Here is a 121,896-nt window from a genome sequence, read left to right on the forward strand (position 1 = left end):
CAGAATGCGTGAATATTACATGGACTAATGACTAAATATTATCATGGTACATTACGAGTTCGTAAATTTGAGTCTAAAAGTGGAAACATCGCTGTGGCGATTATCTATTTGCTCCGTGGAACGATCTCGCAACTAAAGTATTAGCGAATATTCGTGAATAATAAAGACAGTCGGATGAGATGAGAAAACTCCGTGCCCAAGTCGATGCGTCCATGAATGTAAACAAACCTGCGCAAAACAGGCGATAATAACTCTGTTAATGGAAATAAAGTTACACAGCATGACAACAGCAGTGTAGATGAGGATAAATTCCCTTTGTTAGCAAATCAAATTTCTTTTGTTTGGTAAAGCAACAAAAGATAAACTTAAAATGGATTAACATCTTCCAAATTTTATGCTGGTTCTCAAATAAGGGTAAACATTGAATACTACAGTGTAAGTTAATGTGTTTGCATATGAGAAGTGAATTTTGGGTTTACATGATTGATATGACAAGAGCAAAGGTTCATATTAGTCCTTTTTGAATCAGTAAATGCTGCAAACATCAGTGTGTTAACTATACCTGATGAGTTAAGGAGATGCGTGTTATTATGGGAAGATAGAAAGATAGATGGAAGTTTATAAATGATTGAAGGCAGCATTGTTGATGTTAGAGGTTCAGTGCATGCAGAGTGGAGCTAAATGTTGGATATTAAGCAAGTAAGGATTTAATAATGATTGTGAGTGAATCTCCTAAAGAACACTCAGGATTGGATAAGTGTAGAATGGGAAAAGTAAATCTTAAAACTCTAATTATTGCAGGATTCCATAATGTTGATATGAGGCAAATTGAGCTAAAGCTTTAACTGGTGCACAGAAAGATAATGATGAAACTGTTCTTACAATTGTCAATAAAACACATGTGATCTTATCTCACAGAGAAAGATTCATCACGGAGATCAAAGGGCTTAACCCCCTCTCAGAAAAGATCTGCTGTTTCTCCTTGTTTCAAGGGAAATATTTTAGCTTGGTTGTAACAAATAAAATACATCATTATTTTCTGTGAATCAATCAAAGTGATTTAAGGCTATGATTAACATCATGATATACAGTACAGTGTAGTCAGCACTGTTTAAAGTTCTAGGCTTAGTCCTTCTTTATGAGATTATGAGAATTGTCAAATAAACAATTTAGTCCAGTTGTCTAGAGATTGTTGAAGCTGAGTCTTTGTTTCTCTATGAGATTGTGGAAATTGTTAAAGAGCAATTTGTTGTCTAATTGTCTAAAGATTGTGAAAGTCATAAAAATAGAGCTTATAACTGAGTCCTGAAATCACTGCAGAAATACAGAATTCCTGTTTAAATTGAATCAGTCAGAGCTAAAAGTCTTTTTACACTTCTGTATGTATTCAGGGTGAAAGTTAGGACTTTAAAATTTAAAGCAAAAGTTTGTGTTTTATCCTATTCATTGATAACTTTTAATATTCACAACAGGTAGCTGTTGTTGTTAGTGGAAATGTTAATGCACAGGAACATGTTCTCAATTTTGCAAATTTACTATCATTCTTGAAGCCCTTGAGACCAGTAATAAAATTATTTTAATGAATATTATTTTTAATTTAATGTAATTTATATTATAATCATATTATAATATACATTATATTATAATGGCCAGACAGGCCTAATATGGTGAAAATTATGCATTAGATGCATTTCAAACTTACACGATTAAGACTCAGCAAAAGGCCTGGGGAATATTTAAATTCAGATTTATTTGGTCCACTATCTCGTGCCAAAACGGGGGTATGTGTATGCTTTTGCTTGTTTGTTGTTTGTTGCTTGTTTTTTTTGTTTTTGGTTTTTTTTTGTTTTTGTTTTTGTTTTGCAGGAACACAGAGAATACTATGGCACAAGATAGCAAACCAAACAACTCTTTTATAAGTTTAAAACATCAACTTAAACTGAATCTGATTAGTCAATTTACTTTTATAGTTGGTTAAAACTGTGGGAAATGTTAAATCATCAGAAATTACAGTCCTACAGGTCACAGAGATGTGAAAAGTTTAAAAGTATGTACCTTAAACAGACATCACAGCAGTTAAACATGTGAGCTGACGCAACTGAGAACAACTCAGAGTAAAGTCATTTAAGTTTAAAGTTAATCCAGAAATTTCCATAGCAAAAATGGGATTTTTTATGCTCACAGTTTAAATGCAAGTGCAGTTATGGTGCTATACACTCAGACTATACTGAAACAACATAGTCAAATATAACAGAAAATACCCAATTTAATCTGGCCTCTGAAATTAATTTGCAGAAAGTAATGATAAAAATCTTCTTAACAGGAAGAATTAACAACATGCTGTCATTGACAGCTGTGTGGTAGTGATACAGTAGAAACTAAAGATAATGTGATGTCTTAATGCAAATTGACCACAGTTTAGAAATGCATGTTTCTTTGTCTGTTATCTTAACATCTTCCTTTTCAGGTGGATCTCTATGACTCCTTAAGAGTCCAGATACTAGAGATGTATCTGAGCCTAAATACAGGCATAAACCTGAAATGCAGGAGGTGGGTGTGATGATACTTTAAGGGGTCATACACATCTCACAGTAATAAACTACTATATTCATTAAATGACCTCCCGATGTAGCATCGGAACTAAAATTGTGCAACACAGATTACTTTAAGTTAGAATCCACCCACTCTCAGGCATGAACTTATAATGCACATATTTTCACCATTGAAACAACATAACACTGTTACCTGGTATAAGTTTTAAAACTATCCAGGCTTAAAACATCACACATACTGTATGATTAATGACTAAAGAATCCAAACTCTAGAGTTTGTCATACATGCAAAACCAATTAGCATCTCACACATAGGAAATCAAAGAACTACTAATGATGCTAATTTTATTTTTAATATAAAAACTATGTTTGCATTTTTCTTTTGAACTACGTGAAATGTTACAGTGTACGTAGGACATATGCATGGTTATAGTCACAAATTAAGGTTTTTGTCTCTGATTGTATAAATAAAAGGTAGAAACTCTACCTGAAAACTCTAAATAAGACCTATTTGAGAATAAGATAAGTGAAGAATTAAGCCATTTGATGTGGTTGCAAACATGTCTAATGACATTCCAAACTTTAGAAAATGGTTAGATCTGAAGTGCTGGCATTTCTATTGATCAACCAACTGATTCTCAATCAGACTTCTAACCATTGAATGTGACTTTGCCAACGTATATGTATAGAATTTGTAAACAATGGTTAAATAAGAAATTCAGAATCTGTTTGTGTAAGTTTTTCTAGGTGTGTTTTAATTTGCTTTACTGAAGTTTTAGATCTACATGGTTAACTTGCATTTCAGTGTTCTGAACTAATAATATGGTTATTAAAATATAATCATATATCATATAGATATATCATATTATATATACCTTAGTATAAATATCTGTATTTTATATACATATAATTACATGTATTTGTATTATATTTGAATAGTATTGTTATTATATGCTTTAATGATGTATACCACTGGTAAATATGTCAGTTAAAAACTTTTGCCACTCTTCCTTTAAAATATACAGATTATATCAAAATTCCACTCTATACAAAAGATGCATAATAGAGAAGAAATTGGTATTTAAATGGGATCATCTTATGGGAAATTACTTTGAAAAGAGAAATAAGACCTTTTACCATTCGCACCTACTATTATGAAACCTCTAATAATGTCATTTGTTTTTGTAATTTTTCACAACCATTTTCGTCCAATGAAAGTCAAGTTCTTCAGTGTTCAGCCATTGCATGATCGTGTGTATGATGTTCTTCAGATGTCCCACATACAGTGGTGCATTGTCAGTGTGAGGAATTCCTTCACCTATGGAGGTCTGACTATTCTACAAAAAAAAAAAAAATAACCTTCTGCCAATAGGTAACAGAGGACTTTTCGAAATGTCAGATAAATATCCTGGGGAGGATCCCGCTAGACACACGTCTCTCCATGGTGGGGAGACACTTTCAACGAACACAGCACACAGTCATTGACTGACACCATGGATTTGGTGCAATAGACGATTCTACAGACTGAGTATCATCTCAGCCAGGCTCAGGTAGAAACAAACCTGGCCAAAGGAACAGCACAGATTTTGTCAAGTTCATCTATTCGCTTTGCACAGTATGTATACACTTGGTGGGACTGGATGTTTCGTGGGTGTGTGATTGGCAGTGGACTTGTGTTTGCTGGTATTTCAGCTCCACAATTCGCTTACGGACATTTGCCAATGCTGCTATCACCCTAAGTCCCCTACAAGTGCCCGCCATACAGAGACTGTTGCAATAACAAAAAACACACAAGGATTTGAATATGACCAGTAATGGCCCTTATGGACTATTTTTCAATTGCCCCAAAAGGGCCAGGGGAGGAATTGTAGTACGGCTGGTAAATAATCAACTTTAAGTTTATTTATGAAGAGACACTATAAAACAATTAAACCTCAGGTGGTGTTGCTAACCCAAATTTGACTCTTAGGTGAAACTGTTTACAGACATGCAACTCTCTGTTCTCCTAATCTCTTCATCACAAAGGCTTTGGCACTGTTAGCCTTAAGGCTCACATCACTGAGTATCTGCTGAAATATATGATGTAATGTATACATATTATGTGGTTCTAAGTTGGTATTTAATATTAATGTTTAGTATTATCTTAAAGGTCATGGTGCGATGAGTAAAAAGGTCTCATTTCTATAAATCTAAGATATGATGGATTAAGGTTTAAGAACTTTGGATAGAAGATGCATTTCTTGTAGAGGTGGGGTTTTGCCTTGATATTTCTGGCTAGTTTGACCAGTTGCCAAGATACTCCTGCTAGTTTGACCAGGTGCTCTTTAGTATCACTTGGCACAGGTCAAACTGGATTTTGACCAGGTGTTCTTTAGTATCACTTGGTACAGGTCAAACCAGATTTTGGTAGTTTTCTCAAGCTGTGTATAAAAGGTGGCCTGGCAAAACATTCGGGGAGGCATCCTGTAATCAGGAGCTCCCACACTTTGTGTGTATTCAAACCTTATGGAGCCATTCTGTACCCAGAAGCTCCCACACTTTGTGTGTGTACTAAAACATCATGGAAGAAATCTTTAACAAGAATCTTCTTACACCATTTTAGGTGTATTATATTCATGATAGAAGTACTCTGTAGCCAGAGTGTCTATTACCAGGTATGACTTTGTAACTTTTGCAACTGTTGATCATTTTAATTGAAATTGAATCATATTCTGTATTATGTGATATTCTTTAAGCTGGAACCTGCCTGGTATAATAAATTGTTATTCATTTTAATTCTTCATAAATTGTATTGATTTATTTTAATTCTTTCAGAAATTATTATGACTAGTAGATTAGAAGGAGTCTGGTATTACCGCAAGATTATTCTGTCAGGATATGATCACACTGGTGTTTTGATGTTCGAATGGAGCATGGGGCACATTCATTAAAACTCTAAGATTTATGTCTATCACCTGCCTTAGCAAGTTGCATGAGCGCTAAACTAAATTAATTATTTTTATGATCGGAGCAAGCATGGAGCGGCCCGACATAAAAATATTAGTTTTCCCGGCAACCTCTGACTAAGATCAGACTGACAATCTTGTGTCCGTGAGATATACACAACGGCCGGCGTATACTCTGTGCGATACCGGGTCCCTAATGAACGAATAACTAAGACTATGGGAATTTATAAATAATCAAACATATAAATTATGATCAACAGATAATTGGAATAATACACTAAATTCTTACTATATTAAATTGGAGTCAGATTATAATTTAACCACAGAGGTCAAAGAAACAAATTAAATAAATGGAATTATTCTTCTAGAAGCGCTAAAGGAAAACGAGAACACGAGACCCCTTCTCCCCACGCCATTGGACTCCGTCGTTGGACCAGTGGGTGGCGTCTTACAGTAGTGAAAGTTGCTACGATTGTTTGCGTGTGAACTATTATAAACATACGGCCCTTCTCTGTCACAATGGTCAGATTCTTTTTTTGCACACCATGACACCTCTGTTACTTTTTTGATGTGGTTTGTTTGTGTTGTTGTTGGATATGTAAAATTACAGGGAATAGTGACATTGGATCCTCGCACCCCACAGGTCGATGAACGGAGTGTCACATTCCAAACTTCAGTACAGAGAACACCTGCAGATCAAGGTATGATCTGTTTTACTGTACTATTGTAACAGATTTACACAACATAAAGCAGATACAGTACATCTAAGAATCATGCAAATATGTGATGCTGTATCTCAAAAATCATTCAGTATTCACATAGTATTTTCTTAGGACCACGTTGTCACGATTTTGAACAACATACACTTACAGTGGTAAAGCAAATAAGCAGATATTGATGTTTTTCATAATATTCAGCATATTTACATTCAGCTTAATTACATTCTATTTAATGAGAACATAAGTTAAATTGATGAAAATATTAATAGCTTTAAAAAATCACTTCTTACCAGGCAGGAGAAGCAGAATAAATTGTAGCATTTTAATTCAAGCTCTCAGTTATTTACAGGAGTTTAGATATTAATGTGACTGTGTCAGCAGCTCATGTTCATCAGTGTGAGAAATCTAAAAGAAGCTCTTCTATAAAACATGAAAAAAGAAGAACTCTCTGTGAAGTAACTTCCTTTTTAATGACATCAATATAGAAATGCATCTTTTTTAATCTTTGGGCCTTAAAAAGCCAATACCAAACCAAAGGAGGTTAGTAGCCTGCATATTTTTTCCATTTCTTTTGTTATCTGTCAACTAAACACTTTGTGTTAAATCTTATTTTAAAATATTGTTCTTTCTTTATTAGTAACCACTAAACATTTCTTGCTCTCTCTGTATTATAAAAAAGCTTAATGCTGGGAAAACTGTAGATGAACAATGTACATGTTTTTAATGACCCCCTTGTGTTTTAAATGGTTTTATATGTAGGCCTACTGTAAATTTGTATTGTATGTTGTGTCTGTTTCTGTGATTCTGTGTAATTTGTGTAATTGTTGCTCCAGGGCTCCCTTGCAAAAGAGATTTGAATATCTCAATGGGACATCACCTGATAAAATAAAGGGTAAATAAAAAAAATTGAAATCCTGCTGATTGGCCCCAAATCGTTGAGATCGCCTGGACATGACATTTTTATTTATATAGATGGTGTTCAAATTAGGCCTTCAAAAACTGTTCATAATCTGGGAGTCTTGTTTGACCCCACGCTATGCTTCAATTCCCACATTAGCCAGATCGTTAAATCATGTTTCTTTCACCTGCGGAATATTGTTCGTGTACGCCCCTCTCTTACCTTTCTAGATGCGAAAACTGTCATTCACGCTTTCATCACTTTAAGATTGGATTTCTGTAACTCGTTATATATTGGCCTACCCACCAAAGAAATCCATCGACTTTAAATGGTACAAAACTCTGCTGCACGAGCCCTCACATATAATAAAAAATCTGCCCACATCACTCCGATCCTTCACCAACTTTACTGGCTTCCTTTCATAAATCGCATCCAGTTTAAAGCACTAGTCCTGGTATATAAAGCCTGTCATGGCCCGGCACCCAAATACCTTGTTGAATTACAACAATACGTTCTGACTAGGGCTCTTAGATCTAGCACTGACAATCTGCTCATCGTACCCAGGTTCAAACTCTCGACTCTGATGGTAGCTTTTAGTGTTGTAGGCCCTACGGCATGGAATAAGCTGCCATCTCTTCGTGCTTCCGACAACCTCCAGACCTTTAAAAAACTACTTAAAACTCATCTTTTCACAATGCTCAATAAATAGCTCTGTTTTCTCTGTTCACCACTTTTTCATCTTTACTTTATTTCTATACTTCATCAAAATGTATGTTTTGACAAATAAGTTATTTGTTTTCTTTGATTTATGTTGATCAGTGTTTGCCTGTCTCCATCTGCCTGCTGCTTGTTTGTCTGTCATAATAAGCAGTTGGCCTGTGTATTTGTCTTATTATTTGTATTAGGCCCACACTGTGAAGCGACCTGGGTTCTTGAAAGGCGTTATAAAAAATAAACATATTATTATTATTATTATTATTTAAAAAAGTGTCAATAAATAAATTTAATGAAAAGACTATTCTCTTCTTCTCAGGCCTTTAAACTTTAAAGCTCAGATAGTTGACCACTACACTACTACTGCTGGTGGTTATGTCCTTATTTCTCATTGCAGTAGTGAAGAATTTTAAGTATAATTTGCCTCACAGGGGTGAAATATAGTGCTTGTTTAAGTATTACACATAAAAAGTTATGGTGGCACGTGGTGTCTATCTACCTAGTACAGTTAAAATATCCGGTTACACTTTATTTTGATAGTCCACTTTAGACATTCTACTAACTATAAATAACTGTGCAACAACATGTCAACTAACTTTCAATAATTTGCAACTATATGTCAACTAACTGTCATTAGTGTATTAGTAGACTGTAAGGGTTGGGGTTAGGGAAGAGGTTTGGGTTAGTGGAATAAGTTGACATGCACCTGCAAAGACACTAATAGACAGTTGAATGTCTGTTGAGATATCATCACAATAAAGTGTTAGTAGATATTAAGCAGACAGTCTACTAATTCACTAAAGATTGGTAGTTGATATGTAGTTGCAAAGTTACTTATAATTAGTAAAATGTCTAAAGTGGACTATCGAAATAAAGTGTTACCTAATATCCTACTTAAAAAAATATAAATTATAAAATATTTGCATGTGAAGTATAGCACGTTTGCCAATTTGTTATTGTTTGTGGTGTTAGAGTCTGCAGTGTTGTGACAGACCGTAACACCAGAACAGTTGTGTCATCAGTATGTGGAAACTAACATTTTTTTTTAAATGTAACCTTAACTTTAAATTTAATAATAACAAATTCTGAACACATTAAATAATAACAATTTATTATTTAAAAAAGTATTTTAGCAAATTATCTTTTTGCCACTCCAGTTAAAATTTCTGCCTATATTTTATTGATACAACACTACATCACACTCTTACATCTTGTTATAAAAATATAAAATGAACTACAATGAAACACTACATTCATTTCTAAATGTGGTTAATGTGTTGTATATATACTGTATATATATGCCATTATACGTACACAAACTTACTATCAACTATCAGATAGTGTACAAGTACTGCATGTCTGCTGGTACTCATAAACACCAGCAGCGTACAATTAACACTGGTGATTTTGCTGTGTGTAATTAATTTATTTATTACACCATGTGTATTGCCATTAGGGTTGCAAAATTCCAGTAATTTTTAAGGCTGGAAACTTTCAATGGGAATTAATGGGAATATATGGAAATTAACAGGAATGTATGGGAATTAACATGAATTTACTCTTAAAATTAATGTGTTAAAAACAACACATAAGTGTTGATTCTGGGACAACACACTAAATGCGTTATCCCAGAATCCACCCATCTATGTGTTATTATTAAAACAACACATTTTGTGTTACTTTTAACACAACTTGTGTATAATTTTAACCCAAAAACAACACAAATTGACACATAGTGTGTTCAAATTACACATATTGTGTTAAAATCTTAACACAAAAAGATGTGTAAAAAGTTAACACATCCTTTCTAAGAGTGTAATGGGAATGGCAATTTGAAAAAAAAGTGCACAGTTGCCTTTAACATGGAACTTAAATTTAGTAAAAAAAATCTGCATAGTTTAAAACAACAAGATTTAATGCAATTTCAGTTTAATTTCTACCATGAACATTTCTCAATCACATGCACACAGCACACTGCTTAATGAAGGGCCATTGAGGCAACACTTGCATGTACTTGCATTCTTCCATTGCAGGGCTGGACTAGTAATCTGGCATACCGGGCAAATGCCCGGTGGGCCGACGCACTTGGGGGCCGGTGGATATATGATTTTTTTTACTGCCCAACGACCGGTCCATAAAGCAGTGACAGCGGCCCATTGGTTATTTTTCCATACTGACACTGGGCTGGCCCAATCATCTCTTAACAGGCTCCAACCCTCCCCCTCTGTGTCAGATACAGTCAGTGGATGTATCATACATCTCACACTATTTTTGTCTGACCAGCCCATAACACTCGTACATCGCGCAATGCTTTCTTTCTTTGTTTCTGTTTGTACGTAATTTAATGGCGCTAAAAGGCGCGGTGGCAATGTACTGCGTTTCCAAAAAAGTTAGCGTAATGTTGTTTTTCGGACATACCGGCCCATGAAACACCTATCAGCTGCCCATTGGTTCTTTTTTTATTTGACATTTTGCTAGCCCAATCACAACATTTCATTTTTTTTATGAAGCATACAGCGTCAGTGTGCGTCTGTCAAAATAAGAGCGAGAACCGAGTGGACGTGTGGTAAGTAGAACTTGTTTTAAAACACTGTCGTTAGATATCCTCTTGATAAAACGCAGTCAAAAACACAAGTGATAGACCAATGGCTGTTTGCAAAATGACAGTGATTACACTACAATAAAATACAGTGTGGGCAGAATTATTAGGTAGCAACATCAAACTTTTGATCACAGTTTTATCAAACATATTTTACTAATTCCAAATCAAATTAATCTTAATAACTACCATGAATTTTGTAAATAAAGCATTTATAAGTAATAGATTGTTGTTAACTCTTTCGCCGCCATTGACGAGATATCTCGAGATATCTCGTCAATCAAGAGAAAACGCTTCCATGCCAATGACGGGATTTTCCGTCTTTCCGCAATACCGCTATTATCCACCCTTCCGCAACTTTTTAAACCCGGAAGTATTGCCCTATGGCAAGCGGATGCATGTCCGTGTATGTTTTAAAGATCGCTCTGAATGGGATCTCTATGAAAAGTCCTTCACAAAAATTGAATTATCTCTGCTTTTTGCTCAAAATGTGGTGTTTTTGCAGAAACCTACCCATATTCAAAAACTGATTACAAAAGAATCACTGAAGGTAGGATGAAACGTTTTTTTTTTTGTTTGAAAGCAGAGGGTCTGTTTTTGGTATATTGTATGTTTATATATTTAAAGAAGAACATTTTCTGGAAGGCATTAAACTTTGGTGAAAATCATGAAAAACGCTGGCGCTGGCTGGCAACTTTATTTTAAAACGCTGGCGGTGAAAGAGTTAATGATGGTTGGCTAGAGAAAAAAGCACCTTATATTCAGGTGTGCCGAATTATTAGGCACATTTTCTTTTACATTTAAAATGGGCTAAAAAGTTTAAAACACACACTGGAAATTCATTATTTAATGTCCATAAGAAAGAGGCATGGAAATTGCAAAACTGAGGTGTGACCATTAGCACTCACTGGCTAATACTATTCTTTTAAAACCTGCAAAGCCTTTGACAGCGCTTACATTTTTATAATGTCACATGTCAGCTCTTATACTTTCTACTTAAAGGGGCAATAAGTAGGATTTTAAGTGTTTTATTAATCAAAATCAATGTCTTTATTCATAAATATGTCCTCGTTGGTGTCAAATGACCTCTGCCAGTGATCTGACTTTTGTTTGTAAGCTTAGAATTTCTTCTCTTCACTTACATTGAACGGGTAAGTCCAAGGAGGCATCCATATCGTTCCGCCCAGAGTCGTATAAAGAGAGAGTAACGGCACGCTTTGATCTTGACGCCGCGCTGTCACGTGATTCATGTAACATTCTACAATTCAAAACCAAGTCGGGCTGTCAATCTGTTTGCATAGGTTTACTAGGGAGTGATGGAAATACAGTAAATCAGTTAATAAAGATAAACAGTTAATTGTGACCCAAAGATAACTCTGGTTATCTATAGCAACTACAGCAACACAGTTTATCTGTTATTTTTGTAGCAAAAATATGGCTATATAAATGGTTACCAATCTGCTAAAAACATAATTCCTACACTTTTACTATATTAAAATCACAAAAAAGATTGCCAACGCGGTCATTTGTAACAGTGAAACATAACAGAAACACATTACATTCATATTTTATCATGTTTATTATAGTACACATTAATTATCTTGACTACCAACTTCATATAATGATTAAAGGGGCAATCAGTAGGATCTACCCCCATCTAGTGCTGGAATTGTATTTTGCATTCAAACGAACAGTGCTTACTAGCTCCTCCCCTTTCCAAATGTGTGTTTCAACTACGGTAGCCGTTATGTAATCGCTGAATAATTATACGTTTTTTTCGAGGATACATCACTCGTATTACCTACCAAACACAATGAAACACATAGCAGCATTGTGAAGCAGTGTGACTTTCTTATGAGGCATTTAGCTTCTCGCTGTTGCCCCCTAGTGTTACTCGTAATAGATAAAAAAGATATGAAAAGTATATATTAAAGTAGATGGCCACCAGTAATAAATTATTAAACCATTAAATCTATATTATTCATACATTATACACAACTCATTAAAATATAAAACATTTACTAGTTATTATTAACGATAATCATTACCTACAGCAGAGTTCATAAAATATCACTGAGTACGTTTACATGCACAGAATAAGCAGATAACTACCAAAAATCTGCTTATTACAGAAAACTGTTTTCATGCATTTACATGCAAATCAATAAGCCGGCTATGCAGACAAATGCGTTTACATGGGACTTGAAGACTTATCAGTTTTCTCACAGGCAGTGACGTCCCCACCTATAGTACACAATAGTCATTCAAAAAGTCAACGGCATATCTGACTTAAGCTGTACTGTTGTATCTCTTCTTGTGTCTGCAGAACCTGTAAATGTAACATGAGCTTCTATTTTAATAGTTTCTCTGCCAACTGCTTTTGTCGAGCGGAGACTTTTATGCGTTACTTTGCGCTCACTTCCGCGTGTGACGTTTATCTTTCATACTCTGAGACATGCGCACATGGACAAAACCGTGAGAAAGCCGGTTAAGGTGTTTACATGCCACGCGAAATCGGCGTAATGAGCAAAAAACTTGCTTACGCCGTTTATGAGCTTTCCCCGATTAAAGAAAACAGTTTTACGCGTTTACATGACCCCACGTGTTATCAGTTTATTAAGCATAATCGGCGTAAGACTGTGCATGTAAACGCACTCATTGTTGACTATATTCATGAAATGTCCGAAAATGTAAAGAGAAACTGTAATTTCATCGATTTACCAGCGGGTGTCATTGAAATGAATGGGCTTCAGTGCTGCGTTTGGAACTAAGCGTCACTTCATGAAATTAAAACAATCATCCATATATTGCTCTCCATTTTCCAAGATAAAAAACTTTGATAAATATATTTGATCTATACAGTAGCAGTGGTATACTCAATTACAGTCCCCCCCCAGAACATTTCAGGCTATTTTTATTCAAAAATAATATCCTGCACACATGTCGGTTTTCAGAAAAGTGTTCATTTACACGTACCCGTGCATATATGCCGTCAAGAGAAGCTCAAGCCCACGTAAGCCAATCACCAGCAACGCTGGTGGTGACGCGGACTGGTTCTTCATGTTGGAGGGAGGAGTTGTTGCAGTAGGTGTTCGATGACGTCAAAGTACCGCAAGAGCGATTCAAAATTAGACCTCTATGTGGGATTTCTCAACTCGCTCTCGCAGTATGTTGACATCATCCGCCTATCGGTTCTTGCAGCGTCGCATGAAGTCCAACACGCGTAAAATTGCTGACCTCCGAGCACTCGTCTCTGCTCCTCGACATAATGGAGCAGCTGTATTTCCAAATACAAACACATGAAACGAGTTTGCACGAACATAAATGTGATCATGGAAGCGTTCAGAGTAGCAGTCACATGTAAACATAGGTTGCACTTTTGACAAAAGTGCGAGCTCTGGCTCCTAGCCTTCTGTGGCGTTATCCGCCTAAACATCCGTTGTCTCAGTTTACATGCAAGCGTGCAAACGAAGGTTTTCAAAATATCCATAACGAGGGGCGCAAATGAAGGTAAATGTCTCCATTTTTCAAAAAAAAAAAAAAAACATGTATGTGTAAATGTAGTCTTGGATGTCTCCATATATAAAAACACCTTATTCAGTTCATCAGCTTGTTAGTGTTAATTAAGTGACGTGGATTTTTCAGATGGAATAATGGATGCAGTAGAGAGATGTGTAAAATAATTTGATTTATTAAAGAATTGTATCTAGACTCCTATTCTTAGTTTCATTGCAAGCTTGCAACGCACAAATTTCCTGTTTTTAACACCTTTTAAAACTCAGACTCTGTGTTTCCCATAGCATCAGCTACTAATTCTGTGTCTGTCACTTTTGCTAATTTGAGTTGACCAATTGTCTGATTTTTAGTTTTCAATCTCTTAGTTTCCACCAATCAGTAATAAGGTTTGCTTCGTTGCTACAGAGCAAGTTGTTTTTGTTTTTCCTGGAAACTTAACAATGCACTTGCAATGAACTTAGTTCAAAAGGGCAATGCACTCAGTGTCCTTTTGATAAACCAAAACTTAACAGCAAAACACTTCTATTCAGGTGACAGAAGAAGACACATTAATATTCAACTTTAAGATATGAAAACACTCAGTATATAAAACCATATTATAATAAAACAAATAAAGAATATAAATGTAATATGAATCTCCCAAATTCTCTCACATAAGGAGCCTGATGAGTGAAATCAGGTGTTTCATATAAGGAGAAATGTAAAACATTCTGGGAGGTGGGGCGAGGACTGGAATTGGGAACCACTGATCTATGGTATTATACTAGCAAATACCAAAATGTGTTAATACAGTAGCTTGCTAGCCAGTAGATCAGATATCTAAATGTAAGATAGCATTATTTCATTGAAGATTTATAAGGCTAGCTATCATGTAGCTAGCTCAGGCTGTGATGCTCTTTTCTTCTACAATATGCTAGCAGTTTTCTGTTATCATACAGAATTACTGTACCACCCAAAAGTTTGGACACATTACTATTTTTAATGTTTTTGAAAGAAGTATCTTATACTCATCAAGCTTGCATTTATTTGATCAAAAATCCTTCAAAAATCATTAATATTAGAATTATTTCACAAGGATTTTTGATCAAATAAATTCATGCCTTGATAAGCTTACGGATCAGGATTCTTTAAAAAGTTGTATTACCTTGCATGCATGTCTGCTTATGACCAAACAAAATGTTTATTTATGTTTATTATGATTATTAAATTCAAATACATTTCCAAAAATATTCAAACATTAACAATTCCTGTTAAGTTTCCAATTTGGAATATTTGTAAAATTCCCCAGATTAAGTTCCCATGGAAAGTTTCTGGAAATTAACAGGAAACATTCCGCCCCTTTGCGACCATAACTGCCCTAGTTCAATTTTGTTGATTATTTACACTTGCACTTTCTTTGTGCAATGTTTGTTGAAATATTAACATTTCGCTCTTACAATGTTCAACCGCAATTGTTTCTAAAATAAAATACTGTATGAGATTTCAATTTAAAGGAAAAATACTGGATATAAGATGTGCTGTCAGGACTCTGCCTTGAAGTCTTGTTAAATTTGTATTTTGTCATGGTGGCAGAGTTCTGGCAGTCCCTGGCCTTGTGTGGAGGTTCATGCCTAGTTTTTGTGTTTGGCATGTCCCTCCGGTGTCTTGTCTTTTGTCCCTGCCCCCTCGTTCTCCTGCTTATTGGTAATCATTAGTTTATTCCCATCACCTGTTCCCGCTCGTTATCTTGTTTGGTTTTCTTATTTAATGTCAGTGTATCTTTAGTTCTGTGCAGGATCATTGTGTTGTGTGCTCGTGTTTCGTGTGCATTCTAGTCAAGCTATCTAGTCATAGTCATAGTCATAGTCATAGTCATAGTCATAGTCATAGTCATAGTCATAGTCATAGTCATAGTCATAGTCATAGTCATAGTCATAGTCATAGTCATAGTCATAGTCATAGTCATAGTCATAGTCATAGTCTCAGTCTCAGTGTTATCTGTCAGTTTTATGTTTCATGTTGTGCACCCCCTCGTGGGTCTTTGTTTTGTTAAGTGTAAAAATAAAAGTGTTTTCTGTTTTCCCCGACATAGTCTGCATTTGGGTTCATCGGTTCTGCTAATCCTCACATGTGCATCTTTTTTGGTTTTTAAGGTTTTTTATATATATGTATATCACAACAAAAACGACAGATATTAACCTCTAACATAAAATATAATAGGTAAAAAAGTAAAAAATATTTTTTAGGGGTTAAAGTTTGGTCAGCATCATACACTTTTAAAATCTGGCCCTCAAAGGAGAGTATAAGACCTCTGCTCTAAGCATTCATTTACGAGTTAATAACTCTATGGTGTGAACAGTTACAACAAAGCTCTAAAGAAGAATGCTCCCTAAACAATTATTGAGTAAATATGATAACTTTATGTTTATAATTTTAAGTTTAAAAGAATAAAGAGGCGTGTCCTTTGTTTTAGCCAATACTGCTGCATGGTCATTCGATGGAATGCAGTGTCCTAAAATACTTTTATATCCTAAGGAATTAATGGCCATCCCAGCCTACACCTTAGGATTAGAGAAAAGGGGTTTTGGTGATAAGGAGAAATGCTGTGGACCAATGGAAATATCCTATTCTTCCCAGTTTGGTCCTTCCCAGGTCATCCTTCCTGTTGTTTAAGACAGTGTTTCCCAATCCTGGTCCTCAAGGCCTCACTCCCAGAAAGTTTTAGATGTCTCCTTATTTAACACACCTGATTAAACTCATCAGCTTGTTAGGGAGACATGTTTACCATTTTGGAAGGAGGCCGATAAGTTGAATCAGGTGTTTTAAATAAGGAGACATCTAAAACTTTCTGGGAGGGGGGCCTCGAGGACCAGGATTGGGAAGCCATGCTTTATTAAGAGGTGTCTGGCAGTTACCCTAGAAGCCTTAACTCAGGGATGGGCAACTTCGGTCCTGGAGGGCCGGTGTCCTGCAGAGTTTAGCTCCAACTTGCCTCAGCACACCTGCCTAAAAGTTTTAGTATGCCTAGTTAGACCTTAATTGGCTGCTTCAGGTGTGTTTAATTATGGTTGGAGCTAAACTCTGCAGGACACCGGCCCTCCAGGACCGAAGTTGCCCATCCCTGCCTTAACTGATGGAATTGGGCAGTTTATGATAGCCCACCAAAATCAACTCCAGTGTAGCAAACCTTTCTTCACCATGGTTGTTGGGGAGGTGCCCCAACTTGGGAAATAAAGCATAGGGCCCTAAAATGTCTTTGTCTTCTGTTCTGTAAAAAATTGCTGTAAAAAAACAGGGAATTTTGGACAGTAATTTACCGTTTTTCATAAATACAGTTGAATACTGTAAATAAACATTAATTTGACAAGCAAACTATTAACAGCAAGCTACTGTTCAGTCTTACGGGATAATACAGTATTTTTTTGGTCTGGTCAGGCATGTCAGACATGTGATGAACTCATCTGCAACCAAGAGTCAAACTGATTTAACTACAATGTTTTTTGCCATTTTATTATACGAGAAGGAAGCAGTCTTAAAGACTTTCTATCCATTTTCACTCCGATTGTGACCCTAGCACTGAGACGGACGATGAATTCACATGTTTTTTACTCCTCGCCTGTATATCAAGGTAAGCACAAACTGAACAGAGTCTGTGTTTCTATGTGAAATAATTGACAAAATGTTAAATATATTTGCTTATTTTTGAAATATTTCTAAAAACGATTTATTTGGTTTTTACATATTTAGGGCTGATTGTTAAACGAATTAGCAACTAGCTATATAAGTTAAATACAAATAAAGATGCTAATGTTAATTTGCAATCTAATCAAATGTCTGACTGATGTGTGATTATCTATTGATATTTTTTTTTAATCTACATGAGGGATTGGGCTCTGTTTCACAATTTGTTTGTATCTTTTTTTCAATGTGTGCACTTTTAATCTTTGTACAGTGCCTCGTGAATGTGTTAGCATTTAGCCTAGCCCCATTCATTCTTACGGCTCCAAACAGGGATGAATTTAGAAGCCACCAAACACTTGCATGTTTTCCCTATTTAAAGACTGTTACATGAGTAGTTAAAAGAGTTAGTATGGTGGCACAAAATAAAACTTTTGTTTTGAGCCATTGGAATGATTGGGGCTAGGCTAAATGCTACATTCACGAGGCACTGTACAAAGATAAAGTGCACGCATTGGAAAAAGATACGGCTGTATTAATTCATCTAAGTTGAGGTAAGAACATAGTAAAACATTGAAAACGTCTAGTCCAAGGTTGATACTGCTGGGTAAGTGTAACAGTATGGAGTATAGAACAATAAAACAGTAGGCCTATAGAAAAGTCTGTCATTCTGTCTAAAAAATCTCTTTCTGAAATTAATATCATTAGCTTTTCTAAGTAATGGATTTGCAGCAGTATAATATCTGATTGTTTTTTGTTAATATTTTTTGGGACATTAACTAATATTGTTGTCTACATCAGTTGCTGGTGATGAAGTCACATTTGGAGGTTGGATGATCAGCAATGAAAACAACATCATCTGTGAAGGCATCCAGCAAAGCTTCATCAGAGGGCTGGCTGCAGTTTTCGCCACCTGTGTGTTCAACTTGCAATACGAAGATTAAGCTGTGAGGACACTGGAGTTTGTTCAAAGGTAAATCCTCTACTAGCTGTTAAAGAATGTCACATTGCCTTAAATTAGTGTCTCTTTCTTGTTTGTAAATTGACTTTGATTGCATTAGGTCTTTTAAATAGTGAGTCGAAGTTTAAGCTAGCATGTGCATAGACATAACACTGGGTTTAGGCCACATTTGTTATCATGCTACATGTTTTTGAATAAAGTATTTCTCTCTCATTACTGCCAGAATGGCAACAACCTAGAATATTTATACTGTGAATGCAGTTGGTTTAATCTGTCTTCATTGCAATTAATCTTTACTTATCTCATCGTACTTTGTAGATGCTTAATTGGTGTGAACCCTAAGACGGGAACAAAAGCCAGGCAGGTGAAGGTGTCCAAGAAGACAGGAAAGCTTGTCCAGAAAAACGCAGCAACTGTGAATCCCCATGTGGCCACCCTCATCAAAAACTTCATGGACTTTGAGTGGGGCTTTCACATTGTATTGAGCAATGTTGTGATATTTATGTGACATCACAGCATTATGTTTTATTCAGCCCAGTCTCATTTCATTGGTGAGGCAGAAATAGACATTTAAGAAAGCACTGAATTTTATTATATTTAATAAAAACAGTGTTTTATCATCATCCTTTGTTTGAGAATTTTTTTGCAAGCAATTTTAAGTGTTTCTTTTAAAATTACATTTTAACGATGCTAGAAAAATCACATTCTACAGTATAAATTACAGCAGGACCCTAAAATAACAGTATAATGCATCCAAACATCTGACAGTATTATACTGTGCAGCTCCGTTTTTTTTTACAGTACTGTCCCGTAATATTTGTACAGTAAAAAACTGTTGTTGTAAATTACAGTAGGTAATCTGTAAAATTACAACTTTATGCTGGCAAATCTAGCTGCCAGTATATTACTGTAATTTAACAGTGAAATTTTTTAAAGATGTCTTGCACTTATTCAATCTACTTTATTAAATGTGTTAAATAAATTGTAAAGATATTCATGATTGTATCTGAATGGTATCTGTAACAAGAGAGACAGTAGAGTGGATTCCAAAAGCAAAAGTTTATTTAAAACAACAAGGGCAGACCAACCAAAAACAGTAGGCAGGGAGTTGTCAATAAAACCAGGCCGTAACCAAACAAGCAAAAGGGTAATCCAGTAATCAGTCATGGAACAATGGCTAATATGGCTATGAATGCTCTATACGCAGATAGAACTGAAAATACTTCACAATGAGAACAAAAATGACATGGCTTACAGTAAATATATAAGAAGAGGAAGTAACTGTAAAAGAAGAGTGTGTATCCATATTCTAGTTTGGGAGAGGGTGCCACCTGGTAGTGGGATAAATGGGTTCACTCGCATTAATTATGGTATATGTGGTCTGTTAACATTTCTCCTTTAACTTCATAAAATTTCACTGTAGTATATATGGATGAATCTTTCATTTGTTGCTCAGTGTTGGCTGGCCTGAAAGTAATGCATTACAGTGAGACACTCAATGAAAATCACAATACGATTACTATAATTATTTCACAAACAGTCAATGATGAAAAATATTTCAATGTTCATAACTACTTGTCAGATTAGAAATTATATTTAAAGAAATATATGTCTGTGGTGTTGGATGCATTGAAAGCTCACAAAAATCTGACAGATGTTTTAACATTTTTATAAATGTTAATCAAATTGTAGCATCACAATTTTTTTATGACTAAGAAAAATGTCTGATTCAGCGAGACTTATTTCTTGTGCAGTCAAACTGCTTGTCACAAGCTAACGCTTCTAACACATTAACCATTGTCCTCTCACATCCAGTTACCAGAGCTCCTATGTGCTTATGACCTTTTTAGAGATTTATAACACATTTGAGTGTGCAATTACAAATAAAACTATAAGAACTTACCTTGTTAGAAGTATCACAGCTGCAACAATGAAAATAATCAAGAAACACGCTTCAATAATCACAACCCCAAAATATGTTGTAGGCCCAGAAGTGTCTGGGAAGACAGAACCGGTAGACAAAAACAGCATTTACACTAAAGTATAAGACATTTAATTCAGACAAAGATTTATTTATTTAGTTGATGTAAAGTGTTTATAAAATGTTTACCAGTTCAGCCTACCTTTAACATACAGTCTGATTTGTTCTGATTCGCTTGATTTAAAGTTTTTTAAAGAACAAGAGTAATTCCCAGAGTCTTCAGGAGTCACACTTCTGAAGGTGAGGATGGGGCCTGAACGTGGTATTGTCTGATGACCCTTAAACCATTGAAGCTCTGCTAAATGACCAGGGCAGGACACAGTGCATGTCAAATTCAAAGAGTCTCCAACTGTTATGTTTTCATTGTCTCCGAACTTCATCATGGACACTTTTAAATCTACCAGAAAACAATATAATACATTAGGAAAAACATTCATTTGTCGTATTTTTTAAAAGTTCAATTACCTAAAAAAAATTATTTTATTACCTGTGACTATAACAGTTGCTCCTGGATAAGATACCCAACGCCCACCTGTCAAACTGGTTATAAATCTGAATAAATACACTCCAGAACTTGTTGAATTGATATTACTGATCAACAAAGAACAATTTGAAGTTTTATCACCAGTGTAGTAAAAGTTGCTACGATTGTTTGTGTGTGAACTATTATAAACATACGGCCCTTCTGTGTCACAATTTTCAGAATCTTTTTTTGCACACCATGACACCTGTGTTACTTTTATGATGTGGTTTGTTTGTGTTGTTGTTGGATATGTAAATTTACAGGGAATAGTGACATTGGATCCTCGCACCCCACAGGTCGATGAACGGAGTGTCACATTCCAATCAGTACAGAGAACACCTGTAGATAAAGGTATGATCAGTTTTACTGTACTATTGTAACAGATTTACACAACATAAAGCAGATACAGTACATCTAAGAATCATACAAATATGTGATATACTGTATCTCAAAAATCATTCAGTATGGAATTTTCTTAGGACCACGTTGTCACGATTTTGAACAACATACACTTACAGTGGTAAAGCAAATAAGCAGATATTGATGTATTTCATAATATTCAGCGTAATTACATTTGATTTAAAAAGAACATAAATGAAAGTGATGAAAAGATTAATAGCTTTAAAAAAATTACTTCTTACCCGGCAGGAGAAGTACATATAGAATAATTTGTAGCATTTTAATTCAAGCTCTTAGTTATTTACAGGAGTTTAGATATTAATGTGACTGTGTCAGCAGCTCAAGTTCATCATTGTGAGAAATCTAAAAGAAGCTCTTCTATAACACATGAAAAGAAGAACTCTCTGTGAAGTAACTTCCTTTTTAATGACATCAATATAGAAATGCATCTTTTTTTAATCTTTGGGTCTTAATAAGCCATTACCAAACCAAAGGGGGCTAGGAATAGCCTGCATATTTTTTTTTCCATTTCTTTTGTTATTACCTGTCAACTAAACATTTTGTGTTAAATCTTATTTTAAAATATTGTTCTTTCTTTATTAGTAACCACTAAACATTTCTTGCTCTCTCTGTATTATAAAAACAGCTTAATGCTGGGAAAAGTGTCCATGAACAATGAACAATGTACATGTTTTTAATGACCCCCTTGTGTTTTAAATGGTTTTATATGTAGGCCTACTGTACATTTGTATTGTTTGTTGTGTCTGTTTCTGTGATTCTGTGTAATTTGTGTAATTGTTGCTCCATGTAACGACTCGTAAGAGAGGAGGAAGCAAGTGCAGGCAATCAGAAATGGTTTATTAAAGATGATGGTAAATACAATGAAACACTGAAATGATAACTGAGTCCAGGATGTTGGCAATGGTGATCGATGGTCTACGGTGGTGTGAGAAGTGTAGGATGATGAAGTCGGTGGTGAATGTGATGAAGGTCAATGGATGAAACCAGGAACAGACCGGAACATTCACACGGAGACGACAACACGAAACACTGATCCAAAACACGAACACGGGAGACAATAATCCAAACGAGTGACTGCAGCAACATGTGATGAGGATCTGACAACAGGGAGAGAGACGGGTGAGTATTTGTAGCTGAGTGATGATGAGGATCAACTGGAGCGAGACAATCAACACACAGGTGACAACAATCAACTAAACGAGCACATGGAGACTACGTGAGTACAAACACAAACACAAAACATGACACGGAGGAAACAGTGGATTTCCTACCGTGACACTCCAGGGCTCCCTTGCAAAAGAGATTTGAATATCTCAATGGGACATCACCTGATAAAGGGTAAATAAAAAAATTGAAATCCTGCTGATTGGCCCCAAATCGTTGAGATCGCCTGGACATGACATTTTTATTTATATAGATGGTGTTCAAATTAGGCCTTCAAAAACTGTGCATAATCTTGGAGTCTTGTTTGACCCCACGCTATGCTTTAATTCCCACATTAGCCAGATCGTTAAATCATGTTTCTTTCACCTGCGGAATATTGTTCGTGAACGCCCCTCTCTTATCTTTCTCGATGCGGTCACTCACGCTTTCATCACTTTAATCGGCTGTCCACACGGAGACGCGAATCACTGTATACGCATAAATTTGTTATCGTATTGGCGTTTCATCCACACGGATCCGGCGATTTCAGAGAGTGAAACCGCTATTTTTTGAAACCTGGTCCTAAAGTGGATAAATCTGAAACCGACACCCTTGCGGTTTCGTCTGTACAGCCAATCCGTATATTTTGTGAAGCGAAAACGTCATCACATCACGTGTCGGAAGCGTCACACGTAACAGCAACAACAATAACGGCGGATTACGTGATTGTGTTCGTGCTACAGAAGCTACTAAAGCCTACTAGCTTTATTACAGCAAAATCTATTGCGTCTATGCAATTGTGGTGACCAACAAGCGATAATGGACAACACCATACGTTGGCTATGCGCATGCTCAAAGTCTTCTTCTCCGTGTATAGTGTGTATCTGTGGCAGAATTACAGCGCCCCATACTGGTCCGGCATATATACTACACCGCTTTCAGTCGGTTTCAGTGGTTTCGTGTTTACGGATTATTTTTTTAGAGCAAGGAAAAAAAATGATCGGATAGGGAATGCACCGGCTTCGTGTGGATATAGATTGGATTTCTGTAACTCGTTATACTTTGGCCTACCCACCAAAGAAATCCATCAACTTCAATTGGTACAAAAGTCTGCTGCACGAGCCCTTACATCAAAAATCTGCCCACATCACTCCGATCCTTCACCAACTTTACTGGCTTCCTTTTCATAAATCGCATCCAGTTCAAAGCACTAGTCCTGGTATATAAAGCCTGTCATGGCCCGGCACCCAAATACCTCGTTGAATTAGTACAACAATACGTTCTGACTAGGGCTCTTAGATCTAGCACTGACAATCTGCTCATCGTACCCAGGTTCAAACTCTCGACTCTGATGGTAGCTTTTATGTTGTAGGCCCTACGGCATGGAATAAGCTGCCATCTAGTCTTCGTGCTTCTGACAACCTCCAGACCTTTAAAAAACTACTTAAAACTCATCTTTTCACAATGCTCAATAAATAGCTCTGTTTTCTCTGTTCACCACTTTTTCATCTTTACTTTATTTCTATACTTCATCAAAATGTATGTTTTGACAAATAAGTTATTTGTTTTCTTTGATTTATGTTGATCAGTGTTTGCCTGTCTCCATCTGCCTGCTGCTTGTTTGTCTGTCATAATAAGCAGTTGGCCTGTGTATTTGTCTTATTATTTGTATTAGGCCCACACTGTGAAGCAACCTTGGGTTCTTGAAAGGCGTTATAAAAAATAAACATTTTATTATTATTATTATTATTATTATTAAAAAAGTGTCAATAAATAAATTTAATGAAAAGACTATTCTCTTCTTCTCAGGCCTTTAAACTTTAAAGCTCAGATAGTTGACCACTACACTACTACTGCTGGTGGTTATGTCCTTATTTCTCATTGCAGTAGTGATGGAAATGCAATGCAGTAAACATAGATTTACTTTATGAGGAACTTGATGATAAAAAATATGTCTTAAGAAACAATTATCAGAAAGAATTTTAAGCATAATTTGCCTCACAGGGGTGAAATATAGTGCTTGTTTAAGTATTACACATAAAAGTTATGGTGGCACGTGGCGTCTATCTACCTAGTACAGTTAAAATATCCTACTTAAAAAAATATAAATTATAAAATATTTGCATGTGAAGTATAGCACGTTTTGCCACTTTCTTATTGTTTGTGGTGTTAGAGTCTGCAGTGTTGTGACAGACTGTAACGCCAGAGCAGTTGTGTCATCAGTATGTGGAAACTAACATTTTTTTTTTAATGTAACCTTAACTTTAAATTTCCATTTTACTAGATATAGCATAATAACAAATTCTAAATACATATAGAAATACATTTTATTATTTAAAAAATTATTTTAGCAAATTCACTCCAGTTAAAAAATTCTGCATATATTTTATTGATACAACACTACATCACACTCTTACATCTTGTTATGAAAATAACTACTAAATGTGGTGAATGTGTCGTACCTCTCAGATAGGTCATTTCGGGTATCCTGGAGAGGTGACGTCTCCGAACCCCAACGTCTAGATACCGGGGTCCCTCAAGGCTCTGTGCTTGGACCGCTGCTCTTTTCGATATACATGACATCCCTGGGCTCTGTCATTCGGAAACATGGCTTTTCCTACCACTGCTATGCAGACGACACTCAACTCCACTTGTCGTTCCACCCTGATGATCCTACGGTTTCTGCCCGCATCTCGGCATGCCTGAGGGACATCTCACTCTGGATGAAGGATCACCATCTCCAGCTTAACCTTGCGAAGACAGAACTGCTTGTCATATCATCCGAACCAAAGATTCAGCACAACTTTTCCATTCAGCTAGGTTCCTCGACCATCACGCCTTCCAAGACGGCCAAAAACCTGGGAGTGGTCATTGATGATCGGCTTAGCTTCACGGAGCATGTTGCCAGCACCGCTCGCTCTTGTAGATTCATCCTCTACAATATTAGGAAAATTAGACCTTTCCTAGATGAGCATGCTACGCAGGTCCTGGTCCAAGCTCTTGTCCTGTCCAGGCTGGACTACTGCAATGCGCTACTGGCAGGACTTCCAGCCTGCACGACCAAACCCTTACAGATGATTCAGAACGCAGCGGCAAGAGTGGTCTTCAATGAGCCAAAGAGGGCGCACGTCACTCCTCTCTTTGTCAAGTTACACTGGCTTCCTATAGCAGCCCGCATCAAATTTAAGGCTCTGCTCCTGGCCTTTAAAACCACCACTGGGTCAGCACCCCCTTACCTTCGCTTGCTTATAGAGCCTTATGTACCCTCTCGATCACTGCGCTCTGCCACCGAGCGACGACTTGTGGTACCATCTCAAAAAGGGAAGAAAACACTAACGCGTACCTTCTCAGGAACTGTCCCACAACTGTGGAATGATCTGCCGGTCGTGACACGATCAGCTGACACTGTAGCTGTCTTTAAGACTCGGCTAAAAACCCATCTCTTCCACCATTACCTAACTTCCTAATTACAGATTTACTATCTTTATTTAGTTACCCTTCTCTTTATCTCTTTCTCTATCTACCTTCCTCTTTATCTAAAAAAAAAAAAAAAAAAAAAAACTACTAACATACCCTTGGCTATGTATATTGTGTTGGACTTGATGAGACTATTTCCAGTGCACTTATGTATGGCTGTCTTATGTTGCCATAATTGCTTCTATTGTTTACCTCACTTGTAAGTCGCTTTGGACAAAAGCGTCTGCTAAATGACTAAATGTAAATGTAAATGAATGTGTTGTATATATACTGTATATATATGCCATTATACGTACACAAACTTACTATCAACTATCAGATAGTGTACAAGTACTGCATGTCTGCTGGTACTCATAAAGACCAGCAGTACACAATTAACACTGGTGATTTTGCTGTGTGTAATGAATTTATTTATTACACCGTGTGTATTGCCATAAGGGTTGCAAAATTCTAGTAATTTTCAAGGCTGGAAACTTTCAATGGGAATATACAGGAATATATGTGAATTATCAGTAATTAATGGATATGGGAATTTGAAAAAAATGCAGAGTTCAGCATAGTTTTGTTTAAAACAACAAGATTTAATGCCATTTCAGTTGAATTTCTACCATGCACATTTCTCAGTCACATGCACACACACAGCACACTACTTAATGAAGGGCCATTAAGGCAACACTTGCATGTACTTGCATTCTTCCATAACATGCACAGATAATTTCTTAAATCCTGCACACAAAATAATGTCAAAATGTCCTTGTATTCATGTAAATTACATACATTTGTTTTACTTCCTTGTGCTGTGTGTAAGCTAGTGTGCAAATACACTGACCGAGAAAACATTTAGATAAAATAATTTTAAAAAGTATTGTCTAAAAATGACACACCATTGACACCAAATGACACACCAACATGCTTGGAAAATGCAACTAATGTAACTAAGTATTGTCCACCTCTGCTGGATTTTATTTATTGTGGTAGCTTTATTGTGACTTATCTGTGTAAGAAGAAGTAATATTGCCATGATCTCCAAAGCACCTGACTGACAATTGTCTTTTTCAGTTACACTTTACAATACGGTTGTGTTAGACGCCACCCATTTGGCCCAACGAAGGTATCCAATGCGTGGTGAAGGGACCACGTGTTCTTGCCATCCGTAGCGCTTCTAGAAGAATAATTCCATTTATTTAATTTATTTCTCTGATCTCTGTGGTTAAATTATAATCTGACTCCAATTTAATATAGTAAGAATTAAGTGTATTATTATTATCTGTTGATCATAATTTATATGTTTGATTATTTATAAATTCCCATAGTCTAGGGACCCGGTATCGCACAGAGTACACGCCGGCCGTTGCATATATCTCACGGACACAAAATTGTCAGTCTGATCTTAGTCAGAGGTTGCCGGGAAAACTAATATTTTTATGTCTGGCCGCTCCATGCTTGCTCCGATCATAAAAATAGTTACTTTAGTTTAGCGCTCATGCAACTTGCTAAGGCAGGTGATAGACATAAATCTTAGAGTTTTAATGAATGTGCCCCATGCTCCATTCAACCATCAAAACACCAGTGTGATCATATCCTGACAGAATAATCTTGCGGTAATACCAGACTCCTTCTAATCTACTAGTCATAATAATTTCTGAAAGAATTAAAATAAAACAATACAATTTCCGAAGAATTAAAATGAATCAAATGTAACAATTTATTATACCAGGCAGGTTCCAGCTTCAAACATCAATTAAAGAATATCATACAGAATATGATTCAATTTCAATTAATTAAAATGATCAACAGTTGCAAAAGTTACAAAGTCATGCCTGGCAATAGACACTCTGGCTATAGAGTACTTCCATCGTGGATATAATACACCTAAAATGGTGTAGGAAGATTCTTGTTAAAGATTTCTTCCATGATGTTTTAGTACACACACAAAGTGTGGGAGCTCCTGGTTACAGGATGCCTCCATAAGGTTTGTATAGGCTACACACAAAGTGTGGGAGCTCCTGGTTACAGGATGCCTCCCAGAATGTTTTGCCAGGCCACCTTTTATACACAGCTCGAGAAAACTACCAAAATCTGGTTTGACCTGTACCAAGTGATACTAAAGAACACCTGGTCAAAATCCAGTTTGACCTGTGCCAAGTGATACTAAAGAGCACCTGGTCAAACTAGCCAGGAGTATCTTGGCAAAACCCCACCTCTACAAGAAATGCATCTTCTATCCAAAGTTCTAAAACCTTAATCCATCTTATCTTAGATTTATAGAAATGAGACCTTTTTACTCATCGCACCATGACCTTTAAAATAATACTAAACATTAATATAAAATACCATCTTAGAACCACATAATATGTATACATTACATCATATATTTCAGCAGATACTCAGTGATGTGAGCCTTAAGGCTAACAGTGCCAAAGCCTTTGTGATGAAGAGATTAGGAGAACAGAGAGTTGCATGTCTGTAAAGAGTTTCACCTAAGAAATTGTTTTATAGTGTCTCTTCATAAATAAACTTAAAGTTGATTATTTACCAGCTGTACTACAGTTGTATTTGTTAACATTAGTAATTGCATTAGCTAACATGAATTAACAATGAACAACATAGTTTTTTAACATTTGGTAATCTTTGTTAATGTCAATGCAATTGCTCATGTTGGTTTTAATGCATCCAGTTACAACTTTACATTTTTAAAAAATTATTCATAAATGCTGAAATTAACATGAATTAATAAAGATCAATAAATGTTAGTTTATGTTAGTTAAGGTAATAAAGGGGACATATCATGGAAATATGACTTTTTCCATGTTTAAGTGCTATAATTGGTTCCTCAGTACTTCTATTCTATTCTAAGATTAATCCAGTAACTAAGTTTTGGTAAACCATTCTCTGCAAGCATGTGAATAAAATAGGTCATTGAAATTTGGCACCCCCTGTGATATCAGAAGGGGATAATACCGCCCCTTAATCTGCCCTATCCAACCATGACACTGCCATTTAGTGCAGAGATCAACTCATTTGCATTTTAAAGGACACACCCAATAACGGCACATTTTTGCTCAAACCTACAAAGTGGAAATTTTAACATGCTATAATAAATGATCTTTATGGTATTTTGAGCTAAAACTTCACATACGTACTCTGGGGACACCAAAGATTTATTTGACATCTTCAAAAAGTCTTGTGAAATGTCCCCTTTAACTAATGTTAACAAATACAACCCTATTGTAAAGTGTATTATATATATATAATATATAAAATATATTATATATATACACATACATACATACATATACACATACACATATATACGATATTTGAATGCTCAGTAACAAGAATCAATGCTGCTCCCTGGTGGCTTTAAATACATATTCTGAGTGCATGTGTTGATAATATTTTCTAACACACATGATAATAAAACAATTAGTTAGTATTATTAGTATAGTTAGTACATTTACACAAAGACACTGACATCAGCTATTGTATGTACAGTGCATGTGTAGTGTCACTGTCACCTCAGAAGGATTGTGGTAAGGTACAGTACAGTACAGTTTGATAGAAGTTATGATGTTACCCCTGTAGGTAACTTACTAATAATAAGAAATATTACAGGACTCACAGTTTATCTGTTCCTGTTGTCTTTGTGTCTTTAACAAGGTTAACAGTGCCAAAACTTCCCCTGCCAAGTCTTTGCTTGATCTGTTAGCTATTAGACTGCTGACGTCATAAGATACACGACTGGCAAGGTGACAGTGTGCTTGGGCTGGACGCTCACGACATTTGGGCATTTTTCTTTCATGAATCCAGTTAGGCCAACTGCATAAAAGATAACGGTTGTAAGTTAAATTGTAAAATGTTACAATAATTGAAACAGATTGATTGATTGATTGATTGATTTACATTTCTGTATTTTAAGTTCCTGTATGAAACTTTTACCAAAACCAGCAATCATTCGAGTCATAAAAATTAATTTTAGTGAATTTCCCTACTTAATTAATTTCCCCAATCCTTTAACTAAGGACAATGCATATTAATTATTTGGTGTGCATTTACCCCGTGTTACCCTATCTGTGTCAACAAGGGCCCACAATATCAAAACAAACTAAAACCAAACAAAGAAACAAACACCAACGCATTTATTTATGAGAAATTCAGTTCACACAATTACACGAAATACCAAGTAAATAAAAAATCTAGCTATTTTAAATGTAAAAACGATGCTTACATTTGATGTATATTTACCTCACCTGTCCGTCAGAAGTTTGCCTCAACTTCCGTTTGTTCTGCCGTTGTCATAGTAACAGGGTACTGCAATTTTCTCCTTTTGATGATGCTAAAGTGCAGTGATAATACTATATTGCCCTAATTAAATGTTTTTGTGACAGGCAAGTTTTTTTTAATATCAGTAGAGCATTGTAATACATAGGAGCAGGTGAATTATAACAATTAAAACATTAGTCAAATTTTCCCTGCAACATACAGTTGCACATGCATCAAAACCCATATCTATGTAATATTCAAAGTTTCCTTATTTATTTAATGTCCAAACAAATGTTATCTTACATATTCTCTTTAATATGTGTTTTTGTGTGGAAAAGTTTCAGCCCCCATTCATGGAAATAACTGTTTTACAGAAGGTTGTAAAGAAGTTTATTTTAAAAACAAAAACTGACAATAAAACTTCAGTGACACTTTAAAAGCATTTATAATTATTTCACATTGTTTGGTAAAATATATACACTTATATACAACTTTTGCAAATTCCATGAACCCCTAATAATTACAGAATTTTTTTAGATTGTATCTAATTTGTATCTTAAAGCTCCACTGTGTAAGATCTACTCCCATCTAGCTGTGAAATTCTATATTTGTCATATAGAAACTGAATATTACTTTCTAGCCCCCCCATTCGGAACACGTTTAAACTCGTACGGTGGCCGTGTCATGCCAAGGGAACATGGCTTCCAGTAGCTACAAAGCAAAAGCAATGAAAAAAATGAACAATTTGTAATGTCCTTTACCTGTGATCCATCAAAGCACACAGATTTATGTTAAACATGGAAAAAGTCTGATTTTCATGATATGTCCGCTTAAAATCACATACAAAAAGCAACCATAAACGTAGCTTAGACACTCCTTTTTCATCGACGTGAGGAAAAATATCCCAGGGGTTGTTACACTTGGTATTAAGATGTGTCTTCGTCGATCGGATCACAAGTGGACGAGAGAGACACATCACGTTTACACTTGGTGTTTAAATCCTTCTCTTTTTGTCCATTTTCGACCGCTTCTCACCAGATTACTGAGGGGATGGTCTGTGGACGAGTCACTCTCCTGTCATTTAATCATGAGCGGGAGTAATGACGGGTTTAAATGGACGCAAACTAATATTATGTCGGAGTCCAATGCTTATGTTTTAAGTAAACATGTTACATGTCCGTGTATATGTAAGAGCTTTCTCTGATATTGGTGAAATAAGATCGCTCAACTTTCACACGCTAGTAAAATGAAACGAAAGACGCGCAGATCAGTGGCGTTGGTTTTATCATTGAAAAGCTAAAAATAGGGCTGTCACCGTGTGTTTGTGCTAGAGGTCAGAAAAGATGAAAAACATTTATCTCAGTACCTCAGATTACATAAATGGGCAGAGAGACGGCGTCTGGCTGTTTGAACACATTACACCACATGCGTGTTTACACGTTATGCATAACCATGCTATAGTTAGCCAAGGAACTATAAAACTTCAAGTTTACAACATGGACTGTATAGATGTAAACGAATATGCTGAATTACCTGTGGAGAAGATAGAAAGTAGGCAACTTCTGTGTCCCTTGAGCCCCATCTTGGAAAACTAACATTACTCCAATATTGACTTTGGTCTTGTTGTTTTTGCTGTCGTGTTGTCGTTTTAAATCCCCTTTTCGCTTCCTTGGCGACGTGTTTTAATGTCCTCGAAAATAGGTCTTCAACCGGCTTTCAAATCTGTCTCAAATCAAAGCATTAGATTGCGGGATCATCACGGTGTGCAAGCTGTTGTTGAATCCAAAGGATTCAGTCTACACAGGTCGCATATGCGGGCTGCATACGTCATCAAGCCTGGTTTATTTAAATTAACTGAGCATTACATTCGCAATTCATAAGCATATCACATTAATTTACAATTAACTAAGAATAATTGTCAGCTTTATAATTGTTAATATTCTGACTGTCTTGATGACGTATATCGCCTACACATGCAACCTCCGGAGGCTTCAGCTAGCAGCCTATGTGGCCAGCGTGAGTGTAGAGAGAACGCGCGAAAGGCGGAGCTTGAATTTCAGGAATGTCCCTCGTCTGCGAATGTATTTCAAAGATGGAGGCACAACATGGATGCGCCAGTCAAGCAACTTGACCGTATGTATTTTAAATAGCAGATTCTACACTTACGAGAATACTTTGATTAGTGGGTGAAAGTAATTACACATGAATGAGCACATACTTTTGAAAGAAAACATGGGTTTTTGCTAAGAATTAACTAAAAAAAAGTACACAGTGTAGCTTTAAGTCTGTTCACATTTCTCCTTTAACTCCATAAACCCTCACTCCACTATTAGCATTCAATAATCTTTGTTAATGCCAATAAATTGTTTATGTAAGTTCTAATGCAAACAGTTACAACTTTTAGATCTAACAAAAATGTATTATTAAATGCTGAAATTAACATGAACCAAAGTTAATAAATGTTAGTTCATGTTAGCTAATGTATTAACTAATGTTAACAAATACAACCATATTGTAATGTGCTACCATTTATCCTTATCTGCCTTTTTTAATCTACACATACTTGGTGTATACGTACATTTTTTGACTGCTTATAATAACAAGGATCAATGCTGCTCCCTGGTGGCTATAAATACATATATACATGCATATACTATTTTCTAATACACAAGATCATGGGTCACCAAACTAAGGGTCACCCCCCTTTGACCGGCCCCCAGACCCTCTGCCCCCCACTACTTGAACCGGCCCTATGAGGCAATTTTATTTTTTTAATAACATGTTCGCATCTGGTATTTTGTAGATTTTTTTAAGTAAAAAAATGATATTTAGTTATAAAATTAACTATATGCTCGTGATCAAGCGGTGACAGACAACGCACGTGCAGATAACTGTCACAGAACTGGTAGTGTTCAGGACGGCAAAAAAGCTAGCATTAAACGAAAAGTTGATAAGAGAGTTTTCAAAGAACAGTGGACCAACAACAATTTTTTTGTTCAGTGTAAGAACCGTGCAGTTTGTATTATATGTAAAGAAAGTGTGGCCGTGTTCAAAGAATATAATCTGTGTCGTCATCATGAAATCCGCCACAAAGAGTATGCTAGCTAGTGTGGGTAAGCAAGAGAAGACAGGATTCGGAGGATGAAAGGTGTACTGGCCGCACAAAAGAATGTATTCCTTCACCAAACTCAGGTAAACCAGGCTGCTGTCCGAACTAGCTATAAGGTAGCTCACCTACTAGCTACCCATGGAAAGCCATTTACTGATGGGGACTTTGGCTGTGCCAGGCCAGTAGTCTCTACTGCTGGTGGTCATACAATTGGTCTGGGTCATACAATTCTATATAGCTGACCCGGCTCCCCATCACAGTCAGGAACGATAATGTGGCCCCCAGAGAAAAAAGTTTGGTGACCCCTGCACAAGATAATATAAAATAATTACTATAGTTAGTAAATATGCAATATTTTAGATTGTATTTAAGTTGTATCTTATAAGTTTGTTCACATTTCTCCTTTAATTCAATGAACCATCACTCCACTATAGATGGTTGAATCTTCATTTTCTTCATTTTGTTTCTCAGTCTTGGCCGGCCTAAAAGTAATGCATTACAGTGAGACACACATAAATGAAAATCAATATATCAATATATTTTTTCATAAACAGTCAGTGATGAAACATATCATATCATTGTGCATAACCACTTAGATTAAAAATGTACATGACAGATTTGGCTGGGGTGTTATGTGTCTTGAATGCTCACAGTTCTTTGGGTTTGATGCTCACAGATGCATATTGCACTTCTTCCTCTTGCGGTAAATCATCTGATCTCTGTAAAAGTACATTTTAATAGAACTAAATTAACAATTAGACACGTGGTCTCAAGATATCACTATCATAGCTTATTGTTTAGGAAATGTTGACTTTATGGGTAATTATGTACATCATTTAAAAGAAGAATCAAACCTGAGTTTTTTTTCCTCCCTCCTCTGATGTGGTTGTCTCTTGTGTTTTTGCTCTCCTAAGAATAAGAAGCAAGAGTTAAATTTTGTCCATTTTATGAATACCACATTTTTAGGCAATGCATCAAAATAAAAATGTTAAGGAAAATGTCTGATTCTGAATGAGACTGCATACTTATTTGTTCCTTGTTTTGTTTGTTTGTTTTTTAATTTATTGGTCTGTTTATGAGTTTATTGTCATGATTTAGCATAATATTTTACCTACAGTTTTCTCTAAAGTTTTCTTTTCATAATTGGTAATGTGCAGTAAAACTGCTTGTCACAAGCTAACACTTCAAACACAATAACAACTGTCCTCTACCACCAACACATACACATTTCACAACTTATATATTTAGTCATTTTAACTGTCATCAGAGCTCTTGTGTGCTTCCTACTGTCTGAGAGATAACACACTGGAGTGTGCAACTACAAAAAAAACTAGAAAGAACTCACCTTGTTATGAGTATCACAGCCGCAATAATGAAAATAATTGAAAATAAACACGCTCCAATAATCCCAACCCAAAACAATGTTGTATGCCCAGAAGTGTCTTGAAAGATAGACCATGAAAACAAAAATAGCATTTATTCTAAAGGATAAGACATTTAATTCAGACAAAGATTTATTTAATTGTGTTGATATGAACTTGTTTATAACATGTTATCCTACCTTCAACATACAGTCTGATTTGTTCTGATTCACTTGATTTAAAGTTTTTTAAAGAACAAGAGTAATTCCCAGAGTCTTCAGGAGTCACATTAGTGAAGGTGAGGATGGGGCCTGTATCTGGTATTGTCTTATGATCCTTAAACCATTGAAGCTCTGGTACATGACCAGGGCAGGACACATTGCATGTTAAATTCAAAGAGTCTCCAACTGTTATGTTTTCATTGTCTCCTAACTTGATCATGGACACTTTTAAATCTACCAGAAAACAACATAAAATACATTATAGGAAATAAATACTATTAATATACTAAATAAATACTACTAAGCATCTATTTTTGAAAGTGTTTCTTTTTTTGTTTTTTACCTTTGACTGTAACTTCTGCTCCTTGTTTAGATGACCAAAATCCCCCTGGCCAATTGGTTATAAATCTGAATAAATACACTCCAGAACTTGTTAAATGAATATTACTGATCAACAAAGAACAATTTGAAATGTTATTACCAGTGTACTGAAAGTTGTTTTGAATGTTTGTGTGTGAACTATTATAAACATGCGGCCCTTGAGTGTCACAATTTTTGTTTGTCTCATTTCTGTATGAGCACCATAACACCTTGGTAACTTGTAAAGTTTTGTTCGTTGGATATGTAAAGTTACAGGGAATAGTGACATGGGACCCTCGCACTCCACAGATTGATGTAGGGTGATTCACACTCCAATCAGCACTGATAACACCTAGAGATCAAGGTATTCTCTGTTTTACTGTACTATTTTAACAGATTTCAACAACATAAAGCAAATACATCTAAAAATCATGCAAATCTGTATCTCAAAATTCATTCAGTAGAATTCAGTCCATTTTTCTTAAGACTACGTTGTCACCATTCTGAACAACAGTATACACTTAGTAAAGCAAATAAGCAGATATTGATGTATTTCATAATATGTAACACTTTACAATAAGGTTCATTAGTTAACATTAGTTAACTACATTAGTTAACATGAACTAATAATGAATTGCACTTAAACAGCATTTATTAATCTTTGTTAATGTTGATTTCAACAATTACTAATACTTTATTAAAATCTTGTTAACGTTAGTTAATGCACTGTGAACTAACATGAACAAACAATTAAAAGCTTTAATTCTATTAACAACGATTAATAAATACTGTAACAAACGTATTGCTCATGGTTTGTCCATGTTAGGTCATACATTAACTAATGTTAACTAATGAACCTTATTGTAAAGTGTTACCCATAATATCCACATTAAAAGCTTAAATAGCTTTAAAAAAAATCAATTCTTACCAGGCAGGAGAAGCAGAATAATTTGTAACATTTTGATTCTGTTATTTACAGGAGTTTAGATATTAATGTGTCAGAAGCTTAAGTTCATCAGTGTGAGAAATCTAAAAGAAGCTCTTCTATAACACATGAAAAGAAGAACTCTCTGTGAAGTAACTTCCTTTTTTAATGACATCAATATAGACATGCATCTTTTTTTAATCTTTGGGTCTTAATAAGCCATTACTAAACCATAGGGGGCCTGCACATTTTTTTTGTCAATTTCTTTTGTTATTAGCTGACAACTAAACATTATGGGGAGGTTTCCTGGAAAGGGATTAGACTAGTCCTAGATTAAAAATAAATGTAAGAGCTTTCCACACTGAAAACAACTTGCACTGACATATCTTACAAATACATCATTGCCCCTTGTCTTGCCTCAAAATGCACACAAGTAATGTTTTAGTAAGGCATGTTTGTTAAAACTAGTTATATATTTCCTAATTAAAAAAGGCCTAGTACTGACTTAAGCTAATGCCTGTCCAAGAAACCGCCCCCTTGTGTTTGAATCTTATTTTAAAATCCTGTTCTTTCTTTATTAGTAACCAATTTACATTTCTTGCTCTCTCTGTATTATAAAAAAGTGTCAATAAATAAATGAAATGATAAGACTTTTCTCTTCTCAGGCCTTTTAGTTCCCAGCTCAGATAGTTGACCACTACGCTACTGGTTATTATGTTCTTATCTCTCTTTAGAAATGGTGTAAGTGATGGCAATGCAGTAAACATAGATAGACATCATAAAAAAATACTTTATGAGGAAACTTGATGACAAAAATATGTCTAAAAAAAATTAAAAAAAAATTATTAGAAATAATTTTAAGTATAATTTGCCTCACAGCTGCAAGGGTTAAATGTCATAGTGCTATAGTGTAAGTATTACACATACAACGTTATGGTGGCATGTGCTATCTATCTACTGTATCTAGTACAGTTAAAATATACTTAAAAAACAATAAATTATAAAATATTTGTTTGTGCAAGTATAGTACGTTTTGTCAATGTGCCTGTAGTGTTTCTGTCTGCTGTGTTAGTGTCTGCGGTGTTGTGACAGACAGTAAAAACGCAGAGCATATGTGTCTTTATGAAGTTAAATGAACTTAACTTTATATTTCCATTTTACTAGATATAGCATATTAACAAATTGTACATATATATAGGCATACATTTTATTATTTTAAACATTATTTTTGCAAATTCTCTCTCTTTTTGCCACTCCAGTTGAAAGATTATGAATTTATTTTATTGATACTGTACAACACTATATCACACTCTTAAATCTTATGAAAATTAAAAATGATTGTGTCTGTTGATGATGTATCTGTTACACTCTAAAAAAAAAAAGGTGCTATATAGCACCAAAACTGTTGCTTTGGATCGTAACCATAGAAGAACAGTTTTTAGTGCCATATTGCACCGGTGAAGCACCTGTGTAGCACCTGTGTAGAACCATATAGGGGCCATATAGCACCACTATAGCACCACATATGGTTCTACACTGGTGCTTCACCGCCGGTGCTATATGGCACTAAAAACGGTTCTTCTATGGTTACGATCCAAAGCAACGGTTTTGGTGCTATATAGCACCGTTTGTTTTTTAGAGTGTAGGTGTTAGACGGCTGAGGTCAGGAGATGTTTTTTCTCTTTTCAGGTTTTAAACTTACCAGCTTACCCAGCTCAGATAGTTGACCACTACACTACTACTGCTGGTGGTTATGTACTTATTTCTCAATGCAGTAGTGATGGAAATGCATGCAGTAAACATAGATTTACTTTATGAGGAAACTTGATGATAAAAAATATGTCTTAAGAAACAATTATCAGAAAATGTTTTAAATGTAATTTGCCTCACAGTTGGAGGGGTGAAATATAGTGCTTGTTTAAGTATTACACATAAAAATGTATGGTGGCATGTGGTGTCTATCTACCTAGTACACTTAAAATATCCTACTTAAAAAATTATAAATTCTAAAATATTTGCATGTGAAGTATAGCACATTTCGCCAATTTGTTATTGTTTGTGGTGTTAGAGTCTGCAGTGTTGTGACAGACCGTAACACCAGAGCAGTTGTGTCATCAGTATGTGGAAACTAACATTTTTTTTTTTTAAATGTAACCTTAACTTTAAATTTCCATTTTACTAGATATAGCATAATAACAAATTCTAAATACATATAGAAATACATTTTATTACTTAAAAAAATATTTTAGCAAATTCACTCCAGTTGAAAAATTCTGCATATATTTTATTAATACAACACATCATCACACTCTTACATCTTGTTATGAAAATTAAAAATGAACAACAATGAAACACTACATTCTTTTCTAAATGTGGTTAATGTGTTGTATATATACTGTATATATATGCCATTATACGTACACAAACTTACTATCAACTAACAGATAGAGTACAGTTACTACATGTCTGGTTGTACTCATAAACATCAGCAGTGTACAATTAACACTGGTGATTTTGCTGTGTGTAATTAATTTATTTATTACACCATGTGTATTGCCATAAGGGTTGCAAAATTCCAGAAATTTTCAAGGCTGGACTCTTTCAATGGGAATTAACCGGAATATATGGGAATTAACAGGAATTAATGGGAATAAACGTGCAGAGTTGCCTATAACAGGGAGGGAACTTAAGTGTAGTTAAAAAAAAAACTTTTAGCATAATTTTGTTTAAAACAAACAGGATTTAATGCAATTTCAGTTGAATTTCTACCATGCACATTTCTCAGTCATATGCACACAGCACAATGCTTACTGAAGGGCCATTGAGGCAACACTTGCATGTACTTGCATTCTTCCATAACATGCACAGATAATTTCTTGAATCCTGCACACCAAATAATATATAAAAACAGTTCATCAGATTGTTAGTGTGTTAATTAAGTGTCGTGGATTTTCCAGATGGAATAATGGATGCAATAGAGAGATATGTAAAATAATTTGATTTATTAAAGAATTGTATCTAGACAGCATAAACACAATATACTGGCTCAGCCTGATGATCATTAAAGTGATATGACAGCTGAACTGCCTCTCCAAACCCCCAACTCCTATTCCTAAGTTTCTTTGCAAGCTTGCTTCCTGTTTTTTAACACCTTTTAAAACCCAGACTCTGTGTTTTCCATAGCATCAGCTACTAATTCTGTGTCTGTCACTTTTGCTAATTTGAGCTGACCAATTGTCAGATTTTTAGTTTTCAATCTTTTAGTTTCCACCAATCAGTAATTAGGTTTGCTTCGTTGCTACAGAGCAAGTTATTTTTGTTTCAATGCAACTGCACTTTTCTTGGAAACTTAACAATTCACTTGCAATGAACTTAGTTCAAAAGGGCAATGACTCAGTGTCCTTTTGATGAACCAAAACTTAACAGCAAAACACTTCTATTCCTCTATTCAAGTGACAGAAGACACATTAACATTCAACTTTAAGATATGAAAACACTCAGTATATAAAACCATATGATAATAAAATAAATACAGAATATATAAATGCAATATGAATCTCCCAAATTCTCTCACATAAGGAGACATGTAAAACATTCTGGGAGGGGGGGGGCCGAGGACTGGAATTGGGAACCACTGATCTATGGTATTAGCAAATACCAAAATGTGTTAATACAGTAGCTTGCTAGCCAGTAGATCAGATATATAAATGTAAGATAGCATTATTTGATTGAAGATTTATGAGGCTAGCTATCAACTAGCTAGCTCAAGCTGTGATGCTCTTTTCTTCTACATTATACTAGCAGTTTTCTGTTATCATACAGAATTACTGTACTACCCAAAAGTTTGGACACATTACTATTTTTAACATTTTTGAAAGAAGTCTTATACTCATAAAGCTTGCATTTATTTGATCAAATTAATAATATAATTATTTCACAAGGATTTTTTAAACAAATAAATTTACAGCTTAAGTATTTCCCCAGATTAAGTTTTTGAAAATTAACAGGATACGTTCCGCCCCTTTGCGACCGTAATTGCCATATTTTGTTGATTATTTACACTTGCACTTTCTTTGTTCAAGGTTTGTTGAAATATAAACATTTGGCTCTTGCCGCTCTTACAATGTTAAACCGCAATTGTTTCTAAATATTAAAAAAGAAAATATGAGTTTCAATAAAAAGGAAAAATACTGGATATAAGATGTGTGCATCTTTTTTGGTTTTTAATGTTTTTTATATTTTTATATGTTTTCTATATTGTTATATATCATAACAAAAACAACAGAAATTAACCTATAACATAAAATTTATATAATAGGTAAAAGTAAAAAATATTTTATAGAGGTAAAAGTTTGGTCAGCTTTACACACTTTTCAAATCTGGCCCTCAAAGGAGAGTATAAGACCCCTGCTCTACAAGCATTCATTCACAAGTTAATAACTCTGATTGCAACACAGCTCTAAATAAGAATGCTCCCTAAACAATTATTGAGTAAATATGATAATTTTATGTTGATAATTTTAAGTTTAAAAAAATAAAGAGTCGTGTCCTTTGTTTTAGCCAATACTGCTGCATGGTCATTCGATGGAATGCAGTATCCTAAAATATTTTTATATCCTAAGGAATTAATGGCCATCCCAGCCTACGCTTTAGGATTAGAGAAAATGGGTTTTGTTAATAAGGAGAAATGCCGTGGACCAATGGAAAATCCTATTCTTCCCAGTTTGGTCCTTCCCAGGTCATCCTTCCTGTTCTTTAAGAGGTGTCTGGCAGTTACCACTTATCTGATGGAACTGGGCAGTTTTTGATAGCCCACCAAAGTCAACTCCAGTGTACAGAAACCTTTCTTCACCATGGTAGTTGGGTAGGAACCCCAACTTGGGGGTTAAAGCTTGGGCCCCTTATATGTCTTTGTCTGCTGTTCACTACATCATCATTGTAATTTCCATTTATTTAAGATGTCTTGCACTTATTCAATCTACTTTAATGTTTTAAATAAATTGTAAAGATATTCATGATTGTATCTGAATAGTATCTACGAGAGAGACAGTGGAGTGGATTCTAAATGCAGAAGTTTATTTAAAACAACAAGGGCAGACAAACCCAAAACAGTAGGCAGGGAGTTGTCAATAAAAGCAGGCAGTAATCCAAAAAACAGACAGACAGTCTAACCATGCAAACATGCAAAAGGGTAATCCAGTAATCAGTTATCCAGAGAATAGGCACAGTGGTCATGGAACAATGGCTAATATGGCTATGGCTATAAACGCTCTATTCGCAGATAGAACTGACATACTTCACAATGAGAAAATAAAATGGCATGACTTAAATATATAAGAACAGGAAGTAACTGTAAAAGAAGAGTGTGTATCCATATTCTAGTTTGGGAGAGGGTGCCACCTGGTAGTGGGATAAATGGGTACACTCCCATTAATTATGCTATATGTGGTCTGTTAACATTTCTCCTTTAACTTCATAAAATTTCACTGTATATAGATGGTTGATTCTTTCATTCGTTGCTTGGTTTTGGCTGACCTAAAAGTAATGCATTACAGTGAGACACTTAATGAAAATGACAATAGAGATCAATATATTCCCTTACGAAAATTAACCATGATTATATTGTGGTAAAAGCGTAATAACCATGGTTTTTTGGTGTATTGATTACTATCAGCAAAACCATGGTTTTACTACACTAACTATGGATTAACTATGGTTTTTGAAAACCATGATTGTCAAAACCATGGTTATTTTGTAGTTACTATTGTTTTACTACAGTAACCATGGTTTTTTGGTTTTAACTGTAGTAAAACCATGGTTAATTTTCGTAAGGGTTTGTTTCACAAACATTCAATGATGAAAAATATTTGTGTACCGGTACTTGTCAGATTAGAAATTGTACATATGAAGAAATATATGCTGTGGTGTTGCGTTTATTGAAAGCTCATAAAAAGCTGACAGATGTTTTTACATTTTGTAACAAGTAACATAGCATCTAAAGTAATTTATGACTAAGAAAAATGTCTGACTGAGCAAGACTATTTACATATTTGTTGCTAATTTTTTATTGTCTGTTTATGAGTTTATTGTCATGTATTAGCAGAAGTGTTTTTACGTACTGCTTTTCTTTACAGTTTTTCTATTATAGTAATTGCAAAACATCTCTTGTAGTCAAACTGCTTGTCACAAGCTAACACTTGTACCCCAATAGCCACTGTGCTCTATAACACATCCAGCTACACATTTCACAACTCATATAGTAAATGTTTTACCAGAGCAGTTCTTATGACTTTCTGAGATATTGGTAACACAAATAAAACTGAAATTCAAGAAAGAACTCACCTTGTTATGAGTATCACAGCTACAATAATGAAAGTCAAGACTAAACACCCTCCTACATTTCTAACCCAAAAAACTTTTCTGGACCAGGAAGTCTCTGGGAAGAAAGATCAGACTCAGTAAGACATTTAATTCAGACAAAGATTTATTTACTTTTGTGAAACTGTTTATAAAATGGTAACCAGTTCATCCTACCTTCAACATACATTCCGATTTGTTCTGATTCACTTAATTTAAAGTTTTTTAAAGAACAAGAGTAATTCCCAGAGTCTTTAAGAGTCACACTCCTAAAGGTGAGGATGGGGCCTGTATGTGGTATTGTCTTATGATCCTTAAACCATTGAAGCTCTGGGAAATGACCAGGGCAGGACACATTGCATGTCAAATTCAAAGAGTCCCCAACTGCTATGTTTTCATTGTCTCCTAACTTCATCATGGACACTTTTAAATCTACAAGAAAACAACATAAAATACATTAGGAAAAATATTAATTTATTTTATTTTTCAAAAGTGCAATTATGTTAAAAATGTATTTCTTTTATTACCTGTGACTAAAACAGTTGCTCCTGGACCTGTCCAACGTCGAACTGGTTATAAATCTGAATAAATACTCTCCAGAATTTGTTGAATTAATATTACTGATCAACAAAGAACAATTAGAAATTTTATCACCAGTGTACTGAAAGTTGTTTTGAATGTTTATGTTTGAACTATTATAAACATACGGCCCTTCTCTGGCACAATCGCCAGATTCTTTTCTTGAGCACCATGACACCTCTGTTACTTCTAAGGGTGGGTTTGTTGGATATGTAAAATGACAGGGAATAATGACATTGGATCCTCGCACCCCACAGATCGATGAACGAGGTGTCACATTCCAACCTTCAGAACAGAGAACACCTGGAGATCAAAATATGATTTACTATTTATAACAGATTTTCACAAAATAAAGCAGATACAGTACATCTAAGAATCATGCAAATACAGTATGTGATATATCTCAAAATTCATTTAGTATGGACTTTTCTTAGGACTATGTTGTCACCATTTTGAACAACAGTATACACTTAAAATGGTAAAGAAAATAAGCAGATTTTGATGTATTTCATAATATTCAGCATAATTACATTATATTTAATAAGAACATAAAAGTGATGAAAAGATGAATAGCTTTAAAAAAATAACTTCTTACCCGGCAGGAGAAGCAGAATAATTTGTAGCATTTTAATTCAGATATTTACAGGAGTTTAGATATTAATGTGACTGTGTCAGCAGCTCAAGTTCATCAGTGTGAGAAATTTAAAAGAACATTTTCTATAACACATGAAAAGAAGAAGTTTCTGTGAAGTAACTTCCTTTCTTATGGTAGCAATATAGAAATGCAGCTTTTTAATATTTTGGCATTAATAAGCCATTACTAAACCTAAGGGGGTTAGTAATAACCTGCAAATTCCTTTCAAATTCTTTTGTTATCCGCTGACAACTAATCATCTTGTGTTTGAATTTTCATATACTGTAGTGCTCATTTAAAAAAAACTTCAATTGCAGTTCTTCCTTTATTAGCACAAAGTTATTTATATTACGCAAAGTTATGGTGGCACATGGTGTGTATCTACCTAGTATAGTTAAAATATACTTAAAATGACTATAAATTATAAACTATTTGCATGTGCAAATATAGCAAGTTTTGTCAATTTGTTACTGTCTGTAGTATTTCTGTTTTAGGTGTAAGTGTCTGCGGTATTGTGACAGACAGTAACACCACAGAGCAGTTGTGTATTTGAAAATTAAAATTGTTTTTCTAAATCTAAAGTCCTTAAATTTAAAATTTCCATTTTACAATATACATCATTATAACAACTTTTAAATACATTTGACATTAAAGACTTAATATCAACATTCAGCTAATGTGTACAGTTACAGCATTGGGTTGTGCTCCTAAACAGTGTAGTAAGAGATTACAGTAGGATATTTACAGTAGTTTATGCACTTCTCTTTGTGGTGCAGTACAGTACCAAAGCCTTCCCTGTCCTGACAACTCTTTGCTTTTTGATGTATCTTTTAGCTGTTAGACTGCTGCGGTCAGGAGGTGCATGACTTATTGACATGTACTTGGGTTGGATACTCAAAAAATTGGGCATTTTTCTTTCATGATTTCAATGTAACTGCAAAAGTAAATATTTAATATGTTACAAGAAATAAAGCTCATGCACTCTTTTTGCAAAACACTAAACACAGGTAGAAAAGGTTAAACACAACACAGTTATCATTGAGTAAAGACAATAACTAAAAACTGTTCAACTGTATTGATGTTTGACCACAATGGTACACAATGGAAACCAGCTTAAGAGTGTACAGGTGCAGGTGTGTTGATTGTATACAATGAATGCTGCCCCAATCCCACATAAATTAATCTTCATGAAGCTGGGTTTAACCTGACTAAAGTAAGAAAAGGAGGGAGAAACATCACTGGCCACAGAGATATTTTGAATGTCCCGAAGCCATGGAGGCAACATCACATCATGTGCTGCAATTACGTAGAACGGGGACCTCCACCTCCAAGTTAGGTCCTTACAACACAGGCACATTCTCACATTTTATGATCATTCACAATTTTCACTCCAATACCTCCCACCATACTCTCCCTTCCTTAACCCCATTAAAGGGTTTTAGTCGTCATGGTGGTGGAAGGGTTACAATCTCCAGCCTTATGTCAATGTCAGAATACCTCATTCAAGTCCTGTGCCATTAAAAAAGATTCTTCCCTCGCTGTCTTTAAAGAGAGGACATTGCCTGTGATGTAGATGAAGTGCTATGGCCAGATCCATCAAGGCGAAGATATGGGTCTTTTGTCTCCGCAAATGATTTTGTTCATGTATTTAGAATGTTTTGATTTTCAGTCCAAAATGCAACCTTTGAAAATGCATGGATGAATTGAATGCTTTTACAATTTGGAGATAAATAATATTCTAGTTACTATGCAGAACTGTTTACTGTTTGGTCACTATATTCATGTACTTTACTAAACAATATCTCTGAAAAAAAATCACACCCAGATTATATCATTAGAAAACTTGCAAGTGTTTAAGATTGAACACTGCAGTGTGAAAGTGGTTCAAACAGAATCAGATATGAATCAAGTGTGTGGTATTCTGTGGCAAAGTTGGGGTTTGTAAAATTTGTTTTAAATTAAGTGTTTTGATTAACAAAAGATCTGAGGTGTTCTGCTACTTGTAGATGTTTTGCCACTCTTCCAAATGGCTTCATTCAATGTTTTTACATGAACCCCTAAAGAATTAAAGAGAAATGTTCATATTTCTCCTTTAACTTCACGAACCCTTACTCCACTATAGATGGTTGAATCTTCATTCTTTGGCTCGGTGTTCGCCAGCCTAAAAGTAACGCATTACAGTGAGACACTCATATGAAAATCACAATACACAGAGATGAATTAAATTTGATTAAATTAGAAATGTATATGAGGAAATATTTGGCTGTGGTGTTGTGTGTCTTGAATGCTCACATTTCTTTGGTTTTGATGCTGACAGATGCATATTGCACTTCTTCCTCTTGCGGTACATCATCTGATCTCTGAAAAAGTACATTTTAAATAGAACTAAATTTACAATAAGACACGTGGTATCAAGATATCACTATCATAGCTTATTGTTTAGAAAATGTTGACTTTATGGGTAATTATGTACATCATTTAAAAGAAGAATCAAACCTGAGTTGTTTTTCCCTCGTCCTCTGATGTGGTTGTCTCTTGAGTTTTTGCTTTCCTAAGAATAAGAAGTAAGAGCCAGTTATATGAATACCACATTTTTAGGCAAAAGCATCCCAATAAACATTTTAAGAAAAATGTCTGATTCTGAACAAGAACGCATACTTATTGGTTGCTTGTTTTGTTTGTTTGTTTTTTAATTTATTTTTCTGTTTATGAGTTTATTGTTGTTTTAAGCAGAAGTGGGTTTTTCCCTACAGCCTTTCTCTACAGTTTTCTGTTTATAATTGTTAATATCTCAAGTGCAGTTGAATTGCTTGACACAAGCTAACACTTAAAACACAATAACAATTGTCCTCTACCACCAACACATTCAGCTACACGTTTCAACTTACACTATATATTTTAACATTTTACAAATATCAGAGCTCTTATGTGCTTTTGATTTTCTGAGAGAGTACAAAAAACTACAAAAAAACTAAATTTAGCGAAGAACTCACCTTTTTATGAGTATCACAGCTAAAACAATGAAAATAATCAAGACCAAACACGCTCCAGTAATCCCAACCCAAAAATATGTTGTGGACCAGGAAGTCTCTTGGAAGACAGATCCTGAAATAAAGTATAAGACATTTAATGTCTTTAATGTTTAATTTTGAAGTAAACATTTTTATAAAATCTTAACCAGTTCATCCTACCTTCAACATACAGTCCGATTTGTTCTGATTCACTTAATTTAAAGTTTTTCAAAGAACAAGAGTAATTCCCAGAGTCTTTAGGAGTCACACTTTTGAAGGTGAGGATGGGGCCTGTATGTGGTATTGTCTGATGATCCTTCAACCATTGAAGCTCTGGTAAATGACCAGGGCAGGACACAGTGCATGTCAAATTCAAAGAGTCTCCAACTGTTATGTTTTCATTGTCTCCGAACTTCATCATGGACACTTTTAAATCTACCAGAAAACAACATAAAATACATTAGAAAATGCATACATTTATTTTATTTTTCAAAAGTGCATTAATATATTTATTTTATTTACCTGTGACTGTAACATCCGCTCCTTCTTTAGTTGAATAACGTCCATCTGGCAAACTGGTTATAAATCTAAATAAATACACTCCAGAACTCGTTGAATTAATATTACTGATCAACAAAGAACAATCTGAAATGTTATTACCAGTGTACTGAAAGTTGTTTCGATTGTTTGTGTTTGAACTATCATAAACATAAGGCCCTTCTCTGTCACACTTGTCATGGTCTTTTTTAGCGCACCATAACACTTGTGTTACTTGTAAGTGTGGGTTTGTTGGATATGTAAAATTACAAGGAATAGTGACATTGGATCCTCGCACTCCACAGATCGATAAAGAGAGCATCACATTCCAATCAGTACAGAGAACACCTGGAGATCAACGTATGATCAGATTTACTGGACAGATTTTCACAACATAAAGCAAATACAGTTCATCATCAATACGAATCATGCAATCATTTCATGAAAATTCCTTCAGTAAAGACTTTAGTCTAAAGCCTATATTATTGTGACCATTTTGCCCAACAGTAAACACTTAATGAACCAACTGAGAAGATATTGATGTATTTCATATATATGCAGTTTATTCACACTTGGAATTAAATCAGATCCAAAATGACACTTATAACAGACAAAAGATTAACAGCTAAGAAAATCACTTCTTACCAGGGAGGAGAAGCAGAAAAACTTGTAGCATTGTAATTCACGTTCTTAGTTATTAGTACTCAATAATATAAAATAATATATAATTAAATATACTATATGATTATTACATATAAAGTAGCTTAGCGTATGCGATTGTGTCAGCAGCCCTAGTAGGGATATTAAATAGAGAGAACTAGAATCTAGTGTATAAAAGATTAAAAGAAGAAGTCTCTGTGAAGTAACTTCCCTTCTGTAAGAGAAATTTACATAAGTGAAAGTTTTCACACTTTACAGGGTGAAACGCCAGCTTAAAGGGACACTCCACTTTTTTTTTGAAAATATGCTCATTTTCCATTTCCCCTAGGGTTAAACATTTGATTTTTACCGTTTTGGAATCCATTCAGCTGCTCTCTGGTCTGGTGGTATTACTTTTAGCATAGCTTAGCACAATCCATTGAATCTGATTAAGACCATTAGCATCCACTAAAAAAATAACCAAATAGTTTCAATATTTTCCTATTTAAAACTTGACTCTTCTGTAGTTACATCGTGTACTAAGACAGACGGAAAATTAAAAGTTGCGATTTTCTAGGCCGATTTGGCTGGGAACTATACTCTCATTCCGGCGTAATAATCAAGGACTTTGCTGCCGTAACTTGGCTGCAGGAGGTGCAATATTGTACACAGAGCCTGAAAATAGTCCCCTTGGTAACTTTCAATAACTTTCGGGCGCTGCGTATCATTGTGCCTCCTGCAGCCATGTTACGGCAGCAAAGTCCTTGATTATTACACCAGAATGAAAGTATAGTTCCTAGCCATATCTGTCCATAAAATCGCAACTCTTAATTTTTAATCGGTCTTTGTACACGATGTAACTACTGAAGCGTCAAGTTTTAAATAGGAAAAATATAAAAACTCTTTGGTTATTTTTCAAATATTTAAATCTAGCGGAGCTAGAAAAGGACATATGTTTAAAAGAAGTGGAGTATCCCTTTAAAAAATGCCTGCAATTGTAGTGACTCCTTCAATAACACATCATCAACAAAGATGTTACTGATATTACACAAAATTTGATATATTATTAAACTACACTCAGTGAAATAGGCCCACTATTTATTTCTGAATATTGTTAACGTGTGGTATTTTTGGTCAATTTGGTTTTTCCTTTAGTGTGGATAAAACCTGCACGCGTGGTTGACAGTTAGGGAAACATAATACGGGTCAGTACACTTTTTGCAACCAAAGCCAAAGGGAAACTGTAGAACATGTTTTGTTAGATTGACCAGAATATAAAAATGAGAGAACGATCATGCTAAAAAACATTAAACCACTAGGATATACAAGTATCATATTGGAAAGTTTACTTTCTCAACTGTAACACCATCAGCCTGGAAACACCTCATGGATTTCTTAAAATCAACCAGATTATTTGAGAGGATTTAGCGAACAGTGTTTTTGTATTATATAGAGGGTATGCAATGCATTGTCGTCACTTTTCAATGTGGCAAACATTCAACAAAATGGTTGGTTTTCATAGCGGCTGCTGCGAAAATGGCAGTAAAACTGACCATTATACGCTTAAATGAATTTAGTTGGACTTGATAGCAGAAGTGGACAATACTTAGTTACATTAGTTACATAATCCAAGCATCTGTGCTTTATTAGGTTGTTTGTATCGGGAAAATTTTTACTTCACTACATTCTAAAGCATAGAATCATATTGTGTATTCTTTAATATTGCATATTAAAATGTATTTAATACCTAATTACATTAAAATTGTGTACTTTTACTTGAGTAAAAGTATGTTAATGTTTTAAAATATTAAATGTAAAACAAAAACGTGTACTTATGAAATGTAACAGAGTAAAAAATGATGATAATATGCTTTGGAATGCACGTTTTCCAAAGAAAAACACTGATAAAATACAAATACTTGAAAAAATAATTTTAGGAAAGAAAGTAAAACCTCTGCTTTATGTCAGTGGACGTTGGCATGGACGATCCATTTTCTTCTCCTTTTGGTGTTTCTTTGCAGTCTGTAAAACAATATCTCCGAATTCTTGTTAAATGTGTTAGTGTAGCGTTTTCCCCGTGTTTACACAAATCCTGCCGCTCTGTCTTTTGCCACTTAGTGGGCGTATCCGAAGTCATTTACGCCGAAGGTGACGTCACGTGCATACCCTTCCTCTACAGTACAGGACTACATTTCCCAGAGTCCATCACTTCCAAGCAAGCATGACATCACTTCCGGAAATCGCAATCACTTCCTGTATGGGTGTAAATAGGGACATGACACAGTCGTTTAAGTCAGTTAAAATAGAAACATAATACTACATCAGGTATTTTTTCGACTTCGTTAATGATATAATACTGTTTAACTTTAGTCGGATGAGAGAAATCGGCGGCCGGGATGGAGGCCGTGCCGCGAATGCCGATGATTTGGCTGGATCTAAAGGAGGCTGGAGACTTTGAGTTCAGTCCGTCTGTCAAACAGGTGAGTGATCAGAAAGGCCTAAATAAGAGAAATAATGCTGTCATTAAATCGTATACACAACAAACATAAAGAGATTATCATGTTTTATATAGACGATCTACACTAAAATTAGTTTTTCAGCCCTGTAAGCCAAATGTGAGCTCAGTCTTTGGGTGGGTGGTCTTGTAAATGTAAACGTAATATGTGCTAACTTAGTAAGCTCAGCACATTTGACTTATCATAGTCTGTCAATAAAGTAGTAATAATTAGTCATTTGAATAAATAAATAAAAAATTATCTTATTGTTTTATTTATTCTACAACTAAACTAAAAGTAAGCATGCTATACTAAAGTTTACTGGGTTGTTTTCTTTGCTACACTGACTTAAAACTTAAACCCACTTCCTTCAAAGCAGTCAGGAATTTTTAGCCTGCGTCATGTTAGTTGTCAATTCATTACTAACATACTAGGTCAAAGGAAGAATAATAGTAGGTTTGACTTGGAGTTGTTTGTTTGTGTATGATACATATTGACATGAATGTGTCTAAACAATAAAGCCAATATATAATAATATTATAAACGCCATAAAGCTGGATTCATTTTTGCAGCTTCTTTATTCTGAATTGATTTGGCTTGTTTGCTCCTTGACATTGTGACTTGATTTCCCCTTTTCCAGTTCATACTGAAAAACTACGGTGAAGATCCTGACAATTATAATGAGCAGTTAAAGAAACTGGAGCAACTGCGACAGGTGAGTCTTGTGGTTACGTGAGTCAAAGCCCTGACTTCTTCGAGGTAAACATTTATTATTGTGTTTTCTTGGGATCGATCCTATGGCCACGCCCAGATGGATTCAACACTGATTTTTGTGTGTATGGATCATCTTGGAATTCTGATGCTTTCATTTAAAGATTATAAGATTTGTTGGTAGTTAAAAGCATTACTAGATTATACAAAATACATAATACATAATGCATGTATAAAATATATAAAATGTAATGACACAGAAGGTACAGAGGATGTGAAAAGCGTGTGGTCCTGTCTTACTAGAGTGCAGTGAACGTCACACGAGACTTTGAGGGCTGCAGTACATTAAGGAAGTACTTTGGACAGTTGCATTATCTACAAAGTCGTGTGCCTCTAGGATCGGAGCAAGAAGCTGCTGTCCCCATCTCCTGGTGAGAGCGCCAAACCATCCATCACATTACCCTCTGAAACCCTTCTTCATATACATTTGTTTTGTAATGACAACATGCATGACACTTTTTTTTTCTGTTTAATACATAGGACAGAGATATTTTCTGGTAAGACGGTGACCCACGACGACATCTGCTATGAGCAAGCCTGCATCCTTTATAATTTGGGTGAGTTACTACCAGACAGTGATGCTTATTATTCCTCCTCTAAATACGCTGCATTGTGTGACTGAAATACGTCTGTGTTGCTGAGAAAGAGCATTGTTAGGTCAGGCTTGTTTCTTGATTCAAGTCATGTCTCCCATGATATAGGAGCACTCCATTCAATGCTGGGAGCCATGGACAACAGGGTGTCCGAAGAGGTGAGCGAGGCCGACCAGTTAAAAGGGGTGTAAACCTCGAGTGGTGTAATGCCATGTAACATTGGATTGAAACAACCGTAATTCTAAGAGATTTTACTCTTTATGGTCTCAAATCAAGCAATTAAATTTTTCGGTTTTATTTCTTTCTTTTTCACAAAAAAAATAATTATTTTTCTAGGGTGCTAACTCTTACTGTTTTTTTTTCAACGTGTAGGGGATGAAAGTATCTTGCACACATTTCCAGTGTTCAGCTGGAGCTTTCGCCTACCTGAGAGATCACTTTAGCCACAACTTCAGTGTGGACATGAGTCACCAGATCCTTAATCTCAACATCAACCTCATGCTGGTATGATCTCTGATAAGCTTCTCCACCTGCTCTCATCGGGACATTCATATAAACAATTCTTCATTTACATGGATTAAATTTAAAATTACCATTTTAGGGTCAGGCTCAGGAGTGCCTGTTGGAAAAATCCATGTTGGACAACAGGAAGAGCTTCCTTGTTGCTCGGATAAGTGCCCAGGTACGGGACTTTTACTTTTAATGCTGCTTTGCTTGACGGTGTGGTCTCTACATTTCTTTGCTATCTTAGAAATTAAAGGTACAGACCGAAATTACAATTCTGACATTTGTCATCAAAACCTGAAATTGGCCACAATTAAAATTTAAACTTAATTGTGCTGTCAATTATTTTTCTTTCTCTGCACTAAATGTCAGTGCCGTGGTTGGATAGCAGTGTTTCCCATACATAGGCTCTACTTGGGCGCTGCGCCCAGGTAAATTGCGACCCGCCCAAGTAAAAAAAAATCACTTTACGAATTTTCGTATTTCTGAACTCGACTGGATGACCCGTGTTTTGGAGAGAGATAGAGAGAGAGAGCGCGCGAAAGAGAGAGCGCGCGAGAGAGAGAGCGCGAGAGAGAGAGCGCGAGAGAGAGAGCGAGAGAGAGGTGGGGGTCGGGTGACCGTGAAGATGATGCACGCGTCATAAACTCATCATCCAGCGCGGCATACTGGATCAACTGCAGCAGCACATACGGAGCAGCCAGGGAACACACTGCGACCAAAATGGTCGCATATGCTTATGTGCATATGTGTTTATAGCATCTAAGTTGGCTTCATTTTGCGTGCAAGCACGTTGTGTCTCTCCGGTTGAGTGTCCGTTCACGTGCTCTCTGTTTCTCAATGAATTGGGCGCGACGCGAAGCAACCTCAGTGTCACATTGTATCCTTTATGTTTCTGAACTTGAGCAGAGTTTTACCATTAGAGGTCTTTCTTCACTGAGGACGTGGGACCCGTACGGTTCCGGGTTTATATTTTAAATGGTCAGATGGGTCCGGGTCGGTCCTAGTTCATTACTTCGGGTTCCAAGTCTGATTAATATTGTGTGTAAAACCCGAGTCGATCGGAGAACGGCCGTGAGCGCTACCGTGCTAAAGCTCGAGTGCTGTTTTAGCGTGCCTCCGGTTTCTATGGCGATAGCAACTGGCTCTTGTCACGACCAAGCGCCGCTTCATTTTCTTTATCCCATTTTTTAATAGTCTTACTATTAATAGACAATATCTTTACTAAAATCTAAACAGTTTGCACAGAGATTGTAGCAAAAAGCAGTGCTAATACTGAATGAGCAAAGCTCTAGCTGACTCAGGATATAAAAAACGCAAAGCTGTAATGTAAAGTCTGTCATCGGGACAGCAAGTAGACTTTTAAATCTGAAATAATTCGTGGATTAAGCTTTTTTTAATCGGCAAAAGAGAAATAGAAAGCAGAAGCAGTAAAAGTGCCTATATAGAAGTTATTAACATTATAACATCAGTCACATTTATAATCTATAGACCTGCACTGTCTATATAGGCTATAGTATACATAGTATTGTATATAATTGAGTTTGATAAAAGGGGTCATCAAATTGCTTCATATATCAGTGCATAAACATCAAGTTTTTTCGTGGTGCTTTGACAAACAGTGTCAGCTTTGTTTATGGCAAAAAAAGTTTGGGGTGGTTAGATTAATGAACTTTAATGTGAAATTAATATGAATGTTTTATAAATCAAAGTATTGTGTTGTGTCACACATTATTAGTTCTTTGTTACATGTATAGTAGACCATTTTTTGTCGGTGGATAATAATGATTGCCCTTTTCACCAGCTACCACCACAAGTAAATTTCAGATCTGTGGGAAACACTGGATAGTGCAGATTAAGGGGCAGTATTATTATAATAAAATCCCCTTTTGACATCACAAGGGGAGCCAAATTTCAATGACCTATTTTTTCACATGCTTGCTGAGAATGGTTTACCAAAACTAAGTACTGGGTTGTTCTTTTTCACATTTTATAGATTGGTAGAACAGATTTTTATGATATGTCCCATTTAAAATATTAAAGGGGACATTTAACAATATTTTTTTTAAGATAAATAAAATAAAATAAATCTTTGGTGTCCCCAGAGGTGCGTATGTGAAGTTTTAGTTTAAAATACCTTATAGATAATTTATTTTAACATGTTAAAATTTCCACTTTGTAGGTGTAAGCAAAAATGTGCAGTTTTTGGGTGTGTCCTTTTAAATGCAAATTATCTGATCTCTGCACTACATGGCAGTACTGTGGTTGGATAGTGCAGATTAAAGGGCAGTATTATCCCCTTCTGACGTCACAAGGGGAGCCAAATTTCAATTACCTAAATTTTCACATGCTTGCAGAGAATGGTTTACCAAACTAAGTTACTGGGTTGATCTTATTCACATTTTCTAGGTAGACAGAAGCACTGGGGACCCAATTATTGCTCTTAAACGTGGAAAAAGTCAGATTTTCATGATATGTCCCCTTTAAGACATCTAATTCATTTTTCTCATTTTAATTCTCAGGTGGTTGACTACTACAAGGAGGCTTGTAGAGCTCTGGAGAACTCTGAAACAGCCTCAATGTTGGGAAAGATACAGAAAGACTGGAAGAAATTAGTGCAAATGAAAATTTACTACTTTGCTGCAGTTGCACATGTAAGTATATCTGAAGAAAGTATAAACTAGAAAGCTGGTTTGTCCACTGCGCATTTGTCCCCACCAAGACCACACAAAGCTATACTAAATAATCCACTTTATGTCAACAGTTGCACATGGGGAAACAAGCGGAAGAGCAGCAGAAGTATGGAGAGCGGGTAAAATATTTTTATTATTTTAATTAACTTTGTAAATTAATGAATTTATTGAAGATTTGAATTTTCTGTGCGCATTTCCTGCATATTAACTGTGCAAAAATAGGGGATTATTATGATATTTTAATAGATGTGTAGCCCTAATTTTATTAAATTTTTCAACAGGTTGCATACCTTCAGAGCTCAATAGACAAACTGACAGAGGCAATTAAGATGGCTAAGGGTCAGCCAGAGAGTGTCCAAGAAGCCCTTAGATTTACCATGGATGTCATTGGGGGAAAGTAAGCAAAAATATATGAGAGTAATGCTTAACATTTGTCTTACCAAGTCATTATTAATGTTAACATATTTTTCGCTTATCGTAGATTTAACTCTGCCAAGAAAGACAATGACTTCATTTACCATGATGCTGTGCCATCTCTGGAAACGCTGACCTCGGTGAAAGGTATTTTAGCTGTTTATGATGATGACAACATAAATTGTAGTGCCTTGCGGTCCTAATTGAATTAAGACTGTGCCACAGAAAGAGTTTTTCACATTTTAAATTGTTACCAAAGTATTAAACATTTCTGTAGTTAAAAATTTGCTGTATGACACTTATTTGTCTAATACAGGTGCCCCATTGGTCAAAGCCTTGCCTGTGAACCCAACAGACCCCAGTGTCACTGGCCCAGACATTTTTTCAAAGCTGGTGCCTATGGCTGCCCACGAGGCCTCTTCTCTTTACAGGTTTGGATCAAATCTTTTATATCCTTGCACATTTATCGATGTTTTAAAAAAGTTACTGTTTGTGGACGGTTAGTTCCTTTATTTTATATTTTCATTTTAAGGGTAATCAAATATGAGTCTGTGTTTTACAATTACATACTCCTTCCTTTTTCTAATAAAATAACAGTGAGGAAAAGGCAAAGCTGCTACGGGATGTTGTGGCAAAAATAGACAACAAGAATGAGACACTAGAGTAAGTTTAAACGGCTTAAAATAATACATTTGAAAGAACATAGTCTATACCTAAATGTTTCAAACGTTATGTTCCTATAGACAGTTCATGGACTCTCTCAGTCTGGACCTAGAATCGGTAGATAATATGGAGAAGTATAATACCATACCATCAGTGTTGATGGAAAAATGTGCTGCGTTGAGTGTGAGACCAGATACTGTGAAAAACCTTATCCAGTCAATGCAGGGTTAGTGCCATTGCTTTATATTACCAGAATCTTTAAAATATTTTTTTTATGTAATTTTATTTTGTATTAGAGATAAAGGCTAATTACTTAAGCTTAAATTCTCTAATAAAATTGTGCATTTTTATTGTTGACAATTTAGAGAAAATGTGATATTTAGCAACAAAAACTACTAAAAGTCTTAATTCTCACAGTGTGTATCTACCTTAGTCCTTTCAGGTGTGTTCACTGATGTAGAAGCCTCTCTGCGAGAGATTCGGGATGTATTAGATGAGGATGAGGCAGGGGAGCGGGGCCTGGAAGAGGCTGCTGGGAAGCAGGCTTTACCAGAAAGGCCTTCAACCATGGCCGAGCTGAGGAGGGACCTGGAGAAATACTTTGAAGCCCATGAGAAAGCCAGCTTCACTAACACAGAACTTCATCGAGCCATGAATCTCCACATCAGCAATCTGAGACTCCTTGGTGGACCACTTGACACCCTTAGAGAGGCATTACCAAAGCCTCAACTTAGCGAAGGTGCGTGTTTTGTTGTAACATAAGTCATACTAAGGTTTATGTAATGAATATCTAAAAAAAATGTTGTTGTTTTTTTACATTTTTAGATGAGATAGCAGGTCTCCAGAGTATGAAGAGAATTCTTGGTAAAGTGCAAGAGATGCGGGACCAGCGAAACTCCCTGGAGAAACAACTTAGAGACCTTATTCAACAGGATGACATCACTACTGTACTGGTCACAACTGAGCGTGCCGACATGAAGGTATGGGCCCTAAATGACCAGAGCCCCTGTTTTTAAGGGGATTGCATCATTATCCTGTAACTGCATAGTCATTTTTTGTTAATCTCTCACATCTTCATAGAAACTGTTTGAGGAGCAACTTAAGAAGTATGAACAGGTGAAAGTATACATTGACCAGAACTTGGCAGCCCAGGAGAATATACTAAAGGCATTGACAGAAGCTAATGTCCAGTATGCATCTGTGCGCAAAGGCCTGGCAGAAACCGAACATAAGTAAGCCTCGAATTTTTGTGTCATACAAATATGAATACTGAGTTTAATGGGAAATATTTTTTTTCATGGATATATTTGATGTATTCACTTTTTAGATGGAACAGTACTATACAGATGCTTGTGTCCTCCTATGAGGCCTATGAAGACCTAATGAAGAAATCTCAAGAGGGAAAAGAATTTTACGAAGACCTGGAAGCCAAGGCCTCTCGCCTATTGGAGAGAGCCAAGACTATCTCCAAGGCCCAGAAGGAGGAGAGACAAGCCATTTTGGAAAAGTAACTAGGAACTTATTACCTGTTCTTTATTTAGCTGTCTTATTCTTAGTACAAGAATTGCAATGTTTAGTTAAACCTGAAAATGTAGCCTTATTGATTTGCTCAGTTCTTCTAATTTGGTTTCATATCTGACAGAGAGCTTAAAAAGAAGGCTCCTCAAAGACCCACTGCCCCAAAGCCACCTCAAAAGAAAGGCCAGAGTGTGGATCCTGCCATTATAGATGACCCTGAACTTGCTGAGCTAAGTGCTGCTATCCTAGCCCTTGGTGGGGACCTACCAGAAGAACTACGCAGTCTGCCTCCTGAACTTACTATTCCACCTTCTAGTCATCCTAGTACATTTCCTGGGGCAGCTGCTAGCACTATAATGCGATGGCCTGGAGCTGGTTCAGGTTTATTGTATGCACAACCTAGATTTCCTCCAAATTTACCCCCTCCAGAAGTTCTTGCTCAATTATCCCATTTCCCATCATCTTCGCTGTCTCAAACTTTTAGTCATAGTCTTCCACAGCCTTCTCGGTCACAGCAACAGTTCCCACAACATCCCAATCCTCAGGTTATTTCAACACCGCCATCTGTGTCCAGGTACGGCCCTGCATCTTCACAGAGCCAACATGGACCACCAGCTACTCTTGTCCGACCCTCCACCACTACAGTGGATAGTGTACAAACACCTATTCCTAGCTACAGTCCTGCATCTGCTCAGGCAGTTATGCCTGCCCCGCACCAACCCATGCATCCCCCTGCACATCACCAACCCATGCATCCCCCTGCACATCACCAACCCATGCATCCCCCTGCCCCACACCAACCCATGCCTCCCCATGTCCAACATCAACCTATGCCTCCCCCTTCCCAACACCAGCCGGTACCACCTTCTGTCCCATCAGTCTATTCAGCTTCACCTCATATGACACCTCAAGTCCAGTACATGCAACATCCTGGAGTTCCAGCTCCTTCACAGGCAATGCCAGCCGCTCAGCCCCCGGTTCAGCAACTGTTTGCTCAGCAGGGTGGTCAAAGTCAACCTCAGCCATTTTATCCACCGGTACCAGCTCAACAGCAAATGCCCAGACCTTTGACAGGGCCTCAACCTCCACACCATACTCAGCCTCAGTTCCCACAGTACATTGGCTTAACTAGACAACCTGGACCACCAAACATTCAGCAACCACCAATTCCAGGACAGTTTGGATCTAATATTCACTCAGCCTCGGCTTCGCATATGCAGCCCCATCACGGTTATCCCCCTGTCACATTTGTTCCAAATTCCCACCCTTCACAAGTTAACACTGTCACCCAGGGTCAGATGTCCCATCATGGCTTGCCTCCACAGATGCCAATGTCCTCACAGCCCTTGCCCCCTGTGTCAATGGCACACTTAGCACATGTCAATCACCAGATGCCCCCTGTTTCCCAACCTCTTACACCTCCTATCAATCAGCAGTTTCCACCTGCTTCACGTCCACAAATACCTCCATCCTCTCATCATTTAGGCCATGCACCCCTTATGCAAATACCTCCTGGCTCAAATCAGTTGCCTCCTCCCCACCAGACACAGATTTTTCCTCCATCCACTCACATGTCTCCTCCCTCTCACCCACAAATGCCATCAGTCACTCAACCACTATCTTACTCTCCCCAGTCCCAAATAATTCCTGCCCCTCAATCCATCCATCAACCAGCATATTCAGCCGTCCCAATGAGGGCTACTGTTCCAATTCAACCACAGATCCCCCACGTCCCACTTTCATCTCAAAGCCAAATGCACCCAAGCTCTCTTTCTTTACAGCACCAAACCCTTCCCCAGCCCTGTCCTCCATCACTCCCTCACAATATCTTCAACCCTCAGGCAACTGTTCCTCCTAGCTCTGCACCGATGAGCTATCCAGGAAGTGTTGCTATGGTTCCCAGCCAGTCTGTGGCCTCTTCACAACCTCAGTCTCAGCCACCCAATTTACAGCCTTTACCTTCACAACAACTACCCCCAGGAGGCCCAGTTTCTTATGTTGTTTCCCAAGGTGGAAACATTCCTATAGGATCAATGCAGCATCCTGTGATGCCTCCATCCTCAGCAGCACCAGGAGCTCCACAGCCCCGTGTGCTGCCTTCTCCTGCCCCATCACCTTCTCCCTCACCTGGTCCTCCCTCCCTGGGTATTGTCAATCAAAGACCATCTCCTGCTCTTACCCCAGTTGGAGCAGCACTGCCACAATCTTCAGTAACAGCTCCAGCTTCCAGTGGTCCCATGCCTCCATCCGACTCCAGCCTATTTCAGCTGCAGAACTCTAGTACTGATGATTTGCTTTCTTCAAGTCCTGAGAGTCAGCACGGAGGTACTAAGGACACTGCCAATGTCCTGCTACCCACCAAAGCCGATCCCCAGGAAGAACATCACAGAAAGAAGTCAGAAGGTGTGAGACTTATTCAGGGGGACCCTTACCAAGCACCAGAAAGGGTCTCAAAGCTCAGTGCAGAACTAGAAAGGTTTCGATCAACAGTTCAATCCTTTGAGCGTCCGTCAGGTGAGGGAGGACTGTCAGAACTTGATGCTCGATGGAAAGAGCTGCAGGAGCAGCAGGAGAAGGATACTCGGCAACTTTCTATTGCCATTGCTCGCTGCTACACCATGAAGAATCGAAATCAAGATGTGATGCCGTATGACTGCAATCGGGTCATTTTGCAGTCTGGAAAAGATGACTATATCAATGCAAGTTTTATTGAGGACCTGTCTCCATACTGTCCCCGCCTCATTGCAACACAAGCTCCTCTTTCTGGCACTGCAGCCGACTTCTGGCTTATGGTTTATGAGCAGAAGGTTTCTGTAATTGTCATGCTTGTGTCAGAGCAAGAACTGGAGAAGGTAAATATTATACTGTGGCACAATGCAGACTGAAGTTTACTATCTTTTTAAATATTTGGGTATTTATAAAGTGCCTGAAATTGAAGAATCACACAATGATTAGCACTTTAACATTTTATTTCCAGCAAAGGGTGTTACGCTACTTTCCAACAGAGAAGGGGCAACAGCTTGCCCAGGGACCAATCACTCTAACGCTGACCACCCAGAAGAGCACCCCTACCCATATAGAGCGCATGATAGGACTACAGTACCGGGACCAGAGTCTGAGACGCACCATCATACACCTTCAGTTCACTTCATGGCCTGAACTGTATGAAATTATTCTTTATATTCAGACTTAATTTATTAAGGATAGCTTTGTCTTAAAACTAAACTTTCTTTATTTCTAACTCTTTTGAACTTAATTTTCTGAAAAGGGGGCTTCCAGAAAGTAAAAGCAACCTCATCCGTTTCATTCAAGAAGTCCATGGACACTACCTACTTCAGCGCCCTCTACACACTCCAGTCGTAGTGCATTGCAGGTGCCATATTTTTAAAATGAGTAACATTTAGTCAGCATTATTCAAAAACAGTACCAGGATTAAACATACTATTACTAATTTTACTATGACTACTTAGCTCTGGTGTTGGCCGTACTGGTGCCTTCTGCCTGCTTTACGCAGCACTGCAAGAAATTGAAGCGGGCAATGGTATACCTGATCTGATCCAGCTGGTAAGAAAGACGAGACAGCAAAGGAAGAACATGCTGCAAGAAAAGGTAACTACATTTAGCGCAATGAGTGTTGATACTTAGCAAGTATATATTATATATTTATTGTTTGTTTATTTGTATAGCTTCACCTTAAATTCTGCTATGAGGCCGTTTTGAAACATACAGAGCAGGTTCTGCAACGCCACGGCATTATAACCTTGCCTTGCACCAAGACCCTGAACAACATTGCAGTAAAGGTAACCTATTTTTTACACGCTTGTCTCTTAATAAATCAACCCAAGTTATGTTACAAATTTGTTTTGTGTTCCATTCTAGTCATACTCACGACAGGAATCTCAAGACATTGTTCTGGGAGGAGACATGTCTATTAGCTCCATACAGGCCACCGTAGCTAAACTAAGCATTCGCCCACCCAGTCTTGATCACGAACAAGATTCCAACCAAGACCAAATGTCTTCTGCCTCTGAACCGCCAAGTATGGGGGACCAAGAGCCTACAGATGTGTCTCTTCAACCCTCTCAGGATCCTATTTCTTATGAGGTTGTGCCAGATTTCGTCAGTCCCCCCCTCTCTTGCACCTCCTCTCCAGGCAAGACGCAGTCGCCTTCACCTCCCAGCAGTCATGGAAATGGGTTCAATGGGTCCACACCCGCTTCCCCGGTCTCAAATCATCACCCATCCGCCGAAGCAGCCCCTCCTGCTCTCTCTCCACCCACTGCTTCATCTCTGGACCTGCTGGCTTCTTTGACACCCGAAGCATTTACGTTGGACAGCGCCCATCGAGGCAAGCAGCGGATCAGCAAACAAAGCTTTCTTCACCCGCAGGAAGGCAAAGGTCTTCAGGGGCCTCCAGTGGGCGACGATCCGCTCAGTAGTTTGGATCCTCTCTGGACGCTCAACAAAAGCTGAAACAACACAATGGAGGTCTTTGCATCCTCTCCCCCACTGTTATAACTAGTCCATGTTTATCCAAGTTTTTTCAGTTGCACTTTTTCAAGATTAATCCTGCTTGTTCAGGTTACATTCCGTGAATCCAGTCTTGTCTCCCAGCATGCACTTCTGATGCCATGGTGTTTGTGATTGGCTGTAAGGTGCCTCAGTGTTGACTCTGCAGCGAGCATCTGCCTTTTTACAACAAAACATGCAAATTCAGAATGGATGGTGTGTTAGAAACTGACATACAGGCTACCGTTGATCTGATCGTATGAAGTAGACAGAGTTGTTGACTCTTTTTCTTTCCCTTTATCTACATTGCTGCTTGCACTGTGGGTTGTATATTATTAATCACTTGTACCTGTTCTTAGACTACAGTGATCTTGGGAGTTACATAGAAAGATATCGAAGCTGGTTATAAAAATACTACTTGATATGACTTGATGTACTCAATATAACACTTAAATTACTGAAGCTCTTCAGAAATCATAACATTTTTATGAGTTGATTCTAACTTGCCATACTGTAAATAAATCTTAAAAATATCAGTGTTCTGTTTTATTTTACTTTTTTAAATAAGTTTAACCAAAATATGATGAAAAATGAATTGATAAATGTCCTTACAGTGGAAGTTAAAGATCACTTATTGGTTTGTCCTAGCAGCTTCATTTTATGACAAAGTGATTTTGTTTCTCCAACACCGTGTACTCCATTGTGGCAAAAAAAAACAAATTTCTCTGGCCAAAAATATATTTTTAATATATGCTAAATACATTTTGTTGAAAGTGTTAATTAAATATATTTTTGAATTTGAAAATATATTTAGTATTAACCTTAATATATTAACATATAATTCAATATGTATTTGAGGGTCAACAAATACATTTAAAATTTTAAAACCCATAGGGCAAAATTTATTTTTTTCTTGGCCAATAAAATAAGTGTGTTTTTGCATTAAAAAATATTTTTATATTTTAACCTTTTTAAACCTGTTATGGTTATAGGTTTGTAATATACAAAGTTTTTCTTCCAATGCGACGTGAATACAAATGCTTTAAAATATATTTATTTTTAAAATATATTTCAAGATATGACCAAAAATTATATTGGTGAAAAATACATTTTTGTAAATATATTTCAGCAAATATTTTTTGACAATTTTTTTAATATTTTGAAAAACATTTAAAAATAATATATTTGAAAATATGGTAACACTTTACAATAAGGTTCATTAGTTAATTACGTTAGTTAAAATGAACTAATATTGAACTGCACTTATACAGCATTCATGTTAATTTCAACAATTACTAATACTTTATTAAAATCTTATTAACGTTAGTTAATGAACTGTGAACCAATATGAACAAACAACTAAAAGCTTTATTTCTATTAACTAGCATTAACAAATATTAACAAATACTATAACAAATGCTTTTCAACTGCATTAGTGCAGAGGGTGCACAGAGAAAAACTGTTCTGATTGGCTGTGAATGATTGCGTCGCGCCACGCCCCCTTTCCGCGTTCAGTGTGGCAGATAATGCGCTTCACTGGAATCATATCACATCATGTCTGGCTATGACATGGTGTTATAGATAAAAAGTGTTTGCCTTTAAATGTTGCCCAATCTCATCTAAATGTAATCTGTTCAATCGTGTTACATCCTGTGCAAATATTTCTTTTTACACTTAAAATCTGTTCTTCACCTTTTGTGACTTTATCTTTCATCCTTTGATAATCATAAATACTGTAAATACAGCCTAACTTGACTTATTTAACTTCAAATAATGAGAAGTGAAAAAAAGACAAGGTATCAAAGCCTTTTTATTTGCAAATTAGTACAAAGGTTTTCTCCTGTGTTAAAAATAGAACAGAGCATTAGTTACATCCACTGTCTGATAACACCGTGAAGCACTTGGGAAAAAAGGGCAGAGCAAGCCCAAAAAAGTCAAGGGAACAATATTTACACCCAATATCTCTCTGCCCCTCCCTATCTGAATAAACAGTGCAACATTCAGGCATTTCACATCACTCAAAACATCTTTCACCTCACTTCTACATCAGCAGCAGTAATTGTAAGATCCAGCGAGATGAGAGCAGTATTTCACGTCAACACCGCACACATCCATTCAGTGAAACGTGAAGAGCCATACAGCAGTATATTGAACACAATTTATCTTTGTGCCATTTCACTCCTCGCAATATACAAATAACGCCTGCCATTGTTTGTGACAGCAACCCTGCCACAGAGAAATTACACTTTTGAATTCTCCCTGTATTCATGGTTAATCTTATTATCTGATGCCCTGAAGGCAAGAAAAGTTGAATAACTCAAAAATAAATAGTAATTGAATGTTCTTTCATTTATTTTTTATACGACGCTTACTACTAAATTGATAACTGGCTGCACAATCCTTTTGGATATTTCATGTTTTCAATAAGATTTGTACAGCTGTGCTAAGACTGATAAGACCAGCAGGTCTAATGTACACTGTAAAGTTCAACCATGTCAATGCTCTGGTATCACAAATCCATCGGGATAGACAAATTAAAAAAGAGATTTAAACAAAGCAAAAGTAAGTTTCGACCAGAGCTACTACATGGCTTGAAGAATGTAGTTTTAAAAACGAACTATTAAATACCAGTCCTCGCATCAACTAATATTAACATTCATAAAACATGGATATTAAAAGACGTACAACATTTATTATTTATTAGTGTTATGAATAGAAATGTACAATTTCTATTCACTTACAATTGGAAAATTCTGGTTGCCCAAGCTTGGCTCACCATTGCAGTATATATATAATCCTGCAGTACTACTACAGTATATTATCTTATAGACAGGGTAACAAATACAGCCCAATTTTGTAAGATACTAATCCATAATCCTAAAAAAATTTTTAGTTTAAAGCATCATGCTGTAATTCGTTGTCCAAACCACCCAAACACATCTGCACTGAAGGGGACATTTCTGGTATTGTCCACTTTCACAAAACCATAACCAAAATGCTCAAAAATTTCAAAATGGAATGCACGGCATAATCGTTATTGTTATTTCTATTAGTTTAAGTTTTCAGGACAAAAATCTTCATTTGTCTCAAGACTAGCACATCATAAAAATAATAAATAGGGCTACATTATTGGGCTGATAGGGCTATATTATTAAACATGAGCAAATCTGTGTATTTGAATAGGATCTTCAGGGCTGAATTTGAACAACTAACGTTCCATCATCATATGCAAACATACAGTAACTAAAACTCAATACAATCTCAATGAAGCCTGTAAATGGCTCATGGTTCTAAAACAAACAAAAATATGCACATCTATTAAAACACAGCCCTTACCACCATGACCTGCACACGCAGGGGAATCTAACTCCATCAGAAGTTTATGCATCAAGATTACATTTACTTTGGGATATTTGTACTGATGGCTGCATGAAATACTCCGAATACAGATTGAAATCTGCTCTTAACGTTTATTTAGTATTTCAATCCATGCTTTGGCAGGGAAAATGCATCCAAAGTGATTAAAGGAATAGTTACCCAAAAATGAAAATTCTGTCATTCCATCACCCTCATGTCGTTTTAAACCTGTATGAGTTCCCTTCTGTTAAAAAATAAATGACAGATGATGGTAAGCACACAGTTGATGTTAACCATTGACTTCCATAGTGGGAAAAACAAATATTATGGAAGTCTATAGTTACAGTCAACTGTGTGGTAAACATCATTTTATCAGAATATCTTCTTTTGTGTTCAAACGAGGAAAAACTACAGGTTTAAAAAAAACAGGACGGCGAGTAAATTTCATTTTTGGGTGAATTATACCTTTAAAGGGATCATTTACTCACCTTCATGTTGTTACAAGCCTGTATAAATTTCTTTGTTCTGATAAATGTAAGAGAAGATATTTTGAGGAATGTTTGTACCCAAACCGATCATGAGCCCCATTCACTTTCATAGTATTCTTTATTCCTACTATGGAAGTCAATGGGGCTTCATGGTCGGTTTGGGTACAAACATTCCTCAAAATATTTTCTCATATTCATCAAAACTAAAAAAAAATTAAATATAACAATGTGAGGGTGAGTAAATGATGAAAGAATTGCCATTTTTGTGTGTACGATCTCTAAGGGGTTTTTCACATTTCATGTCTAAAACAGCACGGAAAATATGACGCATCGCTTCCCCTCTTGCTTTCCAACGCGCTTTCGATGCAGCATTCTCTATTCGGCTACATTTAAAATAAGTATATGCGTGCGCAAAAGAGGCAAAATGTGAATCGGCCCTAAGGCTGGAATGACAACTTGACCCCCTCCATTTCCCATGTATATATTCCTATAATCATATTATTAAAGGGACACTCCACTTTTTTTGAAAATAGGCTCATTTTCCAGCTCCCCTAGAGTTAAACATTTGATTTTTACCATTTTGGAATCCATTCAGCTGATCTCCGTGTCTGGCTGTACCACTTTTAGCATAGCTTAGCATAATCCATTGAATCTGATTAGACCATTAGCATCGCGCTAAAAATAACCAAGTATAGTGAGAGTATAGTTCCTGGACATATCAGCCTAGAAAATCGCAACACTTCATTTTCTGTCGGTCTTAGTACAGAAAAGTCAAGTTTTAAACAGTAAAAAATATCGAAACTCTTTGGTTATTCTTGAGCGTGATGCTAATGGTCTAATCAGATTCAATGGATTATGCTAAGCTATGCTAAAAGTGGTAGCGCCAGACCCGGCGATCAGCTGAATGGATTATAAAACGGTAAAAATCAAATGTTTAACTCTAGGGGAGCTGGAAAATGAGCATATTTCAAAAAAAGTGGATTGTCCCTTCAAGGTATAAGTTATTCATTTTTACTTTTTAAAAATGTTATTTCTCCATCTTAACTTAACCATCAGCCGAGTTTTATACAAACTGTTAGAAATGTTTTTACTAATAAATAATTGACTTAAACATTAAAACTGACAACCCACCGTCCTCAACCTAAAGATTCAAATGTCTGCTTTTAAACAATACATCTCAAAAACACAAACACTCAAAGAAGCACAAAACTTCTTTGAACAAACACCAAAATGCACTCAATTTCTTTCAGCTGTGTTTACCGGTTAAAATCTAAGCCTTTAGTTCTCTCCGTTCCTTTTCTATTCAGCCTACAAACACTTTATGTGAAGCAATCACACGGTTATGGTGTCAGGCAGCGAAGCATTGCTTGCAACAACTTGCACACAGACATCTTAAGGCAGGTCGAGTGATCCACCTCTCCCGGTCAGTAGCTATGGTGCCACCTTCGTGTGAAAATGAACCGTACAGAACATTCTGTCTGAGCTCCAGAAGAAAAACATCCAGAAGCCGAAGACCTCAGCGGTAACTCCGTCCTCCCTATCTGAAGGCCACTGGGCATTAAAATGCTTACAATGAACCTGCTGTGACGCAGGTTAACGGGTGCATTTCAATCCAACTTCTCCAGAACTGAAGGTACGTAGACCAGGCTGAGCTCGCTACCAAAGTCACAGACTATAGCAGCGTTGTCCAGAACCAGAAGCTGTCTGACGCTCTGCCCCTCACTGCTCTGGCCCAGGTATACGGTCTGCAGAAGGTCCCCGTAGTTCAGGTCCCAGAACGAAACACACCCTTGACCTCCCGTCACTAGCAAACTTTCAGAGATTACCCCCAGACTGGCCCCACATCCCACCTCCTGAGAAATAAACAAGAGAGGTTAGTAGCGAGACCACCTTATGATGAAAAACGACCTCATCTTTATTATCATTTTCATGCACCTGTTGTATGGAGTACAGTTTTATGCTTGTGCTACGGTCCCAAACGCAAATGAGGTCATCCAACCCGCTGCTTATGATACAGGAAGTTGTGCAAACCAGTGAGGTGACATCACCACGGTGACCGTACACGTGGCTCACACGACTCCCTGTTAAGACATCCCACACGCAGATGGCTCCATCTTGGCCCCCGCTGGCAAGAACCATGGTCTAGAAAACAGAAAGAAATACAAAGATTGTAATGCAATGCAAGCAGCGTGAACATGCAAACTCCACACAGAAAGGCCTCCCAACCCAGCCAAGGCTCGAACCGGGGACCTTCCTGCTGTAAGGCAATGGTGCTACCAAATTTTATGTCTGTGTGGTTGCAATGTGATTCTGACCTGGTCTATGTAGATGGCAGTAATGCCACCCGAATGGCCCTGCAGGGTGAAGAGACAGCAAGAGTCCTCTAAACGATACACCTAAAAAGCAAATAGGTGCCATAAGTGTCAAACTAAAGAATAAGATCATTGTAGACTCACAAAATACAGCAGAAAGCTCTGTGGATGTCCACAGAATCTAAAGCACCTTACCCTGACTGTATGGTCCTGGCTGCCGGTTACCACCCTACCAGCAGCAGCTTTAAGCACAGTGATAGGTTTCTGGTGGGCACACTGGACTGAGCGTGTCAGCTGACAGCTGATCACATCTTCACTGCTATAACAGGGTGAGGGGGGCAGACTACCCCGACCTGGGGGTCCTAAAGCAAACAAAATCACAATTACAATGCTTTCTAACTATTCTGGGTTAATGAAGATTGGAGCCAAAATCCTATTCAGTTTCATCATGGGTAATAGGCTTTATGCTCAGCTGCACTACTTCCTGTACTTCAGCCAGCTCCTTGTTTCCTGCCTGCCATTATTGGACAAACTGATTAATCCAGGTGTGTCTGACTATTGTTGTTGTGACTACTGAGGTCAGGCACACCTGGATTAATCAGTTTGTCCAATAATGGCAGACAGGAAACAAGGAGCTGGCTGAAGTTCAGGAAGTAGTGCAGCTGGGCAAAAAGCCTATCATTTTGTAATTTATAGAAACACCTTGAGCTCCAAGGTTGTTAAAACAATGGTATATTTTTCTGTTAAAGCCATTAGTCCATTTGTTTACATGTTTAACGGAAGAAGATGTTACTGGTGTGCATGTTAAGACAAATCAAAACCAGTGCATTTTTTATGTTCATATAATAAATACACAACACATAACAATTATAATAAAATATAATGTTGACTGGCATTATTTGAAAATGACAACCTTGGTGCAATGCAAAGATACTGCCATCAGAGCAGTTAATTTATTTCTAGAAAAATAGGCAGAAGATGATGCATGTGGTAGGGATTTTGTAATGATAGTAAAAGCATAATCCATATTAAGAAGTTAAGACTGCTCCTCTAAACAATTCCCAATCTAGCTTATTCTGTAGGCCTAACTGTTGATTATTAACTGGGTTGATATTAAATCATGAATATGAAAACTGACATGTTTTTATGGTCTTGGTCTCGACTCGGACTTGCTTCCTCAAAGACTCGGTCTTGACTCTGACTCGACTCTATTTGAAAACCAACAGACTCGGTCTCGACCCTTCAAGGACTCGGTCTTGACTCGGACTCGGCATAGGCGGTCTCATCCCCATCACTACTAGGACTAGCTTTAAGCCTCATCTGTGACAAATTCGTCATGGTTTTACCCCTTCTGTTTCAGTGTGAACATCAACCTAAAGGCCGTTTACACGACACCATTTTTAACTAAAAGTCGATTTTTTTCATTTCTGCCTTTTTTACACAACAATGGCATTTTGGGGGACTGAAAATTCATTAAAGTGCATGCTTTTAAAAATCACACCGCTATTGCTCTGTGTAAAATAGAAAACTGCAAATAATGTATTCAGACAGATTTGCGCAAAACTTAGTGTCAAAATGAAATTTAAATGAAAAACTGTAATATTGGGGGGAATATATATATATATTTTTTTACAAATGACATATCTGTGAGCTTCATAAGATTCCCTGGGGTCAATGTGCTAGCATTGAGAGAAACTTGATGCTGTCAGGAGAACAAGCAACCGGCTCCCGAGTGCCTCTCACGTAAATTATTAGATGTTGATGGCTAACGTTTCTTTCCCGTCACAGAAAACCACCACAGGTTTATCAATGCCATTAAAGTATTATTTTGTTTTTTGATCACGAAGTACAAAGTAGATGATGAAAACTAGGATTCTGTGTGTATTCAATGCGCCGCCATTGTTTGTTTACAATGCGTGAAATGGTGCGCTGTAATTTGTGGAGTGGATTTATTGCATTCTGTAGAAAAGGAGGAGTGCCGTTTATTGCCTTTTGGGAAAAAAGGAGAAAAGATGATGAATTACACGGCGGATATTGGATTTTGTGTAAAATTAAGAATTTACTTTTAAATACTGACCTGATACAATACTGATTTTGGCAGTAACAATTTTTTTTAATGCAGTTTATCACGTTTTGGAACTCTTTAAATATACTTTTTATATATATTTATACCACGGGTCTGTTGAATGCTTTATTCTGATTGGCTGAGAAATGTTCCATGGGTGTTGATTATTTTTCTGTAAACTGCACAACTGACTTGTGATATACCATAGTAATGTTTGTGGTAACCGTGGTATAAGCGGAATAATTGACTCCGGTCATTTTAAGAAAACTCTGCTTCGCGTCACACCTTGGGTGTGCATTATTTTCTTATAATTCAACGGCCCGTCGTCAATTATTCCTTACATATATCTTTCCCCGACTCACCACGATACTGCAGCAAGCCAAGGGGCTTATTGATCTCAACAGTGAAGAAGTCTAATGAGCCATCTAAACGCGCTGCCACAATTCTGCAACACAGAATATTACAATTAGCATTACCACATGGATTAAATGGTTAAATGTAAAACTGATGGGCATTGAGGCATATTCAGTTAATGTTGCTGTGAAATGCACCTGTTGTTGTGAAAAGCTAATGCAGTGATACCGGATACACCGTCTTCATTACAGCATTTTAATGATCCCTCTACTGCATCCCACAGCTGATAGAACAGAGGGGGAGAAAGAGAGAGGGCCAGGTTAATGTCATAGATAGCTCAAGATGTTGTTACTTTAAAAGCCCTCATCGTCTCCAGCCTTGCTTTTAACTGGTATTACGATCTGTCAGGCAAGACACATCTCAGTTTACAGTTTCATCTCATGTACCTGGATTTCAGTGTGGGGGGGTCTCTTAATATAATATTACAGTACATATAATACGCAAGTGTGTGTGGTTGTGATAAAAAATTCTCCAAATAAGGCAAAAAAAATTGATAAATCTCTAAACATTTTGAATCACATTTACACAGCTACTCTCCCTCACCTCCAATTTGCCGCTGCTCCGGCCTGTGGCAATGAGGTTTCCCCTCAGCTCCATGGCCCACACAGAGCTGTCCCAGTCCCCACCGCCCTGCAACAAGAGCTCTGGCGGCGGGCCGGGTTGATCTCCGAGGCTACGTCGCCTTTGCTGTGAAGCAGGAGGGGAAGGGGGGAAGACCAGTGGGGGTGAGGTCTCGTGCTCTTCGTAGGCCTTCTCCACCAATCCTCCGAAGTCAAAGCCGGAGCTCCTCGTGGACTGAGATGGGGGCAAGCCTCCAAAATTGGTGTCGATGAGCGGGGTAAGGTCCGGCTGGTCCCCAAACAGGGCAGGACGTGTGGGAGTGGTCCTCCTTCTTATTGGAAAAATATCTACATCTGGCCCCCCCATAGTCCCACACCCTACCTCCCGAAACTCCGCCCCCATGGGGCTGTCTGCCTCACAAGCGCTAATGTGATCCCAGCCATCACGATGCTCCCAGCAACCACTGCTGCTGCTTCTTCGCAGACTAAAAGTAGACACAAAAACAATTTTAGCACAGTGACTATAACTTAACCACCTTATGCACTTAAGCCTTTTCGGACGTAATAGTTCATCATGAGCATGTCTAAAAAAATATAGGAACTATACTCTCATTCCGGCGTAATAATCAAGGACTTTGCTGCCCTACCATGGGCGCAGCAGGCGCAATGATAGCACGCAGCACCCAAAAATTTTCGGTCTGCTTAATACAATTACCCTGCTGCATTGATTGTATGGCAGAAAAGTGAGAGTATGACGTTTATCATTTCTTACCCCTTATTAGGGATGACAGTAAGACAATCCCCCGTCTGCGCATCCCAAACACGGATCTGTCCTGCGAGACAACAGCTGGCCAGCAGCATGCCATCACTGGCCAGACACTCAATGTCCTGTGGAGACATTTCAAAGTTATCTGACATACATCAGAATGCATTTATCTTACCAGGAATAATGGAAAATTTCAGCTCGGCTCTCACCATGCTGTGACCTCTCAGCAGCAGAGGAGAGATTTCGCTGATCGGCGGCGAGTAGCCGTACTCGTCGCAGGGAAGTTCTCCGCGGCGACGCCTACCGTGGGATACACCGTTCTGTCCGTAGTTTCGAGGACAGAGCACTCGGTACAGACAGAAAAGCAGAAGCACCAATACAACACCAGCGAAAAGTCCAAGAGCTGCCACCCTGCATACACAACAACATAATGTTCATCAGCCTACACACAGATACAAAACTAAAGCACTTAAATTTGAAAATTAGGTGCAAGAATAACACAATGCATCTCTGATGAATGGGAAACTTGAAATAAAAATTGGCACGTGAGCATGTAACTTCAGACAAGTCTTTCCTGAAATTCCAGTCCATTCGCGTAGACAAACTTTAAGGTCAGCATTATGTCTGAATACGTGCACATTGTAGTTTAGTCTTAAAAGCATGACACAAATGATGACAAAGATTCAAGTATGAAAAAACAAACACCTTCACAGAGGAAGCTAATGAAAGCATTACTAGGAAATGAGTCAGGCATTAAAGTGAGCTGACCCACATCTATCTGATGTGGATCTCGTAAGCAAGATGGCCTTATAGATAAGATAACACAGACCTTGAACACAAAGTGCGTGTTTATGTTTGAGCGACACTATTGTTTATCTCGCAGTTACATCATTGGACGTTCAGCATGCGTTTGTACAAAATATTAACTAGGGTTCTTAGTAAAAAAAAAAAAAAGGGATTTTTCCTTGTATGAATGACCTTGAAAGTGCTTTTGTTCAAAAGAATATTTCAGCCTCGGGGTTTGAAAGCTCTTGACATTTGCACACGGAGACCACAAAGAGAGGCGTCGATACAGATTTTCTACGAAAAGTTACTGAACAACTAGAACTTGACAATGACAGAGTGAATACTATCTGTGTTATATATAGGACAAGGTGGGAAGAGAACAAAAAAAAGGAAAATTATTTTAGATCTGCCTCAAATTCCTCTGGTGCCTACGCAAACAGTCAAGGAGGTTTTTTTTATTTATTGCTACATGACCATTGACTGTGGAAATTGTTTCTGTGATGTCGCAACAAAATTACATCATGGTAAGAGAAGCGAGTTGCAACTATGCATACAAAACTCACAATGAAAGGATGGCAAGGATGTTGCCAATGTGTTTGGTGAATTTTTTTGTAACTTGCAATCTCACGCCCGGTCTGACCGCCAGCAGCTAGCATAGCAGAGCAACATGTTCTCATGGAAGCTTGGTGACTTCCGGCGTCATGAGCGACAGTGACCTTTGTGATATGATAAGCGACTGTCGAGACCAACTGGGTGATTCTCGAGAAATTGGACTTATGAGGTGTCATGAAACATTTTGATAAAAAAGTAAATGCTATCAAAATAAGAAGCATACAGTTACAAACATATCTTAATGTACTGTTTTGCACATGATTTCAAATGACATCATACATAACCAATTTTGTTGTTTTTCCACATTTAAAGGTAGGGTAACAGATTTGATCCTGAAACATTTTTAGTTATGCTGGTTAAAAGTCTCCTCACATTCTGATAGCAATCACTGTGTTAAGTTGTTTAAATGTATTTGTAAAAATTTATGTCATCTGTGAAAGGCGTAGGACCAAAAAATGTTCAACAAATCATAGATTTCGGTCCGAACGGACGTTTCCTTTTATGTCCCTGATACGTAAGCGTAATTTGAATTCCCACCGCGCAGCGAGTCCACGCAGATACCATACGTCATCGGCGCGTTCACGTGCGCTCTGTCTGTAAACAGCGAGAACACCAAACTTTTCTGCTGAATTGACAACCTACACAGGAACTAAAACTAAATGCATCTTTTATAACAACAACAGCAAAAACTGCCTGGATGAGCAAGAGCAAAAACCCAAATTAACATCTGTAACTTTACTGCTTTACCGCGAGATGCAAACAGCTGCAGGAGGCAAAGGGTCTGAAAGGGTCGTTGCACTGTTTATTTTGGTAAGGTAGGTACGCGATATGTTTGTATTGAGATGGATTCAGATATTCTACTTTGATGAAACGTTGTGTTGCTTATGAAATTTGTGTTCGTTTTCCGGATTAGCATAACGATATAGTTACTACGTCTACACAATCGAACGTGTGCTTAAACTAATTCTGATGTAAACCAGTTGTTTATGTTGGTTATTTTGGAAGTGTTATTCACTTTGTACTGCAAAGTTTTCTCACTGGTGAATGAGACATGAGATGTGACCGTCTGATCTGTGCGTGTTCATGTGTTTGGAAAGAGGCGTGACTTTGGATGGCGATTTGACTTGAGGGTGGGATCGGGATTTCATTGCTAGGCGGCTACCGTTAGCATTTTTCAAAATGTGTTACCCTACCTTTAAGGGGAAAATTTTCATTACCGCAACGTGTCCATGACTGGATTTGGGTTCTTTGGCATGAAAAATGTATAATTAAAAAATCGAAAAAATAAAAAGCTTCAGTGCATGTTATACTATAAACATTTACAGTAAAGAAACATGTGGTATTTGGTGATCATTGGTAAATATATAGACAATAATAAGGAATATAAATGTGTCCAAGGCCAATTTTCTCATCCTCTGCAACAATTTTCAATCATTGTTTAAGCCCTCAAGGAACTAACATTTAAAAAAATTTGTTGGAACGGATATAATTGACTGCGACACTCAAGATGGCTGCCAGATTAGCTGTTCTTATTTTTTCTCTCCAGATAAAAGTTGAAATTTTGTTTGTCATAGTACCTAGACAACTTTTTAGTTCTCATTACCGAAACATGAGTTTTTAAATGCATATATTTAATGTAATATCATGTTGCGGTAATGATAATTTTTGATAATGATAATCTAAAAAAAATATTACTGTCATCCCTAAAAAATATTTTTAAATCCTCTAAAAATAATGATTATGGTAAGTTCAGACCTTAATCTTTTTTTTAAAAAATCACCCGACTACCAATAAGTATAGGAGTTCACATCATCCGCCTCTCATCAGTTACTGCAGTGGATGTTACTCATTTCTTTATGACAACCAGAATTAGAAACTTATCCAAACAGCCTTATTGAAAGAGACTGGCGACACAGAGAGAAAGTCGCTGGTGGTCTGAATGGGGGCATTAAACGGTGTTCACAATGGCAGCGATGCAATCTCACTTCAATGAAAGCTTGGCGACATCCGACGACGAAGTGACAGTGACCATTTGCGACAGGAAGTGGGAAAATTTAGAAAAGTTTTTGGTAACACGCTTCACTTTTTTACTCAGACGTCCAAATCACAGTGGAGGAGAGGCGGGACAAAACCATGCCAACAAAGCAGCAGATCTTCCAGCATAGTTTTTAGCCTACAGCATTTCAAATCAAACGACTCAAAATCAAGTGTTTTAAGGATAATTAAACCTTAAGATACTGACTTGTAAAGCGTGAGGTCTGTCTGCAAATCAGAGGTCTTGATGCTGGGGGGAGGAGCGTGGTGTGTATCCTCTGGATGACGAGTGTCTATGGCCTCTTGTGGGCTGAGATGCAATGTAACAGGGATGACTGGGAGAATACTGATGTACCTGTGGGCATCACAGAGGGGTAGACGCTTAACATAAATTAATTTACTTTCATAATAAAGTGTACTATCCCTTGGAGGTTAAGAGAGAAACGCACCTCTTAGCAAGCGTAATATTGTAATAGCTAAAAAGCGAAGGCCAGTGGCGAAAAGAAAGTCGCCTCCACAGCTCCTCGTCAGTGGGGCCCCAGGTGATCTGTGGGCTTGACTCCGGGGCGGCTCCTGGATAAGGTGGGCGGTGACCCTGGGATTGGTTCTCGGGTAAGGGGGTGGGTTCGGGGGCAGGAAGCACGCTCAGTGTGCTGGTTGGATCTCCACCAGGAAACACTGGAGCCACACCCAAATGAGGGGGAAGTCCCGCCTCCCCAAGAGGGCTCTGCTCTGACACCTGGGCAGCAAGAAAAGTCCTCAAACCAGCAGGGTCAGTGTAAACAAGGATCCCGATCCAGATAACAGTGCCCACCTATCAAACAAACAACCAACATGTAATAGGGTAGTACACATAATGATACCCATTTATATTTCACAGGAATTATCTTAACAACCTAAAGATGGAGTTTGTAATTTTTGCCCCACTCAATGGTATTGCAATCTGTTGGTATGTATGGCTATATAGTTTTGGGGCAGGCCCTGTTTAATCAGAAACAGGATGAGGGCAATATTTAGAAACAAAAACTACTTTTGCAGTTCTTTACCATGATGATTCGCTGTGCAAGGCGAGTACGGGCTAAGAAGTAAACCACCCTGAGCCTCTTGGGCAGGCGGAGGTTCCGGAAAGCTGGAGCCTGAAGTGTGATCGTGTGAGGAGAAGGGCGGGGCGGAGGTGGCGTCTCTCGAGGACGTAAAGGGCCTGGTTTGGGTGGCGGCATTCCCGCTTCGGCTGGGAGACGCCGGTTTAGATCTGCTAACTGTTGTGGGAGACATGGGAGGAGTGTTTGGTGAGTCAAGATAAAAACTGTTCAGAATGAAATACTGGGATGAAGCAATGTGTTTCTCATTAAAAATCTAAAAGCATTTATCAGAATGATCACTGCGTGGGTGGTTCTTACCTCCATGCGGCGGATGTCAATAGACAGCACAGTGGTGAAGAAAAACATCTGAAGGAAGAAATCAGAGACCAGACCGACCACAGCAAACAAACAGAACTCCTACACGAATATTAACACACATGGTAATGGGGGAAGGGTTAGGTTTTTGCACATCTCCACCAAAAAGCATTAAATATTACAAAAATTTCACCTGAATTGCTGGTACTAATGTGAAGTATCCAATGAGGATGATGCCTAGTTCAGTGGCCATGTTCTTCATAATGGACCAGCTCTCATTGCTTAGACCTTAAAGCAAAGCCAAATGAATAATGATTATTAAATACCATATCTAAAGGATTTGCAAACTTTTTTGTCAGCCGAATTGACCAAAATTATTTACTTGAAGTACCCCCTAAGATTCTAAGTTAATATGTCCATAATTTAATTTGCATGTTTAACTACAAAAACATTTATCAGTCTTATACTGCGTTTACACCAGCCGTGGTAGATTTCAATGTAAAGTCAATGTAAAGACGCGTTGATGCGTGTCTGGAGGTCTCGCGGCGCGGATGAGGCGTTTAGTGCGGCACGGTAGACGCGATTCCGCCTCGTTTGCGCGAATGTTGCGAATTTAGCATCTGGCGCGGTACACGCAAATGAAGCTCTTTGAGCATTTTGTGTTTGACGCGAATTTGCGGCTGATGCCCGAGTTGAAAAATGTGAACTTTGACGGATTTTCGCGACGCGTTGTCCTGACCAATCAGGAGCCTGCTTGCTGCTGTGGCTGCAGCCCAGCCTGGAGTCACTCATTCAACATGAAGTAACGCTTGATATTGTCCGTGAGCTGTCACCCGGAGCTATACGACACAAGTTCTTATTTCTATAGAGACAGGAATAAAAAGGACCTGGCTTGGAAGAGTGTCAGTGAGGACATTGGGCAACCTGGTAAGTTATAAATACACATTTCACTTTTGAGTCACGTGATGTTCATTGACCCGCGGCATTCTCGCCGTTTTTAAACTATTTCCCCCCTATAGTAAGGTGACCAAATACAAACCGGTAACTCTCTTGATAAATGCACAATCAACATCAGCTATCTTGCAAACTGACAACCGCATAGCACTTGCCCCTCCCACAAGAACGGATTTTGGCTCTGACGCGCGCCAAATGCTTGCGCAATCAGGCGCACACAATTTTTACGCCTCAAACGCGGGTGGTGTAAACGCAGCATTAAAGTTTTTATTAGTAGTATTTTACAGTTATTGGTACTATTGCCTGTTATTCGACCTTCATCTGATCATTGTTTATTGGTACATAAAACGTAAGTTCTCTTTTCTGATATATAGAGCAGGGTTGTCATGATTCTCCAAATCCTCGATTTGATTACATTTTCGATTCTAAGGTCACGATTCGATTCTCGATTTTTTTTTAAGCACAAAAAATGCTATGCCATTTTTAGACTAGACTTTTATGAAATATAATACTGACTTTAAACCCGGAGATGCCCTGCCATGTTAGTCGTGCTACCAGTGGAAAAATATGGTACACGCACATACCTGATAAAACTAAACTTCCTGTCAGATGAACATACCTGTCAGTAATTTGCACCTTAAAAATGTGCTTTTATTACCGTCAGACGAGATTGTGAGACTCACTATACCCCAATAAGTTATGTTTAAATGCTGTTTTCATAACTGAAATAAGTTTTTGTGAAACTTAAACAGATCTCAGTTCAAAGAAACGACCGGTCCTGTCACAGACGCTGCTCTGCTATGCTGCTTTCTGTTCTGATTGAGTTCAGCTGAAGGCGGGAGGTGCTTGCGGTTTTCTGTTTCCCACGTAAAGAGCAGCTCGCGTGGTGTCTCCTGCATCTGCCATGCTATCTTTCAATTGGCTGTAGCTAGAGAAGTTACTCAAGCGAACTGTAACTACAAGCCGACCGGACGTAACATGGGGGCATGGCAGCATCGACGATTCCACTTTTTATTCCAAGTTCGAGGTTGTGACTTAATTTCGATCAATTTAAATCAAAATCATGACACCCATAATATAGAGTGCCGCAGAGATTACGTATTTTTTTAGGCAAATCCCGAAAGTTGGTGGGACACGGATTTCCTCGCTTAAAAAAACATTAATTTTCCCCAGAGACTTTTGGATTATTGCAAAAAAGAAGTTCTGTGTTTTACAAAAAACGTTTATTTTTCTAGTACATGCATTTCATACATGCAAAATTCATTAACGTTTAAGGTGTTCACCTGGGAAGACAAAACATGTAAGTGTCATAAACATTTGTTAAACACCGAGCATATTTTTTGCTATAATCCAGACGTCTATGGGAAAAATAAATTGGCCTTTTAGCAAAGGAACCTGTGTAACTTTCAGAGTTGGTCTACAAAAATGTGTCATCCTTGCAGCACTCTATTGTAGTGTTGTGTAATAGTCACATGACATGTAGATTAAACAAATAAAAAATATCTTTTGTGTAAGTGTTTTATTTAGACTTTTTATTTTATTCATATATATTGAACTCAATTACTTATTTACATTTCATGATTTAATTGTAATTAATTGTTTTCATTAACTCACAAACTCCCCACAATTCCCTCGAGAACAACTAGGGGTTCGTGAACCCCAGTTTGGGAAACCCTGCCTTATCTGACGACATATCTAATTTGGCACAAACAAAATGCAGATAAATATATAACATTTATGATTTGTTTTCAAAAAACAGAGATAATAGTCAAAATTTCTTGTATTTGACTCTGAATATTTATCTGAAGTCACTTTATATTTCTTCTATATACTGTATTTTGCGAAAGGAACATAAGCAAACTGTAATTGTCTCAAAGACTCTTTTTAGCATCAAATCAACTACCAGTACTATGGTTTTTACCAGATACTATGGTCACATATACCCAGCGCACACTTTGTGACACTAGTGTAGAGGATCTGACCTTGAGCAATGCGCAGCTTGACTTCAAGGTCGACAGGAGTTGACACAACAGATTTAGTGAGGACCAGGACGTTTTCCAAACCGATGACCACCACCAGATAGGGGAAGATCTCCCTGCAAACCAGCAGCAGATAAAACATTTTCATCAAGTTTACATTTATGCAAAGCATAATATTATTTAAGTCAATTTCCTGGTACATAAATGTATTGCATGCATCAGCTGAGGTACAAGAATCGTATAAGCTTTTAAAAATAATGAGATACAAGAAAATAGTTAATGTTTAAACACAATGATATTAATCTGACCGGGGCTTCCCAGAGAACAAATAACCCGACTAGCTCATTATTGATCATGTTGTAAAAGTAAAAAAAAAATACTCTGGTAAGAATGTGTCTTTAGCTGAAGACTTGACCTTCCGCAAGCCTGTTGAATCTTGGCCCAGATAAATTGTACATGTTGACTAAAGGCTGACCTGGTGAACTTAGCCTGAATTTGTTTGGACAGCCTGATCTCACACCATTGTAAGATCCATACGTGCAACCTTACAGACCAATGAAAAACTATCCCTGCCCACTTTAACACTTCCTGCCAAAGACATTTATCTAAATCAACATTCTGCCATTACTATCAACAATTAGTTACACATCAACCTGTTCGTTTGATCGATTGTGACATTTTGATTCCCTCGACACAATGAAAAAAATGTCACTGACATGATCCAGCTCCAGATCTCAATTGTTTATCTGCCTGATAATGAAGAACAAAAGACTTCTCATGGTGTCAATGAATGAAGAATTGTATTGGCTGAGCTCCTACCCTCCGTTAAGCGTTGGGGTCAAGCCAAACAAGGTGCAGAGTCCCACGGACATGAGCAGCGAGCTGAGAACCGTGACCACGGCGGCCAGGGCCAAGCCCCATTTGGACTTAACCATGTCGATCTTTCCTGTAAAATGAAATGGAAGAGGTAAAAAAAAAAGGGTTTTGCCAAGAGCATTTTACAAGAACGAACCTAATGAAGTGCGTGAATAAACGTTCATTAAATCATTTCTGGACTTTTAATGCTGAAGGTTCTGTTCTGAGGATAATTCAGACAGCCAATCAGAAAGTGAACAGATCTTGCTAATCTGAAAGCTTCCTGCTGCCAACCTTCAGTAAGTGCTGTGTTCATAGGGCACCTGCCAATAGGGCTGCACGATTCGTGTTTAAATGTGAATCACGATTTTTCTCCATGGGAATTGAGATCCCGATTCTCTCAAACGATTCTTAAATTTTCAACAAAAAACATTTATTGCACATTTTGCAAGTAACAAAAATGTGCTACACCGGACTTTTTGTTATAATAAAGTGTCTTCAAAGTCTCTTTTCCTTATTTTAGGAGATGAGTAACTTAAAATGTGTTAGCTGTTAGAATGTTGACACTAATAAAAGTAATTAATTTAAATCAAACTGGTCAACCTTAAAACTTTAAAAACACGAAACCTTTAAAGAACTAAACGATCATACAGAGGCCGTTTCTCAATCTGAAGTCTGCAGCCTTCCGGAGGTCGCATTTCTAAGCTGCATACGTCATCAAGACAGTCTTATTTCAGAATATTAACAATTATGAAGTTGATTATTATTCTTAGTTAATCGTAAATTGTTTTAATACGTTTATGACTTGCGAATGTAATGCTCAGTTAAGTTAAACCAAACTCGATGCCGTATGCAGCCTGCATATACGACCTACGGAGGCTGCAGCCTTCCGAATGAAAAACGTCCAGAGGCAACTTATTTTCTTGCCTTTTTCGGAACCAACATTGTTGCATCGTCCCTCTCTCCGTCGCCACCAGGATCTCCCGCAATAGCGCACATTTTTCCTCTCATTTTTTTTGAAAATTGCCGCTCCAAATGCATCAAGTTAATCGATGTGTTTAGGTTTGCCACTTTGTTCCACGTCACGCCAGTGACAGCCAAACGCCGCAAATTAGGAGAAAAGAGGCGAAACGATCGGGTCTGATTGGTGAATGACTAGGGTTTGGTTTTACACTGCGTGAGTGTAAGCAAGTTTAACTGACATAACATCGAGATTGTTGTAATGTAAATACGTGAACGCAGTATCTGAATACAGGGAAATACTGTACATGCAAGAGAATCGCCTTCATTTCCACAGAGGATCGCGTGTATGTATGAATCGAGACCGTGATTCTTTTTTCGATTAATTGTGCAGCCCTACTTGCCAACATCACAAATTTACGCAGCCTACCATAATATTGCCAAATATTAAAAGGGACACTCAACTTTTTTTGAAAAGATGCTCATTTTCCAGCTCCCCCAGAGTTAAACATTTGATTTTTACCGTTTTGGAATCTATTCAGCTGATCTCCGGGTCTGGCGCTACCACTTTTAGCATAGCTTAGAGTTTAGATATTTTTCCGTCAGTCTTAGTACACGATGAAACTACAGAAGAGTCAAGTTTTAAATAGGAAAAATGACGAAACTCTTTGGTTATTTTTAGGCGCGATGCTAATGGTCTAATCAGATTCAATGGATTGTGCTAAGCTATGCTAAAAGTGGTACTGCCAGAACCAGAGATCAGCTGAATGGATTCCAAAATGGTAAAAATCAAATGTTTAACTCTAGAGGAGCTGGAAAAAGAGCATATTTTCAAAAAAGTGGAGTGTCCCCTAAACAAAGAACAATACAATCAAGCCCAAAATGAATAAAATTCACTGTAAATAACACAGAAACAAAAATAATGCTTCTCTCAGAAATACATAAATGAACAAAAGCAATAAAAGGCTATGCATTCTTTATTGTCTCAATAATGTGAATAACTGAATTTAATAATAGATAGGAATGGTGGAGTTGCTGCTTACTGGTGGAGAAATAGATATAAGCGAAGAGGATGATGTAGGTGGTGACTAGAGGGATGAGCTCAGCGATGCCAATTTCCTCTTTGAAATGGACGTGTACCATGTGATCTTCACGTAGGCTGCAGTTCACCGAAGGATGAAGCTGTTTCAGGCGAGCTCGGAGACTGGCTACAAACCTGATCAGCCAAACACAATAAAAGCTATTATAATATTAGAATTAAGATTTTTGCATTTAAAAAAAAAATAATGGAGCTTGGTTGTGCAAACACTACTAGGGTGTGGTGAGTAATTGCTAGGATGTTGCCATGTGTCCATCTCTGTGATGCAATGGGTTTACGCTTTTGGCTGTTAACCCAAATTTTATGAAGACAAATAATTGTTTCTCACTTTTGTAAGTCTCACTTTGAATAATATTGTCTGCAACGGTTGCTAGGGTGACTGTCATGATGTTGCTATGGGGCTGTATAATGTGTTGGTTCTGTGAGGTTTTGGGTGGTTGCTACAAGTCTAAAAAGCTCACCTCTTGTCAAGATTCAACGATATTTTGGTAACTAAATATGAAGTCTCTCCAAAAGTCAATTGTATTTTTTACTCCTATTTTATCAATCATTAGGTAAAATTGTGACTCTGACCACAATAAAGTCATCTCAAAGGCTGCGTAATCTGTGGTATCATTCATGCCTGTAGCACAATCGTGCCAGAGTTTTATACTTAAAGGAAAACACCACCTTTTTTATATTTTACTATGTTCTTCCCTCAACTCAGATGAATTTTTACATACCCACTTTTTTTTAATGCGTGTACTTAATCTTTGTACAGCGTGTCGTGAATGTGTTAGCATTTAGCCTAGCCCCATTCATTCCTTAGGATCCAAACAGGGATGAATTTAGAACCCACCAACACTTCCATGTTTTCCTTATTTAAAGACTGTTACATGAGTAGTTACACAAGTAAGTATGCTGGCACAAAATAAAACGTTGCAAAGTCTTTGCTTCTTAATTCATCCCTGTTTGGATCCTAAGGAATGAATGGGGCTAGGCTAAATGCTAACACATTTATGACATGCTGTACAAAGACTAAGTGCACGCATTGAAAAAAGATAGGCATTTATTAATTCATCTAATTGAGGTAAGAACAAAGTAAAATATTGAAAAAAAAGGTGTTGTTTTCCTTTAAGGCCCAAGTTTAGTCTATGTTTTTCGCCAGGGTCCACGTACAGTGCTTGTGAAGCAATTTTCATCATCAGAGAAGCACATGTACTGTGCGCACACCGCAGATTTTTGAAACCAGGAGATACATTGCATTTTGCACTGTGTGCGCACGTTTGTTTACACATAAAAAACCCGACTGTACTCCAGGCTTTAGGCTCAGAGTTTTGCACCCAATTAGAAATATCAGAAAGGCTGACCTTGCATCATAAGTGCTTAGTGCAATGGTGATGGTGTATGTCACCACTCGCTTCTTGCCGTAGAGACTCACACCTGTCTGCTTTCCAGGGACGCCAAAGAGCAAGTCTGAAACATACGCAGCAACACTGGGGTGAGCACACAGGTCCTCAATGAACTAACTTTTAAACTGGGTCAAAACTGAAATGTGCTAAAAGAGTTTCCACCTCTCAGAGTTGCTGACGTGTGAAGGCCTTTGGGTTCGTGCTGGTGCACGGTCTTCAGGAGGTCCGGATCAGCATCGAACAAGTCCCGCCGATTCTGCCAATAGTTGCCAGGGGATACCAGCAGGCAGCCGTGCTCTGGAAGGACCGCCTGCATGCGCCGTAACCCCGGCAACAGGTCTGTCACCTGCAAGCACAGCGCCTCCAAACTTCTATGAGAGGTGAGAAAATGAGGAAGGAAAGAAAGAGGTTTTGTGAAATGTATAGTAACAGCTCTGTGAGAAAAGAACAACTGCCAAAATCTAATATGTTAGAGTGGAAAGCTTCGACCTGTCGGTGTAAACATGGTTTCTAATCTCTTCCAAAAGACTGAAAACACGCCCAAGTGGAGAGCGGAAGACATCCACAGGTACCAGGCTGTTGTCCCATGGAGAAACGGCTGCCTTGACCAACACCTGCTGGATGTATGCCACCGGAGGACCCTGATACTGGAAGTAGTAAATGTAAAGTTTAAATTATCATACATTTTACTGAATACATGAGTGGTGATCTGAGTGAACAACACCAAGGTTTTGCTATGCAGTTTCTCCAAGGCTATTAAAGGAATAGTCTACTCATTTTCAATATTAAACTGTCATTACCTTAACTAAGAAGAGTTGTTACATCCCTCTATCATCTTAGTGCATGCACATAAGCACTGGGGCGCACTGCGACACTTCGATAGCATTTAGCTTAGCCCCATTCATTCAATGGTACCAAACAGAGATAAAGTTAGAAGTGACCAAACACATCAACGTTTTTCCTATTTAAGACGAGTAGTTATACGAGCAAGTTTGGTGGTACAAAATAAAACGTAGCGCTTTTCTAAGCGGATTTAAAAGAGGAACTATATTTTATGGCGTAATAGCACTTTTGGGAGTACTTCGACTCGCCTGAAAAATCCGCTCCCCTTCTCCCTCTCATAATGGGAGAGGGAGAGTGTTACTGCGCCGAGTCGAAGTACTCCCAAAAGTGCTTTTCCGCCATACAATATAGTTACCCTTTTAAATCCGCTCAGAAAAGCGCTACGTTTTATTTTGTGCCACCATACTTGCTCGTATAACTACAGTACTCGTCTTAAATAGGAAAAACGTTGATGTGTTTGGTCACTTTTTAACTTTATCTCTGTTTGGTACCATTGAATGAATGGGGCTAAGCTAAATGCTATCGAAGTGTTGCAGCACGCCCCAGCGCTTACGTGCACGCACTAAGATGATAGAGGGATGTATCAACTCTTCTTAGTTAAGGTAATGACAGATTAATATTGAAAATGAGTAGACTATTCCTTTAAATCTGTATATTCTTTATATGCTTTTATAACACCTAAACGGCAACTGATGCTTGCATTATATGGATCACCACGGACCATGGTTTTAGCTAAAAATCATCTTTACTGTACTACTGGAAAAAAATGTCAAGTACTATACATGTCAAACGACCTGAGGATGAGTAAATTTCCATTTTTTTCTCATTTTTAGGTGAACTAAACCAAAGTATAAACAGCTATAAAAGAAAATAACAGCATACACTGCTACTAATGGTGCTTTTCCATTGCATAGTACCCCACGTTTTTTTGGGGATCAGCTTACATTTGTGAGCTTTTTCACTAGGTGCAGTATGTAGTAACCGATACTTTTTTAGTAAAACTTCGATCGGGGTTCCAAGCAACCTGAGCTGATACCAAAAAGTGATGTGAAAACACTGTAGATCACTGATTGGTCTGAGAGAATCGTCGCTACCAGCATCATCGCTATAATGTAAAAGATTAGCTTTACCTTCATGCTAGCTTGCGCTGTCTCAAGTTAACATGTTGTCTGTGCTCTGCTATAAGTTCCCAAACTCCCTTTTAGTGATGAAAAACATCCACAGGTTGAGAATCAGAAACACCAAACCAATTTTTCCAGACTTGCAGTTTGTGGTGGCACATTCGCGACAAGCACGTTCACATATATGCCTAAACGCAACTTAAATGAGGCTCAGAAGAGCGCATCGACTGACGCCACGGGTACAGTAACTGTCATGTGAGACAGAGGTGGTGATAAACGCGATGTGCAAACATCTATTTGTGGTGGTTAATTTTAATCTTGTTGCGAACTGAGAAATAAATAAATGTATGGGAATGTACAACGTTGCTCTCACTTGTTGGTGTCACCGCAGTATGCAGCGCAAATATAACAACACGCCTATAATCCCTCCCACTACGATGTGTTACTAAACTGGATGGAAAAGCTAACCAAGCCAAAGTGAGGTGAGCTGACCCGACCCAACCCGACCCAAACCATGGGGTACCATGCCATGGAAAAGTGCCATAATAGTCTACAGAAGAGCTGTATAAGTTATAATCAGCAAGATTTTGTCCCAAGGTCAAACACACACTGTCTTACCCAATCAGGACACTCCGACAGGTCACCCTGAGGCTCATGGGATGGGACAGAGTAATCTCGTACTCCAGTGGTGAACTCCACCGGGCCGGTCCCAGGCAGTGGCAGCTTCAGCAAAGGATAACTGTAAATACAGATGAAGACTACAAATCATTCATTACTACTAATGTCAGTTTGGATTCTCTACAGACACCGTCTCTCTAACCTGTTTTAAAGGGACACTTCCACTTATTTTTTAAATATGCTCATTTTCCAGCTCCCCTAGAGTTAAACATTTGATTTTTACTGTTTTGGAATCCATTCAGCCGATCTCGGGTCTGGCGGTACCACTTTTAGTATAGCTTAGCATAATTCATTGAAACTGATTAGACCAGGGTTTCTCAAAGTCCGGACTCCGGTCCGGATCCGGACCCGACGGGAACTTGATCCGGACCCGCGTCCACTTCATATTACAAGTGCATTAATTTCTATGTGATTGATTAAATGTGTGTATTTGCTACTTTACAGATGCACATTAAACTTGTAAACTATTCGTTTAGGTTTTTTTTCTTTTTAGATTTAAGAGTATTCCTGGTCCGAAAATAAAACGAATTATTTAAATTTTTTCTGTGTGACGCTGTAGCCATCACACCCAGATATTATGCACAGCTACTTCATGTACTACGGCTTTTGATCAGTAAGTCCTTATCAATCTGAAATCACTGTTGGTTTGAGTCGTTTAAAACATGCATTTGAAAAAGCAACACTCGTCAAACATAATCTTTATACATATTCTTTATTATCATGAAAATACCTGAAAAGGTTTGAAGAACAGGAATATAAATATATCCTTAAGACATTTCCTGGAGCTCCGTGTGTCTAGTTCTTCGTCTGCAGTGCATATTAAGTTTCTGCCCGAGAGCGCCCCCTGGCTTTTGGATGTAGCGGCATTTCACAGTAATTTATTGAGAAGCATAGCAAGAATCATAAGCCAATTTATAGGTGCACCCCTAATTTAGGTCAGTTTCTCTGCCTACCAACCACACTTTTTTTGCCGTGGTTTATGCATCTGATGGAGAACAAACTGTGCCATTTCTCTAATTAGGTTGCTCTGTATTTTGCACCTGGTTACTTTTGGCATATTTCTTGTGTTTATGTTAAAAAAATTTTTTTACTTTAAATGCAAAATACACTTATTTTTTCCCCAAACTATTTGTGTTGATTTGTTATAAACAAATGATTTACATAAAGTTTTTCCGGACCTATGAAAATTATGAGAATTCAGATTTGGACCTTTGAATGTAAACTTTGAGAAACCCTGGATTAGACCATTAGCATCGCGCTATGCCTGCTGCAGCCATGTTACAGCAGCAAAGTCCTTGATTATTACGCCAGAATAAGAGTATAGTTCCTAGCCATAATCGGCCTAGAAAATCGCAACTTTTAATTTTCCGTCCGCCTTAGTACATAATGCAACTACAGAAAAGTCAAATTTTAAATATAAAATATACCAAAGCTCTTTGGTAATTTTTTATGCAATGCTAATGGTCTAATCCGATTCAATGGATTATGCTAAGCTATGCTAAAAGTGGTACCGCCAGACCCCGAGATCAGCTGAATGGATTCCAAAACGGTAAAAATCTAATGTTTAACTCTAGGAAAATGAGCCTATTTTCAAAAAAAGTGGAGTGTCCCTTTAAATGCCAGCAAAACATAGAGATCTGGCTTTCTCTGAAGAAGAGCTCATGCAAAGGCCATAACATAAATCATATTTGCTGTAAGTGTGGTAAGGATGCAATATGGTCAGATGACAGTTTTACAGCATCTCACCCGCTCACATGCACATACAGTAGGTGTAAACATAGTAAAAATGCCTCAGGAGGGAGAGCAGATGTTTGAGCAAGTCATTAAGCATACCAAATAATGACAGATGTAACAGCATTGCATTAGCAGGGCAAAGATCACAGGTTTAATTCAAGGGAACACACACACACACACACACACACACACACACACACACACACACACACACACACACACACACACACACACACACACACACACACACACACAGTTGCTTTGAATAAAACTGTCTGCCAAATGCATAAATGTAAAGTCCACAAGCACTGACCTGAGAATTGTGGGGCAAATTGACTGTACTTGACCCTAAACTAGTCTATATACACACACAACTCTTTCTAAGACTGGATACTAGTTGATGTTAACAATATATAATTTAGCACACCCCTTAAATAAAGAGCCCCAATAAAGCATATGTTGTGCTGTTTACAATGAAATACAGCAAAGCCCTCCAGATGGACATCCGACCGGCCCCTCTTTTAAACAAAAGGGACATCTGTTACTCCTGCCTGCTCATCTTCAAAGGCTTTGAATGACTTTATTCAATGAAGAAGAGATCGGTGCAGACAGATTTAGTTAGCTGGGATAAAAAATACAAACACATGACACTATTGGCATCAGGAAAACTTAAGACTGTGCAAAAGTTATTCCATGGGGAAAGTCCTGTCTGTTTTAGTGCCATTTAGCATGCATTCTTTTACAAATTGAGCTTCGATGGGACAACATAAGTTTGAATCTAGTTCATGATATTTAATTTCCTTCATTTCTGTTTCCTGTACACTCTTTATATGAATGGCCATAAAATATTGTGGACATAATACCAAGTTATGGATGGTAATACATCGTTATTTTTTCCTAGCAAAATACAGGATAATGTTGTTTATATGGTGTGGTTTGATATGACCCTCATTCCTTCAGAAGCACTGGTATAAGCTTTTGCCGGTGATATTAAATTCATAAATATACCTTATAAATACAATAGAAATGTGTTTGATAAAATAGCTTTTTTTGTTTTAAATTATTTGTACCACCTGACACAGAAAGTTTACCAGCCTACACATTACATTAAATAGGCTTTTTTTGTTTCTGAGAGAAATCTAAAAAAATTTTCATAAATTTTTCCATTAAGACCACCTAGGTCCTAGGGTTTACAGGGTGATGTGATATCATGTTTACTGTTAGGTTAATTCTTAATGTAAGGCGTGTGATTGGGGTTGTACTACCTTGACATTTGTGAACATCCAAAATGTTAGATACATTTTTAATATTTTAAATGCCCTTTGTAACACCTTTCATAAAATGCTTATTTGTATTGACAGTTAATCCTTTTTGAGATACAAAAACAAAAATGAGGATTTATTAAAGGAATACTCCACTTTAGGGATGCTAAACAATTAATCGCGATTAATTGTTAGCAGAATAAAAGTTTTCGTTTACATCACATATGTGTGTAAACTGTGTATAATAAATATGTATGTATATAAATATGAACACATTCATGTATAATTTTAAGGAAAAAAAAATGTATATATTAAGTATTTATATTTATATATAATATAAATTATACATAAATATACAAATGTATATACACATTTCTAAAACATATACATGCATGTGTGTACATTTATTTATACAAAGTTATTATACACAGTTCACACACATATATGATGTAAACAAAAACTTTTATTCTGCTAACGATTAATTGTTTAGCATCCCTACTCCACTTCCATAAAAAATCTCAACCATTTACTCACCCCCATGTCATCCGTTTATATTTTTCTTTGTTCAGTCGAGAAGAAATTAAGTTTTTTTGAGGAAAACATTCCAGGGTTTTTCTTCATCTAATGGACTTTAATGGACGTTAAAGACACACCATGCAGTTATTTTACCTTAATATAAAAGCTTCAAAGTTATTTCGGTGGTAAACAACGTCATAGTAGGGCGAATCATCCTCCTGCTGAAGCTCGGGGAGGACGCCGCTAGCAAAACCAGCAATGCAAGCTTGACAGAACCGCCCCTGACAAATCTCGCGAGAATCACGACTTGCTTTACAGCAACGACGTCACACACGTTAGGCTTGTTCGACTTCATGCGGCACTGCAAGAACCAACCGCCGGATGACGTCAAAGTACGGTATACTATGCAAGAGCCTAATATTTGTATGAAATTGTGAAACATTACCTGGTCATTATCTTCGGAGGTGTACAGAGTGGGGGTGGGAAATTACGACAATTGCAAGTATTCTCCAGCGACTCTAGGGGTCGCTGTTTGACAAAAATGCAGAAAATGCATAGAACGCCTTTAACAGTTTATAGTTAAAAAGCAGAACAAAATTGCAGTTTTAAAGCAGCTTCAAAGGGCTCTAAACAATCCCAACAAAGGCATAAAGGTCTTTTTAAGCAGAACTATCGTCATTTTTTGCCAGAAAAAAAGTCGTTTTAAATCACAACTTCTCATCTTGCACTAGACGTGTGACATGCCAGCACGACCTTACATATTATGTAATCACGTCGAAAGGTCATGCATTACATTTGTGAAACGCACACTTGCAGATCATTAAAAACAATAAACTGACACACAGACAATAATTAGTATTATTCCACATACAACATCGATCCTTCTTCTCCACGCTGATAAACACTGTAGTGGTAGTTTTTTGCATACATCATGCACTGTAACCTTTCAACGTGATTACGTAATACGTAAGGTCACGCTAAAGGGTCACAAGGGTAGCGCAATATGAGAAGTTGTGGTTTAAAAGGTACTTTTTTCTGCATTTAAATTCTAAACGTTTGAGGTCCACCTAGTTCGTCTGAGCCTTCCAAACGCTCTCAGAGCAGTTCAGGGTGTATATGTGAACAAACCAAGTGATCTAATATCCCCCCTAAAAGGACCCAAAAGTGAACCGAACTCAGACCACATCCAGAGGTGGTTGGAGTACGGTTCGCTTTTGGGTTATTTTGAACTGTGTTAGGTTCACTTTGAGTGAACTGGGTTTGGTTCTTTTAAAAATGAACTATATGTGGAAACACCCTAAAAGTCCACTATAAGAAGAAAAATCCTGGAATGTTAATTTCTTCTCCACTGAACAAGAAAGACAAACATCTTGGATGACGTGGGGGTGAGTAAGTTATCAGATTTTTTTATGAAAGTGGAATTTTATCATTTTTTAAAAGTGACATGTCATAAATGTAAATGTAAGTTATTTTTATAGTACAATATGCTTGTCATGTTATTGACCCATATACATATTACGTATCTTACAAAAATTTACAATTGTGAGTTTAAATGAATCATTACACTGGATAAACAATAACGCACTTACAATGGAAATCTACAGCGTACAGAAAAACATCTCATGAATTTGACTCATATCACTGTTTGTGACAAAGGCTAGTTTTGTTCATCCAGTTGCTTATAGGAGACTGAAGACTGGGTTGTTCTCAGAGAAACTTTCTCACACTAACTCTTTCTTTATTGTCCTTTAACTGAAACGGCAAGGATTTAATTCACATTTTGCTGACTGAGACTAAAAGAATATTCAAGCAGACGTGAGAAAGAGTTTTTCCTCTCAGTGCTCTACACAGAGTTTGTCTTGCACACAGTCCTACCCGCACAAGAACTTTGTGAGTAATCTCGCTTTCGAATGCAACTGTGAAGTGCAACCCACTGCGAGCCAACTTCATTCCATTGTTGACCTCTCTCACCCTTCCAGAATCAAAATTGAAAACGATTCATCTTTGTACTGATTCATTTAAGTTCTCTGGCTCAAAGAAACACACATTATTTTACCCAAAAAGTGTGAAGTGGAAGCTTTCATTTACAAATGCATTTGGAAGATTAATTTAAAGTTTGATTTTTATCACTATGTGTGTTCCCTGGGACTGAACCCACAACCTACGTTTATTAGCAACTCGATTTCAGCTACAGGAACACTAGTAATCAATTTAAAAGTTACTGAAGACTCACCAGCAGGTGAGGATGCTGGCAGAGGTGAAGAGGATGATGGGCACCGGGTATGAGGCACATAGCAGGCCATGCCGGTAAAAGGCGGCCGAGATGTTCTGCCGAAGCCGCTCTCTCACCGTCATCCTGGGCTGCGGGGTCAGCTGATGGCCATTGGGTCTGCCTGTGCGGCCAGGGCGAGGGCACCGGCGGGCATCCAGGGATCTGAGCAAGCACAACATACACACAATTGTTTGATTCCCAGCTAATCAATATGACACGTTGCTCATCCTGGAGATTTTGGTTTATGCTTGCAATATCATTCAATTCTATTCAGTCCTATTTATCCCTAATAGTTTAGTCAGTAGTGGTCCCCAAAAAGCCCTCTTGACAGGAAAAAGTGCCCTCTTTTTACATCCAGAAGAAACTCAAATGTTAAAATTCCAATGCAGGACAAGACACTTTTAACAAACAACAAAAGTTACATGCAGCTAAGCTAAACCCCTTACAACACATCGCTGCTAACAACTAGTGCATCTCTTACAAAACCTGCACATGTTAACCCTATGCTCACAGAAGTGGACTCTAGACTTTTACTCTTTGAAACCAGACAGTTCAAGGGTTAGTAGGTATATACAGCCTGCGTACGGCTTACAAAGAGCCTGTTTTGTCCCTGCGGTAAAGCAGAAACCAAACCTCGCAGGAATTTACCTCCGGTGTGACTACCTGAATTCATTTCTAAATATACACACCATAAACAAGACGACACACAGAGCCACACAAAGAACAGAACTCGTATGCCCATGTTTGCGGTCGACTTGCTTTACAACATGATGCAAGAGATTTCATAAAAATAAGATTTCGAAAGAAAGGGGAACTAAGAGGTGCCATACAAACATTACCTAATTTTAACCAAAGCTTTTTAAATCTTTGCACTGAATAGTAACAGAGATGTTACATAACTGATGTCAACACTAGTTATGGTTCCTTTTTTAAATCATCTTGAAAGCATTGATCAATCAATAAACCGCTTACATATTACGGGAATGGTGCTTTTCTTGCATTAAAGGAATAGTTCGCTAGCAAAATGATACAAAAATTAAAGAGTCGGAGAGCAGCTGCTTTAGTTTGATCAATAATAACACCTTAAAGACCACACCAGACACTGTGGGTTTGCACTAGAAGTCATGTCTGCTAGGTATATCCCACATCAGTCAACAAGCGTTCTTTTGTGGCTGCTCGAACACATTCAACCATATGAGTTGGGGTCCGCGAGATTTATTTATCATAAATTCTGTGTTAATTAAACCCCAGAAAACTTAGGTTACTAACCAACAGCACTACGTTGTATAATTTTCTTTTGTACAAAACATTTTTAGGGGGGGCCGCGAAGGGACGCACCGTATCCAAGGGGGGCCGCATGCCAATAAAGTTTGAGAACCACTGTTCTACACCACAAAAGCAATCCGTATTGGACTACCTCTGGAAACGGTCAAGCTTTTACAAAAAAAAAGGCAAAAGAAAGGCAAAAGTTTTACAAACCATTTACACATGTATTTAGCGTCTTCCACTTGAGATCCGATCAACCAAAATGTATCTTAATACCAGGTGCAGCCAGGAAAAATACTATGGAAGTCAATGGTGATCTAAAACTGTTTAGTTACAAACATGCTAGAAATATCTTCCTTTGATCAGCAGAACAACTAATTTTATACAGGTTGAAACAATTAACGGGTGAGTAAATGATGACTGAATTTTCATTTTGTGGTGAACTTTCCCTTCAATTATATTTTATAAACAGGATGAGCCTACTTAAAAACTGATCCTATTTTTACATTTAAAAGCACCATCTTAAAACATTGTCTGTACTATTGGCAATTCTTTTGTTTATTCAAAAATGACAAATCCGTCATTATTCAAAGCTTAGTTAACAGTAACAGGTTTTTCTGCTAGCCCAGACAGATCTCTACTGTACTTTCTGCCTGATAGTTCTCTAACATGTCCTGGCAACATTTTCACAGCCCCTGAGGCAAAAAAATAAAAAATAAAAGCAAGTTTGCGACACATTTTTAAGTATGAGACGCAAAGCTTTTTAATCAGAACATTGCATCATAAGACACATTTTCAAGAGAATCTGGCAACAACTCAACATTTCTCTTAGTGAGCTTATCTCAAAATCTAATCTTAAATAAATCAGAGATAAATAAATAAAAACATAGTGCAATACTACATTCTCATACTCAATCTCTCTATTGTCAATTTAAGGTGGCTTACAGGAGAACAGCGAAGTCCGAAGACACCATTCATTTGCGGAATATCCCGGCAAATCCAAACTCAGCACGACAGAAATGTGACAATGATGAGGAACACACTGTAAATTCTTGAGGGATTGTGCAGGTATGGGCGGGTGAAACCGGTTTGTGCAAAGGAACGTTATTTAGCAGTCTGGACTGGTTACACAACAAACTAATAATGCTGTTGGACCACAACTGTAAAGTTTGCTTTGGACATGACCATTAAAGGGATAGTTCACCCAAAAATGAAAATACAACATAATTTATTCAATCTCCTGTTGTTACAAACCTGTATAATTTTCTTTGTTCTTCTGATGAATACGAATAAAGATATTTTGAGGAATGTTGAGACCTATGTACTTCCATACAATCCTTTTCCTACTATGGAAGTGAATGGGGCTGATAATCGGTTTGGTAACAAACATACCTCAAAATATCGTCATTCGTATTCATCAGAACAAAGAAATGTATACAGGTTTGTAACAACACGAGAGTGAGTAAATGATGACAGAATTTATTTTAGGGTGTACTATCCCTTTAAGACTTACAGCCCAAAATCTAGTTAAAAACAACAAATAAGAGGTTTTACAATTATTTATGCCTTATTATAAGTTATTCCACAAAAGTATCAGTGGCCAAGAAACTATTTTGTCAATAAACACAAGTGCGACTCCAATTAAACTGATACCAGTGTACAATTTTGTGTCAAAACATCACATAAACACAGTGAAAATAGGACAAAGACATAAAGCGGTCTTTCTATAATCAGGATGTAAGGATGAAACTCACTCAGTGGTTTATACTTTGTCACGTTTGAACTAAATTTGCATTAGTCAAATTCATTGCATTCAAACATCATCATACACAATGAAGTCATACATGAGAGCAGTTAACTCAACATCAATAACATAATGAATGGTACATTGACCATATGAAATGGAAATAGCATGGTGCATAGTATTACATGATTCTCCAAGGTCCAAAAATACATGGTCCCTTTTTGTTAATGCACACACTAACTCAAGTCAGTGTCAAGTTTATAATCTAATGAGCAGGTGCACAGACTGATGTAAGTTAAGTTTTCTTTTTAGTGAACCATCAGAGTAATTAAAACTATAAACGAACCAGCAGGTGTAACTCTAACAAAGCTTCATATTAAACAGTCATTGTAAATACAGTAAGCTTTGCATCCCTGTTAATTTAGCTCTATTTAAACGTGCAACCCTACAATTCAACACATCGTGGTTTATTGACCTTCGTAAAACCGCAGACGTGGATTATTTATTATGTTTACATTTGGGCGACACGGAGATGAACCCGATACACGTTTCCATGGCATTAACTTTAGCCGAGCGGCTAGCGTTTTAGCATTAGCAACAGTTCGTGTGTAAAGCACTTGCTGGTGAAGTTAACGCTGAGGATAGACATTACAGAGAACAAGTTGATTAAAAAAGACAACATTTCCCCGTCTAAACGTCTCGAAAAGAGAAACACGTGTCTGGAGAATTTTGACAGCTTGATCGGAGTGTAACACACTGTGCACCAGGGGCCGTGCCATGCTTCTTAAGTGCTCGAATTTGTCAATTTAAGCGCATAAATCGAAACAACAGCGCTCAGGCCATCGCTTACCTTATTAAGAGGTTCTACTCTTTCTCTAAGATCTTGTTTAAATGGTTAAACGGTTGGTAAGATCCAGTAGTCAGATGGTTGTAGTCTCTACTGCTCTGCCTGCATCATTCCAGCTTCTGTAAGCCACCAACCATTCTGACCCATCAACTTCAACCTCCAGAAGAACTGAACACGCGGAAAACTACGACCTCTAACGGCCAGATGGAGGTGTTACAAGCTGTGTGTGTTGAAAATACGTATATTCTGTTATGAAATCGGCTATTAACGCAGAGCTAGCTTTCTATGAGAGAAACATAAAATATATATATCAATAAATCTTTAATAAACGAAACTGTATTATACAAAATAAATCAGCACATATACTATGGGTATAGGCACTTAGTCGACCAGAGTCCCTGGTGGTCTAGTGGTTAGGATTCGGCGCTCTCACCGCCGCGGCCCGGGTTCGATTCCCGGTCAGGGAACGCAAATCTTTTCCTTAAGCCCCCACGTAAGATATTATCATTACTTACCATCATTCTGAAAATGTAAGGAAATATGTTTGACAGAGTTGACAGCTTCCTATCGACAGCCTAGTTGTCCTACTTATTTTCCTTGAATAAAAGTTGTCAAATTTTCTTGCCTATCATGAAACTGAACAAATTATACAGGATTGCTTCTACCTGTACTACACATATGAACCACTAATTATGTTGCATATGTAGCAGAAGGCCTTATCCAAAGTGACTGCAATGAATATATATGCTATACATTTTATCAGTGCGTTCCCTAATAACTAAAACCTCAACCTTTGCACTTTTAATGCAATGCTCTACCAAGTGACAGTGTTGTGATTTTCATCAACATTAGTTTTGAATCAAACTATTAAAGTTAGTAAGATGATTAATGATAACTTAGGTTTCTTTTAATAGTGCAACCGGTCAAGTATGATTCCAGTTTAATCACTGAACGTAATCATAAACAACTGATAACAAATTATCTAATCTGCAGCTGAGTAACAGGACAGATCTGAGACACGTTTGTTCCATATGATTTGTATTTAAAATACAATATGAAACTAAATGCATATGAGAGCATGTATTTACAGAAACACAAAAGTAAAAAAAAAACTATTAAGCTACATTAAACTATGAATCTAAGGTTAAGAAAAGGTACATTTTTAAATTGCGAGGATCTTCTTGTAAGAGCCAGAGAGAATAACACTGTAAAAATGTTAAAAGATGAACTTTACTGAGATCTACACGACACATAAAAAACAATGTTTCTAAATGTGTGGCTTTCATACATTCAGGACCTCAGAAAACGTAAACCAGTGTTGATAACCCAACCGAACAAGAGATACCGGATACCTAGCAGACTCTAAATATTGTATTCAATACCTTGATAATGCTGTAATAACAGAAATACACAGCGAGCGCTGTGAACACAATTAAGATGTAAAATTTTGACTAACTTTACAAAAGACTGACAAAATACAACATGGGGCCTATGAAAAACTTTTAAAGATGCTGTAGTAGTGGCAAAAACAGCTAACGCTGCTTACAGCAATTTTAATACATGAAAAAAGTCATAAAATTTAGTTGCCTGATAAATAAAAAATAAAATCCCCAATATTCATAATCAATTGTCTAAATTCAACACAACAATACTATAAAATGCAAAAAAAGCTGAATCTGATGGAAAACCAAGTAGAAGGTGTCATGAAAATAGAGTTTTGATGCACAATCTTCACCCCTTGACTTATTAAAAAATAATTTACTTTCTTCACTTCAGGATAGTGCCTATGAAAAACAAGAACATGAAGTGTTAAAAATGCAGATATCAAAAAAATCAAATCAGTGCAACTTATAAAAGTGTTTTGCTGAACTTACACTTTTAACAGTGTCCTTGATAAAGCCCTTTCTGCTGGTCAGATCAAAGTCAGGGTATTTGTCATAAACCTACAATAAAAATGAAAACATTATTACATTTAAACAAATAAAAACTTAATGATAAGAGTACAGTAAGAAAAAAAATCATACTCTCTGTGCAACAACATACTTGTTGGCAAAGTTGCTTCATTGTGACTTCTTCTAAGTTTGCATCTTTGAGCAGATCCTGGATAGAGGCCTTCAACTGGTCATTGGTTGGTGGCTTTTTAATCATCTTGATCAATGGCTGATCATCATCAGAACTGTCACTTTCATCTGGAGAGAAAAAATATAGCATTAACAACTTAAGCTCAACAAACTTAAGTTCTGGCCATATAAAGTCTACTCTACCTGGGTTTCCTACACCTTAGTTAACTCTAAATTCAAGGACCTTTCAAGGACTTTCCAGGTCCAATACCCTCAAATTGAAGGACTAAACGTGGGGACACATTTCAAGTGAGAGCAAGGTTACATTGTGTTACCTTTTAAGATACATTGTAACAGTTCCCTTTGAGGGAACTCGCGCTGCATCACTGCGGTGACACTTTGGAGATGCCTCCAGGGGTAAGTGCGTCTGAATGTGTATATCAAATTCAACCAATGGTGAGGCTTAACGACAAAGATAGGGTAACGCGGGAGCCAGGAAGTATATCGCTATCTGAAATATTGCCAAAGACGGCATTACAGGGACGCAGGAAGTATGGCAAGGGAGACGCAGCATCTCGTTCCCTTCTCAGGGAACAACAGTTACATACGTAACCCGAGACGTTTTCATGTGTCAAACACAACTATGCAAAAAAGCATTTTGGTATGAATCAACATTCGCATACAGAAGATATAAGCATTTAAAGTGAACAGTTTAGCACGTGTGCTTAAAAAGTCTAGAATTTTTATGATATTATCCTACACTATACAGGGGAAAATATAGTTTTTTTTCAAGAAAACTTCAAGCACTTTCAATGATCTGTATCAGTGCATGTATATTTTCAAAAACTTCCCAGGGCGTTAAATCCCCCCCCCCCCATTTCACAAACTTTCAAGGACTTCAAGGACCAGTGGGAACCCTGAATGTTACAGCCCACAAAAAAAAAATAATACTCTAGGCTTAAGGTTTCACATCTTCATTACCACATTTGCTCTTGCTTGCTGTCTTTTTTCTTCTGTTGCTACTGCTGTCAGCTTTCTTGGTTTTGGGGATGGGCTTCACCGGAGCTTTTCTTTTTGCTGCAGGCTTCTTTGTTGTCTAGAAAAATGTTGAATACAATGATCTAATTAAATTAAATTCCATAAAGCAGAAAACAAATGTTACATGTAGAAAGTTTATAGATTTGATCGTAGAGTATCAGAAAAATGTGTGATATAAACTTTATGTTAGGGACGCAGAGTTTCCCACAGACTTAATTACCTGGTCATGGGGGAAAGGTCAAAAATGGCTAACTAATATAGGTTCAATAATGGCTAACTAATGTGGATTCATGTCAATCACTTTTGGATGTAGAGCCTAGTATAATTCCACACAAAAATTTTGGTAAACACGGCAACACGAAAAGGGGTTTCTGCGCAAGGAGTATGCGTGAACACAAACTCTGCGATGACATTTTTGCCATGGACACCAATTGGGGATGCGTCAATATAAATTTATTTGAACACAACTGCCACAAACAAATAAAGGTATGGGCAACACATGGATGGGTCACCATTGTCAATTAACAATTGTCTGTTATAGCTAGTGAGACTGACTTTGTGTTTATATAGACATTTCATTTATAGATGCCTTAAGAAGCTTTTACTTGAAACTAGTCCAGAATTCAAAAATAGCATGCGTTATTCAACCTTTTTGACAGTCTTGTCTTCCTGGCTGCCTTGGTCACTGTCATCTGTTGTTAACTCAGACTTCTTTGTTGCCTTCTTGGCAGGAGATTTCTTCTTACGAGGAGATTTCTGTTTGGATTTTGATTGTTAAGTTGAGGTTTACAATAGCACTTGCAGTGTAAGATTGCATACATTTTATAACTACTTGTCAGAAAAACTAATTTCACTCACTTCCTCTTCCCCACTGTCCTCCTCAGGAGCTTTATGCTTCTCCACACCACCATCATCATCTGTCTTCTCATCTTCGTCGTCATCATCATCTTCACTGCTGGAATCGGTGACGATGGCTCTAGACTTCCCACTTGCTACTTTCTTTTGTGGTTTTTTACTTTTGGAAGACTTTTCACCTTTGACATCTTTGGTTGCCTTTCTTTTCTTCTTTAAAACAGGCTGCAAAGAGTAAACACAATATTTTTGTTAAGACTAACAACCGAATTACATAAAGATTTGTACTGTAAAGATGTAAATAAACCCAAAGCCACCAATAATAAAGAACAAATCTCACATTAAATAGTCACCAAATTTAATTTCTTATTAAATACAAATGTTCTAAATAGTTGTGCAATGATGTCTTTTTATTTTGATGTCTTTTTACAACAAATGTTCAAGTTATATTTTGAAAAAAATGTGTTGAAGTATTTTCTGTCATCCCATAATGTAATTTTTTTTAAACAAAATCCACATATTTTCAAACAATTTGGCACAGGGGAGAGTAAAGTTTGAGCACAACATATATATGTTGTCTTGTCTTCTGATATAATATAAGAACATATGGCTTTTCACACTGGAAATAGTTAACCAATTTCTGGGTTATCTTTATTATGTTTACATTGTTCATACCTAAAGAGGGGTTAAGACATAACCCTGGATATTCTGACATTTCACACTGTGCATTCCTAAACCCCAGGTCAGGTGTCTCCAACACTTCTCTTACAAAACTGTCTGTAATTATCAAGCAACCCTGAACACCTTGATTCATGCCCCGCTTCATTTCACACTGCAATGAGGGCTTAACCCCGCAAAAGCAGGGCTGACCTTGCTTCTGATTAGGGTTTCATAACCCTAGGTTAATTTCGGATAACCTCGTTTCTAATTTACAAGTGTGAAGCGATCCTTAACCTAGGGTTAAAGGCGGGGTTTAGAACAAAGATCACCCAGGGTAAAGTGGAGTGTGAAAAGCCCAGAGGAGGACATTACTTAAGTATTTTTACTTTCTACATAAAAGTACATTTTTAAGTATTCCTATTTTATCAGTGAAATTTATGTTTCCAAAGAAAAACAAAACATATTATCATAATTTTTACTCCACTACATTTCATAATTTCAAGTTTTTGATTTATATCAAATATTTAAGTACATTGAACATTTATTACAAATTTCTAGAGGTCACCAGGTAATACTAATCCCATGCGAATAGGGCTTTAGAAAAAAAATGTACTCACTTCCTCCTCCTCACTGTCCTCCTCAGGAGCTTCATGCTCCTCTTCACCATCTTCATCCTCATCATCATCTTCCCTTTTATCGGAAGATTGACTTTGGCTATCGTTTCGCTTCTGACTTGCTGTTGTTGACTTCTCTTTTTTCTCCTCTTCGTCGTCGTCATCATCTTCACTGCTGGAATCAGTGACGATGGCTCTAGACTTTCCACTTTCTACTTTCTTCTGTGGTTTTTTACTTTTGGATGAAGACTTTTCACCTTTGACATCTTTGGTTGTCTTTCTTTTCTTCTTCTTTAAAACAGGCTGCAAAGAGTAAACACAATATTATTGTCACAGGCTAACAAGCGAAGTACATAAACATTTGTACTATAAAACCCAAATTTTGATTTTCACCAATAATACAGATCAAATATCAAATTAAATATAGGCAGGGTTTAGAACAAAGATAACCCAGAGTTAAGCGGAGTGTGAAAATCCCTATTGAGGATTTCATATAAAAGGATAAAGGTGGGAATGTGTTGTCTTCATATATTACACTGGACCACAAAACCAGCCATAAGGGTCATTTTTAATCATCTGAAAATTTAATAAATAATCCTACCATTGATGTATTGTGTATTAGGATAGGGCAATATTTGGCGGAGATACAACTATTTGAAAATTTGGAATCTGAGGGTGCAACAAATCAAAATATTGAGAAAATCACCTTTAAAGTTGTCCAAATGAAGTCATTAGCAACACATTGCATTATAATAATAAATACATTTTTTGATATATTTTATTTATGGTAGGAAATTTGCAAAATATCTTCATGGCACATGATCTTTAATTAATATCCTAATGATTGGCATAAATAAAGAAAACATATTTTTGTTATTGCTACCCATGCTGCTTATGACTGGTTTTGTGGTCCAGGGTCACATATGGAAATATTCTACACAATTCAGAATTACAAAATCTGTCCCACATTACCCTAATTCAACCCATGTATGTAAGTGTTTCTGGGGGATTTGTTCTACTGTTTAAGTATTTGCAATGGGATAAACCTATTTCCTGTCTTTTCTTTTTGTCTGTTTCAAGCATGCATTTTACCTTTCCCGAGTCAGTTGGACATACAAGAAACGTCATGATCCTCTCAGCAAGAACACTTTGCTTTCCAGACCTCTCCAGATCAAGAGTCTTACACATGATTGCGAGCTGTGATTTGGGAAGCCTGGGAAAAAAGAAAATCTCATTACTGCACCCACTCATCAAACACAAAATACAAAAAGTACACCATCGTCTAGAATAAAATATGTCCTAATGTGTGACCCTGTCTGTGAAATACAGGCTAAAGTCTCATAATCTAAAAATGAGATTAGGAGCATCAGTTTGATTTCAGGTCACTACAATCTTTGACATGACCTTACTAAGTCAATATAAAAAATATCTTATATTTTCACAGAATGTTCATTATATTATGTACGATGATTTTATGTAGTACATGTGTGTTATGTAGTACATATGTGTTTATGTATAAATATGTAGTCACAAAAATGGCTTAAGATTTTTCATATATGTACATGCAAAAGTTTTCTTTTTTTAAAATATTTTTCAAGTATGTACTGTATAAACCAGGGGTTCTCAAAGTTTACATTCAAAGGTCCAAATCTGAATTCCCATAATTTTCATAGGTCCGGAAAAAATTTATGCAAATCATTTGTTTATATAACAAATCAACACAAATAGTTTGGGAAAAACATAAGTGTATTTTGCATTTAAAGTAAATAAAAAAAATAAACACAAGAAATATGCCAAAAGTAATCAGGTGCAAAATACAGAGCAACCTAATTAGAAAAATGGCACAGTTTGTTCTCCATCATATGCATAAACCATGGCAAAAAAAGTGTGGTTGGTAGGCAGAGACACTGACCAAAATTAGGGGTGCACCTATAAATTGGCTGATGATTCTTGCTATGCTTCTCAATGAATTACGGTGAAATGCCGCTACATCCAAAAGCCAGGGGGCGCTCTCGGGCAGAAACTTAATATGCGCTGCAGACGAAGAACCAGACACACGGAGCTCCAGGAAATGGCTTAAGGATATATTTATATTACTGTTCTTCAAACCTTTTCAGGTATTTTCATGATAATAAAGAATATGTTTAAGATTATGTTTGACGAGTGGTGCTTTTTTAAAAGCATGTTTTAAACGACTCAAACCAACAGTGATTGGTAAGGACTGATCAAAAGCCGTAGTACATGAAGTAGCTGTGCATAATATCTGGGTGTGATGGCTACAGCGTCACACAGGAAATTTTTAAATAACTCGTTTTATTTTATGACCAGGAATACTCTTAAATCTAAAAAGAAAAAAAACTAAACGAATGGTTTACAAGTTTAATATGCATTTGTAAAATAGCAAATGCACACATTTAATCAATCACATAGAAGTTAATGCACTTGTAATATGAAGTGGACGCGGGTCCGGATCAAGTTGCCGTCGGGTCCCGATCCGGACCGGAGTCCGGACTTTGACCACCCCTGGTATAAACAGTATTTTATTAAGCTAAATTTTAAGACTTTTAAAAACACAATCTACTGTATAGTGTTATCAGTAATTTCATAAAAACATACCTTGTCACCTTTGAAAACTTCTTGTTGTAAGGGTCACTGTCAACCTCAAAAGTGAAACCATTAAACAGCCGAAGATTTTTCCGCAACGATGATGCCTATGAAAACAGCAGCATTTTACAGTCAAAACATTTTAAAATATCATGTTTATGACCCTTTATTCTCAAACTGAAGCACTTACAGCTCCTGGTCGATCATATACAATCTTATGCAATGGTTTGAGCAGAGGGGCTTTAAGCCTTCCGATGGAGTGATTAATCCGTGCAATGTCTCCGAGTTTGACGCCTTTTCCTGTGCTCTCAATCTTCTGCTTTTCTTTTGGTTTACTTATTTGCATATTAAGTCTCTGGATCTCTTTCTTCTCTCGTTTTCCTTCAATGATTTCACCTTAATGTGAAAAGACAATTACAGTTAAACAATTCACAACTACTTGAATAACAAAGATGTGCAACTTTTGTAAAGCATATAAGAAGTTTGTTCACTTTTCAGAACATTTTAAAATTAAAAATTACTAGTGTGACCTTTTTCCCATAGAGTGTCGCAGGGATTTTTGTAGGCCAACCCGGAAGTTAGCGGGACATGTTTAGGGGTGAAACAATACATCGAAATGGATCGATACATCGATTTTATTTCTAACGATCCGATGCAGGTACCTTTATTTTGACACTCTCCACGTCCTCATTTCTTGATGTAACGTCCATCTACACATTTCCGCCAAAGCGTGCATTTTGTTTATTTTCATCTGACTGTTAGATCTGTTGTTGTGTGACAGATCAAATGCTTAAGTTTAACAGCTTTATTTTTTATATTAATTCATTTTTCAATTTAGTTAAAATTTTTCTAAAACTACCTCCAATCACTGTCACTATTGCACATTTTGGCACAAAAACCTGAAAGATTAATACCAATACCAATAAATTAATCAAATCGGAACGAATCGTAATCGCATTGAAGAAGCGTTTGATGTATCCGCAAAAGAAAATCGGCGGAGAAAATCGAGTTCGTATTGAACTATCCGATTTACACCCCTATTCATTTTCCCAAAGACTTCTGAATTGTCTCAAAAAATAAGATCTGTGTTTAAGAATAGTTTGTCCAACAAGTTAATCTTCACAGATGAATACAATACAGATGTATATGAATTTCGAAGTGTAAATGTGTTCACTAGAAATATAAAAAGACAAATTTTGACTTTAAAAGTCATTAAAGTTTTGTTCATCTGTAAAGATTAACACAGATCTTATTTTTTGCAGTAATCCAAAAGTATATGAAAAAGATAAATGAGCTTTTTTGCAAGGAAAAAAGTATCACCCTAACTTCCGGGTTACCCTACTAAAATACGTCGTTGTTCATCCCAACAGCAAAATGTGGCCATGCCAAGTCTCATGATGAGATGCATCATAATTTGATTTCACATTGTTTTTAATAATTGATATGATGTTACTCTCAATATTAAATATATCAAAATTATACTTTCACAGAATGTTTTTAGAAAAATCACAAAAATACCATAGCAGGGTTGTCACAGAATTATGTAATTTCATTTTACATCCACATTCATTTATCGCTATTAATTCAAGTGATTAACATAGTATTCAATATACATTTGACCAGAGTAAGTCACATGGTTATCAACCACATAACGAAGTTCAATGCTCTGGTAGTCTAACTTACCAGTTACATTTTAGGAGCTAAAATAAGTCACTGACATCCTGCTTAGATCTCCTTTTGTGTTCAATAAAAAAACAACTTTGTATTGTTTCTGTAGATAAACTGGTAGAGCAATGTGTTTGCAACAAAAAGGTCATTGGTTCGACACACATAGTGATAAAAATAAAGATGATAGTATAGATTAAATGCTTGCATTTATAAAAAAAAATGTTAATAGAGTTTTAAAAGTTAAGGGGGATTAAATGAATTTGTATGTGGTTATTTTTTAACATACAAGTTATTTTCAAAAAGTCAGTACTAAAGTAACCCAATACAATGTAACGTTCCAATATTGTAAAACATGAACTTAACGTACTTATTTTGCCTTTGGGTTCAGTTTTTGCTGATCCATCCTGCTCCACATCGCACATTTCATCGTTCTCTTCGTCTGCTTTGCTGTTTTCATCCACAGGAGGAATATCCTCTGTGTTAACAGTATCCTTTACTTCAGTCATGTTTGGGTTCACTCAGTTGCATCCTGCGATGGAGACATAAATAGATTTTAAAAAACTATCCACCTGCTTGCCACCGTGAGCCTTTATACAACACATTTTGGCGCGTGTTTGTTGTCCAGACTTAACTTAGCCCGTTGCATGCTAACAGCTACTACAGAATACAAAGTCAACAATGTATAAAAAGCAGTTTACGTAAAACGCATAAATAAATAAGCATGCAAATCGCTTCTACATATAATTTAGTTCTTGACTTAAAGCTTTTTGGGCGCCAGGAGCCTGGTTACAGACTAGCTTATTTTGTCCCGCCCACTTGATCACAAACACATTTAAATTCACATTTGCTGCAAACCGAGAACAGGACTACGTGCACATACGGAAAAACAAAGTGGAGATGACATGTTATACGTGGTTAAACGTTAATAAAACCCTTGCAGTCATACTTTAGAAACATACTCACATACGTTAACGCTTCTGCCTATTGGTTGTGATGGAGGTGCGCAGTAAACATGGCGTTTGAAAAGAGTGGGCGGCCTGTCACGTGACCACGCTGCGCTGCGCAGACTGATCGTCGTATGACATCAAAGTGCCGCGAGAATGGTGCGCTCGGTCTGCGCAGCTCTGCACATTTTCAGGGTGCATTAAATAGTATTAAGCATGCTAGTCAGATAAATTACAAAGGGAAATCTAAGGGTATATATTTTGTATTAAATGGCGGTTATATTGTAGAAAATTCGATTGATGTATATGCAATAATGCACCGCATGGTGGCGCTGCAAGTAGTTTTTTTATTTGATTTGATATTGGATGCATTTATCAGATGCTCGTTTATTTTGCAACTCAATGTAAAGCAACCGAGACAGTTATGTATAATGTTAATGGAGTGTGCTAGCCTACGTGCAAAATTGGCAAATACAAAAGTTTAAATTTAATAACTATGTAAAGCGAGTCCAAAAAATACAAAACTTTAACAGCAGGGGGCACTATGGCAAAAGCAACCTCAAAAGTTTGGAATCATCATTAGTGCGTGATCTACATTTAATTCTCTTGCATCTGTTTCAGTAATTTCTCATTCATTCTTTAATGAGATAAGAATGAATATGAGATAAGCTATAGTTATTTGAGATAAGCAATGTTTCTTTGCTGAAAGCACACGGTTTATCTCATGCTGTTTATTAGAACAATAAATAACTGTTATTCTCTTATACAATAAGGGTTTAATAAAGCATCTAGCATGCAGTTGCAAACATGTCCATAGCCTCGTATACCCAGAGCTGGACTTTGTTTTGAAATGTGTGGGAAAAGTTATTTGAATCAAGCGTGGGTTTAAGGGCAAAGATGAACCACCCACGAGGAACAAAGCACGGTTTGCTTTTTGTTACGTGTGGTGCGCATACAGGTGGAGATCTCACACGGTGAAGACTTTTATATTTTCAGAAGATTAAAACGCGTCTAATTTGGACTGGTTGTTTTAAGTGTGTGGAGTTTGTTGCTTAGCAGCGTGGAGCGCGTCTCGTGATTGGCCGATATCTCGCACTCGCTCCAGCGCTCTTTGAAAAGCTCGTGAAAGGTGCGCGAGCGCGCTACAGAACTGTTCACAACTCTAAACCAGCGAATAGCGCATCTTCACTTTGAGCATTTTATTTTGAACGTATTTGCATTATGCACGTCAGTTCGTCGACGCTCAACATCTTTTGAAGTGCGAAAAGAAAGAATTGTAAAGAGACAAATGGATGCAAGTGCACGAGGTTTTAATGTGGGTTTATAGTCTGGAGGTGGGTGTCTTTACTTACTTGTACACCAATGTGGATTGTGTTTTATCTTATGTTTGGTGTTTTAAAATTGTTTGTAGTTTATAATAATCTATAGTTATTTATGAGTTTTGCAAGAGCATCCTTATTGTCCAGCACTAAATAATAAGATAATCTTATAGTGCATGCATTTGCACAAGGTGTGGGCCAGCTGAGTGATAGATATTCTATGAACCTTATGAAATATTAATTTATTGTTATTCTCAGGATCCACACAAACCTTTGTTTCAAGTTATGCACTAAATTGAAATAGGATTTATTCTGAAAGACTCTCTTTCGTAGAGCATTTATGTAAATTGGGGCATCATTTTTTATATTCCAAAATACTTCACATTTAGGGGCAGTTTCACGCACAGGGCTTATCCTAGCCCCAGACAAAAATGCATGTTTAATATGAGCTGCTTTAATTTCAAAACAACTTGTTATAACATATTTTGACATATATCGGTGCCATTGTTTTGTCTCAAGATGCACACCAGTTTGTTTGTAAAAACTACTTAAATGTCCTTAAATAACCAAGGCCTAGACCTGGATTACTCTAAACCCTGGGAAACTGTCCCTTCGTCATTTAACAGACCCTTTCATTCAAAGCGACTTACAAAGTCTTAACTTCAGTTTTCAGTCTACAATGTCTCTGAAAATGCTGTCTTGTTCACTGCAATCTATTTGTATAATGACATTAAGCAGTTGTAGCTTATGGTCTTGTAAGCAAGACAATTTGGCAAACATTTAAATCTAAAATGTACGAGACAGATCAAACTACTTTGCTCGAGTGGTTTGCTTTTGACTTCATTTAAATTTATATTTTAGGGATGCGTTTTCCCAGAATCCAAACATCTCTGTGTTATTATTGAAACAACACATTTTGGTACTTTTAACACAACTGTCAAAAGATTAATCGCATACAAATAAAAGTTTTTTGCATAATATATGTGTGTGCACTGTATGTAATTATTTTGTATATAAATACACACAAATGCATGCATGTATTTAGGAAACATTTACATGCATCTATTTATTTATTTAGATTTTGATATTTTTTATATTATATTATATATATATATATATATATATATATATATATATATATATATATATATATATATATATATATATATATATATATATTTATATAAAAGAAACATTTTCTTAAATTTATGCATGTATGTGTGTATTTATATATACATAATGATTACACACAATACACACACAAATATATTATGCAAACACAAACTTTTATTTTGTATGCAAGTAATCGTGGTTAATCTTTTGACAGCCCAAAATGACATAATGTGTTAAAATTACACATGATGTGTTAAAATTGTAACACAAAAAATGAACACATCCTTTCTTAGAGTGTATAATGTTCAGAAAGTAACATTAAATACACTATGTTGACACACTTTTTAATATTTAACGCATCGTTTGGGTTAAATTAACCCAGAAAATGTTTATATTTGACCCAACAATGGGTTAAAACATCCCAGCATTTTGTGTTGAAATAACCCAGCATAGCATAAAGGATTAGTCCATTTTCTTAACAAAAATTCAGATAATTTACTCACCACCATGTCATCCAAAATGTTGATGTCTTTCTTTGTTCAGTCGAAAAGAAATTATGTTATTTGAGGAAAACATTCCAGGATTTTTCTAATTTTAATGGCCTTTAATGGACACCAACACGTAACCGCTTTAATGCAGTTTAAAATTACATGACTCTAAGTGATCCCAAACGAGACATAAGGAATGAAACGATTGTCATTTTTGTCAAGAAAAATAAAAAATATGCACTTTTACTTCTCGTCTATCTCCTGTCCTGTGACGCGCCAGCGCAACTTCACGCGTAATGACATGGAAAGGTCACGTGTTACATATATGAAATGCACATTTGCGGACCATTTTAAACAATAAACTGACACAAAGACATTAATTAGTATCATTCAACATACAACAAAGTCAGAATGGTCCTCTTTCTCCACACTTGTAAACTCTGGGGCGTAGTTTCGCATACGTCATCCGTGACCTCTTGACGTGATGACGTATTGCGTGAGGTCACGCTGGCGGGTCACATGACCGGAGATAGACGATAAGTTGTGGTTATTTTTCTTGTCAAAAATGACAATTATTTCACTAGATAAGACCCTTATGCCTTATTTGGGATCATTTAGAGTCCATTGAAACTCCATTGAAACTGCAATTTTAAACTGCATTAAAACGTTACGTGTTGGGGTCCATTAAAGTACATTAAAATTTGAAAAATCATGGAATGTCTTCCTCAAAAAACATAATTTCTTCTCGACCGAACAAAGAAAGACATCAACATTTTGGAAGACATGGTGGTGAATAAATTATCGGAATTTTTGTGTTAAGAAAATGGACTAATCCTTTAAATTACAACCCAATTTTGGGTTTGTCCATTTTTTTAAGGATTTAATGACCTGTGTGTTTTTGCAATGCTTGTTTGAGACTTAAATCTCAAGGGATCTTGTTAAAAATGCAGGATTTAAAATGACCATCGTGACAGTATTACAGAGACGAACTTACCAGATAGAATAAATGATTTTGAGAATAGTACCATTAGTTCAATTAATTAGACAGACTAGCTAAAATATTTAAATCTCAGCGAGTGGCTTTGAAGAAGTAGGACACTGCCAAAGGCTTTTTCTCTCTCCTCTGGTGTATGATGTCTGAAGAGTATGTGAGATTGAGTATTCACAGGAATTGCACTGAGCATTTAATAAGTCTATATTCTAACTATTGTATACATATACTCTCCAAACTGTCTTTTTCCAGTCTTTCATCGTATCTGTTGTGAGAACTGCACTTTAGGAGGCAGCTGAGAGTTTGTAATGGTTGATAAAGCACATGCCATATGTATCATTTTTCACTCGCAGCCAAATCTTCATTACTATTGATACTCCTTTTTCCGGTCTGTCAAACTAATGCACTTTACATGTTTCCCTCTGGGTCTTTCAGGGCTCGTGTTACCCAGAACACCATGATTACTGATTCGTCGAATCCGGCAGAGTTTTACGAGGACAGCGCTTCACTTCTGTCCTTAGACTCCAGTGTATTTTTCAGTGAGCCCGTTCTGCCAAGCGCTGATCCGCTGGACTTCTTCATTATAAATGTCGGAGGCAGTCGCTACATCCTCTCTCAGGAATTGTTGGCCTCCCACCCCGAGACTCGCTTGGGTAAGTTGGCCCTTTCCACCCGAGACTCTGCCTTAGATTTGTGCGACGATGCGGATTTCATGGAGAACGAGTACTTCTTTGACCGCAACTCGCAGACCTTTCAGTACATCATGAACTTTTATAAGACGGGCCGTTTGCATGTGCGCGAGGAGCTGTGCGTGATCTCCTTCCTGCAAGAGATTGAATACTGGGGCATTGACGAGCTCCGCATAGACAGCTGTTGCAGGGACAAATACTACCGAAGGAAGGAAATAAAGGAGTCGATGGAGATTAATAAGGATTCTGAGGTAATAGACAGTGATAATGAGGACTTTAATGGAATTATATGCCAGGACTTGCGGCAACGCCTCTGGGACCTGATGGAGAAGCCGGATTCCTCCAAGGCGGCGAAGACATTTGGGACGCTTTCCATGCTTTTTGTGGTGGTGTCAATAGTGAACATGTCACTGACATCGCTCGACTTCACTATTCTCGGAGCACCCATCCTGGATGTTCTCGAATACGTTTGTATCATCTGGTTTACAGGTGAACTGGTTCTCAGGTTTATGTGCGTTAAGGATAAGTGTAAGTTCAGCAGGAGCGTGGTGAACATCATAGACTTGCTGGCAATTTTGCCATTCTATGTGACTTTGGCGGTGGAGAGCCTGCATGGCGAATCTACGGAGCTGGAAAACGTTGGACGAGTAGTTCAGGTCTTGCGACTGATGAGGTCGCTGAGGATGCTAAAACTTGGCAGACACTCCACAGGTGAAAAAACTATAATTTCTTACCCATATACCCATGTTGTTTTGGAATTATCACAAATAAACACAAAACACACACCCACAAGATTATATCCACTAGAAGAGCACATTCACCCAAAAGTCACCCGCCCTCATGTTGCCTACCCACCAGTTTGACTTTCTTTTGGTCTTGTAACACACATTTATAAAAATAGTCACACTCCTCTATTCTATAAATGAAAACATACCAATGACTGTCAAGTTTTTAAAATAATAAAAACACCACATAAGTACCCTAGAAGTATTCCATAAGTTATAAATTATTTTGAGAAGATCTTTTTCAGTAGCTTTGACTGAGCAAGAGATTGAGCTATAGTTTTTTCCAGTTGCTTTGGAACATTTCTCAAATCATCCATAACATTTCCAAATTATTAAGTACATTTCTTGAAACAATTTGTACACACGGGAGCTGCAAATTCCTGTAGCTTCTTCAGATTCCTTGGTTTATCTCTCAAAAGACAATATTTAAGTCAGTGAAAATGTTGAGCCATCCGAATGAGGCCTGGTATCAGTGTTCACAAACAACACAGTCAAAATGCTTTAATATAAAAAGTACACTGTTACCGATGTAAACCAAAGTTCAAGTAGGGAAGTTGGCCACTAGGCGGCCATGTATGTAATGCCTACCGGGAGTTTTTCCAGTCATGCAAGACTAAAGTCCTATCTACTTGAATGGGGAAAGACAGATATCTCTAAAAATGCATGGTATACTTTCACTTAAAGGAAAACACCACAGTTTTTCAATATTTTACTATGTTCTTACCTCAACTTAGACAAATTAATACATACCTATCTTTTTTCAATGTGTGCACTTAATCTTTGTACAGCGCGTCGTAAATGTGTTAGCATTTAGCCTAGCCCCATTCATTCCTTAGGATCCAAACAGGGATACATTTAGAAGCCACCAAACACTTCCATGTTTTCCCTATTCAAAGACTCGTCTAAGTTGACGAATCTTAGATGTAAAACCATCTTTGGATCATGATTTTTTCACTTAAAAAAGCCACACTTCTATGTAGATATCAGAGAACAATTTAACATTCAATGCATTTTTTGGCACCTTGAAGCTCAAATTGAGCTAAAAACACCTTTTTCTGAGGTTTCAGCCAGGGGCGTCATGCGCCAATTTTTTTAAGGGGGCACAGTGTGCACAGCTCACAGAAATGTGCACATACACAGACATTAAATTAAATATTATAGAGCTTTCAGTTTTTTCCCATGGCACTTACATTACTAACAATCTGTACACCCCTGCCTTAATGCAAAAACCTCCAAAATAAAAGTGTTGACTAACTTTCATATTAAATACTATTCAATCGGAATATTTACATATTGACATCATATTTACATCTGGAACGGCATGTTTTGTTTATTAACGTTTTGTTTAATGACTTGCTTAAAGGGGACAGAGAATGAAAAAACATTTTTACCTTGTCTTTGTTGAATAATAGAAGTCTACCCGCATTCACGAACATACAAAAAGTGACATGCTAAACATCTCAGTCTCATAGAAATTCCTCTTTTAGAAATGTCAGCCAGAAAACGGCCCAATCTGAAAAACTGATGCTTATGACATCACAGGCATCTCACTGCCCCTCCCCTTTAAATTAATTGGCTAAATTTTTTGAGTGGCAGCAAAATCAGCCAATCATTAATGAGATTGCAAGTTAAGCCAGTAGGGGGAGCCAAATAGGTGCAGAACCACTTGTTTAAAATCCCCCACCCTAATAGAGCTATCTGAGAGAGGTTTTTAGGAAGCTTCTGCATTACAGATCCAAACAAAAAAAATGTTTGTCTACATGTCACATAACAGAACAAGGATAAATACCCCGTTCAATCATTCTATGTCACCTTTATTTGTGTCATTAATGCATTTTGCACAACAAATGCATTATCCTATAAAATTCATGTAATTTTAAATCCATACAGTATAAAAACAACGAAAAGTACATAAGCTATAGCCACGTGATTGAGTTTAATGTTCAATAATGATTAAAAAAAAATGTTTAGATAAAATTATTAGAGGAACAGATTTTTGCATTCAATTTTACCTCATATGTGAGCATGTGTGATTCCGCGCCCCGTGAACTCTGGCGAACTTTGACGTTGTACCAAGATGAATCTAGAAATCTCTACTAATATAACGTTGAGACGGTCACATTTTAAACCATACATTTTCTACACAGAGGAGGTTAACTGCACATTACCGTACTGGGGTTTGGAAATGTTGTGAGCATTTCTTACACGTTTTAATTCCTCAGATAGTAAAATGCAACAGCAAAGAGCTTGTGAGATGGCTCAGACGCTGATGACGTCTGCGACAGCGCTGACTGCAGCACCTGCCGCCAGAATAAAGTACTGTAATATGATCAAAACACGATCAAAATGGCTCAAAAAAATCTCTGAAAAGTGACAAGGATGCAGCACAAAATTAATCATATTTTGCATATTTAAAAAGACAAGTAACAGATTAATGGACGCGTCTTTGATTTTGACGTCGCATGCAAAATCCATTTGGCTCAAAAAACCGAGGGGGCACGTGCCCCCTCAGTTTGAATGGGCATGACGCCTCTGGTTTCAGCTATTCTGCATGCACACAGGTTGGCAAGCGCCACACGCGACTCTGTATAGAGCCACTGCCCCAGAGAATCATCAGTCTTTATTGATTGATGATTAGTTCTTTTAAAGGGGCTGTCCGTAAGTTGAGAAATTTCTAACCGTTACTGACACCAGTGGCCGTTAAAGAAACTGCAGCCAGTCTCATGCTCGTTCTCGGTGGGCACACTCGTACGAGCATGACCACAACAACCAGAGTTGCCATAGCAACCACAGACAGCTCATTGAGATTCACCAGCATGTTTACAAATGTAAGAAAAGTTACAGTACTGTAAGGTTATTGTTTGACAGACCATATTCTAGCAAAATGTTGCAGTGCTACTTTATATTTTCAACAGAAGTATACTTCTAAAAGTTTTGTAACACTACGCTGTAAAACACACTCCCGACACTCACAATCTTAATGCACTCCTGCTCTGAATAAAGATAATTCATATAAGAAAGTAACTTTTGAAACGGTCCTGTGCTACATGCTATCGTTAGCATTACACCACAAAATAAATGCTATCGTTAGCATTACACCACAAAATAAATGCTATCGTTAGCATTACACCACAAAAACAATAACATAATATATTACAGATGCCCTGTAACTATGTCTTACCTTTGCAGTAAAAAGGAAACCTGCTCAAGGTCTGTTTTCATACCCAGCGCTGACCGGAGCTCCCTCCAAGAATCAAATGCCAATGCCATGTTTAATCTTGTCTCTTCCCCGACGCCCGTTCACGCACTATTTTGGCCGCACTAGATAAGGATTTTTTTTAACTTACGAGGAGTTTCCATAAGTGTCTGGATTGTGCTGGAAGTTGGTTGCTTCTTTCCGTCTACAGAGTCCATTTGAAACATGCTAGCGATTGCCGCTGTTTACTAATGACTGCCGTACGCGTCTATATGGAACGCCCAGGTAGACGAGCACGCGCATGACGTCACATTTTGAATTTCGCGCCAATTCGGACCCGACTCCTTCAAACAGAAAAGAGCCTACAGGCTGATAGAGACAACCGTGGAGGACACTCAAGGTGTCATTCTTTCTATTACATTATGGTTGCCTCATAAATATACAAATGAAAACTCTATCTTAAAGATTTTTTTAAGTAATAAGTTACATTCAGCCCCTTTAACTGGAAGGCGGGACATCCGTTGCCACAACGGCCATATTCATAAGCTTCAATTCACCTACTTGTACTATGCCCTAATAGTAGTAATGGACTTTTTTGTGTAGCGTAGGCACACACTGGGACATACTAACCCAAAACGAAGTGACGATTGTTAAGTTGACGACACGACACTGTTATCCTTAAGAAACAAAATTATTAATATGTAAATTAGTCTTCACCTCTTCTTAATTGCACAGCTAGGACCTTAGATATGAATATGCAAATTAGTCCCCACCTCCATGCTTTAGTACGTGTAAATAAATTATATTTTCGGTAGTTTCAGACACATAACTACCAAGTCTGGTTTCACAATGCATGCATGAACTGTTTTTAGCACTGACGTGAGTTCAGCACGTATTCGTTCAAATGTGATTGGTTATGTGGGTGTGGCGTAGCAAACCAAGGCTATTTAAAACCGCAGGAATGAGATGTCTTTGGAAAAGTAAAATATTTTGGCTAAAATACTCAGCAATGGCGTTGAAGGATAAATTTGCACATGGGTTGTCTTAAAGCATATTAAAAACACTACATAGACATAGAAACAACATAAAAATGTGATTTTCACCACAGTGTAACATAAAAAATTGTGAACTGAGAAATGCACCAAAGCCAGATAGAAAAATTCATTGAAAATCTTCCATCGCACCTCTGAAATCCCTTGCTCATATGTATAAAACATATAAAATATAACACATCCATATGAAATCAGCAAAGGAATTTTGGACATGTTTTAACACCGTCTCCTCCTTGAATCTCAACCTGGCGAATGAAATAATTTATGACCTCCATCAGACTATTTTTAGCGAGAGTTAGAGTAAATTTATTCATCCATTTGTATCTTGACAGTATGCCTAGACCAAGAGGAATAGGCAGATCCATGGACCCAAAAAGTTACTGAGCACCAACAGGCTTTGATCTTGTATTTATGAAGGGAGAAAATCCTACTCTAAAATGCAGCTACAAAGTCATGAATAAATAAAGGAAATGATGTGCAAGAGCCGAAAGAGGGAGGTATTAGGTGGGACTGGGGCTTACTGTATCACAACACAACTTCCATCTCAAAAAATAAGGTCAAACCGAATAGCTTTGGCAAGAATTGGATAAGGTATTTTTTATATTTCCGCAAAAAAGTGAGACCTTCGGCAAATAACTGTCTAAACTTGATTTGAAGAATTTTTTTTTCAAACATCTAATCTGACACTGTCAGCTCTGCTCACATGATAAATATCCAGATTAAATATGATAGATAATCCACAAAGGGAATGGCAGCCTACTTTCATATCTGTCACATGTGAATAATGTAGGCTCTTTTGTCAGTGACATTCTCTGCCTTTCTGAAAGTGTTTATCTTCAGTAATATCTCATCTAAACCAATGAAGACAAACCAAATAAAAATGAATAGGCAGTTATGCCCTATGCACCAGACAGACATGGCGCCAAAGCAGTAAATATCAAAATGTTGTTTAGACGTAATTCTGGTGTTTCAGTTTGACAGTAATTCGATATCAGTCGTTTCACTGTTTCCAACACATTTTCATTTTTACAAAACAAAATGCTTGCTTGTTCTTGTTGTTGAGAACCTCAGAGGTCCATGAAGTGGTGTTTTTTATGTTTATGAAACCATTTGTACTTTTACAAATGAATTAAACGAATTAAATACACCTTGACCTGACGCACTTTAAACGTAACTATAGGTCGTAATAAACTACTTGCACAAACATATGGAGTCGGGGTTATTTAACGGACAGTCTCACACTCTCATATGCACATTTAGTAGGTTAGGTGCAGACTTTAGACACATGATTAACTTTTCGCAAATGTATTCGGCGAGGCTGTCAAAAACAAAAAGATAAATAAAGCCTTTTTCTTGCCATCTTGGAGTGAGAAAGTGTGGCAGCTGTTGTGAGATGTCTATATTTAAAGACTAGAATGTGGTTTGATTAATGTTGTATCACTTTGTGACTGAGCCTGGTATGAAGATTCACAGGCTGACAAATGCAAACTGAGATTTTTCGAGCACTAAAAGAACACTCGGTGCAGAGGGATTTAACCTATATAAAATCTTGCCCAACATATGGATTCAAGAGGTTCTATAAAAAAGCAGTACGGTACTTTGAAACGCCAGCCTATATTTCATTCCTATTTTGAAACACTATCCTTATTTCTGTAGGCATCCTTTTGTTTCAGATTGTTGGTAGAGGAAAATTTGCTGGACACGCTATCATCCATCACCGAGAGAAATTGTATCTCTATGGAAAATGTCTCACCTAGAATAAAATTGTGTGGTCAGTGATTCAAATAATGTATATGTTAGTAGGTGGAGCCGCTTTTAAGTAATTTTATCATTGATCATATTTAACCAGACTGATCTCACGGAAAGTTGTGTTATAGTCACAAAAAATTGATTAATTTATTCGTGCCTATAGCATGAAATTCAGCAATTTTTCGTGCCTTGAGCACGAATGTCTTTTTCGTGTAACTAGCACAAATTTCTATAAATGGTTTTTTGTGTCAACGGCACGACTTTCTTTTTCATTTAATTTTATGTATTGTTTTCTCATCTTTTTTTCCTATTTTCTTACCATTGTCGCTTGGGGTTGGGGTAAGAATCACTTTCTGTTACATTTTTAGACATCCCAACCCAAACCCCAACTCTAAGCCCAACTCCAGGCGAGAATGGTTTTAAAAGAGGAAGAAAATCACTTAGGGTGAGTGCACACCAAAGTTTTTAAACGCCGCTAAAAACACGTGGAGGACGCTGAATGCCAGCTGCATGTTTTTAGCCGAGCGCCATGGCCAGCTGAGCCCTTTGTTAGCTGTGATACTTGAGCTGTGAGTCGGTTGGTTGTTGTGATACTTGTCCTGCCCCTCCTCCACTGTGATTGGACGGCCGTGTGAGAACTGACATTGACGAGCGGAGCTTTTCACCCAAAGTTGAATTTCTTTCAACTCTCGACGCTAAGCGCTGAGCGTGGAAAAAATACGCCAGCTGTTGGCTTTTTTGAAAAACGCAGCGCTTCCAATGGAAACAATGTAAAACATGCGCTGGCCGCAGGCGTAAATGCTTTGGTGTGCATGCCCCCTTAGAAACCAATACATTAAAGTACATCCTAACCCAAATCTAACCCTAAGCGACAATAGGACAAAAAGAGAAAACAACGACACGAAAAAGAAAGTCGTGCCACTGACATGAAAAACTATTTATAGAAATTTGTTCTGAGTGACACGAAAAAGACATTGGTGCTCAAGGCCCGAAAAAAGCTGAATTTCATGCCATGGACACGAATAAATAAATCAAATTTTTTGTGACTATAACACGACTTGCCCTTAGATCATGTTGTATGTAAAAGCTTTGTCTTTGGCTTAGAAGATTAAAAATAATTATAATATTTCTAGTCAACACCAACTGCCATTTGCAGTTTTAAATAGTCTGTTTATTTCAAGGAAACATGTAGGACGAGACCTAATTTTAGAAATAAGATATTTTTTAATATACAGAACAACATCCATCTGGGTGTAGTATGTGTACAGGTGCCAACAGGTTTATAATATCCAATATCTTGCACAGGCTTGACAATGTCAGCAGAAAGACCATTTTGAAGCCAGAGCAAATTATTACATTTTGTTAAATTAATTTGAATCTTTTAAAGGTCCACTGTGTAGATTTTTAACATCATCTAGCGGTGAAATTGTAAATTGCAAACAACGACTCAATCCACAGTTCCCCCTCCCTTTCGAAACGCATAGCAAAGCTACGGTAGCTGCCACAGGACAAACATGTCATTGTCTGAGACAGCAAAAAGCTTGTCCATTTAGGTCTACTTTAGAAACATGGTGTTGTATGTAGATAAAAACGGCTCATTCTAAGGTAATAAAAACAATACAGCTCATTATGTAAGGTTTTTATACACCACTAATAATATAGTTATGTATATATATTGCATTTCTGTCAAGAGATCCTACTAAAAGCTGTCCAATGCACCTTTAAAGTACTTATATCTAATTTTTATTTGCCCCTCATCAGGTCTTAAATCTCTGGGCATGACGATAACTCTGTGCTACGAGGAAGTTGGTCTCCTGATGCTGTTTCTTTCCGTCGGCATCTCCATCTTCGCCACGGTGGAATACGCCATTGAGCATGACATTCCAGAGACCACCTTCCCCAACGTGCCCAGTGCCTGGTGGTGGGCCACCACCTCCATGACCACGGTGGGCTACGGAGACATCCGTCCCGACACGGTACTGGGAAAGATAATGGCCTTTATCTGCATCCTCTCTGGGATCCTCATCCTCGCGCTGCCTATCGCCATCATCAACGATCGATTCTCCGCCTGCTACTTCACTCTCAAAATGAAGGAGGCGGCGCTTCGGCACGGAGAGGCTCTGAAGCGGCTGACGCGCAGCTCGACCTCGGACATGACGGCGATAGGGGTGAACCTGCGCGACGCCTACGCCAGAAGCGTGCTGGAGATGCTGCGGTTGCAGGGGCGGGAGCGAGAGCGGGCGAGCACACGCAGTAGCGCAGGAGATCTCTGGTGGTAACAGAAGGCCTACATACTAACAGACACAAAGTGTGTGTGAGTGTGTGAGAGAGAGAGAGTGAGAAACACAGAGGTCTTTTAAAGGACAGCACAACCTTTTCAGCTGAAAATGTGTGATTTTTATGACACTAGCAGCATTGAATTGAATTGCAAAAATAATGAGTGTTCTCGAACAGGTTTCCGCCCTTCAGCTATTGATTGGGCATTTTGGTAGTCCCCGCCCCATTGGTTCATTGGTTGAGTTGCTGATAATGTGCCACCCTAAACAATCATGTCATGTTGAAAGCAGCATAATGCATGCTAAGAAGTGTTTCCTTTTTTTGGGAGTCCACAAATGCGTCTGCATACTAAATTGCAGTAGCGGCTGGTGACTACTCTTCCGAGGGGCGCAAATTCAATTAAGTGTTCAGAGTGCAATGTGTGTTGCTCGTGTTTTCAAAATATGTGTTTGTTGCGTCATGTGAACCATGTGCATCACGTGTTTTGTCAAAATAAGTGCCTGCTGCACACGCGTCAAAACCGTTTAAGATAAAAGAGATGCTTACATTCATAAAATACACTCAAGACACTCCCTTAACAGTAAACTCTGATTACACATGAGATTATGCGAGTATCTGGCAAATGCGAGCTTCTCTTACATCATAAACCCTTTAGACGCATCTGTAGCAGGCACTTATTTTGACAAAACACGCGATGCGTTAAACCCATATTTTGAAATTACGAACCACACACATGACGGGCTACAAATATATTGTGACGAACTTCGCATGGTGCACCCTCGAAAAAAGAAGTTAACGGCCGCCACTGCTAAATTGTGATTTTTAAACACAAGCAGAGCAAATGTTTATGCATATTTGCATAAAAGGTTGAACTGGCATTGCATTCATCAATTCAACAAATGCAGCAATTTCAACAGAATCCCTTTATACTTTAGGTTTGCCAGAAGCATGTTCTGTTTATATTTGTATAAAAGATCACCTGCTTATATGTAATGTAACTAGTTTATTATGTTCAATTTAAAGATATGTAATAAAATATATGTCCTAATTTTTTGGTTTGCTTGTTTTTGACTTGAAGCATGGATGCATTTATAAACACAATATTTGCACAAAGCAACATTTTATCCCTGCACGTATTCCCTGTTAAACGTTTTCATATCAACACTTATCCTTTTAGATTTTAATGACCTTGTTAGACACACGGGCCAATGCATGGCTTATTTG

The 121,896-nt window shown here is 37.2% G+C and overlaps 7 protein-coding genes, 1 non-coding gene and 1 pseudogene across 10 annotated transcripts; 4 read left to right on the forward strand and 5 right to left on the reverse strand.

Annotated features, from left to right (window-relative positions):
* The first annotated feature begins 25,114 nt into the window (after nucleotides 1–25,114).
* LOC141279931 (uncharacterized) lies at nucleotides 25,115–26,242 on the forward strand. The gene has a single exon (XM_073811496.1). It carries the CDS (start codon nucleotides 25,205–25,207, stop codon nucleotides 26,093–26,095), a length of 891 nt encoding a protein of 296 aa, XP_073667597.1. The 5' UTR covers nucleotides 25,115–25,204; the 3' UTR covers nucleotides 26,096–26,242.
* An 8,575-nt stretch (nucleotides 26,243–34,817) lies between these two features.
* On the reverse strand, nucleotides 34,818–36,419 carry LOC135717691 (sialoadhesin-like). Its single transcript, XM_065239882.1, has 4 exons — nucleotides 36,348–36,419; nucleotides 35,403–35,771; nucleotides 35,039–35,293; nucleotides 34,818–34,919 (listed from the first exon to the last, which is right to left on the reverse strand). The coding sequence occupies exons 1-4, from the start codon at nucleotides 36,376–36,378 to the stop codon at nucleotides 34,819–34,821; spliced, it is 756 nt and encodes a 251-aa protein (XP_065095954.1). The 5' UTR covers nucleotides 36,379–36,419; the 3' UTR covers nucleotide 34,818.
* A 6,409-nt stretch (nucleotides 36,420–42,828) lies between these two features.
* Nucleotides 42,829–45,860, reverse strand: LOC135717690 (sialoadhesin-like; annotated as a pseudogene).
* Nucleotides 45,861–45,919: 59 nt separating this feature from the next.
* On the reverse strand, nucleotides 45,920–48,666 carry LOC135717689 (uncharacterized). The gene is made up of 7 exons (XM_065239880.2): nucleotides 48,108–48,666; nucleotides 47,448–47,810; nucleotides 47,106–47,360; nucleotides 46,908–47,019; nucleotides 46,411–46,465; nucleotides 46,207–46,274; nucleotides 45,920–46,075 (listed from the first exon to the last, which is right to left on the reverse strand). The coding sequence occupies exons 1-7, from the start codon at nucleotides 48,136–48,138 to the stop codon at nucleotides 45,994–45,996; spliced, it is 966 nt and encodes a 321-aa protein (XP_065095952.1). The 5' UTR covers nucleotides 48,139–48,666; the 3' UTR covers nucleotides 45,920–45,993.
* Nucleotides 48,667–50,327: 1,661 nt separating this feature from the next.
* ptpn23a (protein tyrosine phosphatase, non-receptor type 23, a) lies at nucleotides 50,328–62,797 on the forward strand. The gene is made up of 24 exons (XM_065298593.2): nucleotides 50,328–50,581; nucleotides 51,237–51,311; nucleotides 51,611–51,738; nucleotides 51,848–51,924; nucleotides 52,069–52,118; nucleotides 52,333–52,464; nucleotides 52,562–52,642; nucleotides 54,987–55,118; nucleotides 55,229–55,276; nucleotides 55,439–55,554; nucleotides 55,639–55,718; nucleotides 55,888–56,002; nucleotides 56,169–56,234; nucleotides 56,315–56,460; nucleotides 56,668–56,973; nucleotides 57,060–57,214; nucleotides 57,315–57,466; nucleotides 57,562–57,741; nucleotides 57,877–60,604; nucleotides 60,730–60,914; nucleotides 61,021–61,125; nucleotides 61,223–61,361; nucleotides 61,439–61,552; nucleotides 61,632–62,797. Exons 1-24 carry the CDS (start codon nucleotides 50,498–50,500, stop codon nucleotides 62,223–62,225), a joined length of 5,988 nt encoding a protein of 1,995 aa, XP_065154665.1. The 5' UTR covers nucleotides 50,328–50,497; the 3' UTR covers nucleotides 62,226–62,797.
* Nucleotides 62,798–66,762: 3,965 nt separating this feature from the next.
* scap (SREBF chaperone) lies at nucleotides 66,763–96,716 on the reverse strand. Of its 2 annotated transcripts, none has more exons than XM_065298592.1 (23): nucleotides 96,577–96,716; nucleotides 92,678–92,878; nucleotides 86,873–86,993; nucleotides 84,780–84,937; nucleotides 84,453–84,661; nucleotides 84,249–84,354; nucleotides 82,844–83,016; nucleotides 80,805–80,931; nucleotides 79,989–80,101; nucleotides 77,246–77,340; nucleotides 77,056–77,154; nucleotides 76,702–76,914; nucleotides 76,105–76,469; nucleotides 75,864–76,010; nucleotides 72,433–72,634; nucleotides 72,230–72,345; nucleotides 71,441–71,942; nucleotides 71,035–71,120; nucleotides 70,846–70,928; nucleotides 68,614–68,780; nucleotides 68,422–68,502; nucleotides 68,042–68,248; nucleotides 66,763–67,959 (listed from the first exon to the last, which is right to left on the reverse strand). In XM_065298592.1, exons 2-23 carry the CDS (start codon nucleotides 92,797–92,799, stop codon nucleotides 67,714–67,716), a joined length of 3,738 nt encoding a protein of 1,245 aa, XP_065154664.1. In that variant the 5' UTR covers nucleotides 92,800–92,878; nucleotides 96,577–96,716; the 3' UTR covers nucleotides 66,763–67,713. The 2 variants fall into 2 exon arrangements, with proteins under 2 accessions (XP_065154664.1, XP_065154663.1); XM_065298591.2 differs by lacking the exon at nucleotides 96,577–96,716 and adding an exon at nucleotides 94,928–95,058.
* Nucleotides 96,717–96,968: 252 nt separating this feature from the next.
* Nucleotides 96,969–97,040, forward strand: trnae-cuc (transfer RNA glutamic acid (anticodon CUC)). Its single transcript has one exon. It is a non-coding gene; the product is annotated as a tRNA-Glu (tRNA).
* A 744-nt stretch (nucleotides 97,041–97,784) lies between these two features.
* dek (DEK proto-oncogene) lies at nucleotides 97,785–107,107 on the reverse strand. 2 transcript variants are annotated; one of them, XM_065298589.1, is made up of 12 exons: nucleotides 107,037–107,107; nucleotides 106,437–106,598; nucleotides 104,592–104,797; nucleotides 104,414–104,508; nucleotides 102,890–103,010; nucleotides 101,801–102,100; nucleotides 100,530–100,748; nucleotides 100,320–100,427; nucleotides 99,615–99,729; nucleotides 98,617–98,762; nucleotides 98,448–98,516; nucleotides 97,785–98,357 (listed from the first exon to the last, which is right to left on the reverse strand). In XM_065298589.1, exons 2-12 carry the CDS (start codon nucleotides 106,573–106,575, stop codon nucleotides 98,346–98,348), a joined length of 1,530 nt encoding a protein of 509 aa, XP_065154661.1. In that variant the 5' UTR covers nucleotides 106,576–106,598; nucleotides 107,037–107,107; the 3' UTR covers nucleotides 97,785–98,345. The 2 variants fall into 2 exon arrangements, with proteins under 2 accessions (XP_065154661.1, XP_065154660.1); XM_065298588.1 differs by having other exon boundaries at nucleotides 107,033–107,104.
* An 893-nt stretch (nucleotides 107,108–108,000) lies between these two features.
* On the forward strand, nucleotides 108,001–121,645 carry kcnv1 (potassium voltage-gated channel modifier subfamily V member 1). Its single transcript, XM_065298587.2, has 3 exons — nucleotides 108,001–108,347; nucleotides 111,360–112,324; nucleotides 120,157–121,645. The coding sequence occupies exons 2-3, from the start codon at nucleotides 111,382–111,384 to the stop codon at nucleotides 120,672–120,674; spliced, it is 1,461 nt and encodes a 486-aa protein (XP_065154659.1). The 5' UTR covers nucleotides 108,001–108,347; nucleotides 111,360–111,381; the 3' UTR covers nucleotides 120,675–121,645.
* Nucleotides 121,646–121,896: the final 251 nt, after the last annotated feature.

Source organism: Paramisgurnus dabryanus, chromosome 13 (assembly GCF_030506205.2).
Source record: "Paramisgurnus dabryanus chromosome 13, PD_genome_1.1, whole genome shotgun sequence".
NCBI classification, from domain to species: Eukaryota; Metazoa; Chordata; class Actinopteri; order Cypriniformes; family Cobitidae; genus Paramisgurnus; species Paramisgurnus dabryanus.

What these genes read in the sequence shown, in the direction of transcription:
- LOC141279931 (XM_073811496.1), top strand. Translation starts at nt 25,205, where the DNA reads ATGACATCCCTGGGCTCTGTCATTCGGAAACATGGCTTTTCCTACCAC.
- LOC135717691 (XM_065239882.1), bottom strand. Translation starts at nt 36,378, where the DNA reads ATGTTACAAATTATTCTGCTTCTCCTGCCTG. An exon ending in TATTCTGCTTCTCCTGCCTG is followed by an intron (nt 35,772 to 36,347) that starts GTAAGAATTGAT and finishes CTTGATCTCTAG; the next exon opens with GTGTTATCAGTGCTGATTGG. An exon ending in AATCAGACTGTATGTTGAAG is followed by an intron (nt 34,920 to 35,038) that starts GTAGGATAACAT and finishes CTATCTTTCAAG; the next exon opens with ACACTTCTGGGCATACAACA.
- LOC135717689 (XM_065239880.2), bottom strand. Translation starts at nt 48,138, where the DNA reads ATGCTACAAGTTTTTCTGCTTCTCCTCCCTG. An exon ending in AATCGGACTGTATGTTGAAG is followed by an intron (nt 47,020 to 47,105) that starts GTAGGATGAACT and finishes ACTTTATTTCAG; the next exon opens with GATCTGTCTTCCAAGAGACT. An exon ending in GCTGTGATACTCATAAAAAG is followed by an intron (nt 46,466 to 46,907) that starts GTGAGTTCTTCG and finishes TCTTATTCTTAG; the next exon opens with GAAAGCAAAAACTCAAGAGA.
- ptpn23a (XM_065298593.2), top strand. Translation starts at nt 50,498, where the DNA reads ATGGAGGCCGTGCCGCGAATGCCGATGATTTGGCTGGATCTAAAGGAG. An exon ending in CTGAGCGTGCCGACATGAAG is followed by an intron (nt 57,215 to 57,314) that starts GTATGGGCCCTA and finishes ACATCTTCATAG; the next exon opens with AAACTGTTTGAGGAGCAACT. An exon ending in AGAACATGCTGCAAGAAAAG is followed by an intron (nt 61,362 to 61,438) that starts GTAACTACATTT and finishes TTATTTGTATAG; the next exon opens with CTTCACCTTAAATTCTGCTA.
- scap (XM_065298591.2), bottom strand. Translation starts at nt 94,956, where the DNA reads ATGGTGTCTTCGGACTTCGCTGTTCTCCT. An exon ending in CATTAGTACCAGCAATTCAG is followed by an intron (nt 77,155 to 77,245) that starts GTGAAATTTTTG and finishes ATATTCGTGTAG; the next exon opens with GAGTTCTGTTTGTTTGCTGT. An exon ending in AATATTACGCTTGCTAAGAG is followed by an intron (nt 76,011 to 76,104) that starts GTGCGTTTCTCT and finishes TGATGCCCACAG; the next exon opens with GTACATCAGTATTCTCCCAG.
- dek (XM_065298589.1), bottom strand. Translation starts at nt 106,575, where the DNA reads ATGACTGAAGTAAAGGATACTGTTAACACAGAGGATATTCCTCCTGTG. An exon ending in AGGACAGTGAGGAGGAGGAA is followed by an intron (nt 100,749 to 101,800) that starts GTGAGTACATTT and finishes TACTCTTTGCAG; the next exon opens with CCTGTTTTAAAGAAGAAAAG. An exon ending in AAGACAAGACTGTCAAAAAG is followed by an intron (nt 99,730 to 100,319) that starts GTTGAATAACGC and finishes ACATTTTTCTAG; the next exon opens with ACAACAAAGAAGCCTGCAGC.
- kcnv1 (XM_065298587.2), top strand. Translation starts at nt 111,382, where the DNA reads ATGATTACTGATTCGTCGAATCCGGCAGAGTTTTACGAGGACAGCGCT. An exon ending in ACTTGGCAGACACTCCACAG is followed by an intron (nt 112,325 to 120,156) that starts GTGAAAAAACTA and finishes GCCCCTCATCAG; the next exon opens with GTCTTAAATCTCTGGGCATG.